At 47.5% G+C, this 144179-nt stretch overlaps 1 non-coding gene across 1 annotated transcript; it reads left to right on the top strand.

Moving 5' to 3' along the window:
• The first annotated feature begins 128865 nt into the window (after window positions 1-128865).
• TRNAH-GUG (transfer RNA histidin (anticodon GUG)) lies at window positions 128866-128937 on the top strand. Its single transcript has one exon. It is a non-coding gene; the product is annotated as a tRNA-His (tRNA).
• The last annotated feature ends 15242 nt before the right edge of the window (window positions 128938-144179 follow it).

Below are 144179 nucleotides of genomic sequence, written 5' to 3'. Positions count from 1 at the left end.
CCATCAGTCTGGTTTCAGAGCTGCCAGAAGCATGGATACTGCTCTCCTGAACATCCGTGAAGACCTCCTCTCCAACCTCGACTCTAACACCCCCTGCGTCCTCATCCTGCTTGATCTCTCTTCTGCCTTTGACACTGTCACCATACCATCCCGCTAAACAGTCTCCATGATAAGCTTGGTATCACTAGTCAGGCTCAGGCGTGGCTGACTTCATTCCTCTCTGACCGACCCTCCCAGGTCCAGCTTGGGTCCTTTCTCTCTGCTATCCTTTTCTCCACCTGTGGTGTCCCCCAGGGTTCTAACCTCTCTCCCTGGCTGTTCAACCAATACCTGGCCCTCCTTGCCCACTGCACCGCCACTCTCTGCCCCAACTTTCAGTGCTATGCGGATGACACCCAGCGCATTTTCATGCTACCCTCGGCCTCCTCCTCTCCTTCCCTCATCTCTGACTGTCTGTCTGCTATCCAGGAGTGGTGTGCCGCCAATGACCTCTGCCTTAATGCCAGTAAGACCGCGATTCTCCTCATCAGCACACCCGCTCCCTCCTTCCTTGTAGCTCTCTGGCCGGCCTCTCTTGGCCCTCTTCCAGCTCCCACCAGCAAGGCTAAAAACCTTGGGGTCATCTTCGACTCCACACTCTCCTTCTCTCCTCACATCTCTGACGTCTCTAAGAAGTCACACTACCAGCTGCACCTCCTCCAAGGGATTCTTCCTTTCCTCTCCTTCCCCCAGAAGCTCACTGTCTCCAAAGCTCTTGTTCTCTCTAGACGGGACTATTGCAACAGCCTCTTTCTAAATCAACCTGCTTCTACTCTCCGCCCTCTGCAACTTATCCAAAACAGGGCTGCGTGACTTGTCCTTGGCCTCATGCCTAGGGATTGTATCTCTCCAAGACTAAAATCTCTGCAATAGCTCCCAGTGGCTGCGGGGATTAAGTTCAAAACCGTCTGCATCGTCCACATGGCCTTCTGGGGCCTGGGTCCTCAATATCTTCAACTCTCCCTTCCTAAATACCTCCCTTATCGAGCTCTACACTCATCTGCTTCCAACTCCCTCAGGGTCAGTTGCTTATCCAAGCAACGAGTTGGTGGTGGATCTCTTTCTTCAGCTGGTGCCTCCCTCTGGAACAGCCTCCCTGCCTCCATTAAACTTGAGAAGAACCATCTCCAGTTCCGGAAGCACCTCAAAACCTTTCTCTTTGCTTCTGCTTTCTGTCCTCCTCACCTCTGCTGACCTCCTGGCTGAAACCGGAACCACAACGGCTACCTGGACACCCACTGAGCTCGGGCCCAGGTCCCTCCCCTGCCATTGCCTCACACCTGCACTGCCCACCTGGCAAACCCTGCAGTCAGGGCATGTTTCTGTATCCCTACAGACCCCCTACCAGCCCCTGACCCCTGTCGTCCGCACTTACCTATGCACTTGCCACGTGCTGGCCGCTACTCACTTTTTGCTATCATCTTGTACTGCACGTGCCACATGCTGGCTGTTACTTACTGTTATCATCTTGTACTGCACTGTCCCTGCCCCCTTCCCACGCACTTGCGTGATCTGAATGACACCTGGCCTAGTAACATCGTTGTCTGTTCTCCCTCTGTTCTCCTCCCTTGCCTCGTCACGCCATGAAGCACTTGTGCATAGGCGCATTACAAATGCCATATCATATCATAACTAAGCTTAAAGTATACCTGTAAAACTCTCTGTGCTAAAGGCGCCCAGAAACCCATGGGTTGGGTGCGCCATACAAATAAATAAACAAACAAACAAACAAACCAAGAGAATTGAACGGAGCAATATACCATAACAGGCTCTGCTCAGACTGTTACTTCAATGTGACGGAGCTGGTGTGGTGGCAAACTGGTTGAACCAAAGCACACCCCACTGATACAGCACCAAGTGGGAAAAACATGGACATAAGGCAGAAACTCACAACATACCGGTTTTCTCCACGCCGTACCGACACAGGCCCCTCTCTAGACCCCATAATGGCGACATCAGGGACGGAAGCGGGCGTAACTAAGGCCGATGTGGCGGCCTTACTGAACGAAATCAAAAGCATGAAAGCAGACATTGGCGGGAAAGTCAACAGAATAACACAGAGAATTGACAAAATGGAAGAAAGACTCAGAGGTGGAACATAATCAAACCTCACTAGGTACACTGGAGTCCCAAATGAATCAAAGGATTACAGAGATAGAAGCTAGGGAAGAGGAGTGCCGTCTGAAAATGGACGATTTGGAAAACCGGGAATGACTGAACAACCTATGTATCTTTGGTATTCCAGATAGAAAAGGGGTGACTGAACAAGACTTGAAAAGGACCCTCCACACGATCATGAAGCTCTTATTCAAAGACTATTCCGTCAATGAACCAAATATGTACTGCATACATAAAGCTGGAGTGGCCGCGGGGGGCCCAAAGACAGTCCTGACACGATTTCACAACTATGCTGACAAAGCCAGAATACTCGAGAAAGCCAAGCGCCCCCCAGAGATCCTCCTGGACACAACAAGAGTGTCAGTCTTCCAGGATTTATCATCATTGACTCTTGCCATGAGAAGGATGTGTATGCCACTTACCAAATGGCTCAAGCAAAAAGGTGTCTGGTACCGCTGGGGCTACCCATTCTCGCTCACATTTGAGTGGGAAGGGAGTAAAGTGAGACTAAGATCAGAGAAGGATATTCAGAACTGCACAACTGATCTACTGGGAAACCAGGAAAACGAGGCGAGTCAGGGAGGAAGAAGGGACGACGACAGGCAATGGCGCATTCAAGCCAGAGACGGAGGTGAATACCAGGGTCCAGGAAGTATAGCAGGATGAACGTCTCACCAGGTGCGGACCTCTGAGGAGCCTACTGATGCACATCATTCCTGTTGGGACCGGCCATGCGGCCAGCAAGACATACTGTCGCCAGCGACGACGATCTACTAAGAAGACTGGTAGTGGTCACATAAACGAGTGATGACCCTAAAAGCAGGCAATGGACTCTCCAGTTGTACCAGATTTGGACAACAGAACTTCAAGGGAGCCCCATTGAGCAAGCAGAACCTCCCTCAGAGATGCGTTGGCAGCGTGGCCGACGGAACTACTGATGCTCTGAACTCAGATGAGTGTCGTGAGGTATTCGTGAGTGAGGCACGTTCACTTTGAGTTAAAAGGGAGATGTATTGTTACGCTCACCTGGTCTCTGCGGAGGCGTTGAGGCACGGTTGCAGCCCTCCCGGGGGTGAGGTCGCTGGGTCTGACTTCGCCCTCTGCGCTTATCTGGTGACTGGTGGTAATAGGTGATGCTGCTCGGGACTGCTCCTGCGTGGAGAATAGGGGGTGTGAGTATGCCAGCTTGTGCGCCTTAAACCCTTCCAGACCCCTTCTCCCAAACCATGGTACCCATGGGATGCGCTGTCCCTGGAAAGCTCACCTGTTGATTCGTTTTGGTGAGCACTCCATCCTGCTGCTTCTTTCATGGGCGCTTGTATGATCTGGACCGAATTCCTTCACTGGTCCCTTGCACGTGGTAGTCCAGTCCTGCTGCGACTAAGCCACTATACTTCAGCTAAGTGTTCCTGTTTGGCTTTGTCTTTCCTCGTCTGTTTTTGTTGTATTGTAAAGTTCATTGTCTTGTATTGCTGTCCATTCCACTTTTGATGTTTGCTCTTTTGCTTTTTTCCCTTGCAGGTGATGTTGTCGGCCCGGCAGAAGCTGCGTAGCTTGAGGCGGCAGCCGGAGGGAATGAGAAACGAAGCTGCAGCAGTAAAGTAGCTGGTAAGTTGTTAACTAGGGGCGCACTGGGTTCAAATGCGGCACGGCCCTAGGACGGATGTTCTAACCTTGTCTTTCTTCTTCTTCACAGGGTCCGAGTTCGTGGATGCGGAGTGCAGTGCTGCAGCGTCAGGATCAAGATTACTGTATGTCAGGAGATGAGACTGTAGATGCAGCGATGAAGCACTGGTTTCCTGGAGGTGAGTATGCAGGAGAACGCCTGGTTTCAAAGGTAAGTAAACTGGTCCAAGCGGCGGTGAGCGTCACGTTGCACGCAAGTGCACAGTAACGTGAAGCACCAGCCTTAAGGATGGAGCAGCTTATATAGCTGAGCTTCTGAAGCCACGCCCTACCACACCCGATGAGTCAGCACATGAAGACCAGGCCTAGGGAGCCACACCTGATGAGTGAGCACATGAGGATGTTCTCTGGAATAAAGGTTTTCAGCTCCTGGAAAGTTCTTATAAAATAAAAGCACTCCTGCACTGAAATAAAGTAAAAGCACTCCTGCACTGAAATAAAGTGTTCCTGCTCACATCTAAATATGATCCTGGCGCCAACGGCACCAGGACTGAGTCCAGCCATGGCCCCTGTGTTTATGGGTCCCAAAGGGACATACGTGAGTCAAGTGACCCATTGCCCCCATCACTAGATGGTGTGGTGTTTGTGTTCTGGAGCCTGTGGCCATGACATGTACTGATTTGGGGGATCCGGGGGGAGGGAGGGTGGGGCAGCAGTGGTGGCTCAGTGGTTAGGTGAATGTTTTGTGAAGGGACCGTGATAGATCTGGTTCTCACTGGTGGTCCGAGCTGGATGTCAACCGAGCTGGATCAGACGCTGCTATGGGATCAGGGGGGGTTTGGGGGACAGGCAGGAACTGACCATTTTTTGAGTACGGACTACGTGGTCTAGGATGTTATAGATGGAGGTCATATTTGTTAGTGTCCACTATACGAGCACTATACGCAATAGGGAGGAAATATCGGTAAAATGTAATTCAATGAAAGGTAAGCTTTTCAGAGTCAGTACATTCAACGTCAAGGGGCTAAACTCCCCTACAAAATGGTCTCTTGTGTGCAGGGAATTTCAGAGGTCCGGGATAGATGTGCTCTTTCTTCAGGGGACGAAATACGCACATGGGGATGAACGTAGGATGAACGTAGGATCCTGCCACCTAGGGTGCACCAAGTACAGGACAAGTACTGTTTGCTGTTGCTGCCTCGTCTCTCTACTCGTGACTTTATTCATCTTGGACCTTTTTGGATTGTGCACGGAATTGCCCAACGCCTTTGTCACGGCCTGGAGGACGTCCTTTAAGGGTGCACCAGCGTGCCTGACCCAAAGGTGACTGTTTGCTTAAATTAGTGTTACACACAGAGGGCTCTCTGTGTTGCTCCACAACTCGAGCATTGCACAACTGTGCCTTTCACAACTGTGCCCCTTACAAATTGTGTGCTGTAAGCAGTGTTACTTTACGGCTTGTGCATGGCAGTTTTTTCTTTTGTGCTCCTTTACTAAAAATCGCCTTTTCTGCTTTCTTCTGCAAAGGTCTTTCCTGTTTTGTTTGTTTGTTTGTTTATTTTATTTATATAGAGCAAACCAGGCCCTGAGGCAACCGGGCGCATATCTTGGCAGAAGGTTACAGGTAAAACATATCATCACATTGGTATCAACAGATTGCGAACAATATATACAATATATACAATATATAAGATATACAGATTATACAATTGACGTTACCAAATACAGTTGACGTTACAAAACAGGGCAAAAGCGGCACAAAGGTGCCAGGGCAGAGCAAAGCTAAGACGCAGCTAGCCCGTCAGGGTCAGAGGGCAGTTGTTAATGAGAAGTAACTAGCCAGAGCTTGGCTTTGTGTTTGAATAGGTTAAATGATGGTAAGGATCTGATGGTGAGTGGTACCGTGTTCCAAAGCTTGGCTGCCAGGACAGGGAAGCTAACACCCCCAGCTGTATGAAGCTTGAATCTGGGGATTTCGAGACCGTGGGACTGTGCGGATCTGAGTACTCGCGTTGGAATATGTTGAGTGAATCGAGAGGCTAGATATGAGGGGGCCTGGTGGTTAACACATTTGTATGTAAGGGTGAGTGCTTTCAGTGAAATCCTTTGGGCGACTGAGAGCCAGTTGAGGTTCTTTCTGGTTTCTGAGATGTGGGCAGATCGGGGGATATTGAGAGCCGCTCTAATGGCGTTGTTCTGGGTAGTCTGTAATTTGTTAAGGTTACTCTGGTTAGTGCCTTGGTACAGTGCATTACAATAGTCCAGTTTGGACATGACCAAGGTCCTGGCCAAGGTGATGCAATTCTGGGCGGTAAGGAATGGGCGACAGGCTGAGATCAATTTGCAGGTGTAGGTAGATGCAGCAGCCACTGCATTGGTTTGTCGGGTGAGATTCAAGGAGGCATCCAGGTAAATACCCAAAGTTTTGGTGTCTTTAGATACTTTAATTAGATTGCCGTCAATGTTAAAGGAGCCGAAGAGGGGACTTAGTTTGTTAAGTCTCTGTTGCGTGCCTAGGATGAGAAGCTCAGTCTTGTCATCATTGAGGCACAACTCGTGCTGGGCCATCCAAGCTTGAATGACAAGGTAAATGTCATTGAGGGCTTTGGAGTCAACAATGTAGTCACCAGTAATAGGTATGAGTATCTGGGTGTCGTCGGCATAGTTCGTGTAGGTGACGCCCAGATAGTCAAGCACATCAAATAGTGGTTTGGTGAAGACATTATAGAGAGTAGGGGAGACACAGGACCCTTGCGGGACTCCACACGGGACTGGTGTAGGGTCGGCCGATGCGGTAGGTGAGAAAACTCTCATGTGCCTGTTGTCGAGGAATGACCTGATCCAGTTGGATGCATTGTCAGAGAAGTGAGCAGCGGACTTTAGGTGCCGACATAGTATTTGGTGGTTGACCAAGTCGAAAGCGGCGGATAAGTCCAGTAGTAGAAGAAGGGCCAGTTTACCGTTGTCTTTAAGGTCCTCAATTTGAGTTTTGAGGTCAAGAAGAGCTGTTTCAGTCCCATGTTTGGGTCTGAAGCCAGATTGTCTTGAGCCGAGGAGGTTATTAGTTTCTAGGTAGTTCTGAATCTGCAGGTATGCTGCTCTGTCAAGTATTTTAAGTAAGAAAGGTACAGTGGTAATAGGTCTATAGTTAGTTGGTATTTCAGGGTCCAGATTCGTTTTTTTTAGGAGAGGGATAACCCAAGCGTCTTTTAAATTGTTGGATACCGTTCCTGTTAGGAATGAAGAGTTGATGAAGGTGGTTATAAAAGGAGCAAGGTCCTGTGCCGCTTCCTTAATGATAGGTGCTGGGCAGAAGTCACCTTGACAGTTCAAGGGTTTTAGGTTGCGAATGATGTTTTCGACCTCGAGGATGGTGAGAGGGGTGAAGCTGAAAGGGGTATGAGTAAAGGAGGCCGTTGGCGTAGTGGGGAGTTTAATGGGGGGGTTGGTGAGTAGAGTAGCTTGTCTGGCGTTAATTTTTGATTGCAGGGTGGTGATTTTGTTGAGGAGAGCGTTTTGGATGTTATTGCACCATTGGCTGTCTTTAGTGCAGGTATCAGGGATGGGGGAGGGGTCTTCCAATTCTTTAAGGATTTTAAACAGCTCCTTAGTGTTGGATTCTGCTTGTGTGATACGTTGGTTGTAAGTCTCCTTTTTTGCCTGTAGGATTGCTTCCTTGTAGCTATGGGTGGAGATGATGAGGCGTTCTTTGTTAGGGTCGCAAGGGTGGCTCATCCAGAGTGATTCAGCCTTGCGTTTTTCTTTGCGTAAGGCTCGTAACTGCGGGGTGAACCAGGAATTCAAATGGGCTTGTTGTTTAGCTTTCCGTAATTTAAACGGAGCTATATTATCAATGGCTTTGAGAAGTGTTTGATTGAAGATGTCTACTAAGACTGTAGGGTCGTTGTGTTATGACACACATTTGTTCAGTAAAGGAAGGATGAGTGGGAGAAGTTTATCCCTGGTGATGTCTTTTTTGTTCCTTGTGGGAATGGCTGGAGATGTCGTGGGAGTGGTAAGAGGGTTGGTCGCTGGAAGGTGGAAAATGATGATGTGGTGGTCGGACCAGGCACAAGCGTGGTTGGAACTTATGGTAGTGTTGCAGTTGAGATCATAGATCCAATCAAGCGTTCTACCTTTGATATGGGTAGGTTTGTCAATGCGCTGTTGGAGTCCTAAGTTAGCTAATGTGATAGCGAATTCAGAGGCCAAGTGATCCTTAGAGTCATGTAAACCAAGGTTGAAGTCACCTAGAAGCAGTACCTGAGAGTTGGGTTTCGTATTGACAGTCAGAATGGCTGTGATCTCATCTATGAAGGAGCTGAGTGGTCCTGGGGGTCTATAGATGAGGTGGAGGGTAGCAGTGTTGGTTGGAGATAAGGTGAGTTTCACGGAGAGGGATTCTGCACAGCTGAGCTCTGTGTTGGGGATGATTCTAAGTGTGATGTTATTTCTATGTATGAATGCGACTCCACCTCCTTTGGATGTTGATTGTCGGTCAGCTCCCTTTATCGTGTCACGCCCTGCAACATGCGTCCTCAAGTACTGGTTGCCTTGTGCACCTGCGCCGCGCACCAAGTACAGGACAAGTACTGTTTGCTGTTGCTGCCTCGTCTCTCTACTCGTGACTTTATTCATCTTGGACCTTTTTGGATGGTGCACAGAATTGCCCAACGCCTTTGTCACGGCCTGGAGGACGTCCTTTAAGGGTGCACCAACGTGCCTGACCCAAAGGTGACTGTTTGCTTAAATTAGTGTTACACACAGAGGGCTCTCTGTGTTGCTCCACAACTCGAGCATTGCACAACTGTGCCTTTCACAACTGTGCCCCTTACAAATTGTGTGCTGTAAGCAGTGTTGCTTTACGGCTTGTGCATGGCAGTTTTTTCTTTTGTGCTCCTTTACTAAAAATCGCCTTTTCTGCTTTCTTCTGCAAAGGTCTTTCCTGTTGTGGAGGCCACGCCCCCTTTATCGTGTCACGCCCTGCAACCTGCGTCCTCAAGTACTGGTTGCCTCGCGCACCTGCGCCGCGCACCAAGTACAGGACAAGTACTGTTTGCTGTTCGCGGTGCGCGGCGCGGGTCGCGGGGCCTCCTGATATTGGTATCTTTGTTGTCAGAGGAGAATTAGCTACTGTGTGGTGTAGGCTTTATAATGGTGGTTAGTCTGCGAAGCAGTAAGAGTCTTGCTGAAGGCAATTCTCAATCAGGGATGAATGTCTCTAATCCAGTGCTACTACATGACTACGATATGGATCTAAATTCAATTGCAGCGGTTGGTGAAGATGGTTTAAACGATATAAAAAACATCCCGTATAGCCTGCAACCATTAGCAGTAGAACCAAACGATGATGATTGCAATCAATTACAATCTTGCATATCTAACGCTCCTCCTGCAGATGGTGAATCAATTAAAAAGCCTACCATTAGTAATACTGATGATATAGCAAATTCAGAGGAGCTAGCAGGGAATTTGGCAGCTACTAAGCAAGATGTCAAAACCTATGTGGCATCTAATATTATTTCTGATGTTTCTTTTCTGGGCCCCGCATTGATTGGCGAATGGGAGAAACGCTGCCGGATTTCAATGACTCCGAATTCACCTGTTGTATTTTTGCCTTCGGAGGTTGAACGCATCTGTTTGCATAATCTCCACGATGGGCCCTCTATCCATTCATCTGCATGTATTGATTCTTACCATCATGAACGTGCAAAGAGACCTTCCTGCAGCTCGCCTATATTCTGTAAAACCTCTACTGCTCCAGGCCCCATTTCAGCCCCTAAACAAATGGTGAATGAGACCTTTGATGAAGATTTGTGCTACGAGGTAGGGGCACGATCACTACCAGTCAAACTCCAACAATCTCATTCCAAGGATCTAAATAAAGATGATGATCTAAGTAATTTTCCGGTGATTTCATCCCCCTTAAATCTCTTGGATAAGGGTCATGAATTAACTCACATGCAAATCAACTCCCTAAAAGAAATAGTGTTAACTCTCACTAACAAGGTTTCCAAAATTGAGGGTATGCTGACTTCGCAATCTGCTGTTCAATCAGAGAAACAGGCACTTATAGATGCATGCTTACTGAAAGCTCTGTCAATTAACGACGAAACGCGCATGAATAAATATACACAAACGGATGATTCTTCTGTAATTGTGGCATTTGACTCACGCACGTTTGCAAGAGCTGTAGTGGAAGGACCAAAGGAAGTATGTTCCTCTGTGACTTATGCTGGTTCTACTGCTTTAGTGGATGAAGTGAAACAGAACTCTCGGATACTAGATGAGTTAGTTCGTTTATTAACAAGGCAACATTTAGACTTAAAATTTGGTGGGGGACGTCTTGAAGAGTACGCTGATGCTATTGGTTCTATGTTAATCCCAAAAGAGAACACACCTAATAGCCCCTCTCCCCTGGTAAACGTCATAATTGAAGCCGAAGAAGAACAACGGAGAAACAAATCTATTCTCGCTGAAAATCTGGTGAAATTTAGTGAGAAGGGAGTTATAGTGAGTACTGAGTGTGAGGACATTGATCCTGAAGGGTCACAGTTACCTTTTATGTCACGCAAAATGAAGCGAGCTCATATTAGGGCAATTAAAAGAGAAAACAAACTGAAAAAAAAGCTATCAACACCGGATGCAAAAAAAACGAGCCAGGTCGATAGCAACAAAAATAAAAAAAAATAAAAAGAGAGAGGCTATTGCCGTTGACTTGGATGAGTTGCAGTCTTCAAATTCAAACGTAGGCTCTGCAAACGTTTCAAAGATTGACTTGACTCAACTGAATGATGAATCAAAGTTAGTCCTAAATGTGGATCCTGCAACTGCTTCCCATTCTCAATAAAAAAAAACGGGAACTTTTGTGAAGTCATCTGTGGTTGAGTTGGGATTGGTTAATTCAGGACAGATGGCACAAGGCAGGCTTTCGACTTTTTATCCTATCATTGAAAAAAAAAACCACGGTTAAGGGACAAATGAAGGATTCTGCTCCAGATAAGCTTACCGGGGCAGTTACCAAACAAAAAAAGGCCTGCGCTATGTTGACGGAAAAAAGTTCTGCAAGGAACACAGATAATCCCCGATCTGACGAGGAATCTGAAAATAACGACAATTGTCCAGAAAGCCAAATCGATTCAAACGATTTTGAGGGGGCATTTATAAATGCAGCAATGGAAGCTATTGACACTAGAGAATCAGTTGAGAATAAGCCTCTGCCACCAGGCAGCAATGAAAAAGAAGAAATCAATTATGTTTTTGAAAGAAATGTAAGATATTTTCTAGGCTGGTCTAGTGATCAGGCAATTAATGGTAAGCAAAGGTTGAACAGATCGTTTTTGTTTAATATCTTTAGAGAGAGCCCTAATCTAAGAACCCTCCGCATGGATGATATTGAGTGGTTAAGGCTGGCAAACCATAACAATCTCAAAATGATTTGTGCCCCACATTCAGCGATGATACTCCGGTTATTGTGGGACCATAGAGAAGATTTCAATTCCAGCGGGCTAACCCTACATCTATTTAGAACGATTGAAGAAGCTGAGATATTTCTGAATGAAATGTTAGAACCTGAGGTTGTGAGTGGTTCCACTCGAGCAAACTCATCAGCTGGTTCCGAACATACTGTTGAATTAATTACAAAAATTTCTGAGCTGATGGCAGCCACTTCGAACATTTCTTGGCTAGCTCCCTTTATGTCTTCTATTCTTGATTTTTCTAACAAGCAAAACAAACAATAGATAAATAATGTCACAGCTCAGAAGGTTCAGAATCTAAAAATAATATCTTGGAATTGTTGTGGGAAAAGTAACCTAGAGAAATGGTCATCCCATTTTGTTTCAATGGGTCCTCACACTATTATATTCTTACAAGAAACTATGTGTGTCAACAAATTGAATTTTGATGGTTACTCCAACTTTTGTGTACCTGCTGTGAGAGGTGCAATTGGTCGACCGCTTGGAGGTATTGGTATACTCATCACCAACAACATAAATCACATTTCAAAGGTTATGTATGCAAAACACGGAGTGTTGGCAGTTGAGTGTATCCTTACAGGTGCAATGTCCAATATACTGTTATTGGTATGTGTGTACCACAACCCTGCCAACGTATCGATTGAGGCTGCATTGGATAACATGGATGAGCTACTCGAGGAAGCCATGGTTACAAACCCAAAATATACGATTGTTATTGGGGGCGACTTTAATGCTGTCTGCCTATCGACTTCATCTAAGTTACTTCACAAGTGCAAGTCTTCTTCGAGAGCCTCGGAATCTATGGGGAAGCGTTGGGTCTCATATTTTAAAGATTGGAATATCCAATTGCTGGAATTTCCTATTGGTGACCATAAAGGAACATGGAAGAGGGGGACTCACTCCACATATATAGACTACTGTTTTGTCTCATCCGTATGCATGCCTTTGGCAAATAATGTTTTAATTCACAATCAAACCATGAGTGACCATTTTCCAATAAGTACAAGTATTAGATGTGACCTGGCATCTTTAAATAAAGAAGCAGCGTTGGGATTGGTGACCCTCCATCGACCACAGAATTCTGTAGGCTGGTCTCCTAAAATGTGTAGAGAGCTTTCCTTTTTGGTTCATAGAGATGTGATTCGGGTTTATAACAGGGTTGAATTGTCCTTTGATGCACATAGAAGAGAGGATTGGAATTCCTTCATAATCAAAAAACACATTGACTATCTAGTCCAAAAAGATCAATCACTTAACCCAACAGGTGAGAGTGGGCACAATTTGGAAATAGCAGCAATTTTAATTGGGAAAAAAATCGATCTATACGTGCTTTAAAGAAAAAAAATCTACAGTTTTCTCAGTATCACTCCTCAAAAATGGGAATCCTAAAAGAATATAGGCATAAAATTGCATCTATAAAGTTTAACGCAAAACTATCGGCCAATCAGCAAATGATGAAGTATCTCATCACTCATGATACCAGGAACATTTGGCCAATACTCAACAACAAAAAGGGGGCGCTGTTGCATGACTTTGCCTCCCCAATTGCTTCAAGTACATGGATCGACTATTTTAAATGCAAATATAGTTTGCCTGTCCAATTTAAGATACACAACTCTGGTATACTTGAGCAACATTGTAAGGATCTTATATTCTTCTCTATGAATGAAATTGTTGAGGCCATTAATCTGCTCAATTATTCCAAAGGTGCTGGGCCTGATGGTCTGCCTGCCTGTATTCTAAAAGATGACCCATATTTTTGGGGTGCGATTCTCTATACCAAATTTGCATTTATTCTATCTACCAATCTCATCCCAAAATCTTGGCTTAACGCCATAATAATTCGTCTATATAAGAAAGGGAATTCTAATTTACCCTCGAATTTCAGACCAATTGCATTAATGGATGCCTCTGAAAAGGTTTTTTCTATAATTTTACTTCAACGACTCCAAAGTTTTATTAAGAATAAGAATATATTCTCAAAGTTTCAAACGGGGTTTCGTAAGTATATGGGGACTTCGTTAAACGCTCTCATTATCTCCCACATATTTGCTCAAACTAAAATATCAGATTCTGGCACAGTCTATATGGCTGCACTTGATATGAGCAGTGCTTTTGACTCAGTCATAAGAGAGGTTTTATGGTCAAAACTCTTAAAACTTGGTTTTCCAAAAAGAATGATTCAACTAGTTGCAATGCTACACAACCACACGACATATCAAATTAGGGTAACCAGAGATGGCGCCTTAACTGCTCCTATTATGACTATGACAGGTGTCAAACAAGGCTGTAATATGGCTGCCACTTTATTTAACCTATACCTTTGTGATATGGATATGTTGTGGAATGAATCTGGTATGTTTCCTGTGAAACTAGGGGAACTGAAAATTTCATGGTTATGTTTTGCAGATGATATCTTACTAATTGATCGCACTCCTAGTGGACTACAGTTAAAACTGAATCGATTTGCTAAATATGCAGCATCTCACAATCTATCACCCAATTCTTCAAAATCACAAATTGTGGTATTCCGAAATTTCAGAAAAATTAAATCGTACAAGTGGCAACTTAATGGCATTGATATCGAATGCGAAAACTCAATTCGTTATCTGGGGTATCCCCTAAATGTCCAGTACTCTCTCAAATTTTGGCAGAAATACCTAAAGATGAAGGTCCGTCCACTAGTATCGATGATGAAGATCATGCTGAGAACAATCTGTGAATTTTCGTTGCAACCATTGATTAATTTTTATTTATTGAAAGTGGAACCGATCCTCTTATATGGGTTAGATATATGTCTTCATGACGTAGGGGTCATATTGAATCAAATTCAGGGTAGTGTGTGGAAAAGCGTATTGGGGCTATCTATATCAGTTCCCAATTCTGTAATTAGGCACGAACCTGGTCTAGTATCTCTAGCAGCTAGATGGGTTTGGAGAAAACTATCACGCTATGCTGATATTATGGCACCTCACAAGTATTCTCTATATGAGGACGTATATGGGTTGGTTGTGCTGTCCGAATTAAAATCCATGTGTGCTTTTGTTAATCAAATGAATCTAATCCTCGTTGATTGTGACTGCACAATTTCTGACCTAGTAATGAAACTCCCAAAAGTCAAAAGAAATCTTTTTGATCGGGACTGGTCAACCACCTTAGATTGTAATAATTCATATCATCTGTATGCGGAATATGCCAAAAGGCCACGTAGTAGAGATATGAGATCGTCGTATTTGGTGTTATGTCCATCAAGTAAGATACGGAGAGCATATTTAAGGTTTAAATTAAATCAATATCATACACTTGAAAGAATCTACCTGTGGCGTATCTATAAAGGTGCCTTTTCAAATCAACACTGTCGCTTTTGCGACTATGACATTAATGAAACCATGAAACATCTTGTTATTGAATGCATTTTTTTTTAACAGGATAGAAAAAATTTATTGGGGAAATTTGCTCCGAAAGATACTGATATTTCCAAAACATCATTATGGGACAGTTGTATCTTTGGAGGGAGCATAGTACTTGTCATTTCGTTAACTCGCTTGCTGAGTAAAATTGAAAATGCGTTAGAAAGTGTAAATGTCTATTATAACCCTACAAGCTAAATCTGTGCATTTCAAGGTGTGGTCTATCGAAATTCTTGGTATGTTTAGGGCAGGCCACTCTTAATATGGGTATGAGAAGGTTGCGCAAAGTAACAAATCATAAAGATACAATGTAATTTTCTGAATTAACAATGCTAAATTTTAAGTTGCAAAAGAAATGGTTGATGATCTAACTGTCTGTCATTCGAAATTTTAATGAATAATATATGAAATTTTCAAAAGTTTTGTAAAAGTTTGCTTTTTGTAAAACTATAAGCAAAACGCTAATGTCTTTTAAAATAAAAAAAAAATTAAAAAAAATAAAAAAAAAGAATACAAAGATAATGTTAGAAGCCTCCGGGCACGTGATACTTGGGGGAGACTTCAACCTTTGGGCGAACATTAGAATGGACAGACAAGCAGCTAACCCGGATTAGAGCGAACCAAGTGATGCTGGCCGAACAGCGGTAGTGGAGATGATGGTGACATATAGGTTGCGAGATATATGGCGGAAATTTCATCTGGGTGAAACAGGCTACACCTTTTACTCAGCACCCCATGGCACTTACACTAGAATAGATTATGTATACATCTCAGAAGTGTTGGTGGAAGTAACGGCCCGTTCTGAGATTGTACCTATTTCCTGGTCAGATCATGATATGGTCACTGCTGACATAAACCTGGTTGCCCTTCCACGCAAAGGGTCGAAGTGGCAATGTAATGAGACTCAGTGGAAAGACCCTGTCTTCGAACGGAAATGGACACCAATATAAAGGAATACCTCAAGGTGAATAACATGGGGGAGATATCAAAGAGAACCGTATGGGACGCAGGGAAAGTGAAATGGTGGGGGGATATTGATCAGGGAGGGCGCCAGGAAGAAAAGAGAAAGGGCTCTCATAGAAAATAGACTAAGGGATGAGATAACACACCTGGACTGGGTCGCATGGACTTCTACCGAGGGCAGGGAAGAGAAGATTGCTGAAGCCAGACAGAAGAGGGAAGAACTTCGCCTCCTCGAGGAGGGGTGAGCCGTCCGCAAATTACAGCTCCTTAAACAAAAGCATTACGAGAAGGGGGATAAGGCAGAAGATCTCCTGGCAGCTAGTTTAAGAGGCTGGTGAGAAGACAGATGGGTGACCGCCATAGATAGTGGGGGAGGGGATACCCAGGGCACACAGGGAGGGGACATTCCAGAGGCGTCTGTGCGGTTCTATGAGCATTTATACAAATCCGAAACAGCCCAAGATAGAGTGGAAATAGAGGGGTACTTGGGAAGTGTGGAGATGCCGAAACACACCCATGTCGAGGCAGACGCGATGGATGCCCCGATTACAGCTAAAGAGGTGGAGCGGGCATTGTAGAGGTTACCGCTTGGGAAGCCCCTGGGAATGAAGGGTACACAGCAGGTTTTTATAAGACCTTCCTGTCGCCCCTCCTCCCATTTTTGGTAGAACTATTCAATGACATATTGGAGACGGGAATAGCTCCAGTCTCCTTCTCTGAGGCACGAATTACAGTTATCCCCAAAGAAGGGAGAGATCCGAAATATTGCAGATCGTATCAGCTGATATTGTTACTCAATATTGACGTGAAAATATACACAAGGATACTGGCAGCTAGGCTGGAGATATACATGCCTCGGCTGATCCACTCAGACCAAGTGGGATTTATTCTGGGGAGACAGGGGGCAGATACGATGTGCAAAACATTACACTTGATACACAAATCAAAGACAATGGCAGGGGAACCTGTTCTTATGTCCGTCGATGCTGAGAAAGCCTTCGACTGGGTTGAATGGGGATTCCTGGAGGCAATCCTGAGTAAGGTACGGCTGGGCGAGAGATTCAAAAAAGGGGTGAAGGCAGTCTAAATGTCTCACAAGGCCTCAGTGTCAGTTAACTCTGATTACTCGAGATGGTTCGCTCTGGGCAGGGGAACAAGGCAAGGCTTCCCTCTGTCCGCAATACTGTTCGCTCTATCCCGTGAGCCTCTTGCACAGATAATTAGAGATGACCACCTAGTGGAAGGAATGAAAGTGAACGGGAAGGAATATAAGATAGCCCTGTATGTTGATGATTTATTATTACATGCAACAAACCCATTAGCATCTATACCAAAAGCCATACATCTGATCGAACGCTATGGACTACTCTCTGGTTTTAAAATGAATAGTTCTAAGTCCATTCTGTTCCCTTTGAATGAAACTACCCAGCAAGACATTGATAGATATTCTGTGCTAGGCATAACCGTTGGGGAACCCACACTGCGATATTTGGGGATGAATCTTACACAAAATCTAGATGCCCTATATGAAGCCAACTTTCCCCCTCTGCTCTCCAAGTTTCATGCTGATCTAGCAAAGTGGCAGAAGCTCTCAATCTCGTGGATGGGGAGGCTTAATGCAGTCAAGATGGTGTGCCTTCCAAGGTTTCTATATCCATTTCAGATTCTCCCAAATAAGATACCAAGACCATTCTTTGGAGAGGTGAAGAGGGCTACCTTGAGATTTCTGTGGTAAGGGAAAAGGGAAAAAACCTAGAATAGCACATGAGGTCCTAACACTACCCAAGGAAAAAGGAGGGGTGGGTCTAACTTTACCTAGAAAAATATTATGTAGCAGTACAGTTAAGAATCCTAGTACCCCACATGTGAAACCAGACACACTTGCAGTGGATAAACCTTGATAATTATAGTTTTGCTCCGGCCACCTTACCAGAGTGGCTCTGGGTACCGAGAGACAAACTAACTCGTAGGATTCGACACCATCAGATACTAGGCACTATTTGGGAGGTCTGGAGGGAGGGCGTAGATATGTGGGGCATCACCACAAGGCCATCGCGTTTGAGCCATATTTGGGTGCCAGGGATTCAAGACGAGATCCCGGATCATGGTAGATTTCAATCCTGGTTTGAGGCTTGCCTCGAGAGGGTGGGACAACTTTGGAAGGAGGGTAGCTTCCTCACTATTATAGAACTTGAGAGTGCATTTGGAATATGACCCCTCCCTGTCTTCCCCTTTCTCCAACTTAAAGGAATACTAATGAGAGAGTCATGGAAGGAGAAAATACAGAGAGACCTTACTCCCGTTGAAACACTCCTCAGTACTTTCACAGAAACCAAAGGGCTCATCTCAATTATATGTACAAAACATTGATAAATGCCGGGAAAGGGTCCACTGTTAAATTGAAGAGCAGGTGGGAAAAAGATATGAATCTAGAAACAGATCCCGAGTTGTGGACAAGAATGTGTAAGGGGGCCTCACTGGTATCGATCGCCTGTCAGTACAAACTACATGCCACCAAGCTCCTCCACAGATGGCAATATGAGCCCCACAGGTTGTCAAAGATGTTCCAAGCAATGAGTCCCCTATGCTGTTGACAATGTGGCGAAAGGGCGGACTACTGGCATATGTGGTGGGGACGCCCCATATTAGAGTCTATTGGGATGAGGTCCTCGTATGGATTAGAGATCTGGATGGAAACCATCGCAAAGTTACACCCCTTCTTGTATTCTTTGGTTTGAAAAAAAGTGAAGATGAATTTATAAGGGTGACTGGAATAGTGGTGCCTCTCCTCCTGGAGGCCGAGCCTGTATAGTGTTTCACTGGAAGGCAGCCATGGTTCAGAGTAAGGAGGAATGGACGAATGTGGCCACCAACATTTGTGTAATGGAAATAATTACTGCGGCCCTACATGGCAAATCCATCCAATATGAGATACTATGGAGCGATTTTGTAAAGCAACAGGTAAAAAATATGTAAATAATTATTAAGCTTGAGGCCTTAAAATGTGAAACTCGTAGTACACACGGACACGTGAAGTAGAACAATGTACTCTGCTGAGAATTGCTCGCATATTGAGGTTGAGAATGTTCTCCTGAAAGCACCTTTGTTGAACAATCCACAATATTGTAAGAGACCCAAATCTGAATATGACCAGTGTGTCACAGGTCAGACCGCATTTTATGAGGAGGCATCATGGATAACGCAATGTTCCTGGGAGGGGAGGGCGATTAGGAGTTCTATTTTGAGATAAGGTTCTATGGTCTCGTGGAGGTTGGGTAGGAGGGGACAGACTCTTGTTGATAAGTTATGCACCTACCAATACCTGTATGTTGTTTAATCTGCTCTGTTAAAAACTCAATAAAATCTAATAACAAAAAAAGTGAAGATAAATCAACTCATACTCTATTTTGACAATGTTTAAGAAATATAAAGGGTCGCTGTTGCCACCTTGTGAGCCTCTATCTCTCACATCTGCAGACACCAAATATGGCATGACATTGACTACTCAAGGGTCGCTCAACAAGTAAACAGCAACCAGGGTGCCGTTAATGAAGGGGATACTACAAGATGTTGCCCGTGGGGGTAACTATACCTCCTCCAAAGTTCCAAATAATCAGCAGTAATGATACTCGTGAGCTGACAACGCAAAAACCCCAGATATTTGGCATGTTTAGGATACATATCACCAGAGAGCATGGCTATAAAGTTGCCAGTTCATAGAAGAAGGGAGACCTGGCTCCTGATTACAAGGGCATGCCTGATAGTAATGATGTGACAATCTAAACAAAAACATAATCTGACCCGGATGTGAAGAACCATTGCAGGCTTTGAAAAGGGCAGAGTCTTTTAATTTCCTGAGTGGTGTGCTGGCATCTCGGCGTCTGAATATCAAGGGGATGGAACCTATAGGTAGCTCCTAGAGCAGTGGTATTCCATTTTTTTCATACCGAGCCCATTGAGTACAAATATTGTTTCTGGGCCCCCACATAGGGGTTGCCCACCACTGAACGTCCCAAAGGATGACCAGGGGGGCCCCTGCTCTTTAAAAGAAGCAGATTGTCTACTGATTATATTTTCTATTAAAAGCAGTCACCTTAATTCTTTTTTAAATAATAAAAACAATCCTCTTAATCCCTTAAAAAAAAGTCTAGCCCGCCCACGACATCCATGGGGTCCCATCTAGGTGGTCCAGCCCCCAGTTGGAAGACCACTGTCCTAGAGCCTCCCTATATTATAACGTGCCTGAGCGTTATGCAGCACATACCGACCACTTCAGCATAGGTGAATAATGAATGAGGCAGCACATGTAGCCTCCCTACCATAATGAGAGTCCTGTTATAACGCATCCCATAGAAACCCCTGCAGTATGCAGGGCCCATACCTGATGTAGCACGCATGAACCCCTGCAGTATACACGGCCAATACATTACGCAGCACAAACTGCCTCCCGGCTATATCCATTGCCCATGCCTAAGAGCTCTGCAATATAACTCATTCATGCCTTATGCATAACATACACCTTCTGAGGAATATAATAAGCTAATGCCTTATGCAGCACATACAGATGCCACATTCACGCCCCACGAATGGCACAGCACATTACGCCTTTTCAGACCTCAGGGGCCAGCCAGACGCAGCACAAACAGATGTCTCCAGCATAATGTTTCCACAAAAAATGGCACACCTACAGCTTTGCGATCCATGCATAAAAGCATGAAGGCCCTCATTCAATACAGCCGTGCGCCTGAGTGTGATGCAGCACACATCGCTTCCATGCAGTATGCATGAATTGTACAGCCTCCTTGCAGCATGCTTCCTTTGAAGGATACAGCACATGAAGCACAGGAGAGCATGATTTAACATGCATCATCCATGCAGGTCAAAGGCTGTGTGTAATTCATCTGCTCCCCCGACAAGCCGAGACACCCTGAGACCATTAGGTTAAGATTAATTTTAAACCTTCCAGCCATCCCAACGGAGGCTGTTCATTCAGTACAGCCTACAGACGCAGGCATTGCTCAAACGTTATTTAGGCAACAAGCCCCGAACCTGTAGGCCATTACTACATAAGGTAAGACCCTCGGGGCCCATAGTTACAGGCTAGAGGGTAGTGAGGGCCTTAACAAAGGGCCCTGGGGCATTTCTGTTTCTGTTTTCAGAACAGAAAAATAAATGTAAAAAAAATGGCTGCCGTGGAGGGGAAAGCATCGTCCATTTTCCCTTTCCATGGGTCATTGAAAAACATAGGGAAAAAAGTGAACAAACAAAATGGCTGCCTGGGAAGGGAGAAGGGACTACATATAGCCCCTTCTACCTTTCCATGATGGCCTGTTGCAGATCGGGAGCAGACGTGCTGGGGTCAGAAGTGTTCCCAGCGCATCTGCTCTCAAAATGGACAGAAAAGAGGGTAAGTGAGGGTGGGAGGGCGTAGAGGGAATTCTGTGGGTGGGGGCAGGGAGTTGGGAGAAAGACTTACCTGATTCCCCGGTGAGGAGGCTCAGGACAGCGGGATTACTGTGTGGTAATGCCCGCATTCTGAGCCTCCCCATTGGTTGGATCGTCCTTTTTTGCTAATGCCACATCATGCTGATATTTTTTAACATATCTTTATTACTTAGAGCATTTATAATGTGTATTCCTTCAAAGGCTTATGACAGGGCAGGACAGTAAGGCCCTGGTGGAGCAGAGGGGCACAGCCAAGATCAAGAGTAGTGTTCAGGATCTGTGCCTCATCCAGGCCCACACTGAGGTACAGACCCTCAATGATCACACTACCAGTGGGTTGACTGTGTCGGCACTGCAGGGAAGGCGCCAGACCTTTCAACTTTTTCAGTTGATAGAAGCCCTGGGCGTTGGCAGCCAGACAAGAACTGGTGCACTGTTACAGCAGTCGGAAGGGAAGGCTAACCAGCAGAGTAACGATCATCTCCAGGAACAGTGCCATCGGTGCACAGGCCACCCTGCCTACTATGCTGGTGGCCATGACTGCCTGCCACTGAGGACACCCTGGCGGCCTGTCGCTAAAGACACCCTGCACGCTATGCCATCGAAGGACCAGGCGAAACAGGGCGTCGGGGAGATACCTGCCGGACCCCCTGAGTTCAGTCAGGCAGCCCTGGGCCCCAACACCAAGAATCAGTGCATCAGTCAAGGGATGGGTTGCAGCTCATCATGAGTGCTTGTGCGCCCTCCTGTGCTCCTGGAGGAAAGACATGTACCAGATCGGGAGAACATTGCTGACGAAGGGGGTGAGCGATGGCCTGTCAACCCGTACCCCATCAACAACACTGTGCCCTATCAACATCACATGGAGTAGCCTGGCTGCCCGTGACCGGCGTCTCGCTGCTCTGCTGTGAACATCAAGAGACCATGCCGAGGTGGCCCCTGGCACTTGCCAGGCGCGGCTTTGCCGGTCGTGAACTGTACCATCAATGGACCTGGACTTGGGATGTGACTCCTGAACGGACGCTGATGGAAGAGGAACTGGCCGTCTGCCGTTCGGCAGTTGCTTAAAGAGGACTCAGTAATACTGTGTGTGTTTGAGGCTGTGAGCCTGCATAATAACTACATGCTCTAAGTGGTCTCAGTAAATAACAATGAGGTGAGGCTGTGATCCCGTAATTGCGAGATGTGCATGTGGTGCCAGCCTTCGACCATGGCGGTGTTGGTGTAGTTGCCATTCCGAACCCCAGGTTAATAAAGGGTCTTGCAAACTGTGGTGGATCTGCCTGTGGTCCTCCAGCAGCTCATCGGCCACCATGATCACCTATTGGAGCATGTTTAGAAACGGATTAGTATACTTTATATTTGTAACTGTTGGCGTTAGCTAGGTATGTGTCAGTGACACATCATATTTTCGGTCTACCCTGCAAGTACTGATTGATACGTATTTTGTTGGTCTGTAACTGGTGGGAGGCATGTGTGTTTTAGCTACGTTTGTTTGTTCGTTATGAAAAAGGAGGAGTGTTAGGTGGGACCCTCCCATGTGTGTTGCCCCTTTAAGGGGATGTGTCCCTCCCCCGTGTATTGCCCCTTTAAGATGGGCCATGACGGTGTCATGGCCCAAGTTAATAAAGGGAGCCCCTGCAGGCACGTGAAACAGAACGGCTGCAGACTCCGTGGAAGGTTGGTCTGAGTCCGTGTCTCATTAATGCTGTAGGAGGTGCAGGCCTGCAGGCCCTGGTGCCATGGGACCCTCGTGCCAGGATGGCGGCCGGGGTCCGCATGGTCAGGACCCTGGCAGGCTGTGCCCCTACCCCGATGGCGCTGGTGTCCCATAGCGCCACGGGGCCTGCCGGATGGACATGGCAGGCCCCAAACTCCCACAGGCGCTGGGCCTGTTTGATGCTGTGTGGAAGCGGCACCCCGGGGGCGCCTGCCGGATGGACACGGCAGGCGACCCCCAACAGGCCCCAGCAATTGCCCCCATCTTGGCTACCAGTCTTATGGCACTGCAATATAGGCCTTTAATTTGGGACTTTCAATGTGCACTTTAGCAGCACGCACATTAAACAATGCATTTGTTGGAGCACGTCAGAGTATCACCTGTCTCAGGCCTCTTCAAACCTTTTTACTCTGGTTTCTCTACCATAGCCCCTTTCTGACAAAAGAAGAATTATAGCTTTGCAATCGACGCTTGGTGTTTTGGTTCCCTGCTGGATGTCTGTCTTGTGATAATCCGCGTCTCTTAACCCCCTGGCTGTATTTCTGTGGCTCAATTATAATATTTGCATCCCACCATCAAGTTAAAATGGGCCCCCACAAGCTGTGACAGATCTTCAGCCCATAGTGACCGTATCATGCATTGACTCTGTGTTACACAACAACATATATTGCCCATGTGTGGTGGATTCTAAATAAATAGAACACATATGGAACATAACTTATAAGAGGCATGGAAAGGGACATCAAAATTAAAAAAGCAACCTTTCTATTTTTTTTTTTTTTGCATTCGTGGATTGGTGGAGGAAGTGTGGCCGCGAACACCGAACAAAGAGGAAACAAGAAAAAGTCTGTTTCCTGTTTAAACAAAAATAAATTGAACAAGTGTGTCGACGCTACGTCGGGGGAGGTGCCGTCATTTTATGCCTCCGACTTTGATGTCCCTTTTCTATCTTTATAATTTTGACTACAAATCGTGCTATCACCAGTGCAGCCTGCAGCTCCCCAGATCTCTTAAACCAAGCAGTAGAAGCCCGTGAACTTGATTGCAGGGAGATCAAGGGTTACTTTAACCCAACAGTTTGACTTTCAACCATGTCTTCCATGTGATCGGCTTTCGGGACTTGCATGCCAGTATATGGTTTAATGACAATTTAGAAGAGGTACCCAGGAACATTTTTCCATTTAAGTATATTTAGTGGAATTCAGGATGATGTGGACTCCAGTTTTCAAGCTACCACTGTCTTCTGATGAGGGCATGAATTGCCATGTTTTTGCTTTTAATGTTTAGTTGGAGTGTGTTGTATTATTTCAGAAGTTTAGACTAACAGATTAAGAATCCATGTTTTCTTATTGTGTTATGGATCACAGCTCATGCAAAGTCCAAACTAAACCATTACATCACAATATATGTAACTGTTTTAAGAGTTGTAATCAACGTGATGCCACCAGCCCAAGTAGCTCGCTGTGATCGTATAGTGGTTAGTACTCTGCGTTGTGGCGCTTAGTACTCTGCGTTGTGGCCGCAGCAACCTTCACGGCATTGAAGTGAGGCAATGTCACGGCAATTGGGTGAAGCTTTTATTGCCTTTTGGAGTTTCCAAGGAAGAAATATGATGCATCATATTTCTCGTACTCATAAAAAAGTGGTATTTACACCGAAAACCTTATTTTTCTTAACAATCACTGCACATTAAAATTTTTAAACATATTTTTACGTGGGGTAGGGGGGGTCATAAATCGTATTTGAGCATCATCTAGTTACAGTGGGGCTTATTTTCCAGTTCCTAATTAATTAACAGCAGAGGCATGTTACATTTAGCATAGATAGGTCCCCCCAAATATTCATAATTTGCAAATGGTGAGGGCAAAAGGCTGCGTGCAAGCGTCCCCAAAAGGCAGTACTCTCCCCACAATGAGAGGCAATAAAGGACACACCCCAGGAGGGAATGAGACCAAGACCAAGTGCGGGTGATGTAAAGGGTTTTTATCTAATCAATATAGTGCATGCAAAGGACTCTGCAAGCTCCGAGAGCAATCTGTCTGACAATAGCAAAGACAGTCATATTTATTACAAAACCACATCACAAATCCTACACGCTATAGGGGGCACATAGGCTCAGGGATTGGGTGGCGTCGACTAAACTATAGGTGAGGCAGTGATGAGCCGCTCCAGGATTGGTGGACATCCGGGTGGTGCCAATGTGGGGTGGATGGGTCAGCTGGGCTCATCGGGGTGGAGCTGCCAGGCCAGGCGCGGTCAGTGTCGATGATTGATGGCTGTATTAACACTTCGCCCTTGTGGCCACACACACACAAACACTCATCCTTTAGACGATTCCGGTTGTCCTGTAAATCCTACAATGTGTTACTCTAAGAAATAATAGGAGACCGGAGAAACAACATGCACTGTGAAGCTTCACCAATACATCAGTGCACTATTACTTTTGACCTGTTGACCGGGTGTCATAAACCTGGGCATTTGGTCTGAGGGCACAAGATGAGCTGCCTTGCCATTCCGTTCTGTTAGATGTAGTGAAGAATGACTTGATGATATGTTAGTACAGGGTAGAATACCTATCTCCAAGGCCCATTAACTTGGGGTGAACTGGAGTACTACTGGATCAGCGAGGGTGCACCTCTGGCCCTTCGAGGCGGTGGGGTTTAGGACCAGGTTGTAAATAATTCATTTGGCCGGCCATGGCGGCCTCGGACATAGGGGAGGTGAATACTTGAAGCGGGTCCAGCAGAATGTGGGGAGGTGAGGCTGTGCTGCCCGCGTACCAGCGAGCCCTGGCGGGCCTTGGTGGGAGGAGGGGGGAGATGGCCTTGTGGCTCTGCACAATTCTCTGTGCCTGCGCTGCACAACATATCATGCAAGGGGATAAAGTTAGTAACGTTAGAATGAATACACAATTCTATTTATACATTCATGTACTTCTTCAACATAGCTATGAGAGTCTGGCAGTGTCACATACATTGCATAACATTAGTTGAACACATTGGTAATTCATAAAACGACAGATGAATAACACATAGATAACACGTGAGGTAGCATCAGGTTGGGTTGTGTACTCAGGAGCATAGAAGCTCCTGAGTACTACAATTGTACGACACACAAGTATTTTTAGTAATGCTTTTTCACCTTGTACATTAGCAGCAATCGTTAGTTAGCACTAGGTGGGCTCTATCAAGCCCTTTCATTGAGTCTTCAAGGCACATTGTGTTTTACAACGGGCTGGGGCCGTCCTTGCTTTACCAGCATTATGAGCTTCATCCCTTTTCCCCACCCCAGGTTATAATTTTACAAAGCAACTCTGTGAATCATTAGGCTTTGATATGCAGTTAATACTTCATGTGGGGACGTGGGCAGCAGTTCATACAGGAAGGTCATCGAGACCATATTTTAAATGTTAAGGGTTAGATGCCAGGTTGGGTTCCGTTCAATTGGGATGATTCCTGTTATTTTCCAGACTTGAACCATGAGTCGGGTCACTTCGGGGACAGTGATGTACTGCGGAAGGTAAATGATACAGTGTTTGTTCTGATACTCGTTCGCGTCTGGTTGCTCGTGAGAACGGGCCTTCAGCGAATCTGCCATGAGGTGGAGGCGCAGGGGGAGCGCATGGCTCCCTGTGCAAAGTGAGTGGGGGCCAAGCTGCAGCTTTCGCAAGCTGGCGGTTCCATTGGGGTTTTGGTTGCTTCCATCTAAAATGGAGTCTTGGAGCTTTCAAAATGGTGTCCATGGTATGTTACAGGTCAATCCGATTGGCCCTGTGTGTCGATCAGCAGCCACCTGGCCACCTGAGCACAGGTTCATGAGGGGCTTCTGACGAGCCACGAACCTCACGGGGGTGTGGTATGTCGGGGAGGGGGTCCAATAGACCTACCCTCCCACACACTTCCCCCCTTTCATTACTTAAGTAAGGAATACTGTAACTCACCCAACCTCTGGCGCTCTTTCTCATTCGCAACAGCCTCATCCAATGCTGGTGTGCCTTTTATTCTCATTCAGGCTCTACACACACTCCCGAAGGCTCTCCCCCCTCCTAGCGTATTCATCTAGTGTACAGGTCAAATATATACATCCCCATCTCCTTCCAAATCCACCCATACCTCTGTATACCATTCCCGTTCTTGGGGATCATAGTATAATGGCACCATTCTATACTTTGGCTCTGGATCCTCACCTGTTTGTACTTGGGCTTCTTGCATTATCTGTGCCACTCCTCTAGTGTTGCCCATTGTCACCATCATCATTGTGCCATTAGGCACTCCATTTGCACAGCATCGAAGACCCAGCTGGCACACGCAAAAAATCAGGAGTAAAGACACCACGATGGGCATCAGCATTTTGACCGTCAGCCCCAGCCAGGATGGTACCCAAGAAAAAAGGTTGTCGAACCACGAGCTGTAGGCCGCTCCGCCTTCGCTCTTCATTCGTTCCCCCAGACTGTGCACTGCTGTGATAACATGTGATAACGTTCCATTGTCTGCATCTTCAAAAGGCACAAATGCGCAACACGTGCTCCCGATTTTTCGGCAAACACCTCAATCCATCGCCGTTAACAGGTCCAGGGCATACGTGTTCTGCATGGTCATTAGCCTTAGGGCTCTTAGCTCCACCTTGATCACATTGAACCCTTCTTCAGTGTCGTTGGCCAGTTGGATCAACTCCCAATGTGTGATCTGGAGCCATTTTGCATTGGCTCGCGCCTGGATACTCGGGACGAGGGAAGCGAAGAACGTTTCTGCAGAACTGAACAGCCGGTACTTGTCTGGGATCTGTGCCAACAGCTCGGAGGAGGCTTTGGATATGTAGTTGGATGATCTTCGTCACCTTGATAACACATCTTGCACATTGTCTGGGAACAGGGCATATACTTGTGGTTCTTCTGTTGGCTGTGCGTTTTGATCACGACGGGCCACTGGCACTTCCTTTCTTCCCGTAATGTGGCTCTCCGGAATTACCGTCAATGCTGAGTGCAACGTTGCCAAAGAACATGTGCCCCTCCAGGATTGTGGGAGGTGCAAGTACGCCTGTTTACCGCAGACCCAGTAAGTGTCCATAAGTGCTGCTGTTCCTTTCTTCATGTCTGGGATAATGAGTGTTCGGTTGCAGTTCTTATTTACACCCATGTTGGTTTTTCCTTCGCCATGGAAGCATAGTTTGTATGAAATTTCTCTTTGCAGTTTGAATGGTTTTCTATGGCGGTCACCCAAGTTAGTTTTGTGATGTGCTCCTTCCAGACAGGCGTGCAGGTTTTCTCGATCCACTGTAGCTTTTCTGCCATCAACCCTCGCAGCGCTTCAGCCTTGCACGATATTACTTCATCTTTCCATTTATTGTCCAAAAATAATGTCCCTTTGATCACGAAAAAAGGTTCTTTCAAACATATTATTTCTTTTGCTCTTGAGCAGCAGGTTTTCTCGTTTTGCAACATTTCAAAAGATACTTCGGATGCCTGCAAGGTATTCTTAATTCTGCACAGGGTGAGATGAAGGAGACACTGGGCATCTGCAAGAGACAGTTCTTTAGGCAGCAGGACCTTAGGTGTACCTGAGGCGTGGGGAATAAGGGAACAGACATAACAACCCTCGTTGGATCTCTGCTTTGCAGTGGAGCTCATACTGCGTACCATTTATTTGACTGATGTGGGTGCCTAGGGTCCTCTATTGTGTCTAGGCCCAGGCCAGAATACTCATCATATTTTTTCCTTCCCACCTCCCTCCTTCTCCTGCTGCTTTTAAGGTAACCCCTTGCTTCTCTTGCTGCTTGTGACATTGTCCCCATTGTCCCTTCGCCCCCTTTTCCCATTCATCATATAGCGCGGAAAACCTCTCTGCCATATCTCATTCTCTTCCTTCCTACGCACAGGTGTTCTAGTTTCTGCGGTTGGGGTAACTTCTGGTGTGGGCATTGTGGCAGTAGTGTCATACAACCATGATATGACAGAAGGGATACGATCATTTAAACCATAAACATTATATTCTGAGGCATTCGAGTGTGCAGCTGGGCTTGTAGTCGGGCTGTTGGTAGTGTCATTTGGATGTTGTACGTGTGTAGGGTCAGTATCATAGCCCCATATGAGCTGAAATCCATCCCATATTAAATAGGCCCCCTCCTTAACCATTCTGGTACCATTTCCCCTGTTAGTTCCATTCCTTCCCCCCTCATTCATCTCAATAGAGATGAATGCTAGGAACCAGTAGGTGACGAGACCAAATATCATGGCAAAAAATAAAACAGTGCATACAAACAGGCCACATTCATACGAATATCTCCGTAAATCAAATACATTGTTTTCATGTCTAACTGCCGTAATATTATTTGTTGCGGGCTGCCCGTTCGTTGCCATGGTTATTCCTATATGTTAAAACATAAAAGTGCATTAAGCATACTCAAACAGTTAATATCATGATTTTACTATATAATGAAGGAGGGATAGACGGCGAGGAAGACAAGGAGGGAGAGAGAGAGAGGCACCGAGAAAGACATTCCATATTTACAGTTCAATCTTATTTACATTTTCTCTTTGGTACAGACATAATTGTGCATTAATTTACGTTCTCTTGTTGTCAATTGTTACCCTGTACCCATGTATAAAATAGCGGTTTAGTAGTTTTTTAAATTTATTTTTTATTGTGAGACGCCTGCTGTTGTTTGTACTTCTTCCTCTTGTTCTTCTCTTACACTGTCATAGGCTTTGCGTACGTCTGTCAAATGTGTCCAATATCTCAGGCCCTTCACTTTTACAGCTGTCGGTGTGCAGTATATCACCTCATATGGGCCATGAAATCTTGGGGCATTCCACCTACGTACAAAACTCCTAACATATATCATGTCGCCTGGCATTAATTGACCTTGTGGGCTTTCTTCTACAAATTGGACTGCTCATTTCCTACTTCTCGTGTGAATGGTGGTGCAAGTTGTCTTGATATCATGCGGGCTGCTCTGGTGAGTTTTGTCAAATAGTCATTAAAATCTTCACCTAGTATTGTGGCGCTTTTATGGGCATCTGAATATCTGCGGAGTGGAGAGTGTACTGTGTGCATGCGCCTTCCTTTCACAATCTCGTGCGGTACCAAATGGTGGTCCTTGCTGGGCTGATTTCTCAGCTCGAACAAAGCCAGAGGCAGACAATGCACCCAGTTCTTTTTAAGAGAGAAACATAGTTTTGACAATCTCCCTTTTAGGAGGCTGTTGATTTTCTCAACTATGCCATTGCTTTGCAGATGGTAAATCGAGCATAGTTTATGCTTAATACCTAATAGAGCTGTTACTTCTTTGAAAAGTTCATTGACAAAATGTGTGCCATTATCCGAGCGAATTGTATCGCAAATTCCACAGCGTGGGAATACTTCCCTCACTAAGAATTTTGCAGCACATTTGGCATCTGGACGTGAACATGGCCCTGTCTCAACCCATCTGGAAAGTGGACAAACTACCACTATCATGTACCGTGCCCCATTGCACCTCTCTCCCATATCTGCATAGTCTATATGCAGTTCTCTGAAGGGCCCTACAGGTTTGGGTATTGTTCCTCACAGTGTCCTTAAGGTCATTCCTGAGTTGTATATTTAACATGTTGTACATTCCATTGCCAACTTTGATATATGTTCCTGTAGGCCTGGCACAAGCTAGTCTTCCTGTATCTCTGCTGCAATATGCTGCTTTGCATTGTGCGCTGGGAAATGTAGTTGCTGGAATGCTATTTCTAAGTGTTTGAGTGGCATTACCACTTTCCCTGTGTTGTTCTGACGCCACAAGTGATCTGTTGCGTACTGGCTACATCCTCTCTTTTCCCACAGCCCTTTCTCTTCCTCACTTGCTCCTTCTTGCAACTCTAGTATTTGTGAAACAGGCATAGTGTTGTAGCCATCTAGGAGATCTTCCTCTACTCGCTGGTGCATTAGGTACTCACCTGCTCGTTCTTTCACTAAATAAGAGGCTTCCTTGGCTGCAGCGTCTGCTGCTGCGTTTCCCAAAGAGATAACATCTGTGTTTGACGTATGGGCCTGGCACTTCACTATAGCTACCATGGTGGGCTCTTTCAAAGCCTCAATGAATTATTTTAGGAGTTCTGCATGCTGTACTGGGGACCCATCTACTCTGTGAAACCCCCTCCGTCCCCACCTTGCCAATCCACCGTGCACTGTAGTGGTCATATAAGCTGAGTCTGTGTAGATGGTAACCGTGCACCCTTTCGCTGCATATAATGCTTCAATGAGTGCTATGAGTTCTGTTGCCTGGGCTGAGTAATGGGATGGCAGAAAAGCATCACAGTCCCCGCTCTTAATCTTGCTCACAGTTTTGATCTGTCAATGGTGTTGTTGGATACCGTTGCTGAGCCCAGGGACGTCATTTGGGGGTCGCCAGAGGTTGCGAGAGCGACCGCTGCTATCTCCCCAGCGTCCTCTGAAATATTTTTGCGAACTCTGTATTTCCAGTGGTCCTGGACTGGTGGTTGCGCTTTTAAAAATAGTTTGTTGTTTCAACAAACTATTTTAAAAAGCGTGCAAGCTCCAGATTGCCTGCTGCCATGCCTGGGCTGCAGCAGGAGCGGGAACGGCGACGGCGTCACAGTGTCTGTGATCGTAAATGTATCCTTCTTAATCTTGAACTGAGCTCATTCGGAGACCGGGCGGGTCTGAGGGGCAGAGCTCTGAGAGCAGACAGCGGCAGCAGCGCCTAAGGTGCGTGCAGGGGACGGAGACTGTTAAATCACAGCAAGGTAGTGTTTTCTTTTTTTGCAAAAAGATTCAGCAACCTATGACGCTTACGTTGTGTTGTTGATCCTCCTTGACCAATGAACCGTTTACCTAACAATCTCCTCTCCATTTGGGTGCTGCTTGACATTCTGCTCAACAGTCTGGGTCTGTGGAGAGCATCTTGCAGGAGAGAAGAACTAGTTGCTTGACAGCTATGTCCTTAGTGGTGTCCATCGATCCGCATGGCACAGAACCATTTCAGTTTGTGCTATGTGCTTGGTTGGTCTTTGCTTCAGAGTACGAGAATCTGAAATGGTGGTGTAGGCTAACGGGTAGAGTGGCATGCACCTAGGAGGGGCAGGTCCTTCTCAATGTTGATTTTGTGTTTATTTTTTGTGAAGGGCTCTGTTGTCGGTCTGTACTCTCGTATGCTTAAAGGATAGTTCCGGGACTTTTTTTTTATTGTTCCTATGGTTCGGCCATGTGTTTTTAAGCATAAATCGGTAGATCGTAGAAAACTTTCCTATGGACCTTGCCCGGCTTTTCGTCCATTAACGCACTCGAAATCAGCCGCCATTTTCTGATAATCCTATCACTTGCTGCATCGCCCTGGCTCACCTGCTTTTGCGGCACTAAATCAAATCCCCCGCCCCTGAAACAGACTTGATCAAAACATTCATATTCCCCGCCTCTATCCGTGACGTGACTGAGCTGCGTAGGCAAACGCGCCCAGGCGTCTTCTACGCGACTCCACACAGAACCAGGAAATCAACACAGATGAGCTCACACAACACAGCGCGCCACAATTGGGAACATGAAACTGTACTTTTAAATTAAACCGCAAGATTGTAAATTTGGTAAAGTACATTTATTTGACATCAAATGTTTTGAGAATATTCAGCGATTTGCATTTTTATTTGCTCACGTTCCAAAAAGTTCATTTTGAGGCACACGATGTTCCTTTGCTGTACACAGGGTCTTAGATCATCTCACAATACAGCACCACAATTCGGAATATGAAACTGTGGTTTAAAAGCAAACAGCAAGATTGTACATTTGGCAAAGTACATTTATTGGACATCAAATGTTTTGAGAATATTCAGCGATTTGCATTTTTATTTGCTCTCGATCCAAAATAGTTCATCTTGAGGCAAGCGATGTTCGTGTGCAGTACACAGGGTGTTGGTTTACGATAAAATAAGCTCTTCGGTCGCACTGATAATCGCATGGCTGTTCCAACAACGAGGCACTAGGCCACCACAACGGTCTGTATGTTGCATCTAGCCGTTAGTACCGCGTAAGGGCATACTTGTACTTGGCGATCGTCCCATAAAATGGTCAGGGTGGTAACGTTGTTCACGCGGAGAAGCAACTGGCGGTTGTAAAACCCATCCGCCGGTGTCTGGTACTCGTGACACAGACAATAATGGATGATGTACCTGTTTGAAAAACATAAAAAATGAAATTAGTCTCACCATCAGATCTTTATTAAAATTATTCATTTTATATATTAGGTCGGGAAATTATTTCATAGCTAGGATTATAAGTCAAGGGGGGGCTGTGGGATACTGAGACAGTCCCCCAGTGCAGGGGTTGACAGGGAGGCAGTGCAGGTGGAGAGTGGAAGGGCCCAGGACCGAGGTCGCAGACAGTGGACCAGTTGTAGCAGGGGAGAGGGAGAGAGAAAGCAGAAGCAAAGAGGAAGGTTTTGAGGTGCTTCCGTAAAAGGAGATGGTTCTCCTCAAGATAGTGCGCGGTACAAACCAATATGCCACATAGAACGAACAAGTACAACTTAACCCGTCTTTAAAGCTACTGTATAGTAATTAAATTGCGGTATAAACTCATCTAAAGAGTTACTTACATTATATTTGCATTTTCCATTGTGTCTGTGCGTAGGGCAGCCCCGAAATACCACTCCTTCTATGCCGACGTTATTTCTTCTAATGAACGAACATGAAATGGCTTTCGTTTCTGAAATTATATTCATTATCGTTTCTTACGTTATTGCCCACACCCCCAAAAAGAAGTCTTTCGGGATGGTCCCGGCCTGTCAAGGTCAAATAACAATAGAACCTTATACTGAGTCGTGGGCCATTCCGGCACCCGAGCAAAAAATCATAGCAGCTGACCTTCACTTTGAACGAGCACACATTCCTAGTTAGCTACATTCAGTGTAAGGCCATCTCACAGGACTTGAAATTTACACTCCATCTTTGCATTTTGTCTGCGTGCTTTGCAGCCCCAGAGAACCATAAATACAGAGACATTCTATATTTTTTGAAAAATGATTTATAATACTGTTTGGTTTAATTTAATGCGCAAATGAACAAGGTTGGATAGACACATTGCATGTACACTGAGCAATCACTTTTATTTACACATTACATAGATACACATATTCAATGGGCCTGCGACATGAGGAGACTCGAGAGAACAGACAATCAAATTACAATCATTTAAACCGTGATGTGTATTTCTCAATGAGCTCTTCTTTAGGTGGACATGGAACAGAGGCAATGTTGGGTGGCAATGCAGTTGTCCCCTGCACAGGTTCGTTCACAACTCCATTTATGTGCCTATCTAGGACGTCAACAATAAGTCTCTCAATAAACTCATACTGCATATCCTCAAACACTGGTTTGATCACCCATTGTTTACTTCTTTTAGTGAAGGCCTTATTGTAGCGAAGCGTCCCTAAAGTTCCGGTCGTCCTACTTTGTTGACGGCCAACATTATGGTTATGTGCCAAGACCGCTAGAAGAGTCCGATTTATCATGCCCTCCATGCCAAAATGCAATCGTTTTGGCCTGTACTTTAGGCACATATTGTGGAACACCTCCAAATCTCCTGTGTGGCAGAATTCCGTGAGTCCCCTCAAATCTCTTGTTATAGTTTTATCAAATACAATCTTTTCAATGGCTTTGTGAGTGGGTGATGAAGGAATCAACCACTTCTTCTTCCGTGCCTCCTCTGTGGACAAATGGCCATGTTCACAATGGTGGAAATGTTGGTTTGTGTTCCAACGGTGGACGTTGATACAGTGTAGCATTACTGACCGCCATTTTTCCAGTAGAATTTCCAACGACCCTCCACATGTTTTTGAGCTCCACCAAAGATGTTTGCTGATTGACTTGGACCACTGTGAAATACCTTGCATTTCTTTTTTTTTACCTGCATCCGACATTTTTTTATTGATTGTTTTTGCAAGATGCCAAACGTCAAATTGGTGATTTATATTTTTGTACTCTTCTCTCATTGTCTTGGCAATTGAAACGTGTCTGTCCGTGGCTATCAGGTCGATCACCATTCCCCGCGATTGTAGTTCCTGCAATGATGCTACAAAGCCAACTTTCTCCATGGCCACTGAGGATGTACTTTGTGACACCTGCACGACCACCGAACTCACAATTTTCTTACTTTCCATGTCCTGAAAGTGGTAGGTGCAGTACTTGGCTGAAAATCCTGGGCTGTCGCACTGTCCATCACCGGCTAGCCTGAACCGTTTGCCCGCGAATGTACTATCAATAGACATTTTTTCCATTCTCCAAGCTTCGCTAATGGCTGGAAATAGATAATCGGTTTGGTATTTGTAGAACTGAGTTTTCGCAATGAAATGGAGTCCCACAAACTGAAAGAAAGACTCTAACTTTTTAAAACTTGAACCACTAAAAAGTGCAGCCGCTGCACAAAGTAGATTGCCTGCTGGCAGTTGTCCCAGCATGGGTTGTGCAGACCATGAGAAAGGATGATATTTTGTACAGGTGGCATGTATTTTAAGGTTAGTGCCTCGAATTGCACGAGTCACATTAATCAATGGCTCCCCACATACTTCCCCACCTACCGAATGCCCACATTTCAACCGAATAATAATATCAATCAAACAACTATCGAATACAATGAATTTGGCCTCTTTCCTTATACTGTCACTCTGCATCCCAGCTGGTTCGGCCTGTAACGTTGAGGACATGTCACTCACATGAAAGGTAGAATCTCTGATATCGTCTTCCGCTATGTTCAGTGATATTGATGGTGTTTCATTGTAGTCCACTTCATTCTCTTCCATTGCAACATCTGTTCCTTCTCCGGCGATGGGTGAATAAGACAATTTCTTCAACTTTCTCGCGGTCTTAGTTTTTACGGGTGTGGATTCTGTGAACTGATCTCCGACTGCATCCGAACTACCAGGAGGACATTCACTATCAATGGCTGGATGTGGTATAGCTCCGTTGTCAATCACTTCATATTCTTCCCATTGGCACGATGCATCTCCAGTCTCAAGTCCCTGCCAAAAGGTTTGACAAGCAACATCTCTCGTTCACTTCACTGTCTGTGTAGATCTAGTTCGTACACCCACTCGCAACTAGAGGACAGATTGGAAAAGGGATGTTCAGTTTAAACACAACTTACAGTATTGAACTATTAACAGTGAAAAACAACATAATATAGTGACCAGGACACTAACCTTCTTTTGCTTTCTTTTCTTTGAAACTTTCTTGCCTCAAACTTCAACATCAGGATGCTGTTGCTCCGACTCGTGTGTGCATGTCTCCACTTCCTCTTGCGCTGCAACGACTATATTTTCATGATAAGCACATCCATCACGCACTGACGCTCCATCGACTCCCTGAAACATAGAACTTTCATTAGTATGTATAATAATATTGAAAACACAAAATGTACTTGGGGACCAATACCCACGTACATCTCAATAGCAAAACACGAATGAACGCTTTGTGTAGAACATTCAAACGACAATTATTCACGCATAGTTGATCTAGTTAGATGGAACTGTCTCGATCCATACCTCGGGCTCCTCATAGACTTCCATTGATGATATTATTGAAGATGATGCTTCAGTAACTCCCTGAAACACAGTAATTGCATTAGTATGGTTTTCTATTTTGTTAAAAAGAACATAAACTTTGTGCAGGCGTCAACGTCTCATCTAAATAGACCTGCACAAATGATCAGTTGTCTAAAATAAATAATGTATATGTAAATATGATTCGATTTGCTCGATCGTTGGAAGTGTCACCACCCAGAGATCTGCATCAACTACTAGGGGTGATGTTCTTGTAGAAGAAGGTCTGTCATCTCCCTGAAACATAGTACTTGCGTTAATAAAGAAGGAAGTATAGCGGATGTAATCACGTCATATGATTTCGCTTGATCGAACTGTCAGTATCCATACCTCGAAATGCATAAGAACATCAAGGGACGATGTAACTGCGGTGCACACTTCTGCAAGCTGTTGCGCCGACCCGTAACTGCATGTTCCCCCTTCTTCTTGGACTAATGCTCCATCGACTCCCTGAAACATAGGACTTTCATTAGTAATGAACACAATATTGAAAAAAGAAGACACATGGGAGGGCGATGACAGAAGGACATATCAATGGCTAAAAATGAAAGAAACATTGTGTGTAACAATCACGCTACAAGAATGCAAGATCTGATGATCTCCATCGATGGAACTGTCCGGAAACGTACCTCGAGCATCTGAGTGACATCAACGGTAGTCGTCAATACGTTGGACTCCTCAACATCTCCCTGAAAGACAGTACTTGCATTATTTTGGATAACAATAATTATAACTGAAAACAAAGACTAGAGGACGAGTACAAGGGTGTACCATTAGGTAAAATAATTACACGATAAATTAAAACTATTGATTTACATGCCTAAAACAAGTCAGTGGCAGAATAGCCAAGTAAGATTACCCGATAGGCGCTTGAAGTGGCTGATGACTGCAATAACGACACGGATGGAGAATCTTCCGCCTTCATATTGAGTGGATACATAAATGGGGAAATTGTTGTTAGCTAATGCTACACACTACCGCAAGGCCGAGAGACAAATACGTAAACTTGACTCACCAGTGGAGGGATGTGGACGAATAGAGTGGGAATAGCGGTTGAGAGCAATTTTCGCCTCGCTCGCGGTGTGTTCTTCTTTATTAGCAATGATGTGGAGTACATGTCAGAGGTAAAGTGCCTGCTGCAGATGCGGTATCGATCACCCCTCTTGTCCGCAAATACTTCTAGGACTCTACTTTCAAGCTCAGACGGTGGATATCCGCAATATCGGACCCATTCTCTTATCTGATCTATTGTCTTAGGGAAAACATGCATTATAGTACCTTCAGATTTATTATGGGTCTTCGAAGGGCAATCGCCAATGGAACAGGCAGGCATTGTGGAAAGTTCTGAAAAGTAAAGATCAACAATTCTCTATGAATACCAATGTAAACTCAGAACATGTGACTAGTTCCTTGCATGTACTGTCTTGAACGAAAAGAAATTGGACGCAAAATGATTATGGTACATGGCCTTACCTTGACGAACAAACAGTTAGATGCAGGGATCAGAGTAGTTTCTTGTCGTAGAACAGGGAGCAGTTCACAGGTTGCAAACTGAGGAGTTTCCTCGAAGTGGTCACGGAAGTTCACAGAGACGAAGAGCAGATAACCAGCACCTTCACGGGTTGACTAGCAAAGCGCAAAGAAGTGCTCATTAGAAATATGAAGTGGGTTATAAAGGATTCGAAACAGGGGTGTGTTTGTGAATGAATGACGTGTATATGTCGTGGCATTATGCGGTTTGCGGGGGGGCGTCCAGCGTGAGGGGAGATGCTTGGCAGGAGACACGGGGTCTGGAGGTAGACATGGGAACAACAACCCATGCTCTATAGACCACTTTGAAGTGTACATGGTCTTTGGCACCTCTTGGCCTTCATCGCTCCCTGACAGCTCCACTTGCCAGCGCAAGTACCCCGGTGCGAACTGCCTTTGATAGGGCGGGGGGGTGGATTGGGGCGGTGGTCGTGCAGACAAGACACAGGAAGACTCGTGAATGGAGACACACTTATGTGGATTGCAGGGGGGCGTCCAGCGTAAGGGGGGATGCTTGGCAGGAGACACGGGGTCTGGAGGTAGACATGGGAACAACAACCCATGCTCTATAGACCACTTTGAAGTGTACATGGTCTTTGGCACCTCTTGGCCTTTATCGCTCCCTGACAGCTCCACTTGCCAGCGCAAGTACCCCGGTGCGAACTGCCTTTGATAGGGCGGGGGGTGGATTGGGGCGGTGGTCGTGCAGACAAGACACAGGAAGACTCGTGAATGGAGACACACTTATGTGGATTGCAGGGGGGCGTCCAGCGTGAGGGTGGATGCTTGGCAGGAGACACGGGGTCTGGAGGTAGACATGGGAACAACAACCCATGCTCTATAGACCACTTTGAAGTGTACATGGTCTTTGGCACCTCTTGGCCTTTATCGCTCCCTGACAGCTCCACTTGCCAGCGCAAGTACCCCGGTGCGAACTGCCTTTGATAGGGTGGGGGGGGGTGTGGATTGGGGCGGTGGTCGTGCAGACAAGACTCTTTTGCTGCAGGGCCTCACCAAGGAGAGGCCATCTAACTGCATGTAAGAGGCAGGCTGCAGGATCTAGTACATGGAAGGCAGGGGGTGAGTTTATAAATACCTCACCCTCCCAGGGCCGGAGACATGTGGTGTGACAAGACAAGGCACAGGAAGACTATTCAATGGAGACACACTAGATTCATTTAAAAAATCAAAACAACCATTGTTAAAATATATGTTGGGTTTTATTTTAGATCTTAATTTCAATTGAACATAAATAATAAACATTACACATTGTAAAGTTCCGGTTGCAGCACATCCACGGAAAATCTGCGGTATTGTCCACTGTCGCTGGGGAAATGTTGTCTAATGGCAAGTACCGCACAGGCAGGTATTACTCTCCGAACGCGGTGTCCGAGCCTCCCGTGAAGCCACCAAGTGAAGCAACGATAGGCCACCAGCCTGTACCACCTGTGAAAATGAAAGATGCAAACTGTATTAAAATGACAAAACTTTCTTATCACTGTCGATTCAGGTAAAAAATGTCATTCTGCTTTGAAAAAAATTCTATCTAGAAAATGCACAATATGGAACCAATTTACATGCATTCGAATGATATGTAGATGTAATTTTATAAGTGGGAGACGACCATGACATAGTAGTGGCATCACTGACATCACAACCAGAGTATACTTACTCGGATTACGCGGACGAACAGCGCCGCGAAGTTCGTGCATAAGCACCATCAACATCCTCAACACGGTCCGTGAGAGGCAGGCTTCCCTGAACTCTGGCAGCTCGGTGATGCATTGCGGACTTGGCTCGCCTTCCGAAATGTAGGCCAAGCACCCGGAATTTTCACGGCAGCAGCAGTTCTCCTCCTCAATTGGCATTAGCTCGCACCGATTGCACGTGCACCAGGTGGAGACGCCGTCCATGCGACATGGTCCAGGCTCTTCATCCGTTGACTGGTCCTCCCAACTGCCGTCCGAATCCCCATCGTTTCCGCGTGCTTGCCTTTCCAGTAGTTCCTCCTCGGTGTACTCAGGCTCGTACATATACGGCATTATTGTAGCCATTGTGTGGTAAAGAAAGTAAAATAATTTACAGAGATGGTACAGGTGTTCACAAGGCCTAGAAGCGGCGAAGTTAGCTGACCAGAGCACAGAAACGAGTCACAGAATACTCAAAGTAACACAGAGAGAGGAATGGAATCGAAAATCTGCTGCTGTGTGTTGTGAAACGGTGTGTTTATACTTATTGAGGAAAGAGGCGTCCTGCCATTTCCATGGCGACACTTCATTAGCTGAGGCGCAGCGATTGTTGACACGAAACGTGCTTTGGCGTTGGGAAATGGGCGGTACGCGTCTGCTGATGTCAGGCTCAGGGGCGGGGGATTTGATTTAGTGCCGCAAAAGCAGGTGAGCCAGGGCGATGGGGGGAAATGATAGGATTATCAGAAAATGGCGGCTGATTTCGAGTGCGTTAATGGACGAAAAGTCGGGTAAGGTCCATAGGAAAGTTTTCTACGATCTACCGATTTATGCTTAAAAACACATGGCCGAACCATAGGAACAATAAAAAAAAAGTCCCGGAACTATCCTTTAAGAGCGGGCCCATGCACAGACCTGTTTGGCAAATAACTCGTTATTTCCTCTCTGAGAAAAACTGCCTGCCCCTAGCAAGCTCCTCTTGTAATGTACAAAGTGGTGCTATACCTGGAACCCAGATTACAGAAATTGTTGGTGCACTTTTTGCGCAAGTCTGTGGAATTACTGAAACCTGGGTGTGCCCTGTTTACCATTGCCCACAAGCACTGTTAATATAGCTGCATGCTCTCGTTTTCTGCCATTATATGGTGCTTTGGCTGATGTCTACTCCTGCTTAGCGAATTCTACTTTTTTCGCAATAGATTATGGGCACGTTTTAGAAACAGTTATCCTTGTTTTCAAATCCATACCTACTTGTCCCAGAGTTGGGCGAACGGTTTACAGGTTCCTGTGTGTAGTGTAATTCGCTTGTGCACTTATTATAAAAAGGCAACATGTTCACAGAAATGTTTGTGCACGTTTCGAAGCGTTCCATCCCCTTTTTATTTGCAGGACTTTGCACGCAGCTGTTATAGAATATTCATGCTGTTTATTACAGCAATGTCACCACATGTTCTTTTACAGAATTATGGGGGTACATTCCCGGAAATACCCAGACTTTGTATTATGTCTTATTGTGCTTACTCATGGTTTTAAACATTTCCATTTAACACTCTTTGCTAAAATCTCCAAGAGTACCAATGTGCATTTTTCATTGTAAATGCTGACCATTTGCGAGAATATCTTTAGGCAATGCACACGCGCTGCATAACCTGTGCATGGGTCTGTGCAGACCTGCCCAGGGATGGAATCGGCATCGCCCAGGAGTACAGATCTGAACATTGGTAAACAAAAGCCAATCGTGGTATCACCCAGGAATGCAGACCTCGGCATTGGATTGGTTTGCTGACAGGACAGGTCTGTGCCAGCTTGGCACAGGCCAATTGTGGATTCGCTCAGGAGCCTGTCCCGACTCTTTATTGACCTGGCATGCGGGGTGGCTCTGTGTGTGTGCAATGCAGACACAGGTCAACAGTGACATTCCTCAGGAGCCAAAATTCAGCATTGGCCTGGCATGATGGGCTGCTCTGTGTGTGTGCGCAAGGCGGGCACAGGGTGATGGTGGCAACACCCAGGGGAGCAGACAGAGCTGGCATGCTGTTCAGGATGTTTGTTTGCATGTAGGAGGTAATGGGTGCCCAGAGTACGGGATGCTGCATGGGTGCGCTGCTTTCCCCAGGCTACTCTAAATTCTTTAATAGACAGTTATGAACCCTCTCAATGGTATGTATTTTGCAACATCTGAAGCCTGAAAAATAGATCCACGAAAGCTAGAGCAAGCTTGACATGTGGCCAACTTTGATCCAGACTTGCAGATGAACCGGCCTGCTGTTAAATCTCAGTTATCAGTGTAATGGTGTCCACTACAGAGTGTAATTTGCTTCCTGACTTTGAGAACATTCAGACATGTAATTGCTCATGTTACTATAGCTCGTAAGATAGCTCAGTGGGTTGAACACTTGCTGCTGGAATGTGGGTGTGATATGCAGGTTACAGGTTGAAATCCCAGCAAGGCCAGCTCAGCCTTACATCCTTCTGCGGTTGATAAATGAGTACCAACACAGGTTTGATGATGTAGTATGTATATTTTCTCTATATAAAGCGCTTAAGCGTAAGTGCTATATAATAACACATCATTATCATTTGGTGTTGGACGTCTGCATGCATTCATAATTATTTGGTAATATGGGCCTATACACACTGATATTAATTCTACACATGGTAATCCATTCTTGTATGAAATGTGTATCACATTACACTGACATCATAACCATATATTTAGTAGTGTACTTAGGAACAATGCTATGTGATGCTCTTTCCTGTTTTTTCATGGGGTGAAAGGTCGTGTTCCATCACTTCCTGTGATGTCGCATCACTTCCTGTGATGTCACTTCATGGTGGGGTTAAATTACATCACTTCCTGTGATGTCACTCTTGTGGGCGTGGCACTGTGATGTCACTTCCGCTACCCCTGGCATTTTGGTGAAATGACGTCCCTGGCTGAGCCTCATTACCCCATACATGCCAACATTGTGACGTACCTGGGAGGGAGATATCCCCAAGGAAATTTGGAGACATGCATTTTCCCATAGGAATGCATTGGGGCTGCGGTTATTTTAGGCGGGAGAGCGTGAAAAATAGCAATATTTTTCACTGAAAAATCGGGACTCTCCCGCCTAAATCGGGAGGGTTGGCATGTATGTTACCCCAATTTGTCTGGTTTAAAGTGTAGTCACGGTTTGGGTTGCTTCTTGATCTGTGTTCACTTGCCACAATAGAGCTGGTTTCACGGGGTCAGCGCTGTGATAGGCCGCAGGTAGCGGTCAAAAGTATTTGCAGTAATTGTCACAGCTCGCCTGCCGTGGAGACTATACCTAAAATGGAGACTGAAAAGGAGGTAGAAGAAGGACTCCTTCTCCCGGGCTCGCTGTGCGCATACTAGTCTTTCGACCTTATATTCTCGGAAGCTGCTAACGCACTCGTGTTGCAACTTCCAGTACTTTGGAAAGTGTTTCCCAGCGCTCGCGTGTGTTTTTTTTCTTTTCTTTGCCGCTTTCGAACGGCTTTCCCTTTCCGTTTCTGCCGTTCTCGGACGGCTGTTCCTCTTTATGCTCTCTACTGGCTTACCCTCTTGGAAACTCCCTCTTTCCTTGCTCGCAGTACTTGCGAGGTACCTGCTACTCTTCTGCAGCCAAGCCCCTCCGGTCTCCCTGCATCCAGCTGCTGCCTTCTGGGGGCTCTGTCCATCTGGAGTATTCATTTGGAGCTATTGTGAACGTTGTCTACACCTTCAGTTTCTCAGTGCATTCTGGGATCAGTAGTACCATCAGGAAATCTCAACCTGCCAGGGTTTTTTCGGCAAGGCTTTTTCCCTAGTCTCGGGTGGGCTCCCTGGGGTCCCCACTGCCAGGCAAATTGCATCTCAGGCAAAGTGGCCTCTAGTGGAGCCCATAACCATCGCACCAAACAAGGGGTAAGGACGCACAAGAAGCCCAGTGACATTTGGAGACAGAGAAGAAAAGAGATACCAACGGATGAATCCTGGGACTCGGATTCAGACCGTACCTCAGCCTTAAAGACTTCAGGTGAGGAGGGGGTTGGTGGAGATAACAAAGATCAGACTGAATCTGAGAGATCGCAACGCCCAGAGATAATGGCCTCCCTAGAACAATACCAAGAAATGGTAAACGCCATCCAGGCCCTGACAGCTGAAGTACAGTCCCTAAGAGCTGACAATACGGCATCACGGCAACAGGTTCAACAGGTGGGACAACAGGTACCTCAACGGGATGATAACAGAGGGGAACTACCTCCTCTTCCCTTGTCGTGTGGGAAATATGATGGGACCCAAAGAAATTAAAAGAATTCTTGGATGCCTGCACAATCCAATTCACCTTTCGCCCCAGAACCTACGAGTTAGACAGAACCAAGGTTGGGTTCTTAATATCCAATCTGACAGGCAACGCTCTGGCATGGGCTACGCCTTTTGTTACTGCTTCAGATCCGGTTCTCATTGATTACGGCCTATTTATACAATGACTAAAAGAAAGGTTCGAGAGACCGGAGGTCTTGTATTCCGCCTTTGAAAATCTACTCGACATACGACAAGGGTCATCTGATGTCCAAACGTACCTTGTGAGATTTCAAAGGATAGCTGCAGAAGCAGGATGGCCCGAAACTGCCCAACAGACTATATTCCGAAGAAGACTCCACGAAGACATTAAAGACGAACTGGCGAGAGTTGCCAGACCTAATTCTTTCCAAGACCTGGTCTCCCTAGTCTTACAGGTAGAGTTCCGTATGGCAGAAAGGAAGGCAGAAAGAAGAAGACCACGCACTTTTGTATCAGGACCAAACCCCTCTTCAATACCTGAAAAGGGACCCACGGAAGAACCTATGCAAATTGGAACCACACGAGGACCTCTATCTACCGGCGAACGCAAGAGACGAAAGGACCTCGGCTTGTGTATGTATTGTGGGTCAAACAGCCATCTATTAAGAGATTGCCCTGAAGTACCCCCCAGAAGACAGGGAAACAAAGGACCCCAACCTTAAACAGGGAAAGGGAAGGGGTGAACACCATAAATCCCTGCCACTTAGCACAGCCTTCGGCTTTGGACTGTTGCAGTCTTATGGTGATCAAGGTACTAATAGAATGGGAACTGACAGGTTGTGTGGAGTGCATAGCCATGTTAGACTGCGGAGCAGCTGGCAACTTTGTGGATGACAAGTGGGCCAAGGAACACCTCCTACCCAGACGCCCGAAGATCAGATCTATACCGGTGGAAGGAGCCGATGGTACCCCACTAACATCAGGCCCCATTAGCCACGAAACACAGGAGTTGAAGATAAAGATGGCTAATCATCAGGAATACCTCTCATTCGATCTGATCAGGGCGGCACATTTTCCGGTAATACTGGGAATTCCCTGGTTGAGAAAGCACAATCCCCACATTGATTGGAGCTTGAACACAGTAGACTTCAAATTACAGTACTGCGATCAACATTGCTTAACAACAGAAATCTCCCCGGTCATTCAAGCAACACTGCATCCTTCCTTCAGTGTCAACATGATACCAGCCCCATATCAGGAATTCATAGATGTGTTCACAGACACACAGCCCCGTCTTCTGCCACCACATCGCAGAGAAGATTGCAAGATTGATCTGACACCGGAAGCAGTTGTGCCTTTCGGGAGAATGTTTCCGTTGTCACTACCTGAAAAGGAAGCTCTGAAAGAGTACCTTGCCACCAACCTAGAGAACGGTCTCATTAGAGAGTCATCTTCCTCAGCAGGGGCTTCTCTCTTTTTTATTCCCAAAAAAGGAACAACAGAACTATGTCCCTGTATAGATTACAGAGGTCTGAATAGTCTTACGGTGCGAGATAGATATCCTATGCCATTGATGAAGGACATCATTGAAGCCGTCCAGGGTGCCCGGGTCTTCACCAAGTTGGACTTGAGAGGAGCTTATCACCTTTTAAGACTCCGCGAAGGGGATGAGTGGAAGACGGCTTTCCGGACACCTCTAGGACATTACGAATATAGAGTAATGCCTTTTGGACTGGTCAATGCACCGGCACAATTCCAACGATTCATGGACAATGTATTTTCAGATATGCTCTACTCCTCAGTGGTCGTTTACCTGGACGACATTCTTGTCTTTTCTGCCACTCTGGCTGAACATTGTGTCTTGGTAACAGAAGTCTTACAACGCTTAAGGAGAAACAGTCTACTAGCTAAACCCGAAAAATGCATATTTGAGGCATCCACAGTACCATATTTGTGTTTTATATTATCTGCAGATAACATACAGATGGATCTAGCCAAGACGAATGCCATTACCAATTGGCCTGTACCCTCTAATGTCAAGGGAATCCAACGATTCTTAGGACTAGCGAACTTCTATAGAAAGTTTATCCCCAATTTCTCTGAGATTATTCTTCCTATCACCAATCTTCTGAAAAAGGGGGTGAAATTCCTCTGGGATTCCGACACTGAACAAGCCTTCCAACTTCTGAAAAGATCCTTTGTAACAGCTCCGATCCTCAGACAACCAGATCAAACACGCCCGTTCACTGGTGCTATCGGGGCAGCATTACTACAGAAGGAGGAAGACGGCTTGGAACATCCTGTCTCTTATTTTTCACTCATGTTGACGACTAGTGAACGCAACTATTCCGTGTTAAAAAAAGGAACTCCTGGCCATCCGACAAGCGTGCGAGGAATGGAGACATCTTCTACAAGGCTCTGTAGTCCCGTTTTTGGTCCGTACGGATCATAAAAACCTTAAAGTCCTTCAAAAGATGGAGTGCCGCAACTCAAGACACGCCAGGTGGGCGTATTTCTTCTCACAATTTGACTTTGTGATTACCTATCTCCCAGGAAAGGACAACACTCTGGCAGATGCCCTTTCTCGGAGTATGGGTGAAGAATCTGGGGATCTACCAGAATAGGAACTCATGTTAGCAGGAAAGACATTCATCGCCACCATAAACACATTTTTGCGACAGATAAAGGCGGAACAGCAGAACAATAGGAGCTCAGAAATGGATTTGAAGGGGAAGGGCAACTTTCTCTTTAGGAAGGAAGCTTTGTATGTACCAACCCGAGACCTCCAAGTACAAGCAATGTCCTGGTGTCATGATATTCCTTCTGCTGGACACAAGGGCCAAAGAGCCACATTAGAGTTAACATCCCGTCAATTTTGGTGGCCTTCCCTGGTTAAGGATGTGAAGGAGTATGTAAATGCCTGCCCAGTGTGTGCTCAAAACAAGTACGATTACCACAAACCCCTAGGACTCCTACAACAAGAAAAACAGCCCGAAGGACCTTGGCAGCATATATCCACGGATTTCATAGTGGAGCTGCCGGAATCCTGTGGACACACCGCCATAATGGTCACAATCGATTCCTTTAGTAAACTGGCTCACTTTTCTCCTCTTAAAGGACTCCCTACTGCCAGCACGACTGCAGAAGTCTTTCTGAAGGACATAGTCAGGCTACATGGGATTCCCACCAATATAGTCTCAGATAGAGGCGCTCAATTCACGTCCAAATTCTGGACTGTTCTCTGCAGAACATTAGGAATCAGGAGATCTCTTTCCTCAGGGTTCCACCCGGAGAGCAATGGGCAAACTGAACGTTTGAACGCCACTCTCGAACAGTACATACAGTGTTTTTGTAACCAAGAACAAGACGACTGGTTCCATCTTCTGCCCATGGCCAAGTTCTCTTATAACAACACAAAACATACCTCCCTAGGTATGAGTCATTTCAAGTGCACCTATGGTTATGATCCAAAGCATATACCTCTCTCTGGTATCCCTCCTACAAATACACCTTCAGTGGATCATCTACTGGATACCATACAGAGGATGCACCAAGTATCAGAATCCAATCTCGCAAAAGCTCGACAAGACTGTAAAAGATGGGCAGATCAAAAGAGAAGCCCAAACCCTCAGTGGGAAGTAGGAAGGCAGGTGTGGCTATCCACCAAGTATTTACCCAAATGGGTTCATCCAGGAAAGTTTGCACCCAGGTATCTTGGGCCCTTTCGTATCTCAGCCAAGATCAATCCCATGGCTTATAGACTGGACCTTCCCCCGATTCTCAAAAGAATTCATCCTGTCTTTCATACCTCACTCCTTAAACCATATATTGAGGACCCTCATTACCGGAAGATGAAAAGACCTCCTCAAAAGACCGCAAAGACCGCTGAGGAATATGAAGTTCCCGACATTATGGATTCCAGATACAAAAGAGGTGTACTGCAATACCTGGTCTTTTGGAAAGGATACCCAAGGTCAGAATGCACATGGGAACCTGTTAAGAACATTTCTGCTCCTCGTCTACTACGGAGATTCCATCGCCTTCATCCCGGAAAACCGGGGGGTGGAGGCCTGAGAAGGGGTCATACTGTCACAGCTCGCCTGCCGTGGAGACTATACCTAAGATGGAGACTGAAAAGGAGGTAGAAGAAGGACTCCTTCTCCCGGGCTCGCTGTGCGCATACTAGTCTTTCGACCTTATATTCCCGGAAGCTGCTAACGCACTCGCGTTGCAACTTCCAGTACTTTGGAAAGTGTTTCCCAGCGCTCGCGTGTGTTTTTTTTCTTTTCTTTGCCGCTTTCGAACGGCTTTCCCTTTCCGTTTCTGCCGTTCTCGGACGGCTGTTCCTCTTTATGCTCTCTACTGGCTTACCCTCTTGGAAGCTCCCTCTTTCCTTGCTCGCAGTACTTGCGAGGTACCTGCTACTCTTCTGCAGCCAAGCCCCTCCGGTCTCCCTGCATCCAGCTGCTGCCTTCTGGGGGCTCTGTCCATCTGGAGTATTCATTTGGAGCTATTGTGAACGTTGTCTACACCTTCAGTTTCTCAGTGCATTCTGGGATCAGTAGTACCATCAGGAAATCTCAACCTGCCAGGGTTTTTTCGGCAAGGCTTTTTCCCTGGTGTGGGGTGGGCTACCTGGGGTCCCCACTGCCAGGCAAATTGCATCTCACGCAAAGTGGCCTCTAGTGGAGCCCATACCCATCGCACCAAACAAGGGGTAAGGACGCACAAGAAGCCCAGTGACATTTGGAGACAGAGAAGAAAAGAGATACCAACGGATGAATCCTGGGACTCGGATTCAGACGGTACCTCAGCCTTAAAGACTTCAGGTGAGGAGGGGGTTGGTGGAGATAACAAAGATCAGACTGAATCTGAGAGTAATTGTAGCATGTTTTTTTTTTATCACTAGGTTTGCGTCCTGATCCAGCCCATGCCTGAAATTCCTGTTTAGCTTTGTTCATCCACCATCTTAATGACCAGCTCGCTGTCTGTCCTATCATTATTGGCAAGTAAATTAAGCTTTTAACAGCCTCTAGCCCCAACCCTTTAGTCGGGTGCCAACCAAGCCCAATGATAGAGTAAAGTGAAATTGGAGTGTGTTTGTGACTATGCCGAGAGAAGCCGCTAGCCACAGTGTGTGTCTGTATGTGTATGTATGTATGCGTCCGTGCATGTGGGTGCCTGCTTCCATGTCAAGTGCACTGCAATTAAAGCAAGCTGCCCAGGGGCTGATGTTGGGACAGGCCCTATCTTTGATGTGATTTGCAGGAGGGGGGGCTGTCTGTCTTAGTTAAATGCAAGTCATTCATCACACCCCGGTTTGGTAATGTACAACCAGAAACAATTGGTGACAACTAACGCATATGGTGTCCCTAAACACTTACAGTTCTGGCATGTAGCTATATGCATTACTCCACTACTGCAGCCTACGGAATATCTCATCAACAGCTCCTTCTGCATTGTCTTCATATACAGTGCCCACTGAGTAGAAGATGCTCGCCATCTTCAAATATAATGCTCACTGAATAGAAGGTGCCCTCTGCGTTTTTGTGTTGTGTAAAAATATAAAGCTCGCATAAGGAGCCATTTCAGATTTTCCAGACTAATGTACAGGAAAGTCATTGTTCTATTAAAGACATGGAGGCAAAGTATTATGATTGTTCTCTTATTTACCATTGGAGCAGCAAAAACCAACAAGCATAAACATTAACAATAGATCACTTCCTTATTGAAAGACTGTCTTTAAACAATAAACGCGAATGCCCCAACTCCTTCCACGTAATCTCACCCTCCAATCCAGGTATGCCTTTCAACGTAAATGCCAGCGACCTTCCATTTTGTTCCTCTTTCCACCGCCGCCTTGAGCGCCGTAACTGAAGCTTGAAATAGTCCAAACAAGATGGACCGATGCTGCCGAATATGGCACAGCTTCCTCAACTGGTCTACGCTCCGAACCGGATCCTGCCCGCTTCTTCTTCGTTCCTAGAAAAAATAAACATGTAATAGACACTGATATCTGCCATGGGTAAGTGCAATCGCATGCACTTGCACTGCTCCTCTTCCCCCCTCCTTGGCCTTGTTGCTTGCGCCTCTTTTGTGCATCGCTTGGCAAGAGTCTACTGCACTCTCCAGCCGCTCAGCGATTTCATGGGTGGGATAATACTTTCCCTCCATGTCTTTAATAGAATTATGACTTTCCTGTAGGTTAGTCTGGAAAATCTGAATTCTGTGTCAAGACACAGAGGCTCGGATTATGCTTGTTCAAAGCTTACTTACCACCAACGATGCCACCCGTTCCACGTGCTTACAATAAAAGGTCTTGAAGGTCGATTCATTCGACCAATCAGCGGCTTTCATTATGCCTTGAAGCTGTGCTTCACTGGCAAAAGCTTTCAAAGCCATGGCACCCTATGCCGAGTACGCTCCGAATCTCTTGATGTCGATCCCTGCCTGGAGCATGACCCACTTGGCCCAGCGAGCCAGGGTGGCTACTGACACTACTTTAAAAGGTTTATGCAGTGAGATGAACAAACTGATCTCTCAGGCAGACCTGACTGAGTTACTTCTCGCTTCATACTCCTTAAGGCTTTTGACCGAACACAACTTCGGGTGCACTGGGAAGCTCGGGAATGACACAGAGGTGATAGCATTCCTAGCCCTTTTTCTCACATGGAAAGTCACTCCGTCTGGGGAAAATTACTTTCTATCTACATCCAATGCTCCTATGTCTGGCACTCTCCTGCATGCTTCTAAACAAAGAAGCATGGGAAACTTAGCAGAGAGCTCCTTCTTGGCCAGTTCATAGTTATCTGGCCATCTCTGCAAAAACTGCAATAGTGTATACACATCCAACAAACGTGTATACTTCGAGTTGGGAGGTCGAATGGTATTTACTACTTTAAGTAGACCCGAGACCAGAGCATGCTCCGCTATATTTTATATATTGGGTATTCATAATGCACCTAATGAGCCTATACACAATGTGGAAACGTGCTTGTGTCCCGCTGAGATGGCAGACCTGGACATATTCACAGTCCTGAATCTTTTCCCTTGTGCGGCTAAGGCTGCTAAAAAATTGACTATGTAAATCACATCCGCTGAAGTGGGATGGACGTTCCTAGCCAGACACCAATTACGCCATTTTGCCCATGCTGTTCGGTAGCACTTAGTCGTCTTTGGTACCCAGGGTTCTCCAGTGAGCCAGTCGGCCTCTCCCGATAGGCCTGGCTTTTTCAAGGAACCCCTTAAATTACCAAGGCCACCAAGCGGATGGTTCCTGCGAGTACTAATCCTGGATCCCGAAGAATCTTCAGCCAACTGGGTAACAATACCGGATTGTCGCATGATAGGAGGTTGGGGAACCACACTTGACTCTTCCAAGCAGCCTCAGCCTCTGCCTATCATCGCGAAAGACGTACACTAGACGTGACCCCCATTCCTGAAGGAATGCATCCGTGGCAGCTGATTCTGGGTCAATCCTCCAGCTGAAAAAATGCATCAGCTGACAATTGAGCCTGCATGCGAACAAATCTGTCGCGCAGGGTCCTTTCAGACTAATCAGGTTGTGAAAAACCGTCCTATCCAGCTGCCAATCACTGGAATCCTTGAGGTACTGGGAGTTCTAGTCTGCTACTCCGTTTGCCAAACCGGGTAGGTATTTCCGCTGTCACACTGATTTGTCTGGCTAGGCAGGTGCCAGAACTCTTTGGCTATCTCTGCTGACATATTGGACTTCATTCCACCCAGCCGGTTGATATACCGCGTTACTGAGACATTGTCCATCTTCAAGAGAATACAGCAGTGCACCCAGTCCTGTGTCAGGCTCCTGAATGTGAGGGACCCCGCCAACAGCTCCAGACAAATGATATGCAGTCTGTTCTCCATGGTCGACCAGCGTCCCCTGGTCGAGATCACCTCACAGCAGGCTCCCCAGCCCTTGCGGCTGGTGTTCGGTTCTATAATCAAGTCTGGCAGGGAACAAAATATGGCCTTCCCGTTCCACGCCTCCATGTGTGGCATCCACCACTATTTGAGATTTCTCTCAATTCACTAAGAACCTCAACCGCTCCAGAAGTTGTGTTGTTTGTGCCACCTGTTCTCTCAGCAGTTTATTGTCTTGCGCCATAATGCAGATGTCTTAATAGAATATCACCCTCACTCCACTCTGACGCAACTCTGTCACCACAGGCTTTAATACCTTGGTGAAACACCAAGGCGCGAAAGACAGTCCAAATGGGAGACAGGTGAACTGCCATCTCTGCCTCTTCCAAAGAAACTGGAGGAAACCCTGGTGCGGCTCATGAACAGGGATCGATAGATATGTGCCTCAGAGGTCTATGCATGCTAGCCAGTCTCCTGGTTGCAGAATATCCTGCAACAGGTGGAGGCCCTCCATCTTTAAATGCCAGTAAAGAAGAAAACCATAGAGGGTTCTGAAATGTATGACCAGCCTTACTTTCTCTTTCCTCTTCACCAAGAAGAGGTTGCTCACAAAACCTTCTGCTTCATAGACGACCTGTCTGATGGCCTCTGATTTTAGAAACTTTGATATATTTCTAAGATCTTGTTCTTACCTGGAGAGTATCAATTGCCTGGGGAGCCCTGTCTGCTCAGGCTCTGTAAAAACCGAATTGGAAACCCTGAGCTATCGTCAATACCCAGGCATCCCTGGTGATCTCTTGCCATGCTTGCAAGCGTGTGGAAAAACGTTTGCTGCCGGGGCTTGCGCTCTCACCTGTGTCATTGCTCTGAACTCCATTGGCACCTCTCCAACCACGCCCTCTGCCTCTCCCCCTGGTGGGGAAGAAGGGGTTTGGTCTTCTGTTATAGTGTGTATGCCAGGATCCTCTGTACGAGGGTCTTCCTCCTGCACGGCTGGTGGAACGCCCTCCTCCTCTTCCAGCCAAGCGAAAAACTCTAGGGGCAAAGACTATTCGTAGGGATACCTGTGCTTTACCAAAAGTGGCGAAGGTTTGCATGAATTTTGTAACATCTTTGATAAAAGCATCTTTGAATAATAGGCATCCTTTCGCCAAGGTGACCACCTCTAAGGATGTTAATTACCCTAATTTTGGGTCGATCTTCGCCTGGATCGATCAGCGTCTCTCGCCCGCCAGAGCGTAGTTGGCATTCCCAATTAAGCAGGCTGCTCTCAGTGCCCAACCTGCTAAGGCCTGTGGGTCACTTCACTCTTCATTCACTTTGCCTCCTACGCCATCTCCATAATCTTAGCCAGCGGCCCTAAGGTGTCCAGTAATTTATCCTGACACGAGGACCACAACCTGTGTTTGCCTTTTGGGATGTATTTAGCATACTTTGGCATGAAAATCTGCATCTTCAGATCGATAATCAATGTTTCTGCCCCCTTGTCTGGAAGCAGGGGCCTGGACACTCAGCCCTGAGTTTACTACGAGTCTCCTTTGACAGCGGTGTCTTCAGTCACTTACTCAAGTAGGCTGCCACCTTCTTTGATGGCTCCCATTCCGCTGACCTGGGGTGTACTAGGAGATAAGGGTCAAACTCTCGTTTAGAATGCTCCAATGGACTTCTGTCCCTCTTACGTTTGCCTGCGGCTTTTCTCTGCCCTCTATCAGTATCTGAGGAGAAATACAAAACCTCAGACTCCTCATCTACGGTATAGCCGGGAGTGCCACTCTCCTCGGTACACTTTTGCTCTTCCTCCAGGTCAGAGGCTATGTCCCAGTGCGGAGCATGGTTTGCGGAACATGGCAGCTTTTTCTTTGATCGGCCGTGTTTGCTGTGTCGCTTGGCCAGGGAACCCAGGGACGGGGGTTGGTCAAGGCTTTGCTAGTAACACAGGTCTTGCACTTCTTGGCGCGGTTTTCCCCCTCATCAACGCTGTCCTTGATTCTCTTTTGCAAAGAAGGGAAAGCCCTGGGGCCCTGAGAGAAGGAGAGCCAGTCTTGCAGGAAGTCGGCTTTGCCTGAGATGGGCCCCAATCCTGCCCAAAGCCCTGTCTGTAGCATCTGTTCTTGGTCTGCAGACAATCAGTGAGAGCCCGATGGACCTGCTCGGGGAGATTATGCAACGTGTTATGGCTTGCTCACCACTTAGTATCTCTTCAGGGAAGCTTCCTAGGGCAGTGGCTTATTCAGGCAGCTGCTGCCAATATTTGTGCCATCTATGAATAGACTCGGGCTGCTTGGGCCGCCCCGTCTTCTGGCTCTATTTATATCTGTTTTAGAAGGTGCTGCAGTGCCTGTCTGTAAGGCTGTGTGTTCTTCTATTGCAGGCTGCTGCATAACGCAATATCTGCAAGCTATTTTAAGAGGTTTGATCTGCCGCTCGGGAAGGCTATGAGCTTTGATTTGCCGCTCGGGAACAGCGTCGAGGTTTGCAGCATATATAATGCAGCAATATATAGGCTGATTACTCTCTCACTCTGTGTCAGAGCACGGACTGCGGGGAACGAATATGCCAGCGACTGTTGTGTTGTTCCCTGCGCCTCGCGGGTGTCAGTGAGCCCCCACCCTGCCACTGAACGTACACAATTATTTATACTGCACGCGGCGGAGTGCAACGTCACTCCGCCTTGTGCGTGCATCCCTTAAAGGGGAAGTTTCACACTCCTCCTTTTTCATAACAAACAAACAACTGAACAACTGATAACTATCCACCACACAGAAACCCCGGAACCCCTTTAATAACAACCACCCTGGTTTACCGGGTATTACTTGGTCCCACTTATAATTATTGTTCAAGTACATAGTCGGTGAGATGGGCAGGTTTCCCTCACCCAGTCCTCTGGGGGTACCTCCTGCCAGCATCCCAGGTTGGAGTCCCTTCACTCACCAGCTCACGGGCTGCAGATCCTGGTAAACTCATTGAGCCACCACCCTCGTCCAGAACCTCTACCATTTGCCAGTGGGTGACACTTCAGTCCTTGACTCGCCCAGCCGTTTGAAGAAGCTAGCGTTCCTGGTCACGGACACGGTTCCATCGGAGGCGGTCACCATGGACCCCTTCACCGCCACCATGTCCAAGGGTGCCGGCTCATAGGTCAAAGACAGTTTCCCATGAGGGTGCTGGTTTCTCACCAGCACTTCATCCCCCGGAGCCAGCCTCCACTACCTTTTCAAAAGCCACGGATTCGATGAACTCCACTTCCGGATAGCGGGACCACTCGTCCACCACCACCAGGAAGTGCGTGCCCCTCGATTTTGAGCCAAAATCGACGTGGACCACTTCCCACGGCTTCGTTCCTCACGGCATGGTCTCTATTTCATACTCTTTCTGTGCAGGGGAGGCCGCCTGGCACCAGACGCACAAAGCCACGAACTCCTCCACTCTCCGCTTGATGTACGGGAACCAGACCTTCTGGCGTAGACGTGCTTTGGTTTTGGCCGCGCCTTGGTGTCCTTGATGGGCCAACACAATCATTTGCTGCGTCCTGCTCTGCGGGATCACAAAGCGGTCTCCTCTCAGCAGTAGGCCAGTCTCTGCGAAAGTCAACTCAGCCTGCACCATCCACAGCTGCTCCAGTCCCAACTTGGCCTCCTACGTGCGTGCTGCCAATGAGTCTATTACCATCTGCCACGAGTCCTGTTGGATGGCCGCCTTGAGGATTTGGAAACAGTCATCCGCCGCCAAGGCCTGTTCCAACTCTTTCACCGGTACTGAATTGGGCGTGGCTGCCTCCACCACAAGCTGGACGTGTTTGTCGGCCTCCTCCGCACGCCTGAAATGCGCCGCAGGTGCATCTTCCCGAGGGTGCCTTGAGAAATAGTCTGCAGCGTTGTTACTGTCTGTCCTGTACACCAGTGACACCCCATAATCCAGGAGGGGAATGTGGTACTTATGGACAAGCAAGATTACATTAGTATGGGCTTAGAACACCTGAATACCCCCGGTTGCTATCATCAACTTTCTGCCAACCCTCTACCTGAGCATCGCCAACTAGTCTACTCACTAATTAACAAGTGGCATTCTTCAGGATTATTAACTGATGTGGAAAAACAATTTCTAACTGTTAATGGTCCCATTAAGCCTACCACATATTTTCTGCCTAAAATACACAAGCAGTTCACTAAGATACCGGAGGGAAGACCTATCCTGAGTGGTGGTGGTGGCATCATGGAACCTATTTCCATTTATATCAATGAATGTCTTTCACCTTTGGTTGTCACAATCCCAACTTTTTTACGTGACACTATGCATATATTACAGATCCTTTCTGGATTACAAGTTCTGCCAGGGATGCTGTTGGTTACTCTTGATGTCAAAGCATTGTATACTTCAATCAATCATGATCAAGCTATTGCAAGTGTTGATTATGTGTATCGTCAACACTCTGCATCCTTCTTTGAACACATTGCAATGGTTAAAGATATGCTTACTTGTGCTTTAAGTAATAATGTCTTTCTCTTTAATAATTGCTACTTTAAACAGAAAATCAGGGTGGCTATGGTTGCTAGCTACGCCCCGGCACTTGCTAATATTTTCACGCACCACTTTGAAGACATATTTGCATTGTTTGACAACAGGTTTACTCAATTCATTTATATTTGGAAACGTTATATTGATGACGTGCTTCTGATCTGGCCAGGCACTGTGGATTGTTTGAATGAATTTGTGAATCACTTGAATAATAATGATTGGGGTATCCAATTTACTCATGAGTACAGCAGTTCAAGCATTAACTTTTTAGATCTGACCATCACTCTGCACGATAATGCAATTGTAACCAAAACATTTTGTAAGTCTACAGCGGTCAATGCAATTTTAAATGCGTCTAGCTGTCACAAAAAATCTGTTATTACCAATATACCGAAAGGTGAATTTATTAGAGCACGGAGAAATTGTTCTAGTGATAAAGATTTCGTTCATGAATGTGGTTTTTTGCGAGAAAATGTTCGAGTTAGAGGTTACAGCCCTGACATAATATCTAAAGCTGAACCTACTGCCCAAAGCATGAAGCGGGTTGACCTACTCACACCGAAAAAAGGTCTAATTCCAACCATAGTAATAAATTAAAATGTATTACACGTTACAATGCAGACAGCTCTAATATATTTAAAATTGTGCAGAGTCATTGGCATTTGCTCCAGCTTGACTAAGAGATAGCACCGTGGTTGGATACATCTCCGAATTTCATCTACTGTAAGGCAAGCAATCTAAAAAACCTGGTATCACCATCATTTATGCCCAGCAACCAAGTTGCTACTACTTGGCTTAGCCAGAATATTAATCATGGTTTTCATAAATGTGGAAAATGCTCCATGTGTTGTTTTGCACTAGAGGTCCCGCAAATTGATTTTGGTAAATTGTGAATGTTCAAAGTGAATGCATTTATCAATTGCAATTCTAAATTCTGCGTTTACTGTATACTGTGTGTCTGTGGAAAATATTACATTGGCAGTACCATTAGACCTCTCAAGACTAGGATATGTGAGCATTTATCCACCATTTCAAGTCCAGAATCTAAATATCCCTTGGCCACACATTGGCAAAGCAATCATCAGCTGGACAATAAGTCCGACATTAGGTTTGCCGGCATGGCAAAAGTAACCCTGCCACAACGTGGCGGCAACCTGACCTTGAAACTCAGGCAACTGGAAGCAAGGTTAATTTGCCAATATCGTACTGTATCAATTGGCCTTAACAGTGACCATGAATTTTCAGTGTTCCTCTGAAGTCACTTTGCTCAAGTGCCCATGACTAGCTGGTTGTAACATGCTACATGTGCTTCTATATAATGGTTGTAATAAAATCAGCCCTCTGTGTTCAATTTTGCTCACCCCATGTTCACTTTAACAGATTGTCAAATCGATTTCTTAATTTTTGTGGAAATTATATTCATGGAAGCTCCGTCTGTCCAGGGGAGGACAAACTATGAATGATTCTCGGTATAGGCTTAGTTATTGCCTCATCGTTTTACATTTTTGTCATTGTTGAAATCAGCAACAAGTAATATATCTCATGATTCCCAACCTTTTGCAGCCAATTGGCTAGATGTTAACTCCCCCGCCCCTCTTTTTTCTTAAATGAGTAATAACACGTAGGTTCCAAATAAATCATCCCTCTTAACATTAAGCTCGCTCTTTAACATTATATTATCTCGTTCTTTGTAAATTAGTACTTTCAACATAGCCGCCGATTTCTGCCTTGTTTCAGTTCGAGTGTGTTCCTTATGTTGCATTAATTTTTTACTTAAACAGGAGTGTCTGCGCGCACACGGGAGGTTCCTGTTTGTCTTACGACGTGCGGAAACGCTGGTGAGTTTAGTCTTTCGCACAGACCCCTGCAGATTAGCATCAAGCAGGGGTCATACGCATGTGACCACCTCGTTCTTTTGCGTGAATTATGTGGTTTGGCACACCATTGACGTGAGTGTCTGTTTCTGTCTCCCCCTGCATCTGTTGCCGCCTCCTTGCTGGGTTTTTCCGTTCTATACAATTGCTTTCGTTTTGGCAAAGTGCTCATTTGCAATTGCAACTCTATAGGTAAGTGCCTGCATGCCTTCAATTACTTTATTAGTTCTTTGCCGTGTATACTTCAAGGCAAGCATTGCAATTTATAAATTACTTTTTATATACAGTGGAGCCGGTGAAATCACCTTATATAATTACAGCTAGTAATTACAATTTTCAATCGGTAAGGATTCCAATTCAAAAACTGTTCTTTACCACAAGATAATAAACCAATATCTCTGGGATCACTTTTTAATATTCAGTTTTTTTATTATTTTTTCTCTTTAGTAAACAATTCTTACTCAAGCCTTCAACGTAAGGTAAAGGTAAAGGTTTGCTTTCATATGGCCTTCTTGCTCCTTAATCGCATAACATATGGGGTGAACAACATTTTTTGAACACACACGACCGATCTCAAAATAGTTCTGTATTGTCTAATCAATTGTATTTCTCTTCCCTTTTTGTTTTGTTATTTTCTTTAATGTGCGTCAATTGTTCTCAATATTCTTTGCTAACACTCCATATCCTTTTGATGCAAATTGGTTTACCTTACTATATGTGGCATTTTTTACTACTGTTTATGTGTGCGAATGCAATTTTGAAAAATTATGTTGGGCATTGATTATTATTTTTTTGGACTGAAATGCATTACCATATTGCCCTCTTTTTTGATGTGTAAGTCTGTCTATCTTTTATTTTTTGGTTCATTACATATGATTATGTTAAATGTGTACAAAAATGATGTGTTGCAATTGGCAGCCTTGGAAGAAGAGCGTTGTTGCCCGAAATACGTGTCGGCTGTGTTGTTTTTGATTAAACATTGCTCAATGAGCTCTATCAATTTCTGATGTGTGCGCAATTTATGGAAGCAAACTAGTTCTTAAAAATCTCATTAACGTAGCCACCTGGCAGGGTGCCTACAAACTTGCTCCCATTTGCAGCCCCTATCTTAGCCTATCCTTTCCTGTCAGGGTGCCTAACCTCAATCATCCAATTCTGCCAAAATTCTCTAAAAACCATAATCCAAGAGGGCCAACATCCAGCGTTCTATCCTTGCTGGCGGCTGGGAGGACGAGCCCGCCAATATCGGCAACAGTGGTTTATGATCAGTCACCTCCGTTACTGGGCGGCCCAGCACGTATAGTCTAAAATGGTGGCACCCCCACAGCACTGCCAGGGCCTCCCGTTTGATCTGGGAGTACCTCTGCCCTGTCTCTGACAGTGCCTTACTGACATACACGATGGGGCGGACCTGCTGATTGGCGTCCAAACGGACTGGCGTCAACCACTATCTCCGACTGGAGGGCCGGATCGAAAAATGCCATAATGTCCTCCGCCGTGAGTGCTCCTTTGATATCCTCAAACGCCGCCTGCTCCAGTGGTCCCCACTGCCAGGCCACGTCCTTCTTGATAAGTGCCTGGAGTGGCTCAGATTGTGCTGCCAAGTTCCATATGAAACGGCCGCAGTATGTGACCATCCCTAGGAAACTCCTCACCTCCAAGATATTCTCCGGGGGCGGGTCTCGACAATGTCTTTCACCTTACGCGGTCAGGGGACACCCCCCCTCCCTGAAGACAAACACAAATAACTCAATGGTCATCCTCAGGAACTCACACTTGTCACAGTGTAGAGTAAGACCCAGCGACTGGAGGAGTTCGAATGTCTTTGCCAGCTTGACCAGGTGTTCAGCTTCCGACTTGGCAAATACCAGAATGTCATCACTTATATTTAATCCGCCGTCCAGGTCCACCAGCGCCCCTCGGATGATGTTCTGAAACACCTCGGCAGCAGATGACACCCCAAAACTCAGTCTCTTGTATCTGTAGAGGCCACGATGAGTTGTGAACGTGGTGATATATCTGGATTCGGGATGCAGCACGACCTGTTGATAACCAGCACAAAGGTCAAGTTTCGAGAAGAAACGGGCACCCTGGAGCACTGCGATGATGTTGTCGATGGTGGGTGTTAGGTGCCTCTCCCTCTTTATGGCCTTGTTGGGTAGGTGCATATCAACACAGATGGGGACAGAGTGTGGTTGTTTCGGCTTTCAGGCAACGACAATTGGTGACACGCATGGTGTTGGGCCCTCCACCTTCTCGATTATGTCCAATTTCACCAGGTTGTCCAACTCCTTGTCCTCCAGGTCCCTGAGGTGAAATTGGACCCTTCTATGTTTGAGGACAATGGGCTGTACCGACACAATGTGTAACTTCACCGGCTCACCAGACATATGCCCAATCCCTTCAAAGAGAGCTGCATGTTTCTCCAGCAGCACCTGAATGTCATCAATGTATACTGAATAGGCAAATGTTACGATGCCCAGCACCTCTGCTGCTGCACAGCTCAGCAAGATGTTACTGCTGACCGGCATGACGTAGAACCGGACTCTGATCGCTGACCCACCATGTATCACATTAGCGACAAAGGCACCGTCCAGTAGGATTGGGTCTGCCCTCCCAAAGGTGAAAATGCGCGCCTTTGGTGTTGTCAAACTGGGCGGGCATACCATGGCGTTGTAGTGCTCTCGGGCCATTACATTCACCGACGCACCTGTGTCCACCAGGACCGGGACAGAGGATTCATTCACTTGGACCAGACATCAAGGTTGTCTCCCTGTCCTTGCTCTCAGCACACCCACACTTGAGACAAAGAAGACATTCTCTTCTTCGTCGTCTTCTTCGTCCTCCGGAGCTGGGTTATATTCGGCTTGGTCAATCTGGGCGACATTCGATGCCTGAAGAAGCCCACCCTCACTGGACCTCGTGGGACCACCACTGGGATGGCAGCCCGGCACATTCGTGCGTAATTATCCGCACCCCCATACCTGCCAAAGGTCTTTCCTGCCGTTGGGCACTCTGCAGGGTGGGGCAGGTCATAGCCACACTTCGAGCATGAGTTGACTGGGCCAGATCCCCTCTCCCGTGGATTCATCCCTGAGCGTCTGGCTCCTCTGCCACGGCCTACTGCACAAATGCCCTCTGTTTTGCTGGGACGTACTCCAGCTTCCATACGGGAAGCACGTAGTTCAGAGACTTCTTGGCATTGCCCTAGCTCTAGAATGCACGGGAGGGTTATTCCTGGCTCCCTCAGGACTTGCCTGTGCAGTTTACCAGAAGCGCAGCCCTGGATTAGTTGGTTTCTGATCATGGTCTCTGGATCGAGCCATGCGCAGAGCACCGCCAACCTCCGCAGTCTCCCATAGAAATTGTCTAAGGTTTCATCGTCTTTCTGGCAAGCTGCCCCCATGAGGAACCTCTCATAGTCTGCGTTAGCCAGTGGAAGAAAGTAGTCATGGAGGGCATCCTTTGCTGCATTGTAGGAGCCATTGCGAGGTTGAAAGGATTGGAATACCTCATGCACCGCAGGCCCCTCACAGTACAACAAGGTATCCAGCTTGCTGTCATAATTCGTCTCCATGGTGGCCCTGAAGTACATCTCAAGTCTGTCCATCCACATCCTCCAGCGCGGCCCCCAGCTGGATGGTGCACCTGAGATATCAAACTCAGGCATTGGTGGGAGGGCACCTGGGGTTCTCAACCCCTGTGTTTGTTGCGCAGCCATGGCCGGGGGTGCTTGAACTTGACCCACTGCGGGAGGTTGTTGCTGGTCCGCTTGTTGCTGGGGCGCCGCTTGTCCGTCACCATCCATGGCACTGAGCGCACGAGCACCCTTGGTGACACACACAAAGGCCACAACTCATACCACTTCCTTGCAGGGTAGATGTTCCACTCCTCCCCAAGATGCAGCAGGATCAGTAGAAATGGAAAAGTCCAGGAAAAACACCCACCCGGAGGTGCCACCCACTATGCACAGTTTTTACCCCCACTTGGGTGAAGGTTCCAAAAATTGAGCCAGGTGAGTCCAGGCCTTCCCAGTATAACAACAGGTATCCCCTGGATCCTCACCTTCCACTCGATGAAATGACGAAGATTTGTGAAATTCTCATCAAACCACTTCATGTGGTGGTAGCAGCCCTCTGCTGCTGGATTTTCCAAAATGTTGCCTTGGATGGCCTAATGACACTCCAAAACGAAGCCGCAACCTTCCTAGTCCCGGATCACAGAATGGCCGCTGACCGCATGGTTTGCATCCACCCCTTTGGCATTATCAGACGTTGAAACTATATTCAAAAGAAAAACAAATCACATCTGAGTTCACCGCCCGGCACGGGATGCAAATCGTGCCGCATCGCCACTGTTGTGTTGTTCCCCGTGCCCTCGCGGGTGTCCGTGAGCCCCCTCCCTGCCACAGAACATACACAAACACGTCTGCCTAGTTTGTGCTCCCCGGTCACTCTGCGCGGCCAAGAACGCCCCCTTTATTTATACTGCACGCGGCGGAGTGCAACGTCACTCTGCTGTGTGTGTGTGCATCCCTTAAAGGGGAAGCATCACATCGACTGGAACTTCGTAATCGGGTTCCGACGCTGGCCTCGTCAGTTCTATGCACTGTCAAATACCAAAAGTGCACTCCCAAGAGGTGAGTCTGTGCGTTGCGCTCAGTCACACCACTGCAATGATCGTGTGTCTGTTAATTAAATTCTCATTGCCCTCACTAAAGCGCGTCTGATATATATCCTTTGAATAAAGTAAGAAAACACTTATCTTGCTTACTGCTAGAGCAGGAAAGAAAGAGGAACGAAATCGACATTTTCAGGCATTTACGTGCGAAGGACTTGGTGCATTTGAGTTTGTTGTTTAAAGACTGTCCTTCCATAAGGAAGTGCTTTATTGTTAATGTTTAAACTGATGGTTTTTGCTGCTGGAGTGGTAAATAAGGAGAGCAAGCATAATACAAGTCTCCGAGTCTTGACGTAGAACTGAAGTTGTCTTAGAGTGGGTGCCAAGATGGAGCTCATTCTTGAATCTTCAGTCTGCCTTTTTAACATCCTGTGGTACCTAATCCTAGGGTAGGTAGTGATGTATCTTGGGCGAAAAAGCCAAGTTTTAATGTTTTTGCGGACCTTCCAGAACGGCACTTTTTGGCTGCTATTACTGGTAAACTACAGCCTCCAGCTTTTTGCAACTGGAATTTTGGGATGGTAAGGAGGTGTGAATAGGCAGAACAGATAGGTCTGATAGATTGGGCGACTTGGTTGGAAAGATAGGCTGGGGCCTTATTGGACAGGCATTTAGGAGGTAGCGATAAGACTTTGATCTTGATGCGATCATGTACTGGTAACCAATGAAGGTTTCGCCTTGTTGTGGATATGTGATCTTTTTTGAGGATATTGAGGGCAGCTCTGATTGTATTGTTTTTGGTTATTTATAGGTTATTGATGTTTTGTGAGTTGGAACCAGCAAAGAGGGAGTTGCAGTAGTCAATTCTCATTAAGATGAGCACTCTAGCTAAGGTGATTGAATTGTCAGTAGTTAAGAACGGTCTGCTAGCTGTTATCAGTTTGACCATTTAGGCTGCTGATAAGGCAATGGCATTGGCTTGTCCTGTGAGTGATAGGGAAGAGTCCAGGTATACTCCAAGTGTTTTTACTTCCTTAGCTACCGTGATGATGTTGCTGTCAATGTTGAATGATTTGTAGTCTTCCTGTAGTGAATTTAGTCTAGAGGGGTGCTGATGATGAGTAGCTCAGTTTTCTCATCATTTAAACAAAGCTCATGTTGTGCCATCCATGCTTGAATAGTAAGGTAAATGTCATTTAGTAGTTTAGTGTTGGTGTCAAAATTGCCTGTGAGGGGAATGAGGATCTGTGTATCGTCAGCATAATTGGTGTATGTGACGCCTAGTTTATCGAGGAGGTCAACGAGTGGCTTCATAAATACATTATAGAGGGTCAAGAAGATGCAAGATCCTTGTGGTATGCCACATGTTACTGGTACCGGTTGGCTGCTGCCATTGTGAGAAGACTCTTGTAGTGAGGTCTGTCGGGAAGGATTTGATCCATTTTATGGCGTTGGTTGAATAGTGGGCTGCGTGTTCCAAGTGTTGACAAAGGATATTGTGGTTAACCAAGTCGAATGCAGCGAACAGGTCTAAGAGGAGAAGAATTGCCAGGTTTCCTTTGTCCTTGATCTTATCCATTTGAATTTTAAAGGCTAAGAGGGCAGTTTCGGTCCTGTGGCCAATGCGGAAGCCTGATTGACGGAGGCCTAGAAGATTGTGATTTTCCAGGAATTTTTTAATTTGAAGGTACGCAACTCTGTCCAGAATCTTTAATAGAAATGGCACTGTTGTGATTGGTCGATAATTAGTTGGGATGTTAGGATCTAGACTGGGTTTTTTCAGCAATGGGAGCACCCATGCTTCGCTCAAGTTTCCTAGAACTTTGCAATCCTTGAAGGAATTGTTGATTAGCATTGTGATGAATGGAGCTTATTTCTCGGTGCAATCTCTAATGAGGGATGCAGGGCAGATGTCGCCTCGGTATCTAGATGGCTTTAGCCCACTGATCATTTTTAATGTTTCAGTGGAGGAGATGGGGGTGAATTCAAATCTGGGGATGGGATTGTTATGTGGAGGGGGGTGTCAAGCTGCAAGTTGACTGGGGTGAGTTTAGAGGATTTATCTTTGATAAGTCGTAGAAAGGCGACTTTGTCAGATAGGGCATTTTGGATGCTAGTGCACCAGGTTAGGTCTTTGATACAGTAGTCTGGTGCAGCGGCAGATAATTCGAGTTCCCGGAGGATAGTGAATAGCTCTTTGGAGTCAGAATTGGCATGCTTAATTCTTGTATTAAGCGTGTTGCTTTTGGCAGTGATAGTAGCTGTCTTGTATTCAGACGCTAGTGAATTAAAGAGATTTTTGTTATCGGTGGTTGTTTTTTTATTCCATTTGCTCTGTGCTGTTCTTTTGTCTGTGCAAAGGTTCTCTAGGTTGTCTGTGAATTAAGGGTTGGAGTGGGCAGGAGGTTTGAATTTGCGCGGGCCTAGGTGGGCCTCTTTGTTGATAGCGTTTTGTAAGGTTAGGTTACAGAGCGTTACTAATGTGGTGGGGTTAGAGTTAGAATGTATTAGCGAGGTGATTGGGCGTAGGAGCGGCAGCCTATTGTCAGGTGTGATGTTCTTCTGGTTTCTTGCTTGGGCTGCAAGGGTGGATTGCGGTGGAGTATTGTTAACATTAGATATGGCGCTGATGTTGACTTGGATGATGTTGTAATCTGACCATGGGCATGGGGTGTTGGTACGGATGTCGGTGAGGCAGTTCAAGTCGGCAAGCCAGTCCAGTGTACGTCCTTTGTCATGTGTGGGGCTCATGATTCTGAGGGTAAAGCCTTGTGCTTCTATGGTGCTGGCAATATTAGTAGTTTGGCAATCGGATGGGTTGTTTAGGCCTATATTAAAGTCCCCATAATGACGATTTTTGATGATGGTTCGTGAGGAGTGTCGATATATCTTCTTCGAAGAATGAGAGTGTGCCAGGCGGTCTATAGGTAGAAATATCCCCACCTCCGCTCTGAATATAAGCAAGCAAGCAGCCCAACCCATGCTCTGGCCAAACACATTGTTCCTCATTATAAGTCTCGGTGGTGCGGGAAGTCAGGCACTGGATTTTGTACCTCACCATTCCCATTGAGTCCAATAGGACTCCATGGGAGTGGGGAGACGGAAGCACTGGCACAGTTGCTAACGGTTCCGGTGCTTCCGTGACAAGTCTGCTACCGGGGCTGCTGCGCCCGGCAGGTCAGGCCTGCGGCGCGCCGGACCGGGTAGACAAACTTGTAATGTGGTGGTCTGGAAACAAGGGTGCCGGTAACCGGCACCCTTCTTTCTGGACCACCACACTTGTAATGAGGCCCATTTTATAGCACACGATTTTTTTAAGGGAATTGCAGAAAGTGATATGATTAGCAACCAATTTTTAATATATAACATCCCAGCAAAGGTCTCTCAACCTGCTGAGCTACCCTGGTAATGTTCTACTGTAGAGCGTGTCTCTGGATGCCTTAATGTACTAAAAATCACTGCATTACCAACAGTATTTTAGGTGCACCACTGACATGGAAGTAATTTCAAGTAGAATTGATGTACAGTGTGGAGTTTGGAAACAAGCAGCCTGAAAGAAATTGCCCCATTTTTAAACTATTATTTTGAACATTTCCATTGAGCAGAGTTCAATCGCCAACTCTGCGTTGAAAAAGTGCAGTGATATAACAGTAATATAATGGTGGCACACAACTGAAGGAGTTAAACGTTTAAAGTATAGTTATAAAAAAAGATAAATGTTAAAATTCTCAAACATAGTACGAACGTATGCCTCTGTGAGGCTCGAACTAACAATCTTCAGAGTAGCAGAGTGACACGCTGCCTACTGTGCTAAGAAGGCTTGATGTGGCGTGAGTCACTTGCTGTTTATAGTCTAAGCAGAAGGTCACTGTTTTGTGTGTTTATTATTGTTGTAGCTATATTTGCTTATGTTTTATTGATTTCAATTCCGTTATTATAGTCAAACTCAGCTGGGGGGAAATAACAAGTTTTACGTTTGTATGTTGTTCTGCATTTGCTTCATGATATGGAAGCTAGGCTTGTCATAGCAATATGGAACAAGAATTAAAACACAATCAAAAAGCAGAAAAGTCGCTGTACTTAAATAACCAATACACATTTCTATTGAGAGTTGAATTCCGCTTAACAAAAAGTCGATCACAGCAAGATGTGCAAGACGTAGTTATGCTAATGCCCCTTCCCGTATCACTGCTAGAGGGCGCTAAGATCAGTTGTCAGCCATTCATAAAATGTGAATTTGTTCATGTGGCCTGGATCTCCTAAAATCAGTGGAACAAAGACCATTGGACAGATTGGGCTTCAGCCCCCCTGCAAAGCCCCCAAATGCCCCTCCCACGCCAAAATGTTTGGTTATTTTGACTTGACCTGGCTGACCTACAGGGCAGTGGCAGCACAGGACAGGGCTACACAGTTAACAAAAGCCCTGCAAAAGCTAAAAATACTGTGTGTCATTGTTAACCCCTGTATTTGTATGCATACATTTGTTGGCAATTGAAACCATGATGGGCTGTTAGTACTTGTATGTCAGGGGAGTGATTGAAAGGGTTGTTGCAAGACGGGAGAGCATTTCATACCATAGGGGTGTACAGATCTGCGATTTCTTCAGGGCAGCTGCCGATTGAGGGGGTTCTAGCAGGAGAACATCCAGCGGTAGTGAGACTCATCAGAGGAGCAAGGTATAAGGTGCCCCCAGAGCCTAGTTATAATACAGTATGGGATGTGACGGTAGTGCTGCGTTTATTGGAAAGCTGGCCAACAGATAGATCTGTCCCTGAAGCAGTTTTTGGTCAAGCTGGCGATGCTGTTATGCCTAATATCATGCAAGCGCGTGTCAGATGTCAAGGCGCTAGAGATTAACAGGATATCTTTTGGCCCGGAAGGGGTGACCTTTTCGATAGTCAAGAGGACTAAGACAGGGAAGACTACTTCCCATTATCCTTATTTCCCTAGTAATGCTAAATGGTGTGTAGCGAGATGCATTAAAGAATATGAAAGTAGGACAGTGGGGTGCAAGGCAGCTGGTACTACCCAATTGTTAATAGCGCGTAGGAAACCATTTCACGCGGTTACAACAGCCACCATTGCGAGGTGGGTCAAAAAGGTAATGCAAGCAGCAGGTATGGATTTGGGGATGTATGGAGCGCATTCTGTAAGAGGTGCTATGGCTTCCAGAGCCTTTACAACAGGGTTATCATTGCGAGAAATTATGTTAGCAGCTGATTGGGCTAGTGATCATACATTTAAGGAGTTTTACTTCAAACCAACTGAGAGTTTAGCGAGTCCAGTGTTGGGGAAGCTTTGAACAAGCATAATGTTCGCCTCCAGTCTTCTCATGGAATGAAGATTACCCCTGCTAGCTGCGCAGGGAGTATTAATTCTATTAACGACTCGGAGGCGAGCATTAAATTCCCACCCGATCAGGTATTGTGTAATAATGTGATGTGTATGAATTATAACAGTACATGGACACCACCCTGAATTTCTTCATTGTATGCTCCCTACGGGAAGAGCAAAAGAGTAACTGAGAGCGGAGGCGATGGTCACCGAGGCTCGAGTGGAAGAACAGGAAACCAAGGGAACAGCAGCGATTAGGAGGGAGTTTGAGAGTCTTTGCACTGTTGGCGGGACATGGTTATAAAGTTCAAGAGACGGTTCAGAGCATGTAACAGAGAGGAGAAGCCCAGAGACAGGATGTGTGTCATGGCTGGTCTGTGTTGGAATGGACTACAGAGACTATTGGATTTGCTGTTTTCAGGAAAGAAAAGTTATTGTTTGACACTTTTCAGAGTTTTTCTAATGTTTTGTTGAAACTGCTGAGGAGTAATAATAAAAGAAGTTGAAGCATAATGCTTGCCTCCTAGTCTTTAATAGAATGAATACTCCCTGCGCAGCTAGCAGGGGTAATCTTCATTGGGCCTCATTACGAGGTTGGTGGTAAACTGCCAATGTGACCGGCAGGTTGCTGCCAACCCCGTAACACCGAATCCAGCGCCTGCCTTCCCGGGGGCCACCAGGACATAACTAGTCCCGGCGGCGCGGGATGTCAGGCGCTGGATTTTGTATCTCCCCATTCCCATATAGTCCCATAGGACTCTATGGGAGTGGGGAGACGGAAGTACCGGCACCGTTGCTAACGGTGCCATTGCTTCAGTGACAAGTCTGCCTAGTGGGGCCGCTGCGCCCAGCTGGTCAGACCTACTGGATGCGACGGCCCCGGCAGGCAGACTCATAGTGTGGCGGTCTGGAAACAAGGGTGCCGGTAAGTTTACCAACACTTTTGTTTCAGGATCCCCACACTTGTAATGGCGCCCATTTTATAGCACTTTGATTTTTTTAAAGGAATTGCAAAAGGTCTTTCGCTTAACAACCAGTTTTTAATATATGACCTCTCAGTAACGGTCTCTCAACCTGCTGAGCTACCCTGGTAACCTTCTACTGTAGAGCGTGTCTATGGATGCCTTAATGTACTAAAAATCACTGCATTACGAACAGTATTTTAGGTGCACCACTGCTATGGAAGTATTTTCAAATGGAATTGGTTTACAGTGTGGAGTTTGGAAAGAAGCAGCCTGAAAAAAATTGCCCCAATTTTAAACTATTATTTTGAACATTTCCATTGAGCAGAGATCAAACGCCAATTTGAATGGGGCCTGGTTCCTAAATACCTTCAACTATCCCTACGTAAATACCTCCCCTCTCGAGCCTGTCGCTCCTCTACTTCTTACTCCCTCAGGGTAGGTCGTTTTTCAAAGAAACTAGCTGGAGGTAGATCTCTGTCTTCAGCTGGGGCCTCCCTTTAGAACTGCCTCCCTGCCACCTTGAAACTTGAGGAGAACCATCTACAGTTCCGGAAGCTCCTCAAGACCTTCGTCTTCGCTTCTGCCTTTGCCCCGCTTCTCCCCTGCTGATCTGCCTTCTCCCTTGGGACTGTGCACCTGGCCACCCTCTGTCCTTCGGGCCCAGGTATCTGCTCACCCTGCCACCCTCCTGCACTGCCTCCAGGCCACCCCTTGCACTGGGTCCTGTATCTGTACCCATACAGTTCCCCACCCACTTTTCTTCTGCACTTATCAGATACACCCTATCTGGCTAACCTAGCACTTTTGCCATTTACAGGCTGCACTACCACCTCTATCACCTTTCTTAACTATGTATGTACTTACTATTTATTTTATTCTCTCCTATGCTCTGCACTTTCAACCCTTTTTTCCCTGCCCCATGCACTTCCCCCTTTTCCCTTCCCCATGCACCTGTGCGTTCTCAATGTCACTGGGCCAAGTAAGATCGTTGTTTTTACTTCTCCCCTGTTCCCCTCCCTTTGCTTGGTCTCGCTCTGAAACACCTGTGTACGAGCCCGATATAAATAAAATATATCATATCATAATTCTGCCCCCTCCTACAAACGAAGCCGCCACTTTGGCCCTTGTGCGATCCACCTTTACATTTTTGTTTCCATTTCCACCACTGCTGAAACACATCCTTTCTTTATGGACAGGTACAAGCAACCACCACCCCACCCATTCCCCCTCCCCATCCCACCCAGGGACGTCATTTGGGGGTCGCCAGAGGTCGCAACTGCGACCTCTGAGGTCTCCCTTGCGACCTCTGTGGTCTCCCTTGCGACCTCTGTTAAAAAAAAAGAAATAAAAAAAACATTTCGTTTTTTTTTTTTTTTTTTTTTCGTTTTTTGTAATGCAAGGTCCTGGAGTGGCTGGCTCTCATGTTCAGGCCCTTTAAAACAATAATAATAAGACAAATAAGAACAGGAGTGCCACAAGTCTAACACTTTCAGCACTGACCCTAAATAAGAAAGAATAGGAAACCAAATAATGTGTCTTTCTGGAATTCTGTACAATAATTGCTAAACCAATTAAAGGTTTATTTCAGGCACACTTCAGGGGGTGAGTCACTGATTTAATCTGTTCTTAAACGCCTCAACTCAGCCTTTAATCCTTCTGAGGTCGATAAATGAGTACCAAGACAGGTTGGGTGATATTGGGTGTATATTTTTTCTATATAAAGCGCTCAAGTGTAAGTGCTATATAGTAACACATCATTATCATTTGTTCATGGACGTCTGCTTGCATTCACAGTAATTTGGTAATATGGGCCTATACACACTGACCTTAACGCTACATATGGCAATCCATTCTTGCATGAAATGTACATCACATTATAGTGATATCGTAACCATATTTTTCGTACTGTACAATGCTGTGATGTCACTTCATGTTTTGGCAACGGGTGAAAGGTTCGTGTTCCATCGCTTCCCGCGATATCACTTCGGGGTGGGGTCAAATGATATCAGTTCCTGTGATGTCATCAGGGGTCAAGGGTCGTGTGATGTCACTTCCGCTACCCCTGGCATTTTGGTGAAATGACGTCCCTGATCCCACCCTCTGCGCTCCCTTCCCATTTGAATCAGAATGTCTGGTAATCAGTCCCCTGTATCAAAAGCTAGGGCTTGTTACAGCAATGAATGTGACATAGCAAAGGGAGAATAGAAGTGAAAAAGTGCAGTGATATAACTGATATGATGGTGACAGCAACCGAAAGAGTTCAATTTTGAAACGTATAGTTGGGCAAAAATAAAATGTAAATGTCAAACATAGTAAAAAAGTTTGCCCTCTGTGAGGCTCGAACTCACAGACCTTCAGGTGTTGAGACTGACGCGCTGCCTACTGCGCTAAGAAGACTCCAATCTGTAGTGGTTACAGCACTGTATATGTTCTCATTTATTGTGCAAACTGAATTTGCTTACGTTTTATTTTTTCAATACCATTATTATAAATAGTCAATCTCAGCTCGGGGGTAATAACAAGTTTTACGTTTTTATGTTGTTCTGCATTTGCTTCATGATATGGAAGCTAGGCTTGTCATAGCAATATGGAACACGATTTAAAACACAATGTCAAAATGCAGAAAAGTCGCTGTACTTAAATAACCAATAAATGTATTGAGAGTTGAATTCCGCTCAAGAAAATGTCGATCACAGCAAGATGTGCAAGACGGAGTTAGTTATGCTAATACACCTTCCCGTATCACCGCTAGAGGGCGCAAAGAGCTTCGAATTATTTTCACGTGCCCTGGATATCCTAAAAGTTGTGGCTTAAACTGACCAGTGGACAGATTGGGCTTTAGTCCCCCTGCAAAGCCCCCAAATGCCCCTCCCACGCCGAAATGTTTGGTTATGTTGTCTTGACCTGGCTGACCTACGGAGCACTGGCAGGGCAGGACAGGGCTACACAGTTAACAAAGTCCCTGCAAAAGCTAATAATACAGTGTGTCATTGTTATCCCCTGTATTCGTATGCATACATTTGTTGGCAATTGAAACCATGATGGGGTGTTAGTACTTGTATGTCGGGGGAGTGATTGGAAGGGTTGGTGGGCAGGGGACAGGCATAGGAGGGAGATTATGCCACAGAAAGCAGTTGAAAGTAATTTTGCCATAGACTTGCACTGCGGATTTTATCATTTTAGGCGGGAGAAAGTAAAAAATTACAATACTTTTAACAAAAAAATCGTGTGTCTCCCGCCTAAATTGGGAGGGTTGGGAAGTATGGGGACAGGAGACAGCTCAGTGTTATAGCAGTTCTTAAGTGTGTGATTTCATACTTGAAGAAGCTAGTTAACAGTTTGTAAAACTGAAGCTGCACCAGAAGAGCCTCATTAGAATGTTTAAAGAAGTTGGATGCCCCCACACAAGTGTTTGCCCTTCCCCCAGTCTACCACTGGACTAGTGGGCAGCTACACAGGAAGGTGGTTCTGCTCTCTGCTGGACTGTAACAAGCGGTGGGTCTCAGGGAAGCTGGCGTTTAGTGGAACAAGAAATGGGTGCCAGAAATGAAGACGATGTGGGACAAGGATTGCTGGATCTCTACTGGACCAAAAGGTGAGTTCCAGAGCAGCCGTGTCTGTACTGGAACAATGGGGTGGGTCCTGTTGTGTGGGGTTTCGTGTAGGCCCTGAACAGGGTGGGTGAAAGAAACAACACAGTGCTGGAGTGCAGAGGACCTTCTTTATTCTACGCTGCTCGCGAACTGGAGCCGCACGTTCCTTCTCTCCCTAATGGACATCAAGCACCTCTTGACCTATTGTTTGGCTCGCCGTGAAGCTTGCGCTGTAGGCAGTTCCTACTCGTCACGTTAACTCTAACAGTGCCAGGACACAACACCTTCTCCGGGTGAAATAAAGGGTCTTCTGACTGCATCACTCCTTCCCAATCAAATCTCAGTTAGGTCTTTTGCTGGACCAGACAGGTCGAGAATGTATGTTCAGCCCTACACTCTTCTCTTCTCCTGTGCCAAAAGTTACGACTTCACCAGGCGATTCATGCACTTGTTCTCCTCCATCGAGATATTTCTTGAAGTGGGACACATTTTGTGTGATTCCGCTGTCAGGGGTTCTCGCTGTCACTATGGATCCTGTGACGGGTGTCACTGCCAGAGGCACAGGTGCAACAACACATCTAACTTTCATTCTTGTCTCCGACAAACTAGCAGTAGATCACTGGCATGTATCACCGACCACGTGGCATGTCTTTTCTGATCAGCATATGCTTTCATGCCTTCTTTCCGAATGTGACCATTTGCCACCACTTCTCGATGCAGCTGCTCCTGTTTCGTCGGTAGATGAGGTAAGCTCATCCTCAATTCCCTTCCCAGCATCAGCTCTGCTGGGAATTTTCCAGAAGTAGTGTGCAGTGAGATTCTATAGCCTCTCAGCATGTTGTACAGACCATGATTTAGGGACATGAACCTCTGCTCATTTTGCTGAATTACTTTCTTGAGACTGCCCATGAACCTCTTGACCATGCCATTGGCCTGAGACCACAGAGGTGTTATTTTACTGTGGTGAACGCCCATGTAGCGCATGAATCGGGCACATTCTAGCCACTGAGTGTAGGCCCATTGTCCGACTTGAGGACTTTCAGAATCCTGGAAGCAGAAAAGATATTTTCCAGTTTAGGGATTACTGCAGCCGCTGATGTAGACAAAGTCACCTGTATGATGGGGAATCGTGACTATTCATCCATCTGCAAAAGAAGGTACTTCCCGTCCTTGAGAGGCCCAAAGAACTCAATAGCCACTTCACTCCACATATGATCAGGAAGGTCAGACATTTGCAATGACTCAGGTTTCTCCAGCTTCATGGTGCTTTCACCACGCTAACTGGACGCACAGTGCGCACAACAAGGGGATCAAACCCAGGAAAACAACTGGTATCTTTAAGTTGATGCTTCGTTGAAACTACCCCCCCCATGACCTTCGTGGGCTAGGTCAACAATTTGCTGTCAAAGTTCAAAGCATATTACAACAGGTGAGTCTATCATGACAAGTCCCTCAGCAGAGACGGATAGTTCATCTTTTACTTGCTTGAAGGCACATAGGCTGGGCCCTGATACTTTGCTGCCTTGATGATCCTCCAGAGGCATAGGGCTCCATCACTGTGAGTTATTTCACATTGCACAGCATGCCATCCTGTCGAGTATGTTCAATGATGACACAATTGGATACATGACCTGATGTTAGCATCTAAGTGAGAAAGTTGACATATTCCTCAGCCATGGAAGAACTTGTGCCTGGTCTGGCCGTGGGTTGCTTGGGCATGAAGTCAGCAGGATTATATTATTTTTCTGGTTGAGATCGATACTAAAGTCATAATCCTGCAAGCAAAGACTCCACTGCTCTTTTCGAGGCAGCATGTTGCACCATGAATTCCCATATGCTGCATCAACGCCTGATGATCCGTAACAATTATTTTTGGTTTGCCAAATCCAAACATGTGAAAGTGCTCACAGGCCCATACCATAGCTATACCTTCCTTTTCTGGTTGAGAGTAGCTTCTTTCTATGTTAGAGAGACTTTTACTTGCGTAGCGACAACCGATCACAGCGACTCCCACACAAGTTTAGTTTGCGCAAGTATGTCCCCAAGCCCGTCAGGACTGGCATCAACAGTTACTTCAGTACATATGGACGGATCAAAGTATGCCACCTGTTCAGCAGAGGCAAAATCCAGTTTCATTTGTTGGAACACATCTTCACATTGAGACGACCATCAAAGCAACACTCCTGCTTAGTGAGTTCTCTTAGTGTCGTACTCATAGTTGCAAAACCCTGGATGTATCTGCTGCAGTAGCTGACAATGCCCAGAGGAGAACAGACATCATTGATCTCCCTGGGGACCGAAATGTTTGAGATGGCTGTCACCTTTTACAGATCAGTCCTCATGCCTTATTGAGTTAATATATGCCCAAAGAACTTCAAGTGAGTCTTGTGCAATGCACAGTTTTCAGCAAAGGGTGTCAAGCCGACTGCCACTGGGTCAGTACACACTTGTGACAGAGCTCGATCATGTTGTTCTAGTGTGTACCCAAAGATCAAGATGTTGTCACTGTAATTGAAACAGATCGCAATGTGTCTGCAAACCTTGCAAATGCTTTCCTGAAAAATCTCAGAAGCTGGTGAGCTGCCTAAGATTAGTCATTTTTATAGAAACAAACCGAAGTGTGTGGAGAAGGTTATGTATCTTGACAGCAAATTCAGTTTGATCTGATAATACCCCTTGTTGAGGTCGAGCTTTGAGGAGAATTGCACACCATTGAGTAGACTTATTATGTCATCAGGTACATCCCTGGATGCCTTTGTCTTCCAATAACCTTATCCGCTCGCCTCATGTCCACACACACACCCGTATGTGACTAGTCACACTCTTTGTTAGAACAGCCATGATAGGCGAAACCCACAGAGTGGGACCTGATACAGGTTTGCTAGTAAATAGTTAATTTCCTTCTCAACTTGAGACGAAAGATGAATGGGCATGCGTCAAGGATGTTGTGCTACTGGTAGTATGTATTCATCCATGTGCAAATCACATAATGTGCAAATCATGTTACTGTTTTTTCACTTTTTTACTCTGAAACCCCGGCCCTACTGGTGTTACTGGGGGGCGCCCGTGGGAAGAGACATGGACAGAACAGGCTTGAATGAGATTTATTAGCTTGTAATCCAATCAGCAGCCTATCCTGCTAAACAAAGCTCTGCAGAGAACATAAGAGGCAAAACGAAGACATTTATCGAAGTGGGGATCCTCCAAAATGGTAATCCTTTTAGGGCTCTAGCTGTATAGTTTAATCTAAAGGTCCAGGTTCCAAGTCCCTGTTCCTGAGGCGGTTTTATTAATGGGAAGATATTATATTTTCCCTTTTAAATACAGAGAAACAGAATTATTGCTTCACCTCTCATAAGCAATAACTATGATGTGCTTCCCTGGTTTTCTCTCTTAATTTCCTTGTGATGTTTTAAATATTATTGTCAGAAATTCATTTGCAACACCTGCAGTTGTGTACACCATGCCATCAGCTACTATAATGGTCCTCTATACATTGCAAACATGATCTCTGTGATGCTGTTAAGAAGACATTGCCAATGATGTAGATCATTTTAAGGAATGTAAGCAAAAGTTACTGAAAAGATTAAAACACAATTAATGCTGGGATTATTTAGTAGTACTTTTCATTACTCCTAATCTTTCTCTTCCTCATCACAGTATTTACACCTGAGGCCACACCTCTGTTACAGGAACCATTGTTTCCAATTCGTATTACACAGTCCCTACTTTCCTGGATGTATCTATAATACCTCCTCTTACTCACAATTACACTTATGTTTGCAAGCCGGATCTTGTGTGCTTCCACTCCCAGGGTTGATTCTTCAGGACTTTGAGGGTGACCCAGTGGGTCATCAAGGAGGACACTGCTAACCACCTCTGGAGCCCATCCTGCAGAACGATAATATAGCTGATATTCCACACTGAATAGGGGCGATTATTACAATCATACAATCCTCACCTGGGAAGTTGTGTTGGCGTACAGATTTCTAATGATTTTCAGCAAATCAGGGCCGAAGATCCAAGAAAGATTATGTCAAGCAAAGGAAGTGCTGCTAATAGCACAAAGGATGGAAATGGCTTCCAAATGTTTGAATCAAGTAAACCAATGAGGATACAGTACACTAAGTGCAGGATATTGGGTATGAGAAAGAGAAGGGGAAGGCATCTGTGCTGTGAAGAAACAAGAGATTGTTCGCAAGGATTAAGGAGGCGGGCAGTTATCTGTGCAGTAGCACCTGGAACATATCAAGTGCTCGATGGGAGGACCACAACATCTGATTTCAGGCCCAAATAACCACACAGACTCAAAGAATATGGCAAAGTACTACTTTATTATCAGTTCAATAAAGTAGGGACATCTGGAAAGCATAACAAATCGAAGCTCATACACGCTCGAATACAATTACACAAAGGCTTTATACCTCAATAAATGTCAGCTGTGATGTCATCCTATGTGTCAAATAGTAAAAAAAACGAGTGGGCGGAGGGATAGGTTAAGGAAACCTATATAACTATAGCTTATTTAGGTGTTAGTAACATCATTGGCTGGCCTTTATCAAGTAGGCACGCCTCGAGCTACCCCTAACTACATATAATACAGATGATAGTAGAATAATAGCAGCTGATTGGCTTCTGTATGGTTCATCATCACATAGGCCATCCTGATTGATTGGCACTCTCTTCCAACCTTGGACATTCGGCTCATTAGCAGCAAGTAAGCAAAACAAAACCCAGGTGCAGGGAACAACGTCAGACAACTGCCCATTTGGCCATTAGTCTAACATCTCTCATCAGTTAGGTCCTAAGCCAAGGCCTCTTCATTGTAGTCGACCTTGCTGACAGTTATCTTCTTCACAACCTTAAAGGGAGTGAAGGTACATTGCTACCTTTGTTTGGAGTGCTATGACTAGGCCTTGTTTTCTGGTCTTGTACCATTTGTGGGGAGACCATGATTTTGCCCATCTTATCCTTCTATTTAGTGCTATTTAATTCAATTATACTGGGTGCTATTACTCTCCTTGGCCTCTGGAGATTTGGTTGCTCCGTATTGCATATGCTTTCTGCCTCTTTGACTGTCCAATATTTGGCACTCGCAAATGTTTACTCCTATGCTTAATCTAAGAGAAATATGTCCTGCTTACATGGCTTATCCTCTTCGACTCTTTTTGTACCTGCAGTTGCTTCTTGCTGTGGCATCTTTGATCCTAAGCCAAACAATTTTTTCTTTCACAAATTTGGATTTCAGTGCCTGACAGCTCTGCAGCCTTGGTCTCTCTCCTTGGGGCTTTTGGCATACTATTATACGAAACCAATGTCCATCTTTTCATCATGGCTGCTTTACCCGCGTTATATTTCCTACATTTAGCAAGCGTCTATATGTCTCATCTACCTTGCATTTCTGCATATATACAATTCCCACCTGGTGATTTGTAACCATTTGGCATTCACTGCAGTTTGACTTCCTGGCATGAATATAGCTGTAAATATCACTGCCATTCTACGGAACAATATGTGCTCATCTGGAATGTCGTGGAATGCTTCTACTGATTTTGGTGAAACGTAGTTCTCTCTCTTCTGTCTGGTGATGTTGAGAGACCTCTTCTTCCTTTGGTGTGTATCCATTTTCGGAAAGCTGTCTATGTTGAGATCATTTTGGGGGATCACCAACACAGGGAAATGTATTATCACAATAGAACATATTCCTTCCCAACATTTAGGTAGCTTCTTATAAGCTTTAGATATACAAGCCCTATAGTGGTCCATTATTGCGGTAGTTCCTCCTGTCATTGCTGGTATATCAATTAGTTGCTGGCATCCTTTATTTTCTCCAACTTTGATCAGACCCCTGTTTCTAAAACAGAGTGTCGCGTTCTTCATGGGTAGTATGGATACAGGTCCTGTTTCATCTTCAATCCATGTTACTCATTTTGCATACTTGGCACTGTCTTTAAGACAGTCATCATTCACTATTTCCACTACCTAAACTGGTGCTCTCATCAGTAAGTGTGCACTGCATGCCAACATTCCTGCTTCCCATCCTGTACTGGTGGATACTTGTCCATATACCAATAGACAAGGTCTCTCCCAGCATCCTGGCAATCGTGGTGTTTACCAACCGTCTGCACAATTGAATCTCTTTTGTATTTGTATTTGTATTTATTTTATTTGTATAGCACAGACCAGGCCCGGAGGCTACCGGGCGCATTCCTTAAGGCAATGGTTACATAAATTGCATACAGTGATAATATATCAAACAATAAATATGGCATAGAAATAGACATAGGTAGGTAGTACAACGATACATGGATTGTCAAGTAGTACTTCCTTACATAGGTTATTGCAACACGTTTTCAGAATGAAGCTTAGGCATTGGAGGAGGCGAGCCAACATTTGGCTCTATGTTTGAAAAGGTTGAGGGTGGGGAGGTTTCTGATAGTCAAGGGGACAGTATTCCACAGTTTGGCTGCCAGGACTGGGAAGCTAGAACCACCAGCTGTTTGGAGCTTGTATCTAGGTATCAGTAGGCTCTGGTTCAGGGTAGATCTAAGTGAGCGAACTGGAGTGTACAGCGTGAATCGTGAGGAGAGATAAGTGGGGGCCAGATTGTTCATGCATTTGTAGGTAAGGGCAAGCGATTTTAGTGAGATCCTTTGGGTGACTGACAACCAATGAAGGTTCTTCCTGGTATCCGAAATGTGTGCAGATCTGGGGATATTGAGGGCTGCCCTGATGGCGTTATTTTGTATGATTTGGAGCTTGTCTAGGTTACCCTGATTAGTGCTCTGGTACAATGCATTGCAATAGTCAAGTTTAGACATGACCAGGGTCCTAGCAAGGGTAGTGCAGTTGTGCGAGGAGAGGAAAGGGCGACATGCTGTGATCTGCTTGCAGGTATAGGCGGCGGCGGCCGCAACTGCATTAGTTTGTCTGTGAAGGGAGAGGGTGGAGTCGAGGTAGATTCCAAGCGTTTTTGTGTCTTTGGAGACTTTTATTGTATTTCCATCGATGTTAAAGGAACTGAACATAGGGTTCAGCTTGTTTAGTCTTTGCTGAGTACCTAGGATGAGGAGCTCTGTCTTGTCGTCATTGAGACAGAGCTCATGTTGGGCCATCCATGTTTGAATGACATGGTAAACATCATTCAAGGCTTTTGAGTCTAATGTGTAATCACCCGTGATGGGGATGAGTATCTGGGTGTCATCAGCATAATTTGTGTAGGTGACACCCAGATAGTCAAGCACATCAAATAAGGGTTTAGTAAATACATTGTAAAGGGTAGGGGATACACACGATCCTTGGGGGACTCCGCACGGGACTGGTGCAGGGTCAGCCGCGGAGGTGGGCGAGAATACCCTCATCTGTCTGTTATCCAGGAAGGATTGAATCCAGTTTGTGGCCATGTCGGAGAAGTGAGCTGCAGTTTTCAGGTGGTGACAGAGGATTTGGTGATTAACCAGATCAAAGGCAGCAGATACGTCTAATAGTAGTAACAGGGCTAGTTTACCTTTGTCTTTGAGATCCTCAATTTGGGTCTTGAGATCGAGGAGGGCTTTCTCCGTACCGTGCTTCGGTCTGAAGCCGGATTGTCTCGTGCCTAGTAGGTTTTTTGATTCCAGATAGTCTGTATCTGAAGATGGGCTGCTCTATCTAAGATCTTTAGCAGAAATGGGACCGTTGTGATGGGTCTATAATTGGTTGGAACCTCCGGGTCTAAGGTGGGTTTTTTTAGGAGAGGGATAACCCAAGCATCCTTTATGTTATTGGGGACCACTCCCGATTGAAAGGAGGCGTTGATGAAAGAGGTGCTAAAAGGAACAAGGTCATGAGCCGACTCCTTAATGATCGGTGCTGGACAGGTGTCCCCTTGGCAGTTTGAGTGTTTTAAATTGCAGATGATTTTTTCAACCTCCAGAATGGTGAGTGGTGTGAAGCTGAACGGCACCGGGGAGTCAAGGGTTGTTATTTTAGGTAGCCTGGTATTGCTAAATGTAGGGGTGTGGAGGGTATTTTGTTTGGCGTTGATTTTGGATTGCAAGGTGGATATTTTGTTGAGAAGGGCAATTTGTATATTGTTGCACCAGGTGCTGTCCTTGGTGCACGTGTCCGGGGCAAGTGAGGGAGATTCTAGATCTTTAAGGATTTTGAATAATTCTCTAGTGTTCGATTCTGCCTGGGATATTCGTGTGTTGTATGTCTCCTTTTTGGCTTGTAATATGGCCTCCTTGTAATTAAGAGAGGTGATTAGAAGGGAGGCTTTATTGGCAGCACTGGGGTGGCTTTTCCAAAGGGCTTCAGCCTTGCACTTTTCTTTGCGCAGCGCGTTGAGCTGCGGGGTGAACCAGGTGTTCAGGTGGGACTGTTGTTTGGCTTTACGGATTTTTAGTGGAGCTAGGCTCTCAATGGCATTGGTCATTAGGCTGTTATAAGTGTCTACTAGGACAGTGGGGTCCTTATCCTTCTGCTGTGCAGCAAGAGTGTTCAAGCAAGGGAGGATAAGAGGAAGCAGTTTCTCCCTGGTGATATCTTTTTTATTTCTGGTAGGTATAGCGGGGGCTATGGTAGGTATGGGCTGGGGGTTGGTGGCTGGCAGGAGGAAGGTAATAACATGATGGTCCGACCAGGCGCAAGCATCATTAGAGGTGACATTGTGTTACAGTTAAGGTCGGCTAGCCAGTCGAGCTTCTTCCTTTGATGTGTGTAGGATCACGAATACGCTGCTGGAAACCTAGGTTGGAGAGGGTGGTGTCTACTTCAGTGGCCATGTGGTCCTTGGGATCTGAGAGACCTAGGTTAAGGTCTCCTAGTAGCAGTATCTGACAGTTGGGCTTGGTGTTAGTCGACAAGGTGGATGCAACCTCATCTGTGAATGAACCCAATGGGCCTGGAGGTCTGTATATAAGGTGGAGTGTTGCTGTATTGGTAGGAGAGAGCGATAGTTTCACTGAGAGAGATTCTGCAGAACTAAGTTGTATGAGGGGAGCAGCTTTCATAACGATTTTGTTGCTGTGAATAAAAGCGACTCCACCTCATTTCGACAAGTTGGAATGGCGGTCGTTTCTGATAATGGTATAACCCTTGGGTAGGGATAGAGCGAAGAGCGGGCCAGAGGCGTCATGTAACCAGGTTTCGGTAATAGCTAGGAAGTTCTGCACCGTGATGAGGTCAGCGATGTCAAGGGCGTGTGCCGTGAGGGATCTAGCATTGATAAGGGCTCCCTTGAGTGCTGCGATGGGTAAGGTGGATGGTGGAGGACTAGGCGTTGCGGTAGGGTTGGGCAGTGGAAGGGCAGAGCGATTGTGCAAAATACAAGGTGGTCTAGGCAGTCTAGTTCAAAGTCTGCTATTCCTTTGTTATAGAGTACATGGGATGTTTGGAGTGGGTTTGGTAGCAAAGTGCTTGAGCCAGAGGGCTGGGTCATTGAGTTAAGGGTTTGATAGAGGCTCGGGATGGTAGAGCATGGTTGTTGGGCGAATAAGTAAGGTCTTAGTTTTACTTGCGCGGTGGCTGGCAGCAGTGCAGGCTGACAGTCCTAGGAAGACTATGAATACAAGGTCAATGCTGGCACTGAACCGGATCCTGCCCGCTTCTTCTTCGTTCCTAGAAATAATAAACATGTAATAGACTGTGATGGCTGCCATGGGGAGGGGCAATTGCATGCACTTGCACTGTTCCTCTTGCCCCCTTCTCGGTCTCGTTGCTTGCGCCTCTTTTGTGTATCGCTTGGCAAGAGTCTACTGCCCTCTCCAGCTGCTCAGCGATTTCATGGGTGGGATAATACCTTTCCTCCATGTCTTTCATAGAATGATAACTTTCATGTACGTTAGTCTGGAAATTCTACGTCAAGACACAGAGGCTCGGATTATGCTTGTTCAAAGCTTACTTACCACCAACGTGGCCACCCATTCCACGTGCTTAAAATAAAAGGTCTTGAAGGTTGATTAATTCGACCAATCAGCGGCTTTCATTGTGTCTTGAAGCTGCGCTTCACTGGCAAAAGCTTTCGAAGCCATGGCGCCGAGTGCGCTCCAAATCTCTTGATGTCGATCCCTGCCTGGAGCATGATCCACTTGACTCAGCGAGCCAGGGTGGCTACTGACTCTGCTTCAAAAGGTTTACGCAGTGTGAAGAACAAACGGCCCACTCCGGCAGACCTGAGTGGGTTACTTCTCGCTTCATACTGCTTAAGGTTTTTGACCGGACACAACTTAGGCTGCACAGGGAAGCTTGGGAATGACAGAGGTGATAGCATTCCTAGTCCTTTTTCTCACATGGAAAGTCACTCCTTCTGAGGCAAATGACTTTCTATCTACATCCAATGCTCCTATGTCTGGCACCCTCCTGCATGCTACTTAACAAAGAAGCATGGGCAACTTAGCAGAGAGCTCCTTCCTGGTCAGTTCATGGTTATCTGGCCATCTCTGCAAAGAACTGCAATTCTATATACACGTCCCACAAACGTGTATACTTCGGTTTGAGAGGTTGAATGGCCTTTACTACTTTGAGTAGCCTCGAGACCAGAGCATGCTCCGCAAAATTTTATTCATTGGGTATTCATAATGTGCCTAATGCGCCTATACACAATGTGGAGGCGTGCTTGTGTCCCGCTGAGATGGCTGACCTGGAAGTATTCACAGCCCTGAATCTTTTCCCTTGTGCGGCTAGGGCTGCCAAAAAATTGACTATGTGAATCACATCCGCTGAAGTGGGATGGACGGTCCTAGCCAGTCACCAACTATGCCATTTTGCCCATGCTGTTCGGTAGCACTTAGTCGTCTTTGGTGCCCAGGATTCTCCATTGAGCCAGTCGTTCTATACCGATAGGCCTGGCTTTTTCAAGGATCCCTTTAAATCACGCAGGCCACCAAGCAGAGAGTTCCTGCGAGTACTAATCCCGGATCCCGAAGAATCTCCGGCCAAATGGGTAACAATGCCAGATTGCCACATGACAGAAGGTCGGGGAACCACGCTTGACTCTTCCAAGAGGCCTCGGCCTCTGCCTCCTCATATGCGCCAGAGTCCTCGCTATCATCGCGAAAGGCTACACTAGACTTGACCCCCATTCATGTAGGAATGTATCCGTGTCAGCCAATTCTGGGTCAGACCTCCAGCTGAAAAAATGCATCAGCTGCCAATTGAGCCTGCATGTGAACAAATCTGTCGTGCAGGGTCCTTTCCAACTAGTCAGGTTGGGAAAACACGTCCTATCCAGCTGCCAATCACTGGAATCCTTGAGGTACTGGGAGTTCTAGTCTGCTACCTGATTTTCCAAACCGGGTAAGTATTCCGCTGTCACACTGATTTGTCTGGTTAGGCAGAGGTGCCAAAACACTTTGGCTATCTCTGCTGACATCTTGTATTTCATTCCGCCCAGCCGGTTGATATAGTGCATGGCTGAAACATTGTCCATCTTCAAGAGAATACAGCAGTGCACCCAGTTGTTTGTCAGGCTCCTGATTGTGAGGGTCCCCGCCAACAGCTCCAGACAATTGATATGCAGTCTGTTCTGCGTGGGACCCAGTAGAAGTTGGAACCTCTGGTAAGATGTGCGAGGGGGGGTTGGTTAAAGACCTAGAGATAAGTAAGTGCAGATCTTCAGTATGTGTCCCCCAGTTTTCCCCCCACCTTGCCCTTGTGTTCCCCTTAGATAGTCTGGCTGGCGCGCAGGCAGTTGTGTTCACCGTATTTGGATGAAGAGGACAGGCTGGAGATATCAGGCAAGCATACGACTCCTATTGCTTCACTGTGAGTAGTGGTCCAGGCCAGCATTGACGGACTGGATGCTGAAGGTATGGAGTCTTCGTACAGCGCAGCGCCATCCCTGTAGAGGCTTACAGCTTGCCGGGTGGCACGGTGCGCTCTAGCATGTCTCTTTATATTCCTTTCCACAGATGCGGTTCTCGTAGGATACCTTTGGTTAGGTCGACCGCTGCACAAGAAGTGAGTGGAGCGGCTGATCGTCTGTTCAGGTAAGGTTGTGCTGAATGGGGAACTCGGGTGGGTTTTGACCGTTAAATTCAGTCTCTTACTGTTTCTTTTCTCATTTCAGAAGCTGCGGTTGCTGCGGGCCTCGCTCGGCAATGGTTCCAAATGCGTATCAGGACAGAAGCTGGAAGCATAACTCTTACGGCGAAGTCTTTGAGAATATACGGCTGCAGGTGAGTCCGAGCTGTGGTTCCAAGTGAAATTCAAGACGGAGACGTAAAGCAGAACTCTTATGCTGACGTCGCTGGTAAGTATGGCTGAGGATGAGTCTCGGTGTGCACCGGTAGGCTTAAGTGTCTGTTCACGTGGAATACAGGAGCGGTAAGCATTACACTGCTCTAGTAGGTAGCAGGAGAAATGCTAAACGCAGGGTTTGGCCCGGGATTGTGGTTTTATAGCCTTGGGCCACACCCAGTTAACACTAGACCACCAGGGATGTCAGATCTTCGGACCTGCCGGGGGCCACCTTAAGTTCCATAGTAGGTTCTGTCTTGGCAGCCATGTTTGTGTGGGTCAAGACAGCTCCCACCAAATCCTCCGCCAGCCAGCCACCTGCATGTCCAGCTTCTCCCTACACTGTCATGGAGGGATATGACTTGTGTTCTGGTGTGTCTGCTTTGTGACCTTGATGGGGTTGTGACACCCGCAGCAGGCTCACCATCCCTTGCGGCTTGTGTCCAAATCTATAATCAGTTCTAGCAGGGAACCAAATATGGCCTTCCTGTTCCAGGCCTCCATGTGTTGCATCCACCACTGCAATTCTGTCCTCGCCTCCTTCCACACCTGGACTTTGTGTTCGTACGAGAAACCTTGCTGCAGGCTTTGTGTTTTTAGCCATTGCAGTGCTCTGTAGTGAAGAGAAACACGGAAAATTGCTTGGATGGAGGACGAAAGCCTTCCTTCTATCCCTTAGAGACACTGGACCTTTGCTAAGAATCACCTCGATCTCCTTTCTGATATCATTGATCTTTGATAACAGGAAGCGCAGTGTCCCGTGCACTGAATCAATGATACACCCCAGAAATTCCATCTTTTGGGTGGAAATTATTTAAGATTTCTCCCAATTCACTAAGAACCCCAACCGCTCCAGTAGTTGTGTTGTCTCTGCCACCTGTTCTCACAGCAGTTGATTGTCTTGCGCCATAATGTAGATGTCGGCTTAATAGACTATCAGCCTCAATCCACGCTGAAGCAACTCTGTCACCACAGGCTTTAATACCTTGGTGAAACACCAAGGCGTAAGGACAGTCCAAATGGGAGACACTTGAATTGCCATCTCTGCCTGTTCCAAAGAAACTGGAGGAAATGCTGGTGCGAATCATGAACAGGGATCGCTAGATATGTGTCTCAGAGGTCTATGCATGTTAGCCAGTCTCCTGCTTGCAGAATAGTCTGCAACAGGTGGATGCCCTCCATCTTTAAATGCCAGTAAACAAGAAAACCATTGAGTGTTCTGAGATTCATGACCGGCCTTACTTTCTCTTTCCTCTTCACCAAGAAGAGGTTGCTCACAAAACCTTCTGCTTCATAGACGACCTGTCTGATGGCTTCTCATTTTAGAAGTTTTGATATATTTCTAAGATATTGTTCTTGCCTGGAGAGTATCAATGGCCTGGGGAGCTCTGTCTGTTCGGGCTCTGCGTACAAATCGAATTGGAAACCCTGAGCTGTCGTCAATACCCAGGCATCCCTGGTGATCTCTTGCCATGCTTTCAAGCGTGTGGAAAACCTGACGCTTATCGCTGGTAGCGCGCCCCCTGTGTTTGCTGGCGGGGCTTGCGCTCTCACCTGTGTCATTGCTCTGAGCTCCATTGGCACCTCTCCAACCACGGCCTCTGCCTCTCCCCCTGGTGGGGAAGAAGGGATTCAGTCTTCTGTTATACTGTGTACACCAGGATCCTGTGTACGAGGTTCTTCCTCCTGCACGGCTGGTGGAACACCCTCCTCCTCTGCCGGCCAAGCAAAAAAACTCTAGGGGCAAAGACTATTCATAGGGATACCTGTGCTTTAACCAAAGCGGCGAAGGTTTGCATGAATTTTGTAACATCTTTGATAAAAGCATCTCTGAATAAATGCATCCTTTCGCCGAGGTGACCACCTCTGAGGATGTTAATTACCTTAATTTTGGGTCGATCTTCACCAGGATCGATCAGCGTCTCTCGCCTGGCAGAGCGTATTTGGCATTCACAATTAAGCATGCTGCTCTCAGTGCCGAACCTGCTAAGGCCTGTGGGTCCACTTCACTCTTCATTCACTTGGCCTCCTGCGCCATCTCCATAATCTTAGCCAGTGGTCCTAAGGCTAGGGCGACCAGATTTCTTTTTTTTTAAACCGGACGGGCTATCGAAATAGAAGTAGGACTAAAGTAAATACACAACCTAATTCTATGTCGCTGGTTTGTTGCAGGGGCCGCTAGGGAGGGGGTGTGCTAACATGCACACTCCTCTCATTGGAGGAGAGCACCGGGGAGGGGCAGGGGGAGGAAATGGGAGCATGAAAAGCATTTCACGCCCCATTCGCGCTAAATGAGTTGCACCGGGACCCGATTTCGGGATTTCAAAATCGGGTCCCGGCAAAAAAAGGGACCGTAGCCGAAACTCCGGACGGAGTTTATAAAATAAAAAAACTCCCAGGACCCCGGGACGTCGGGTGATATCCCCACACTGTCCCGGGAAAACCAGGACATCTGCTTACCCTACCTAAGGCATCAAGTAATTTATCCTGACACGAGGACCATGACCTGTGTTTGCCTTTTGGGATGTCTTTAGTGTACTTTGACATGATAATCTGCATCTTCAAATCGATAATCAATGTTTGTGCCCCCTTGTCCGGAATCAAGGGCCTAGGACACTCAGCCCTGACTTTACTACGAGTCTCCTCTGACAGTGGTGTCTTCAGTCACTTACTCAAGTAGGCGGCCACCTTCTTTGGTGGCTCCCATTCTGCTGACCTTGGGTGTACTAGCAGATCAGGGTCAAACTCTCCTTTAGAATGCTCCAATGGACTTCTGTCCCTCTTACATTTGCCTGTGGCTTTTCTCTGCACTCTATCCGTATCTAAGGAGAAATACGAAACCTCAGACTCCTAATCTCCGGTATAGCCGGAAGTGCCACTCTCCTTGGTACACTTTTGCTCTTCCTCCAGGTCAGAGGCTATGCCGCCGTGCGGAGCACGGTTTGCGGAAGTACATGGCAGCTTTTTTCTTTGATCTACTGTGTTTGCTGTGTCGCTTGGGCAGGGAAACAAGGGGCGGGGGTTGGTCAAGACTTTGTTAGTAACACAGGTCTTGCACTTCTTGGCACGGTTTTCCCCCTGATCAACACTGTCCTTGATTCTCTTCCGCGAAGGCGGGAAAGCCCTGGGGCCCTGAGAGAAGGAGAGCCAGTCTGGCAGGAAGTCGGATTTGCCTGAGATGGGCCCCAATCCTGCCCAAAGAACTTATGACAGAAAAAAGGAGGTCCATCCTGGTGAAGATCGACCCTAAGGTGGGAGAGTTGGCCATGGCAGAGTCTACCGCCAACAGTAAAGGGAAGCTGTTTGGGGACACCTTTATCAAGGAGATGGCGAAATTCGCCAGCACCTATGCAGCGATAGACAAGGCATAGGCCTCGCTCAAGAGGGTGTTCGGTAGTAAGGTTTTCGGCAGGGCTGGCAGAGGTACGGGCCACTCAGCCAGCCGTTCCTCGTCCTTCAGGCCCTACGCCGGAAATACAGGAGAGTGGAAGAACCAGCAGGCACGCCGATCCAACCCCTTATATCAATCGAGAGGAAGGGTCAGGGGTAGAGGCTGGAGAGAAAACAACAGAGGCCAACAGGTCGACACAGGTGAGCAACAATACAAAAACTCTCACACACAAGAGAACAAGGGGGACCCCTCTGGTAGTGGGGAGAACAGCTCAGTATTCAGTGAAATGGTCGGAGTTGTCAGGAGATGCATGGTTCGGAGACATGGCCTGAGGGTTCAAGCTAGAGTTTTGGCTGGATCCATTGCAGAGCATAGAACCAAGGCCCATAAGATTATCAGGAGAGGAGGAAGATCTGTTAACAGAGAGATCGCAGAGTTAGAGAATAAAGGAGCAATCGAAAAGATGCTGGATCCCGGGCAAGGTTTTGTGAGCAACATGTTCCTGGTAAACGGCAAGAAGAAACACGGGCCCGTGATCAATCTGAGGAACCTGAACAAATTTCTGGTATACAGGCATTTCAAGATGGAGGGCATCCATCAGCTCAGGGTTGTTTTGCAGACAGAGGACTGGTTGGTCAGGATAGACCTCAAGGACACGTATTTGACGATTCCAGTGGCACGAGAGGACCAGAGAGTCTTGCAGTTCTGGTGGAGAGAGCACAAGTGGCAGTTCAGTTGCCTACCATTCAGCCTGGCATCGGCCCCTTGGGCATTCACGAAGTTGATGAGAGTAGTAGTAGCTCATCTCAGAGCGCAAGGTATCAGGTTAATAATTTACCTAGATGATTTTTGCCTGATGTGACAGGACAAACAGAGGTTGATAGAACAAGCAATACAGACAACACGTTTGTTAGAGGTGCTAGGTTTTTTTTTTAAAACAATTGTATTCAATAAAACAAAACAAATATCAACAAACACGCAGTGCAAATAGCAATACAATTTCACATTGTTCATTACAAAATATTGGTCACTGCTCCCCTTATCCCACCCACCACTACGAGCCTATTGTTCCACTCAGTCTGTATCCGCACCGTGTGGTGGAGTCTCGTTTCCAGTGGATTCCGTCAGATTTTGTATTGTTCCAAACAGTTCCGCTACCAGCGATTTCCATGCCGTCAGGGTTCCCACCTCTTCTTCTCCCCCTATATTACTTGCTTCCTGCCATACCATGGTTTCCGCCTCCACCCACTTCTGCAACTCTTTCCACCACATCTCCACCCGTGGCCTATGACAAGCCTTCTATCCCATGGCAATATTCTTTTTTGCAAGCACATATGCTAAATCCTTCAATTTATTAACATGCTTAAGTTTTTGCGATCTGGGGTAGCCCCCCAGTAAGCAAGCCCAGGCTGAGTCTACGACAATAGTGACACCCTTTGCTGCTAGTTTCCCTGCTACTACACTCACAAGCGCTCAATCACTGGGCAGGACCAGAACGTATGTACCATATCAGCCTGTTCCTCGTCGCATTTGGGGCATGCCTGTCTACCGGCATTTTGAAACCTCGATATCCTCACGGGTGTCATGTATGCCCTGTGCGTAATATATAGCTGTATCTGTTTTAATGTGGCGTTCCTTGGCACCCTCTAGTGGTACCCCTGGGCAAGTTCCCACATCCCATCCTCCATCGGGGCTCCCACCACCGCCTCCCAGTCCGATCTCAGTTGCGTTAGTTCTTTCCCAACCCTGGACATCAACATTTCGTACAATCTAGAAACCTCATGCCCTCCTTCCGTTATATCATATATTATGTCTATGGTACCATCAGGCTCTTCTTCCAATATTGTTTCTGGCCAAGTTTTTTTAATTTCCTGCACCATTTTATAATATGCAATATATTGGCCCACATGTAACCCCACTTCCTCCCTTAACTCTTCAAAGTTTATAATAGTCCCCTCCCGCCACACATCACCCATAGTTGCGAATCCCACCGATTCGCAGTGGTTCCTAATTGTCCTACGTAGCTGTTCATCTCCCTTAGCCAACACAACCAACGGTATCTGTGGGGAGCATGGGACTGGGTTTCCCATCATCCGGCATGCACGGCGCCAGATTCTCCACCCAAACATCATCATTTTAGGACGCACTTTCATTTCCGTCTCAGGTAACCAAATTATTTCTTTTAAATAAAATGGGGCACTATCTGTTCTAAACAACCTAGATTCAGGGGTCGCTTCATCTGAGAGCCATTTGGGGACATATTGCAGTAGTCTCGCTACATAATAGGCCTCATAGTTAGGCCCTCCTTCCGTTATATCATATATCATGTCTATGGTACCATCAGGCTCTTCTTCCAATATTGTTTCTGGCCAAGTTTTTTTAATTTCCTGCACCATTTTATAATATGCAATATATTGGCCCCCATGTAACCCCACTTCCTCCCTTAACTCTTCAAAGTTTATAATAGTCCCCTCCCGCCACACATCACCCATAGTTGCCAATCCCACCGATTCGCAGTGGTTCCTAATTGTCCTACGTAGCTGTTCATCTCCCTTAGCCAACACAACCAACGGTATCTGTGGGGAGCATGGGACTGGGTTTCCCATCATCCGGCATGCACGGCGCCAGATCCTCCACCCAAACATCATCATTTTAGGACGCACTTTCATTTCCGTCTCAGGTAACCAAATTATTTATTTTAAATAAAATGGGGCACTATCTGTTCTAAACAACCTAGATTCAGGGGTCGCTTCATCTGAGAGCCATTTGGCGACATATTGCAGTTGGCTCGCTACATAATAGGCCTCATAGTTAGGCAGTTTTATTCCCCCTTTCTCATAAAAGTTCTGCAACTTCCATAGTGCCACCCTATTCCTGGTACCCTGCCACAGAAAATCCCTGCACATGCCTTGTAGTCTGGTGAAGAACTTCTTAGGTATAAAATACGGAATGTTTCCAAAATAATGCAGGAGCCTGGGCAAGACGACCATTTTAAGCATTGCACTCCTCCCCATCATTGCTAGAGGTAACTTTGCCCAAAACTTCATATTCTTTTCGATTTTCTTCATGGCTGCCTCGGTATTGTGCATATGTTCCTCCTCCACTGTATGATACACATCTATCCCAAGGTACCGAAAACTACCAACAGCCCAAGCAGCTTGAAGCACCGGCAACCGCCCAGCGAGGGTCTCCTTATAACTTCCTAACGGGAAGATAATAGATTTCTGAGGGTTTACCACTATGCCAGACAGCCCCGCATACCTGTCCATAACTTCTAAAATGTACTGGAGATTCCCCTCGGGGTATTTCAGGTACAACAGCAAATCATCCACATACAAGGAGATCAAATGTCGCCCCCCCCCCACTTCGATGCCTATGGTATGATATTGTTGTCTGAGATATATCGCCAAAGGCTCTAAAGCTAATATGTACAGCATGGGGGACCATAGGCACCCTTGTCTGGTGCCTCTGCCCAGTTGCCATCTCTCGGAAATCACTGCTCCTGTTTTGACTCTGGCCATCGGTTCACTATATAGCATCCTTGCCCATTTTATGTATCCAGGCCCCATACCATAGCCCACCAATGCTGCCAGTAGCCATGGCCAATTGACTGAGTCAAAGGCCTTCACAGCGTCTAAAGACACTATTGCCATTTCGCCATCATTTCTGCTCCCTCATTCAACAACTCGATGAAGTCGTTTGTGATGATGAGCTATGTTCCTATTTGGGACATAGCCTGTCTGATCCGGGTGTATTAGTTTGCCAATGACTCTGCGCAGTCTGCTTGCTAGGACGGCTGTCAGTATCTTGCTGTCCTGGTTCAGCATTGAGAGCGGTCTGTAGGAGCCACAGCTATCTCCAGGCTTATTTGGTTTGGGAAGCAGTATTATAATCGCCGCCCTAAATGATTCTGGCAGCCGTCCTATCTCAAACGCTTCATTTAGCATATCCAACATCGGGGGAAGCACTTCTGCCTTATACACCTTATAAAACTCACTCGGAAACCCATCCGCACCTGGGGTCTTACTAGTAGGTAGCTGTCTCACCACTTCATCTAACTCCTCTATGGTAATGGGTGCATCCAACTCCTCTCTCTCTTCGGAACTTATTGTGGGCAGACCTATGTCGTCTAGTGTCTCTCTTATTTCGTCACAACTACTTCTACCCGTATCCCCATATAGATCCCTGTAGTAACTTGCAAATTCCTGATTAACTTCCTCTTGGGTGTCAGCTACACTGCCATCTTCTCTTGTTATTGTTCTGATGGTGGGTCTGGGGATCTCGCTCTTGTACAACCATGCCAGAAGCCTTCCTGTTTTATCTCCACCCGCATGCTGTCTTTCTATATATTTCCTATAGTTAAGGTTAGACAATCTATCCCATAGCTCCGCACATGTCTGTTGCCATTTAAGTATCAGCTCCATGTCTATTCCAGTGTCATCTCCTCCTTTCAGTGCCTTTTCCAGTTCCTTTTCTGCCTCATGTAGATCAGCTAGGATTCCTCCTTGTAGGCCTTTAGATTTCTCTATGGATATGCCCCGCAACACTACCTTAAAGGCTTCACATAGCGTGCCTGCTGAGTCCACGCTCCCCGTATTTACCTCAAAGTACTTTATGATCTCCTCCCTTATGTCTTCCCTGAAAAGGGGGTCTTTAAGTGCCTCTGCCCGGAGACGCCACGTCGGAATCCTCGCTCTTGCGGGGCAGTATTGCCAGCCTATTACCAGCGGCGAATGGTCCGACAGGACCCGCGCCTTATATTCTGCCTGCACCATCTCCGTCATTATCTCTGATGTGACGAAGACATAGTCTAGCCCCGTATGCAACTGCTGTGGAGCAGAATAATGCGAGAACTGCCTTTCATAGGGGTGTTTTATTCTCCACACATCCACCAGACCAAAGTCATTTAGCAGCGCCTGTAGCGCTTTTGCCGCTGGAGCAGGTCTATCAAACTTCTGATCTGATCTGTCCGTTTTAGGGTTTAGTACACAGTTAAAATCACCTCCCCAGATCACTGTGCTTCCCATACACATGCTTAGAGTGGTACTCAGGGTTCTGAAATAAGTAGCAGTATTTTAGTTGGGGGCATAGGTGTTCACAATGCATACCTCCTTGTTCTCCACTAGTCCCCTTAGTATAACCATTCTCCTGTCCGCTTCCGCAGATTCCTGCAACTTGTGAAATGGGACATGTGGCGCCACCCAAATAAGCACCCCTCTAGCATAAGCAGAGTATGTCGAACCCGCCACTACCCCTTTCCATTTTTTCACCACTTTTCCCAATTTATCCCGGGTCAGATGAGTCTCCTGTAATAGTGCGATATCTATTTTTTGTCTGCACAGGTATAACATCACCTTGTACCTTTTCAAATAACTATTAAGGCCCCTGACATTCCATGTAATAATTTTAAGGTCCCCCATGGCATATTAGAATTCCCGTTCCCCTCCCACAAGTGCAGATCAGTTCCTCCTTCCGTTTTTGTCTATGTAGGCTCATACCCCATTTCAAACTTTCCCCAACTAAAAACACCCCACACAATCCTCCCTTTCTCCCTCCCGCCATCCCTCCCTTCCCCAACTCCCCAAACTCCTCATTCTCCCCCCCCATCCTCCTCCCCTCCCATCCTCAACATCACCCGCCCCAACTGTTGCCCAGCTCCATCTCTGGATCTCAGGCCCCCCCGCATCTAGCTCTTTCTGGCTCGCGCCTGTACTCGAAGCTCCGCAGGGTGAGGTCGCCCTAGTGACTGACCTGCTACAACAACTATTATTACTCGGGGGTGAGTAGGGTGCTAGCACCCAGCCGCTCCTATTTGCAACAGTCCAACTACGCCTAGCTATTCAATCTGTGCATGCATGTGCACTACTATATTCCAGTCTCTTAAATTCGACGCAGTCTGAGGTATCCCAGCAGAATGTAACCTTTACTCAATCGCATCCCTTAATCTTAAGCACTATCATTATCTCTGCTGGGACACTCGCCCTTCATCCCCTCAATATGCGTGCATGGTCCCCTTCACTTATCGTGTTCCTCTCGAGCCTGCTCCATGTCTCGTTCCGGACAGCCCTGAAGGTCCAGCCATTTGATTTGATTTGATTTGATTTGATTTGATTTGATTTATAAAGCGCAAAAAACCAGGCCCAGGGGCAACCGGGAACATACTCTTAAACATGTTACAAAAAGCAGTAGTTACAGAGGTTACAAAAATATACAGCATATATACATGTACATACTCTTAAACATGTTGCAAAAAGCAGTAGTTACAATGAGTTACAAAAATATACAGCATATATACATGTACCGAAGGGTACCATTAACAGCGTATAATACAGGGACTGAGCAGAGAGAAAATGTATATTCAGTTCTGTACCCCACATGGAGTCTGGACTGTGTACTGTGTCAAGGTCTCATGAGTCATGGGAGAGCAGCCATGTTTTAGCATTGTTCTTGAAGGAGTGGAATGATGGTTCAATTCTGATAGGTGTGGGCAAGGTGTTCCAGAGTTTGGAGGCCAGGACGGGGAAGCTCACCCCACCAGCTTTTTGGAGTTTGCATCTAGGCACGATGAGGCTGTGAGTTTGGGCTGCTCTGGTAGGTTGAGTGGAGGTGTGGCGTGAGAAGCGAGTGGACAGGTAAGGTGGGGCGTTGTTGTTCAGACATTTGTGAGTCAAAGCTAGGGTTTTCAGGGCAATTCTCTGTTTTACCGGGAGCCAGCGTAAGTCCAATCTGACGGAGGAGATATGAGAGCGTCTCGGGATGTTTAAGGCTGCCCTTAAGGCATTATTTTGTACAGTTTGAAATGTATTAAGGTTAGACTGACTGGTCCCTAGGTAGAGAGCACTACAGTAGTCGATTTTGGCCATAACAAGAGTTCTGGCGAGTGTGATACAGTTGGTGGAGTTTAGGAAGGGTCTACAGGCAGTGATAAGTTTGCAGGTATAGGCCGAAGCTGACCTAACTGCATTTATTTGTCTGTTCAGAGAAAGCGAGGAGTCAAGATAGACCCCTAGCGTCTTATAGGGTAATTCATAGAAATTCGCACAAAAGTGGCGCACGCGGCTGGCGCACAGCGTGCCCGTGCGAATGTCTGCGCCAGCCGCGTGCGCTAAAATCGATTTCCGTGCACAGTGTATTCATGGATTTTCGCATCCAAAACCAGCCGTTGCGCAGCATGGCGCAGCAAACCTGCAGCAGCGCCAGTTACGCCCCCAAGAACGCCCTCGCGCAAGGAAAAGCCTCCAAAATCCCCAAATAATCGCAAAGGGTTGCGCTAACCCTGGACCAGTTCACAGGGCTGGCAAACAGCAAACGCCAAGCGGGGAATGTGTATTTCAGTGGTTCGCGGGAAGTTCCACACGCGATTGTCGTGTGTACGTGTGCATCAGGGGTGTGTGGGAAGTAACACACGCAAAAGCAGCAGGTTACGTGTATTTCAGGGGTGCGCGGGAAGTATCACGCAAAAGCAGCAGGGTACGTGTATTTCAGGGGTGCGCAGGAAGTATCACACGCAAAAGCAGCAGGGTACGTGTATCTCAGGGGTGCGCAGGAAGTATCACACGCAATTCCATCAGGGTACGTGTATTCCAGGGGTGCGCGGGAAGTATCACACAGAAAAACAGCAGGGTACGTGTATCTCAGGGGTGCGTGGGAAGTATCACACGCAATTCCATCAGAGTACGTGTATTCCAGGGGTGCACGGGAAGTATCACACGCAAAATCAGCAGGGTACGTGTATTTCAGGGGTGCGCGCGAAGTATCACACGCGATTCCATCAGGGTACGTGTATTACAGGGGTGTGCGGGGAGCACCACACGTGAATTGCACGTGTGGGTCCTCCCAGGTGTTCCCTCTACACCCTCCATGGCCCCTGCAGGTGGCCCACACCACAGGGGCCTACCCTGCACATGTCCTGCAGGCACCCCATCCACCATGGCCATGCCCCCCAGCCAACCCACATGTCACCTTGCACTACTGCCCACCAACGCATGTCCCCCTGCCCCCCCAGCCACCAGAGGCAGCCTCCACCGGGCCCCCACTCATGTCTCCCATCACCCCCACCCCCCAGCCACCAGGGGCAGCCTCCACCAGGCCCCCACTCATGTCTCCCATCACCCCCACCCCACAGCAGTGCAGGGGCAGCCTCCACCGGGCCCCCACTCATGTCTCCCATCACCCCCACCCCCCAGCAGTGCAGGGGCAGCCTCCACCAGGCCCCCACCCATGTCTACCACCACCCCCACCCCCCAGCAGTGCAGGGGCAGCCTCCACCAGGCCCCCACTCATGTCTCCCATCACCCCCACCCCCCAGCAGTGCAGGGGCAGCCTCCACCAGGCCCCTACTCATGTCCAACTCATGTCTCCCTGCACCCCCACCCCCCAGCCACCAGGGGCAGCCTCCATCAGGCCCCCACTCATGTCTACCACCCCCCCACCCCCCAGCAGTGCAGGGGCAGCCTCCGCCAGGCCCCCACCGATGTCTACCCCCACCCCCAACTCCAGCAGTGCAGGGGCAGCCTCCACCAGGCCCCCACTCATGTCTCCCATCACCCCCACCCCCCAGCAGTGCAGGGGCAGCCTCCACCAGGCCCCCACTCATGTCCAACTCATGTCTCCCTGCACCCCCACCCCCCAGCCACCAGGGACAGCCTCCACCAGGCCCCCACTCATGTCTACCACCACCCCCACCCCCCAGCAGTGCAGGGGCAGCCTCCACCAGGCCCCCACCCATGTCTTCCATCACCCCCACCCCCCAGCAGTGCAGGGGCAGCCTCCACCAGGCCCCCACTCATGTCTACCACCACCCCCACCCCCCAGCAGTGCAGGGGCAGCCTCCACCAGGCCCCCACCCATGTCTACCACCACCCCCACCCCCAGCAGTGCAGAGGCAGCCTCCACCAGGCCCCCACTCATGTCCAACTCATGTCTCCCTGCACCCCCATCCCCCAGCCACCAGGGGCAGCCTCCACCAGGCCCCCACTCATGTCCAACTCATGTCTCCCTGCACCCCCACCCCCCAGCCACCAGGGGCAGCCTCCACCAGGCCCGCACTCATGTCTACCACCACCCCCACCCCCCAGCAGTGCAGGGGCAGCCTCCACCAGGCCCCCACCCATGTCTACCACCACCCCACCCCTAGCAGTGCAGGGGCAGCCTCCACCAGGCCCCCACTCATGTCTCCCACCACCCACACCCCCCAGCAGTGCAGGGGCAGCCTCCACCAGGCTCCCACTCATGTCCCCTATCACCTCCACCCCCAGCCACCACGGGCAGCCTCCACCAGGCCCCCACTCATGACTCCCACCACCCACACCCCCAGCAGTGCAGGGGCAGCCTCCACCAGGCTCCCACTCATGTCCCCTATCACCCACACCCCCCAGCCACCAGGGGCAGCCTCCACCAGGCCCCCACTCATGTCTCCCTGCACCCCCACCCCCCAGCAGTGCAGGGGCAGCCTCCACCAGGCTCCCACACATGTCCCCCTGCACCTCCACCCCCCAGCAGTGCAGGGGCAGCCTCCACCAGGCCCCCACTCATGTCTACCCCCACCCTGCAGCAGTGCAGGGGCAGCCTCCACCAGGCCCCCACTCATGTCTCCCTGCACCCCCACCCCCCAGCAGTGCAGGGACAGCCTCCACCAGGCCCCCACTCATGTCCAACTCATGTCTCCCTGCACCCCCACCCCCCAGCCACCAGGGGCAGCCTCCACCAGGCCCCCACTCACGTCTATCACCACCCCCACCCCCCAGCCACCAGGGGCAGCCTCCACCAGGCCCCCACTCATGTCTACCACCACCCCCATCCCCCAGCCACCAGGGGCAGCCTCCACCAGGCCCCCACCCATGTCTACCACCACCCCACCCCCCAGCAGTGCAGGGGCAGCCTCCACCAGGTCCCCACTCATGTCTACCACCACCCCCACCACCCAGCAGTGCAGGGGCAGCCTCCACCAGGCCCCCACCCATGTCTACCACCACCCCCACTCCCCAGCAGTGCAGGGGCAGCCTCCACCAGGCCCCCAACCATGTCTCCCCGCACCCCCGCCCCCGGCAGTGCAGGGGCAGCCTCCACCAGGCCCCCACTCATGTCCAACTCATGTCTCCCTGCACCCCCACCCCCCAGCCACCAGGGGGAGCCTCCACCAGGCCCCCACTCACGTCTACCACCACCCCCACCCTACAGCCACCAGGGGAAGCCTCCACCAGGCCTCCACCCATGTTTACCACCACCCCCACACCCCAGCCACCAGGGGCAGCCTCCACCAGGCCCCCACCCATGTCTACCACCACCCCCACCCCCCAGCAGTGCATGGGCAGCCTCCACCAGGCCCCACTCATGTCTCCCATCACCCCCACCCCCCAGCCACCAGGGGCAGCCTCCACCAGGCCCCCACTCAAGTCTACCACCACCCCCACCCCCCAGCCTCCAGGGACAACCTCCACCAGGCCCCACCCATGTCTCCCACCACCCCAACCCCCCAGCAGTGCAGGGGCAGCCTCCACCAGGCTCCCACACATGTCCCCCTGCACCCCCACCCCCCAGCCACCAGGGGCAGCCTCCACCAGGCCCCCACTCATGTCTACCACCACCCCCACCCCCCAGCAGTGCAGGGGCAGCCTCCACCAGGCTCCCACACATGTCCCCCTGCACCCCCACCCACCAGCCACCAGGGGCAGCCTCCACCAGGCCCCCACTCATGTCTCCCATCACCCCACCCCCCAGCAGTGCAGGGGCAGCCTCCACCAGGCCCCCAACCATGTCTACCACCACCCCCACCCCCCAGCAGTGCAGGGGCAGCCTCCACCAGGCCCCCACTCATGTCTCCCTTCACCCCCACCCCCAGCAGTGCAGGGGCAGCCTCCACCAGGCCCCCACTCATGTCCAACTCATGTCACCCTGCACCCCCAGCCACCAGGGGCAGTCTCCACCAGGCCCCCACTCATGTCTCCCATCACCCCCACCCCCAGCAGTGCAGGGGCAGCCTCCACCAGGCTCCCACACATGTCCCCCTGCACTCCCCACCCCCAGCAGTGCAGGGGCAGCCTCCACCAGGCCCCCACTCATGTCTACCACCACCCCCACCCCCCACCAGTGCAGGGGCAGCCTCCACCAGGCCCCCACCCATGTCTCCCATCACCCCCACCCCCCAGCAGTGCAGGGGCAGCCTCCACCAGGCCCCCACCCATGTCTACCACCACCCCCACGCCCCAGCAGTGCAGGGGCAGCCTCCACCAGGCCCCCACTCATGTCGCCCTGCACCCCCACCCCCCAGCAGTGCAGGGGCAGCCTCCACCAGGCCCCCACTCATGTCCAACTCATGTCTCCCTGCACCCCCACCCCCCAGCCACCAGGGGCAGCCTCCACCAGGCCCCCACTCACATCTACCACCACCCCCAGCCACCAGGGGCAGCCTCCACCAGGCACCCACCCATGTCTACCAAAACCCCCACCCCCCAGCCACCAGGGGCAGCCTCCACCAGGCCCCCACCCATGTCTACCATCACCCCCACCCCCCAGCCACCAGGGGCAGCCTCCACCAGGCCCCCACACATGTCTCCCATCACCCCCACTCCCCAGCCACCAGGGGCAGCCTCCACCAGGCCCCCACTCACGTCTATCACCACCCCTACCCCCCAGCCACCAGGGGCAGCCTCCACCAGGCCCCCACCCATGTCTCCCACCACCCCCACCCCCCAGCAGTGCAGGGGCAGCCTCCACCAGGCTCCCACACATGTCCCCCTGCACCTGCACCACCAGCCACCAGGGGCAGCCTCCACCAGGCCCCCACTCATGTCTACCACCACCCCCATCCCCAACAGTGCAGGGGCAGCCTCCACCAGGCTCCCACACATGGCCCCCTGCACCCCCAGCCACCAGGGCACCCTCCACCAGGCCCCCACTCATGTCTCCCATCACCCCCACCCCCCAGCAGTGCAGGGGCAGCCTCCACCAGGCCCCCACCCATGTCTACCACCACCCCCGCCCCCCAGCAATGCAGGGGCAGCCTCCACCAGGCCCCCACTCATGTCTCCCTGCACCCCCACCCCCCAGCAGTGCAGGGGCAGCCTCCACCAGGCCCCCACTCATGTCCAACTCATGTCTCCCTGCACCCCCACCCCCCAGCCACCAGGGGCAGCCTCCACCAGGCCCCCACTCACGTCTACCACCACCCCCACCCCCCAGCCACCAGGGGCAGCCTCCACCAGGCCCCCACCCATGTTTACCACCACCCCCACACCCATCCACCAGAGGCAGCCTCCACCAGGCCCCCACCCATGTCTACCACCACCCCCACCCCCTAGCAGTGCATGGGCAGCCTCCACCAGGCCCCCACTCATGTCTACCACCACCCCCACCCCCCAGCAGTGCAGGGGCAGCCTCCACCAGGCCCCACTCATGTCTCCCATCACCCCCACCCCCCAGCCACCCGGGGCAGCCTCCACCAGGCCCCCACTCATGTCTCCCATCACCCCCACCCCCTAGCCACCAGGGGCAGCCTCCACCAGGCCCCCACTCACGTCTACCACCACCCCCACCCCCCAGCCACCAGGGTCAGCCTCCACCAGGCCCCCACCCATGTCTCCCACCACCCCCAACCCCCCAGCAGTGCAGGGGCAGCCTCCACCAGGCTCCCACACATGTCCCCCTGCACCCCCACCCCCCAGCCACCAGGGGCAGCCTCCACCAGGCCCCCACTCATGTCTACCACCACCCCCACCCTCCAGCAGTGCAGGGGCAGCCTCCACCAGGCTCCCACACATGTCCCCCTGCACCCCCACCCACCAGCCACCAGGGGCAGCCTCCACCAGGCCCCCACTTATGTCTCCCATCACCCCACCCCCCAGCAGTGCAGGGGCAGCCTCCACCAGGCCCCCACCCATGTCTACCACCACCCCCACCCCCCCAGCAGTGCAGGGGCAGCCTCCACCAGGCCCCCACTCATGTCTCCCATCACCCCCACCCCCAGCAGTGCAGGGGCAGCCTCCACCAGGTCCCCACTCATGTCCAACTCATGTCTCCCTGCACCCCCAGCCACCAGGGGCAGTCTCCACCAGGCCCCCACCCATGTCTACCACCACCCTCACCCCACCGGCCACCAGGGGCAGCCTCCACCAGGCCCCCACTCATGTCTCCCATCACCCCCACCCCCAGCAGTGCAGGGGCAGCCTCCACCAGGCTCCCACACATGTCCCCCTGCACCCCCACCCCCAGCAGTGCAGGGGCAGCCTCCACCAGGCCCCCACTCATGTCTACCACCACCCCACCCCCCAGCAGTGCAGGAGCAGCCTCCACCAGGCCCCCACTCATGTCTCCCATCACCCCCACCCCCCAGCAGTGCAGGGGCAGCCTCCACCAGGCCCCCACCCATGTCTACCACCACCCCCACCCCCCAGCAGTGCAGGGTCAGCCTCCACCAGGCCCCCACTCATGTCGCCCTGCACCCCCACCCCCCAGCAGTGCAGGGGCAGCCTCCACCAGGCCCCCACTCATGTCCAACTCATGTCTTCCTGCACCCCCACCCCCCAGCCACCAGGGGCAGCTTCCACCAGGCACCCACCCATGTCTACCAAAACCCCCACCCCCCAGCCACCAGGGGCAGCCTCCACCAGGCCCCCACCCATGTCTACCACCACCCCCACCCCCCAGCAGTGCAGGGGCAGCCTCCACCAGGCCCCCACTCATTTCTACCACCACCCCCATCCCCCAGCAGTGCAGGGGTAGCCTCCACCAGGCCCACACTCATGTCTCCCATCCCCCCCACCCCCCAGCCACCAGGGGCAGCCTCCACCAGGCCCCCACACATGTCTCCCATCACCCCCACTCCCCAGCCACCAGGGGCAGCCTCCACCAGGCCCCCACTCACGTCTACCACCACCCCCACCCCCCAGCCACCAGGGGCAGCCTCCACCAGGCCCCCACCCATGTCTCCCACCACCCCCACCCCCAGCAGTGCAGGGGCAGCCTCCACCAGGCTCCCACACATGTCCCCCTGCACCTGCACCCCCCAGCCACCAGGGGCAGCCTCCACCAGGCCCCCACTCATGTCTACCACCACCCCCCACCCCCCAGCAGTGCAGGGGCAGCCTCCACCAGGCTCCCACACATGGCCCCCTGCACCCCCAGCCACCAGGGCACCCTCCACCAGGCCCCCACTCATGTCTCCCATCACCCCCACCCCCCAGCAGTGCAGGGGCAGCCTCCACCAGGCCCCCACCCATGTCTACCACCACCCCGCCCCCCAGCAGTGCAGGGGCAGCCTCCACCAGGCCCCCACTCATGTCTCCTTGCACCCCCACCCCCCAGCAGTGCAGGGGCAGCCTCCACCAGGCCCCCACTCATGTCCAACTCATGTCTCCCTGCACCCCCACCCTCCAGCCACCAGGGGCAGCCTCCACCGGGCCCCCACCCATGTCTACCACCACCCCACCCCCCAGCAGTGCAGGGGCAGCCTCCACCAGGCCCCCACTCATGTCTCCCACACCCCCCAGCAGTGCAGGGGCAGCCTCCACCAGGCTCGCACTCATGTCCCCCATCACCCCGACCCTCCAGCCACCAGGGGCAGCCTCCACCAGGCCCCCACTCATGTCTCCCACCACCCACACCCCCCAGCAGTGCAGGGGCAGCCTCCACCAGGCTCCCACTCATGTCCCCTATCATCCCCACCCCCCAGCCACCAGGGGCAGCCTCCACCAGGCCCCCACTCATGTCTCCCTGCACCCCCACCCCCCAGCAGTGCAGGGGCAGCCTCCACCAGGCTCCCACACATGCCCCCCTGCACCCCCACCCCCAGCAGTGCAGGGGCAGCCTCCACCAGGCCCCCACTCATGTCTCCCATCACCCCCACCCCCCAGCAGTGCACGGGCAGCCTCCACCAGGCCCCCACCCATGTCTACCACCACCCCCACCCCCCAGCAGTGCAGGGGCAGCCTCCACCAGGCCCCCACTCATATCTCCCTGCACCCCCACCCCCCAGCAGTGCAGGGGCAGCCTGCACCAGGCCCCCACTCATGTCCAACTCATGTCTCCCTGCACCCCCAGCCACCAGGGGCAGCCTCCACCAGGCCCCCACTCACGTCTACCACCAGCCCCACCCCCCAGCCACCAGGGGAAGCCTCCACCAGGCCCCCACCCATGTCTACCACCACCCCCAGCCACCAGGGACAGCCTCCACCAGGCCCCCACCCATGTCTACCACCACCCCCACCGCCCAGCAGTGCAGGGGCAGCCTCCACCAGGCCCCCACTCATGTCTACCACCACCCCCACCCCCCAGCAGTGCAGGGGCAGCCTCCACCAGGCCCCCACTCATGTCTCCCATCACCCCCACCCCCAGCCACCAGGGGCAGCCTCCACCAGGCCCCCACTCATGTCTCCCATCACCCCCACCCCCCAGCAGTGCAGGGGCAGCCTCCACCAGGCCACCACCCATGTCTACCACCACCCCCACCCCCCAGCAGTGCAGGGGCAGCCTCCACCAGGCTCCCACCCATGTCCCCCTGCACCCTCACCCCCCAGCCACCAGGGGCAGCCTCCACCAGGCCCCCACTCATGTCTACCACCGCCCCCAGCCCCCAGCAGTGCAGGGGCAGCCTCCACCAGGCTCCCACACATGTCCCCCTGCACCCCCACCCCCCAGCCATCAGGCGCAGCCTCCACCAGGCCCCCACTCATTTCTCCCACCCCCCCCCCACCCCCCAGCAGTGCAGGGGCAGCCTCCACCAGGCCCCCACCCATGTCTACCACCACCCCCACCCCCCAGCAGTGCAGGGGCAGCCTCCAGCAGGCCCCCACTCATGTCTCCCTGCATGCCCACCCCCCAGCAGTGCAGGGGCAGCCTCCACCAGGCCCCCACTCATGTCCAACTCATGTCTCCCTGCACCCCCACCCCCCAGCCACCAGGGGCAGCCTCCACCAGGCCCCCACCCATGTCTACCACCACCCCCACCCCCCAGCAGTGCAGGGGCAGCCTCCACCAGGCTCCCACTCATGTCTCCCAGCCAACATTTCACCACAATGTAGATCCCTGGCCCTTATGGTCAGCCTCCAAATGGCAAACACCCACCCGAGTATTGCATCCACCCACTTAGAAATGGCAAAAACATGACAGAAGCCCAATTGCAAGTTTGGAAATGAACACATGTCCCTCACATACACCCAATGGGTGTCAGTGAATGTCAAAACCCATATCATGATATGCATGAAACCAATGAGATGATACAACACATTGAACTTTGACGAAAAAATATGTATTAAAAGCAACATAAATTGAATCTAAAATAAACAAACAATAATAGAATTTTTTTAAAAAAACAACAGCAGGTCCGTGAAATAATGCTAAACCACAAATCATAATGCAAAGGAAAGGTGTCCAAAGTCACAGTCCACAAAAGTAAATCCAATGGAAAATTAAAATCGCAAACCATTGCTCCATGGCGAAATCATAATAAAAATTGAAAATCCAAAAGTCAACTATGTACAGATGAACTATCCAGGGTCCATGATCCCAACCGAAGAAATGAAACCTATCTAATAACACTACCTAAAAAAAATAACTATATACAAAAATGTGGCCCATTGTCCAAAAGGTCCAAAGGAAACCTAACACTAACTATATAACTATTTACAAGGGCAGCGGGCTAGTCCGACGGCTCACTTCGGGATGTTCCGGGCCATGGCATCATCGAACTCCTGCTCAATGTCCCGGAGGTGCTCCTCCTGCATGGCCCCGAGGGTCCGCTGGGCCGTCCACATGTTCCCCCCAAACTCCCTGCGGATTGCCTCGAGGCACTCGGCACGCCTCAGGGCCCTCTGCATGGAGTTCTCCGCCCTGACCATCGTGAGCCGTGCCTCTTCCGCCCGCTGCCACTCCGCATCTATGGCGTGGCCCAACCGCTGCCACACGGAAGACACTTCCCATCCTGGGTCCTCCTGCCCTCCGGCCGATGCCTGCCCCTCCGATGTGGAAAGCCCCGAGCCATCACGGCTCCCACCACGTTGCTGCTGCTGCGCCTCTGCCCGTGGGTACTATTACTCCCCTTGGCCTCTGGAGATTTGGTTGCTCCGTATTGCATATGGTTTCTGCCTCTTTGACTGTCCACTGGCACTCACAAATGTTTACTCCTTTGCTTAATCTAAGAGAAATATGTCCTGCTTACATGGCTTATCCTCTTCGACTCTTTTTGTACCTTGTAGTTGCTTCTTGCTATGGCATCTTTGATCCTAAGCCAAACAAATAGTCTTTGTTCTTTCACAAATTTGTATTTCAGTGCCTGACAGCTCTGCAGCCTTGGTCTCTCTCCTTGGGGCTTTTGGCATACTATTACACGAAACCAATGTCCATCTTTTCATCATGGCTACTTTACCCGCGTTATATTTCCTAATACTAGCAAGCGTCTATATGTCTCATCTACTTTGCATTTCTGCATATATACATCCACTGCATATCTTCCTACTTGTCTTCTCAGTATATATTATTTCTTTGTATTTGCATGTATGTTCAATTTGTTACTTTAGTCACATCTTTCTTTGAGTTTTCATATATTATTTCAGTGCGCTCTCATCTCTTCTCTTCTTGATGTCACTTTACACCTGTCAGATTTTAATCATAGTTCTTCTTTGTCCAGTGGTGTCTGCAGACTTCCTTCTACCACATCAGTTCGAGGGTACATTTGGTATGGTTGTCTGAGCGCATAACGTCTTTCATATCTGTGGTCTGGTATTGGAACGATACCAGGTGTCATGCACAGTGCTTTCTTACTGTTCTTCCAATATGACGGAGGTGAGGGGATGGGGTCCATGAGTGACGTGTACATCTGCTTCTCTACATCCCACCCTCTGATCGAGTCCGCGACCACCTCCACAATCTTGTCCACTTTCTCTTCACACTGGTTTCTTCAGAATCCATATCTTTGTCACCCCCCTCAGGCCACCTGCATTCTTTATGTATTCATCCATATTCAAAGTCATATGGCAACCCTTTTAAGTACTTTGAAACACATTGTGTATAGGCGCTACGTAAATAAAATATCATTACATATCATATCACTCCCCATACGGTTGATAGAATACCCAATGTCCCACATAGGTCTGATAATCCTTGGGGAAATAAAACATTGTTCATGAGGGTGCCAGAGGACTTCCTTTCATGTACTCACAGACGGTGCCTTCAGTCAGTGTGTGCTCATTAGTCACAGCATTCATGTCGATCATTATGTTAATCCCAATAGCTTTCTTTGCTGTCTTCCTGCACTGTCCTATGATTATTCGTACAAGACAGAATGCTAGCAATACCAACACTAGTACTGCTCCCAGTAGTTTGAAGGCATTTTCTAGCCAGGTTGGAACCCATGAAAACAGAGACGAAAACTTCATCTTCAGTTTCATCTACTTCTTCGTCCATATTCATATGTAGTTGAGTTGACAGCATAGTTATTGCTTCTGTCAGGGTTCCATTTTCTCCAACATGGGCAGGTTTGTAAGTACAGCAAGAAGGCCCGATCTTGGCACACACGCCTCCTTCCATTGCTGTAATTAAGTCCAGGACATACCCATTCTGGAGGGTCATGAGTCTGATGGCCCACAAAATCCTTTTCTAATCGCATTAAATCATTTTATTTTTGGGTTGATTGTCTGTAGCAATTCCCACCTGGTGATTTGTAACCATTTGGCATTCACTGCAGTTTGACTTATTGGCATGAATATAGCTGTAAATATCACTGCCATTCTACTGAACAATATGTGCTCATCTGGAATGTCGTGGAATGCTTCTACTGATTTTGCCGAAAAGTAGTTCTCTCTCTTCTGTCTGGTGATGTTGAGCGACCTCTTCTTCCTTTGGTGTGTATCCATTTTCGGAAAGCTGTCTATGTTGAGATCATTATGGGGGATCACCAACGCAGGGAAATGTATTATCACAATAGGACATATTCCTTCCCAACATTTAGGTAGCTTCTTATAAGCTTTATATACAGAAGCCCTATAGTGGTCCATTATTGCAGTAGTTCCTCCTGTCATTGCTGGTATGTCAATTAGTTGCTGGCATCCTTTATTTTCTCCAACTTTGATCAAACCCCTGTTTCTAAAACAGAGTGTCGTGTACTGCGTGTGTAGTATGGATACAGGTCCTGTTTCATCTTCAATCCATGTTATTCATTTTGCATACTTGGCACTGTCTTTAAGACAGTCATCATTCACTATTTCCACTACCTAAACGGGTGCTCTCATCAGTAAGTGTGCACTACATGCCAACATTCCTGCTTCGCATCCTGTACTGGTGGATACTTGTCCATATACCAATAGACAAGGTGTCTCCCAACATTCTGGCAATCCAACCGGCTGCACAATTCAGTCTCTTTTGTTCAACAATCCTTATCTCTCCTCCAGACAAAGCACTAAGTGAGTATTTATTTATTTGTATGGCTCATTGTACACAGGTATTTCCAAGCGCCACAAGGCAAGATGGAGGAGGGGCGGCATTGGAAAACAAAAAGAACACACAAAACGATTTTATTGGCCCTGAAACAATTCTACTGTGCAAGTACATGACAAGGTGGTAAGTGCAAGGGGGAGTGGGTGGAGGTAGAAGTGCAGGAGTGGGGTACACATAAGGTGGGGGTGGGCAAGTGCTGTGCAAGCCAAGGTGGCAAGAGCCAGCGGAGGAGGGGGGAGGATCAGTGCAGTGGACAGGGAGGACCAAGTTGGGCTAGACCGGGAAAGGCAGCCCAAGGGCAAATGCTGGGAAAGGATGTTGGGCGGACTGGTAGTTGGTAGTCTTGCCCCTGTATGACTCAGAAAGGACCAAGCTCCAGTCACAAAAGCATGGAGAGTTGGCATGGGAGGGGGTGAGGAAGGAAGAGGAGAAAAGGAAAGTCTTGAGAAGTTTCCGTAATTTAAGAAGATCCAGCTCGAGTCTAAGGGGGGGCTTCCAGAGGGAGGAGTCAGTCGCGGAAAGGGACATACCTCTCACTATCTGCTTGGAGAAATGTGTGATCTGCAGAGAGATGGAGCCAGTGTTCTGAAGTACTCTGGCTGGTAGGTATTTAGGGAGGGAAAGCTGGATTTAATGAGGTCCCAGGCCCCAGACAGCCATGTGGATGATGCAAAGGGTCTTGAATTTGATCCTTGTGGTCACCGGGAGCCAGTAGAGAGATTTAAGGGCTAGAGAGATGCAGTCCCTTGGCTTTAGGCCAAGGGTAAATCTTGCAGTCCTAATTAGGATTAATTGAAAGGGGAGAAGGGAGGAAAGAGGCAGGTTGAGGAAGAGGCTGTTGCAGTAGTATAGCCTAGAGAGAACCAGGGCTTTGGAGTCGTTGAGCTTCTGGGCGAAGGTGAGGAGCATTCTGCTCTTCCAACCTGGGTCTTTTCCCATCTTCTGTGTCTTTATGTAAGCGTCTTTGCATGGGAACGTTCTCTTTGACATCCATCGTAGAGTTGCCCATTTCCCTTCAAATTGTCCTCTTGTCATGCATGCTGCTAGATGGTTGAGGCACTTCGCTTCATGTACAGGAAATTTCTCTTGCAATGAATATTCTGGCTCTGCTCATGACATAAGGGATGAGAGAACATACATAGAAGCTCTCATCTGACATTCTCCTCCCCACCTCATTCATGTGTCTATACCACATGTTATTCTTTAAATGGGCCAAATTATAAAGATATGTATTTATATCCTGACAATCTTCTTCAACATCCCTATTTACTTGGTTAATTTGTTTGGAAATCTCAGGGAAAATGTCACTCGTTCTTTTGTAAGGGATAGAAAAAAAGTCTAATTGTTAAACACTCCATTTGTATTATAGAATATCATTTGTCGAAATGCTATAATAATAGGGGGAAAAAACTACACATTGTACAAAACATTGCCACATAAAAGAATGCAAACAAGTTAATTCATCTTACTGCATTATGTGTATCAACTGGTTTACTTACTAACAATGGGCCTCATTACGACCCAGGCAGTAAGTTCCCGCCTGGGTCGTACCCTTACCACCATGGTGTAAACTATGTTTACACCATGGTGGATGGCGGATTTACCGCCCCATTCCAAGGTGAGTGGGGCGGTAAATCCCCATTTCCCATTTTACCCTTCCCCATTCCCATTTTTGCCCCATAGGGCATAATGGGAGTGGGGAAGGCACTAATTACGCCACCATAAATTACGGTGGCCTAATTAGCACCATGGTCCCTTAGCGCCATGGATTTTAACGCCTGCAAAAAGCAGGCGTTAATATCACCATGGCGCTAAAGGACCTTGTAATCAGGCGTTAAGGGTCGGCGCCGTTTACAGCGCCGTTAACCCCTTAACGCCTGATTCGTAATGAGGCCCAATGTGTCTTTTATGAACTTGAAAATTCCCATTTTCTTTAATTCATTTGTATAGTTTCTGTCACCTGTCTAAACCACAATTTAATTTAAAATAAATTGTAATATGCTTGCAATAATGATTCTGAAAATAATAGGGCTGTTTTTAGGATTTCCGAAAAAAGTTACATCAATGTGCTGTCTCACAAAACCTAGATAAGGTTGGAGTATGTATATGAAAACATAATACAGAAATAAGTTTAACGGTACAGGCAGCATAAAGTGTCATGTGCAGTCTTTGTGTTCTTTGTTTTTTTAACGCATTGTCTCTTTTAACCTTACTGGAACAGTTTTGTTGAACACTAAAGTGGTGTTTGCTTCCCTTCAAATTTGGGAATAACTGAAAGTTCAAGTTGTTTTTCCTTCATCCGTTCTAGGTTGGCTCTTGGTAGCCGATCTCGTGTCGTCTGCATTCGCAGAACTTCTTCTCTTGCTTCACTGTCAGTGGGTGCAGGAGCGGTGAGGGTCTATCCTTTGTAATGCTTTACATCATTCAATTGCAGTCAAGCTCTTCTTCCTTCGAGTTTCACAGCAGTGGGAGCAACCCTCTACTAGGTAAGGTCCCTGAAAGTGGGGTTTATTCCAAGTGCGGACAAATCTCCTTATACGCACTTGGTCCCTGTATACAAACAAGGTTGGTTTAGCAAGTCTATAGGATCAACTGTTTGGCTGTCTTCATCAATCTTCTTCGATCCTTCCCTCCGGTGTCTGACCTCTTGGGAAATTAGAAACACTAGCGGTCATATTTGTCAAATAATCATGCATCTCATCCCCTAATGATTTTGCTGCACTATGGACATCAGTTTTTATTCGAGTGGGAGGAGCACGGGGCACTCTCATGTGGCATCCAGTCACCAACTCATAAGGAGTCAGGTGGTGATCTGAGCCATGCTGGTTCCTCAGTGCAAACAATGCAAGGGGTAGGCATTGTAACCATCCCTTCTTCAAAGTTATTTTAATCTTGGCTATCCTTTCTTTAAGGAGTCAGTTTAATTTCTCACAAACACCATTCGCCTGTGGGTGATAGACAGATGAAAACCTGTGCTTTATGCCTAATATCTGTATGAACATCTCATTTACAAAATGCAGGCCATTATCTGAACGAAGGACTTCGCACATACCCCATCTAGGAAACACCTTACGTACAAGTAATTTGGCAGCACATTTGGCATCAGGGTGCATACATGGGCATGCCTCAATCCATCTGGAAAAGGGACATACTACCGCTAAAATGTATGTGTAGCCATTGCATGTCTGCAGCATATCCACATAATCTATATGTAGATGTTGAAAAGGACCATTGGGTCTGGGTATTGCTACTCTCACTGTTCGCAAGGTATGCCCTGCTGTGAACCTCTGGAAAACAGTGCAGTTCACAATAAACTGTGTAATGTGTTCTAACAGATTTGGTGAAAACCAGTCTTCTGCAATCATGGCAGCAGGACTCTCTTGAGTTGTGTGCACGGGATAGTGCAGCTGATCCAGCGCAACTTACGATAATGCAAGAGGCATAACTGGCTTTCCTGTACTATCCTGTCTCCATATAGCCTCTGTGGGGGATAATGAACACCCCTGTCTCTTCCATAAATCCTGCTCTTCCTGAGGAGCTCGTCCTTGCAGCTCAATTAACAGTACAATGGATAACATATTAAACCCTCTTTTATCAACATGCAGTGTTCTGAAATTTGCTTATCATCTTCTACTTCAAAATTAGAAATATTTGGAAAATGTGCTGCTCTTTTGGCCTCAACATCTGCAGCTTTATTACCGCAGTAAATCATGTATGCCCTTTAGTATGGGCTGCACCTTTCACCACTGCGATAGCCAATGGGTGTGTTAATACCTTAATGGGTTTGTCCAATAGCAGCGCTTGTGGCAATGGTGTGCCATCTGCACAAAGGAAACCCCACCTTTTCCAATGTGACAACCCTGTGTGAACGGTTGACATCACATATGCGGAGTCAGAGTACACTTAAACTTTGTCAAATTTCTGGAGTGCGGCGATTTGCGCCACTAATTCTGCAGCCTGTGCTGAGCAATGTGAAGGCAATCTTGCATTGGCCACTACTTCAAATTCACCATTCTTTTTTAACTTCACTATTGCTGATCCAGTATGTCGCTCTCATGTCATTTGGTATATTTTTGAAGCCACATCAATGAACAGAATTTCCCGCCCTCCGAGAGCATTTTGTCTAACATGATGAATATCATCATAGAACTCAGAATAAGTTGTGCAGTCATGTACATAGTCTTCCTTCCCTACTGGTTCTTCTATGAATGTCGCAGGATTCACTACTCTACATCTAACAACTTTGATTGCTGGATACAAGATAATCACTTTGTACCCTGGCGCTCTTTGTGTAGTCAATGTACTTTTAGGTTTCTCCAAAATGGAGACTAAGAAATGCTCGACAAATAGCGCCATTGAACACATCATTGTAATACTTGCACCTTTGTCAATCGCGAAAGCAGCAGCAGCTAATGCTTGTTCGCAAGGGTAATGCCCTTTGACTACTGGGTCTAAAATCCCACTACAATAGGCTAATAGTTTATGTCCATGTCCTAATGTTGTTTTCTGTGTGATTACTGCTGTCATCACTTCTCCATTTGAATGTGAGAATAAATAAAACTCCTCGTTGTAGTCTGGAATCCCTAACACAGGGGTTGTACAAATCAGCCTTTTTAATTCTTCAAATCCTTCAGTCATCTCATCTGACCATGTTATTTTACTTTTACATATCTGTGCTTCCTTGAGTCCTTTTAAAAGTGTTTGCATACATGTACTGTAATCCAAAACCCCGGCCCTGCAATAATTACATAGGCCTAAACATGGTTGCATTTCACTCACTGTCTCGGGTGTTGGAGTTTTCATGATCGCATCTGCTCTGTCAGGTGTCACTTTTCTCCCCTCTTGATAGATCAGTTGTCCTATGTACAGGACCTCTTCCTGGCAATATCGTAGTTTCTCTTTGTCCACTTTGCATCCTTTCTCTTCTAGTATTGTCATTAGTCGAATTGAATCTTCTCTAAATCGTTCTTCTGTCTCACTGCACAATTATTTTGCTCTCGAGTTGCACGTTACCTAGGTCCATCTGAAGAACCCTATTAAAGATCGATGGGGGCTCACAGTACCCGTAAGGCAATATTGTATGTTTCCAGCGCTGGTTTCTTTACAAATACTAAGTCAAATCTTGTGAGTCTTCATGAAGGGGAATTGAAAAGAAAGTGTTTTTAAAATCTCTGTAAAATATTTGGCTTTAGATGGGATGTTACACAATATTGTAGATGGATTCGAAACCGGTCAGAAAACTCTGCTTCAACAATATTGTTTAGAGGGCATAGATCCTGAATACATGTCCACAACCCTCCTGTCGATTTCTTCACCGGGTACATACCTGTGTTACCTGGGGATTCTGATGTCACCAATATTCCCTGCTGTATTAAAGTGGAAATTGTTTCAAATATACCTTCATCTGTTTCTCTGGACATGGGGTACTGATTCACTCATGGCAAAATTGCTCCTGGTTTGAGTTTTATTTTAACTGCTCCTCCTCCAATCAATAGACCCAGGTCATATGGACTGCTGGTCCATATGATGCTTGGAACCTTTTCTAAATCTTCCTGGAAAAATGATCGTTTCTTTTTCACTGATGCCATTCTCTGTGGTATCTCCCTATTCTCAACTTGAATCCAATAAGTAAGACTTATGAAAGATACTAATTCCTCATCTGAATGATGATCTTTGAACAGTTCTTCATCTGTCAAGTCTGATAGTCTGTATCCTTCCCCAAGAGCTATTACTGCTGTCCACCCTCTTCCCTCATCTTCTGTCCCATGAACAACCACCCTTTCCTCTCTTACCATGGCTGCTTCTAGTTCTAAGGGGATAACCTGTCCTTCCTCACCATCCATAGGTATTTCTGGCCTAAACAAAAATATGTCAGGTATTCTCAACAACATTACCTACCAGTCTAGGAAGCCATGTCAACAAAATATTTACTCTGTACAGAAATACTTCTGGTTCTAGAGGAACCTTTTGTAATGCCTTTTGGCCTGTAAATGCTAATATAAACTCTCTTACATTTATGTAGTGTATCCCTGGAGTGGAACACATTATCCCTCTAGTGGCATAGATATGTCATGTTCTCCTACAGTAAGTGGTAATTCATCAGTAAGAGCAACTAAACTCATAGACCCAGAGAATTCCTGTGCATTCATGGAAATACCAGCCATTGCATACTTTCTCTCTCAAACACAGGAGCGGGTTGCTCCTGGGTCTGCAATGAACAAAAATGTCTTGCCTCCTATTGTTACCCTGGCCCTAGGTTCCTCTTGTGGGTCTGATGTCACAGTTAGTACTGAACACATGAGGTTGCTTTGTGGGCTTTCCTATTGTGGGTATGAATTCATCCCTGTACCCGTAAAAGGATCCCCTCCTACTACTTTCACACTCCCTAACGTGGGTATGTGTACTTGTTGGACTCCTGTATTCATATTAATTGTGGTACTGTCTGAGTCTACTGCTGTTGTGTCTGTACTTGGTGTGTTTACATAAGTTGCTTGCTGTGGTTGCCCCTGTGGCATCTGTGGCTACAACAGGATCACCTGTGTTTGCTGTATTTGCGGCACACACGTGTCTGATACTGTGCGCGATCTTGCGCATAATACTCCCGCGGTTCTCTATTATACTGTGGAAAATAGCCCACCCCCCCCTCTTGGAGTTTGCCAGTTCTGTGTCATGCCTCCTCTACTTCTACACGTGTGGGCCATATGACCCACAATTCCAGCACTGCTGTGGCTGTACTCCATTAAATCCTTCTCCCACTTCAGGGCTTTGAAATCCACCTCGTCCTATAGGTCCATTCCCTCTACCTCGTGGGCAAAACTTGAACCCACATTTATCTATGGGGTACTCTGCATTTATTGGCTATGTTGGCTGTAACTCTTGTGTGGCCACGCCTTCTCCACTTGTCAATACTGCTCCTTCTATAGCAAGCTTTGACAATTATTTCTGAACCAACTTTGCTTTCTCCTGCTTTCTATTCTCTGTTTTTATCTTATCCTTCTCATGTAATAATCAACAATGATGTATGATAGTCAACTGTATTTCTACCCATAGCTTTGCTTCCCTCCCTATCTGTTTTTTCATCTGCAGTTGCAATGGCTCGGGCAGTCCCTGACATAAAATATGATAAAATAATGCTTTGGTTTTATCCCATGGTTCACTCGTCTCAAGACGCCAATGTTCTTGATTCTTCTGAATATAAGCAACAGGATTGTCTTCCTCTCCCATTTTCCTTGTCATAATGGCACCCATGTCTGATGTGTCAGGATATTGTACTCTAAGCGCTCTCCATGTATCTGCTCTACAATTATTAAATGGCGCTCTGTCATGTGTCATGTTTTGTGCTGTCACACTCGCATATCCTGCTCGTCTCCAAATGTCGTCATGTCTCTCCCCTAGAATAGCTGCTAGTTGGCCTTTTACGTCACCCACTGCTAACGTTATTCCCGCTGTCACTCTTTCTAACTCATACGTCCATTGGCCCACACCTACAGTCAAACCAAGTAATTTACATTTCAAATGTTCTTATACATTTGTGGCCACTAAATATATTGTGGTCGTTTTTCCCCTTTTTCTAATAACGGGAATTGTATAAATCCTGGTCTGCAATCGGAACCACGTACACTTCTTGTCTTTCAGGTGGAGCTAGTTTCAGCCGTTAGCCTTCGCCCTGGTAATGATCCTAATCTACTTACATAAAGTGGGGATATAGCCCTTGCACTACGCGGCCATGCTGGTGGTCGTTCAGAATATGTCGTAGGTTCTGTACGTTTTTTCTTTTCGGTCCTCTAAATCTGACCACTTTAACCCTCTTTCTATGCTTGGAACTAGTGAAAAGCCACATGTGCCCTCTCTTGGCACTCTGTAATTTTCTTCCCTTTTTTCACCTGACATCATTATACCCCAACTGCAATGACTATTGTTCCTTTCCTCATCATCAGGATCTAGTCTACTTAACAGCAGCATTCTATGCTTGTCCATCAATATGTTGTCTGATCTACCTCTTGTTTCGCTTGGTGGAGATGCTTTGATACTCCATCTGGTCTCGTCACCATCTTGCTCCCTCTTTTGCCTATATAGATCCCCAATGCTTTTCCCTATGCCTTCTGCCTCATGTCTATCAGACCATACCTGTATACGTGGTATTGAGCTCCCTGCGGAGCTATTGTGACCCTCTCTCTTCTTCCCATCGTTCTCGGGCTACGATTGGTATTATAAAACATTAACAATGTGATCTACTTCATCATCCCTTTGTCCTCTACTCCTTCTCATTTCTTCTTCCCGTCCTCTCATTTCCCTTTTCTCTCCTTCCTCTCGCCTTCTTTGCAACCTACATTCTTTCAATCTTTGTGCTTCTATTTCTTCACATGTTTTCTACTCCTTTCTCTCTTTCTCTTTTTTCTGTTCCTCATACTTTCTTTGTTCTTCCTTTTGCTTACTCTCTTTTTCCTTCTCCTCTTTGTATGCCCTTTCTAGTTCCTTTTCCTTCTTTTCCCGTTCCTCTCTTTCTTCTCTTACTTTGACATTGTCAATGCCCTTTCTATCTAATTTGAGTAGTATATGTCCTCCCATCCACTCATTCTGTACTATTGTCACTCTGCTTGCTCTATCAGTCTCTCCTTTTTGTCTCGTGGCTTCCTCTTCCATCTCTATCTGCCTGTCCCTTCTTTCATCAAGCTCCTTATGTTCATCACATGTAGACATATATTTGTGTTCTTCACTCTTGCTTTCTTCTATATTGTCTTCACTACTATATGCGGGGGCGCATGTGTTGGATTAATATACCCTGCTTCCGCTTTTAAATCCTTTAGAGGATTCAATCCTTGTTTGTCCCCGGTTATACTATTATTTTCAGGAGGAGAAGGAGCTGTGGGTGCTACGCCCTCCCCTTTATGTTGATTAAGCATCCACTCCTTCTCAGGCGGGTCTTCTCTCTTGCTCCGAGACATTTTCCACAACTCCTAAACAGATAACCTTTTCTGTAACTTCTTCCCTGAGTATGCAGCATGTAAATATGTTGTCATGTGTTGCAGTACTGTTCTCGATAGTGAACCTTCTTGAGGCCAAGTCATGAGCATTTTGTCGGCCATGCCTTTCACCCACTCAGCATATTTCCTTATCTTAGGTGTGTATCTCAGTAATGTTTTGCATAGGCATAAAAGGGGAGTGTCCACCATAACACGCATTTTTAACTGTCAGTATTACCGGTTCTTTGATATTCTGTTATTACTGTAATTAATTACAACACAACAATCAATTTGGGCAAGCATCATCAATCGCTGCCCATTTCCAAACAATTTTCCAAACAATTTCCAAGCTTACACAATAATATTCATTTACTTCTTTGTTTATGGTTCTGTCAATTCTTACTATCCTGTTTTTATTCTTGATAATCCAAGAATCATATTTTACTCTCCCTCCTATGATTGATTGGTGCCAATTACTTGTTTTTAAGGTCTGTTAATCAATCAAATGTATTACTATTGTTCTATAGTTTCAGGCTACAACTTATATTATCACAACTAATACAAAACACGTCAACTTTTTACACAAATATTTTCACAACCCCAACAAAATGTGCACCATAATTTTTACAATAGTTTTCTCCACCTATCCAGTAAAAGTATCTCATCTCAATTTTACTCAATTTTGGAGTGTGTTGTGCATCCTGTAAAGACTGGAAGGGGGTATATGTACTAACCTCTATATGGCAGAGTAGAACCATAGAGCACCCCAGCCAAGGTTCTCCATTTGGTAGCTTGGACGAACAACAAAGCTTAAGCTCTTAGGAGGTGATGCAGGCTGGTTCTTAAGTGCACTGTAGTCCCCAGGCATCCACAAATAAAGGTCCACACACTATGTCATGTGCTAACACAGTTCTTTATATAAAAATAAGGTTCAATATATATACACAATTAATAACAGACTTTGTACTTTGGCAAATCTAATATGGCAAATATTTACAATCTCTATGTGGTACCACACTTAAATATTGACTCCTTTAAAATGCACCAACTGCTGACAGTTTCTAATGGCATACAAATCAAACAGTAATGTGCATCAGCATAGGACATAGGAAGGAAGTTAGGTTAAACAATGGCAGAATGGTTCTCTTGCTACTAAGACACAGTTCTGTGTGAGGATCCCCCAACCTGAGCAACCTGTAATAAAGTGCATTAACAAGTCCTGTCCATTAATGTTTAAATAGTCTTGTTTCCTGGTCAAAATGTTCCTCTACCCCAACATACCTGAGCTAGCACAGTTTCTTTGATGGTTCATCGACGGATCCCTTGAGGGTGGACTCCCTTTAAAGCCGGAGCCACAGGACGTCGAGATTCCTCGAAGAAATGTGAACACTAGCGTCTAGACTGAAGCGTTGATCTTCGCGTTGCTCGTCGATGATCGTTCGAGGACGTCCTGGGAAGATGAGTCATGCAGTGCACCTCAATGCAAAGAGTTTGGTACCGTAAAGAAGACTTGATGAAGAACGTAGGCCTGGCAGTGGGTGTCGAGGGTCGGCGTCAGATGTTGGCGTCAGCGATTGGGACTCGACCACGGCTGGACTTTGGATCTTCACTTGTCAGCGTCTTTGTGGAATTCGGGTGGCAGGAAACCCACCGACGGATTCTCTTTGATTCGTCAATGACCTCGACTTTCTCTGGCGGGACAAAGCGGTTAACAATGATGGCAAGGGAGTCCTTCGTTTCAATGTTCTTAGGCAAAAGGTGGAGTGGCGCGTCTCCAGTCGTCGAGCATCACAGCATCAAACTGTCCCTGTTTCAGGACAACACGACTCGACTGGCTTCCAGCGGTTATGGCGATCCTCTGAACCCCGGTCGACGTCAATGCACTTTGACGGCCTTGATGTCCGGGTGCTTCACTTCTCCGGTCAACAGCCTTTCTGGACTGGCTTCCTGGGTGCCTCGGTGAAGGTCAGCTTTTGCACGTTGTTCGCTCATAGCTCGGGGAGAGGTCTCCTAGCCAGGTCGTCCCTCGGATCAGTGCTCGACAGACTCAACAGCTTTTGGATCGGGTTGAAGTAAGCAGCAGAAATTCTTCTTCTTCCAGATGGGCTTCAAGGATAGGCAGCTACAAGTTTCAACTTCAACTTCTGAACAATTTTGTAAGTGAGAGGTCCCCATATATACAGATCCGTCCCTTAGTCACACTGCTGAGTCAAGTTCGGTCAGCCTATCAGTCAGAAGGGCAATCATGCAGACAGGCAGCCAATCAGGCTCACAGTACATTCAGGCCAATCACTTCCACCCAGACACCCATAACAAGGAATGTGGATTGGGGCAAGCACCCAGCCTTTCAGCACACCACTGCATTCATGTCAGTTTTCAGCATGGCTGTCTCATTCTTTGTGTCACGCACACAGATACCAGACACCCATAACATGAAATGCATATTGGTCACACACACCATTCACCCAAGTCCCACCCGAAGGGTGTACCCACAGCATACAGTCACTGGGAAGGATCCAGCCAGTCTGGCCAGGACTTCCCTACAATACCATATATGGTTCTTCCACCCAACAGCCAGTCAGGGGAAGGGACAAAGTCAGGGCATCCCAGGACCTTGGGAAAACAAGGTAATAGGTAATTGAAACCAAGAGGACACAGGGGCCATCTTATCTCCTATCAGGAATCCACTGATTCCTATTGCCGGGTATGGATATCCCATAATGGAGGATACACAGAGAACCTGTCAAATTCAGCATGGAGCTTCCGCCAGCGCATACCCTGCTCTGTGGGCCATACACAGATGCCCAAAAACATACACTAGTGGTACAGGGTTGTACCCCCACCCATGGGTGGCATAAGGGTATCCGAAGGGTCTCTGTTCACCACAACCAAAAAGAGGAAGAGCTGCACTTCCAGGAGTCCCACATGGACTCCTGTGCAGAAAACCACACAGAACACACATGTTAAGGGAGTACAGGACAAAGACATGGAGGTCCTGTCCCTCCAATGCATTTCCAGCATCACACATCCTTCTTTGGCTTAGCTGCAGGAATCGTTTAAAATATACTCTGTTATGGAGTTTGATGCAATCCCTTCTATTCTCCTTGAGATTAGGAAACAAGGTATCTCTCCTTAATTAAATTTCGTTCCCCCACTATATGTACATACAATGACAATGCGATCCCTCCCCTTTTATTTGCCACTTTCGATGCTTCTACTTACGTCCGTTCTTCATTTCTAGACTTTGAGTATTGACTCTTCCTCAACCGACCACTTCGCCTTCTGTCAGCTGGGGTACCTGCGGGGAACATACAGGAAATTCTTTAAAAGGGCACCTTGTCTCTGGTTACACGTGTTATTTTCTCCCACTCCACAGCAAACTCTGCTGTCTTCGGGCTGATGGTGGAAGTCATCAAGTATCTGAGGGTCTCGGTCTGGATCTGGATCTAGAACCATCCGCACTGCTACCAAAATGTGCAGTAGCACCTGGAGCGTATCAAATGCTAGATGGGATTACAGCAATAACTGATTTCAGGCCCAAATGACCAGACAGACTCAAAGAATATCGCAAAGTACTTCTTTATTATCAGTTCAATAAAGTAGGGAAATCTGACAAACATAACAAATCGAAGCTCACACACTCTTGAATACATTTCAGTTACACAAGGGCTTAATACCATAATATACGCCGGCTATGGCGTCATCCTACATGGCAAATAGTAAAAACCTATCAGGCGGAGGGATAGGTTAAGGGAACATATATACCCATAGCTTATTTAAGAGTTAGTAATATCATTGGCTGCCCTTTATCAAGTAGGCACACCTCGAGCTACCTCTAACTACGTGTAATAGTAGATAATAGAAGAATAGCAGCAGAGGAATATGCCTTTCTGGACTTGCACCAGCTATGAGTAGACCATGATTTTGTCCATCTTATCCTTTTATTTAGTGCTATTGGATTCAATTATGCTGGGTGCTATTACTCTCCTTGGCCTCCGGAGACTTGGTTGCTCCATCTTGCATATTCTTTCTATCTTTAATTGTCCAATATTTGGCACTCGCAAATGTTTACTCATTTGCTTAATCTAAGAGAAATATGTCCTACATACATGGCTTATCCTCTTCGACTCCTTTTGTACCTTGCAGTTGCCTCTTGCTTCGGCATCCTTGATCTTAAGCCAAACAAATATTCTTTGTTCTTGCACGAATTTGTATTTCAATGCCTGTCAGCTCTGCAGCCTTGGTCTCTCTCCTTGGGGCTTTTAGCTTACTGTTATACAAAAGCAACATCCATCTTTTCATCATGGCTGTTTTACTTGCTTTATATTTCCTAAGTTTAGCAAGCTTCTACATGTCTCATCTACCTTGCTTTTCTGCGTACATACATCTACTGCATCTCTTCTTACTTATCTTCCCAGGATATATGATTTCTTCGTATTCGCATGGATGTTCACTTTGTGACTTCAGTCACATCTTCTTTCATTGACGTTTCATATATCGTTTCAGTGTGCCCTCGTCTCTTCTCTTCATGATGCCATTTTACATCTGTCAGACCTTTCTTATAGTTCTTCTATTTCCATTGGTGTCTGCAGACTTCCTTCTACCACTTCAGTTCGAAGGTATATTCAGTATGGTTGTCAGAGCGCATAACATCTTTTATTTCTTCTGTGCGATATTGGGGTGAAACTAGATGTCATGCACAGTGCTTTCTTAATGTTTTCTCCTCCAATATGACAGATGTGACGGGGTGGGCTCCATGAGTATGGTGAACACCTGCTTCTCTACATATCAAAAACAGAAGTGGTGTGTGCTTCCGGTCTAGGTTTGATGGTCATTTAGCAAATAGCAAAGCGTGTTCTGCTATCACGAAAGGATTTCTGTTCTGCAGGAGTATAAGAATGGGTAGTGGCTAAAACGCCTACTCCGCCCCCACACTTCTACAAATCAGTAGTGATCACAACCATAAAGGTAAAGCAGGAACATCTAAGAAATATACCTCCACCTTTTGTGGTAACGTGGGCCGAGGGAGTGCTACACTCTCAAAAGGGGTGTGCATGTGATTCAGCAGCAACCAAAACAGCAATGTAGCACAGTTCATAAATAAAAGAATGTGCAAAGTTGTATAAAAATATAAATAATTTACCAAACAAATCAATTGTACAAATAATTATTAAAAACACTGTCCTCGCACATCTATGTGGACGATTGCCAACTTTATATTTCTTTTTCTGCTTTCTCAGACATTATATACTCTATTTCTAACTATCTTCTGTCTATTCAAACTTGGAGGATGCACTCTCACTTTCTTCACTTAAATGCCTCCAAGACTGAAATTCTCTTCTTTCTTTCTCTTCTATTGCCTCTCATATTTCCCCCCTCCACTAACTTTCCTCCAGCCTCTCTTACTTTTACTCTGACAGCCCGTAACCTAGGTGTCATCGTTGATTCTTCACTTTCCTTTTCCTCAAACATTTCTAATATTGCACGCGCTTGTCATTTTCAACTCTTTAATATGCGTAAAGCTCGTCCTTTTCTTAGTTTTCATGCCTGTAAACTTCTTATTACTTCTCTAATCTTTCCTCGTCCTGACTATTGTTTGTGTCTTCTCGTTGGCCTTCATGCTTCTCGTCTTGCTCCTTTGATTCTTGTTTAATTCCTCCATTCAGACTCTTTGCTCTATTCCTCATCCGTCTCCTATCTCTCCTCTTCACTCTCTACACTGGCTATCCTTTGAACTCTGTCTAGAGTTTTGTTTCCTCTGCATCACTTTTAAATGTCTCCACGGTCTGGCCCAGCCTTATCTTTGCTCTTTGGTCTCTTTATTTGTTCCTTCTCTGTCTCTTCACTCTGAGTCAGAATATCTGTTGACTGTTCCTAAGCCCCCATGTGGCCAATCTCGCGTTGGTGCATTCTGTTTACTCGCCCCAAACGCTAGAATGCTCTGGCCCTACATATCAGATCTATTCCCTGTTATGCTATTTCCCGCTCGCACCTTCAAAACGACCTACCTTCTACTATGACCTAATTGTTCTTGTTTTGGCTTGTTATTTTTTAAACATATTTTTGTACTGTTTTTTTGTGTACAGCACTTTGGCGAAAGTGCCCTATAAATAAAATACAAATATTATAAAAACCCACCTCTGCAAAAGAAATGCAGGACAAGACTGCAGTCTAGATATTTTGTTTAGGGGAGAGAAGGCAAACATATTTTGAAAAGGATATGTTAGGAAAGAGAAATGTGCATCAAGGGTGGCTTACTACCCTCTAAAAAAGTGGACCATGGGGACAAGACCTCTCAAAGTATCTTATTCCAAAGTGTGGCAGCTCGTCAAAGTCAAACCAGGCTTCAAGTTAAACTGCGTTGCAAGTCAAACCATGTTTAGGTGTGGCGTGTCGAGCTAGTTCAAGTCAATTGTGGACCTGAATTATCACCGAATGGGCCTTAAATCCCATGAGAATGATCTTGAAAACACGGTATGTGAGCAAACTCACGACCACACGGAATTAGTGAAGCGAGTTGGAGGCATGGAAGAGCACCTCAAGCATATCTGGACGAAACAAGCTGGCCTAGAAAACATGTCGGGAAGAACCAATGTGCGCCTTCGGGGGGTCCCACGCCACGTCCAAGGCCACACACTGGCTGAATACATGAGAGACATCTTTAAGTCTCTGCTAGAGCTCCTAGATTCTAAAGAGCTAGTCCTGGACAGGACCCACAAGGTCTTTTCCGCTGCACAACAGAGACGCAATCTTCTGCCAGACGTCTTCTGTCGTGTCCACTTCTTTCACCACAAAGGCCGATTATGGTCACGGCTCGAAGGCCGGAGCCGGTAGTCCTTCGAGGGCTTCCCTCGCTCGGTTCCTGGACCTTTCACTGTATACTTTGTCTAACCGCCGACACTTGCAGAAGGTCACCTACTGGTTACAGTCACAAAAGGTTTGCTATCGCTGGGGGTTCTTTTGTAAATTTATCTTTAACATTCACAATCACCATTACATCATTGGCTCAGAAGACGAGGCAAAGGAGCTGATTGAAGAGGTGGATGTGGCCCGCTTCTCAGAGGTTCGGGAGCCAGATAATGCCTATTTTTGGCCCCACTCCTAGAGACAAGAGGAGGAAACACAAAGTGCGGCATGTACCGATGGATCGAACACCTCCATCTGGAGCCACACTGGACTCGAGGCCACCGGACTGATCTTGAGGCGTCGAGAGACTTTCGCTGGCAGAGAGGGGTCCAGACGCAAAATATGAGGGCTTCTGAGATGTGTTCACTGAAGAATTGCCCACTGGAAGGACATCAACCTAGTACGCTTCTTTATTGCTATAAGTCGATGAGGAGGGGCTTGGCGCACTTTCGGGAGCCCTGAGCAGATAACACCCGTTACTGTCGACTTTATGTCATGATTGAAACTTTTTAGACAACTTTTTCAATGCTTATTTTTGTTTTATTTGGGTTTTAATCTTGAGAATTTGTATTTGTCTTGTAACACACAACTTGACCAGATGCCTTTGTTGAGGGATTGGATCCTGGCCTATGGCGAAGATCGGCTAGTAAGCGCCTTGTAGTCTTACCTGAGCGGGTTCATGATGGGGACCTCTGACATAGTCTGTATTACCCTGGACTAGTTGTGAAATACATTTTGTGACTTTCTAGATATTTTGTGTCATTCCTTGTTGTTGTTTTATTTTTTGAAATAATGTATATACTATATTACTCGCACTACCCTTTTGCCCTAGCACGTTTGTAATACTGTTGTTAGCCACTATTGAATCACGTTACAATAGTGTGTAGAAATGATGCACGATCATTGAGACTTATGCTCAAATTAATTATAATGCTTGATTGAATCAAGACAAATAACGTGTCACCTAACAATCTCAAATTCCTTGAATACGATGCTAACATGTAACGAATTGAATACTCATAAAGAAATTAAAAAATAGATTTTAAATTAACCACTGGTAGGAACATCTCCTCTTGTGTGTGGATTAGTTATGATCAGACAGGCTTCATACAAAAAAAGAACAATATTCGCAGAGTAGTGGACCTCATAGCGCTGGCCCCTCAAAGCCCGGGGAAAGTTTCATTGTTGTCCCTTGACGCTCACTGAGTGTTTGATAGTATGTCTTGGGACTATTTGAAATTGTTACTCCCAGCCTTCGGCTTCAGCCTGCGCCTCACCAAACTGGTGCTTCCAAATTTCCAGCCCCTCGCATTAGAGTCAACTCTCGCTGTCCTCCCTGGTATCCCAAGGTAAAGTGACTAGACAACAATGTACCCTATAACCCCTGGTGTTTGCCCTAGCTATAGAGCTGCTACCCAAAGCATTCGCCTCCATCCTGACACTCATAGCTTTGTGTATGGGGGGAAAATGTCACAAGTTAGCATTATGCGCAGATGATGTGTTGTGCTGTTTGAATGACTCGCTCACTTCTCTGCCAGTTCTCATGGGCTTCTTACCCCAATTTACTAAAGTCCCAGGGTTTGAGATAAGCTATGAGAAATCAGTTGGTATGGGCTTGACCAGAAATGCCAGTGGCATTGGCAACCCTAAGGTAAGCATTTCCTTTTTGATGGACGGACAGAAACTTCTCCTATCTGGGAGTGCATCTAACCCCCACCCACTCAGGTCTACTGAAGGCTAATGTCCTGGGGTTGTGGAGAGAAGCCAAGGAGCTTCCTCAAAGGTGGGACTCACAGGTGATATGATATGATATGATATGATATGATATGATATGATTGGTTATCGCGGACCCAAGGATCGAACCTGTGTGGCTCCATGTCCAAGGCGAGCACGTTGCCGCTGAGCTATCACAGGTGATCTCGTGGTTAGGCCGCATTTCTGCTGTCAACATGACTCTCCTTCCAAAGCTGCTGTATATGTTTCAAGCACTGCTTGCGCTTATCCCAGAACGCTAATTACTTGACCTGCAAAAAGCAGTTGGGCAGGTCAACTGGCAGTGCAAAAGACCACGTATTTCTTGCAAGCGCCTTACAAGAAGGAAAATGCTGGGTGGGCTGGGTGTTCCATCAATTCCAAGGTATTTTGGGGCCTCTCAGGTCGCCTCTAAGTCGGGTTGGGCAGGGGCTGGGAAGACTCCTAAATGGAAAGATATAGAATAAGCTGCTTCTCTCTTCCCGTTGAACCATCTTCCATTCCTCCCTAAAGAAACGCGGCGTCGCATGGTACAATGCTGATTACCACATTAGTGACTCTTCAGAATTTTGATAAAGCATGGGTGCAGAGAGAGTTTAAATCGGGGCTGGGCTCGCTTTCCCCAATCACCCAAAACCCAGGATTCACACCAGGAATGCAGGCCCAAAACTTTCAGCGCTGGAAGTCCGGTGAACTCTTGAGACTACAGGCTCTCCATAATGAGACATAGCCCCTGACCTTTGTCAAGCTTAAGGAGAAGTTCAACCTTCTTGAATCGGAGTGCTTTCGGCAGGCTGGGTCCTGTGCCCCAACAGACATCAAACTCAAAGTGTTGGAAGGGCAAAGCTCACATAAAGTAGCTAGATGTCATAGGCTTTTGGAAAACGCTGACCCTGAGGAAAAGTTCCCCTATATGTGGAAATGGGAAAATAAATGAGGCCTGGAATTTTCCGGAGAATCCTGGTTAAAGATCTGGGCGAGAGCACATAAAAGTTCACGTTGTATGCTTGTTAAAGAGTGGGTGCTCAAATTGTGCTTTCGTTGGTACCTGTCCCTGCAGCACCTGCAGGCCATCCATTCTACGTATTCCGACAGAGCCTGGCATGGATGTGGGCAATTGGGAGACCTAGTCCACATGTGGTGGCATTGCCCCGTTATACAGTCATGTTGGTTGGAGATCCGGTTTGAAATTAAAGAGATCACAGGTACCCAACTCCCGATGGATCCGCTGACCCTAATGCTGGGGGACCTCCCTGCAGATGGCTCGTTTCCTATGACAGGTCCCAAGGCAGAGCTGATCTCTCAGCTGTTAAAGGCAGCCGAATCACCCGTGCACACTTTTGGAAGGTGGCAAGGAGCCCATAAATCTCTTACTGGTGCGTAAAAGTGTGGGACCTGATGGGAATGGAGAACATGTCTGCACTGACGGCAGGTCGGATGTCGAAATGTTCATGAATATAGGGACCCTTCTTGGAACATTTTGCTGAGAAAAAGCAGATGTTTTTCCAGCCTATTGTTGTGAGGCACCTTACATGGTCATGAAATAGTGACTGCTTTGATCGCCTGTAGAACCCTTCATTGTAATTATGCCAATATATTGTGTTGTATGCCCTTTTTTTCTTACACTCTTCCCCTTCTTTCTCTCTCTCTTTTCTTCTTCTCCCTTCTATATAACGTGGCGGTATTAAGCCTAACAGTTGAATTACTATGTAAAACGGAAACTTGGATGTTACCTTGCTTCTAATTTTCATAATATGTTATACCTGCACTGTGTCCATAGAGGTTTCGATAAGAATTATATGTTAAAAAAATATATATATATTGAATGGTCCAGCCCAACAAATAATGGTTATGCATTGTTCATTTTAGGACATCCTCATTACTCTTACTCACTACTAATTGATCCTCAACTGCCCTCACTTGTCAGTCATCTGCTTTAGTCTGTCCTTACTCCTCTCTCCTTCTCCTCACACCCTTCTCCTCCCTTGTGACACATTTTATATTTTAGGATATAATCATTCGCCCTCCGCGCTCCCCACACATCATGCATATTCCTCGTGCCTTGTTCTTCCCCCTTAGTCATCGTCCTTTTGGCTTATGTCACATCATGTTGATATTTTTTCACATATCCTTATTACTTCAAAGACATATGACAGGGCAGGACAGTGAGGCCCTGGTGGAGCAGAGGGGCACAGCCAAGATCAACAGTAGTGTTCAGGATCTGTGCCTCATCCAGGCCCACACTGAGGTACAGACCCTCAAAGATCACACTACCAGTGGGTTGACTGTGTGGGCACTGCAGGGGAGGCGCCAGACCTTTCAACTTTTTCGGTTGATAGAAGCCCTAGGCATCAGCCGAGGCCCCAGCAATTGCCCCCATCTTGGCTACCAGCAGTCTTAAGGCACTGCAATATAGGCCTTTAATTTGGGACTTTCAATGTGCACTTTAGCAGCACGCACATTAAACAATCCATTTGTTGGAGCTCTTCAGAGTATCTGTCACCTGTCTCTGGCCTCTTCCGAGCCTTTTTACTCTGGTTTCTCTACCATAGCCCGGGGCCCTTGCTGACAAAGAAGAATTAATCGCTTTGCAATGGACGTTTGGTGTTTCAGCTCCCTGCTGGATGGCTGTCTTCTGAGAATCCGCGGCTATTAGCCCCTGGCTGTATTTATGTGCATTCATTATAATGTTTGCACCCCACCATCAAGTTGAAATGGGGCCCCCACACGCTGTGACAGATCTTCAGCCCATAGTGACCGTATCATGCATTGACTCTGTGTTACACAACAACACATATTGCCCATGTGTAGTGGATTCTAAATAAATAGAACACATATGGAACATAACTTCCAAGACACATGGAAAGGGACAGGTTTTTTTTTTTTTTTGCATGCGTGGAATGGTGGAGCAAGGGTGGCCGCGAACGCCGAAGAAAGAGGAAACAAGCTCGTTTTCCGTTTAAACAAAAATAAGTAGTGCAAGTGTGTCGAAGCTTCGTCGGGGAGGTGCCGTCATTTTACGCCTCCCACTTTGATGTCTCTTTTCTATCTTTATAATTTTGACTACAAATCGTGCTATCACCAGCGCAGTCAGCATCTCCCCAGTTCTCTTTCGCACTGCAACTGGGAAAACATTTTATAACAAGTTCAGTCTAAACTAAACCAAGCCGTAGAAGCCTGTGAAAATGATTACAGTGAGATCAGGGGTACAGCCACATTAATAACAGTAACCCCACAGTTTAACTTTCAACCATGTCTTCCATGTGATCGGCTTTCGGGCCTTGCAGCAGCCAGGAGAATGTTTTCCATTTAGGTATATTTAGTAGAATTCACGATGATGACCTGGACTCCAGTTTTCACCCACCACTGTCTTCTGATGAGGGTATGAATTTGCAAGTTGTTGCTGTTAATGTTTCGTTGGAGTGTGTTGTATTATAATAGATGAAGAGATTAGGAATCAATTGGCTTATTGTGCTAAGTATTACAACTCATGGAACGTCATACATCACAATGTATGCGATGGTTTTCAAAGCTGCAAACAACGAAACGCTCACAGCCCAAGTAGCTCGCCGTGATCGTATAGTGGTTAGTACTCTGCGTTGTGGCCGCAGCAACCTCGGTTCGAATCCGAGTCACGGCATTGCGGTGAAGAGCAATGTCACGGCAATTGGGTGAAGCTTTTATTGCGTTTTGGAGTTTCACATTGAAAACATTGTAAGTAATTATGAAAAAATATAATGCATCGTATTACTCGTATTCATCTTAAAAAACGTGGTATTTACACCGAAAACCTTATTTTTCTTAACAATCACTGCACATTAAAATGTTTTAACATATTTTTACGTGTGGTGGGGAGAGTCATAAAACGTATTTGAGCATCATCTAGTTACAGTGGGGCTTATTTTCGAGTTCCCAATTAATTAACAGCAGAGACATGTTACATTTAGCGTAGATAGTGTGACGTCCCGAGTGTGCACTAGGCATGCGCGAGCCTCGCTTGGGCCCGCGCATGCGCAAGGTAATAAAGGAAGTCTGTGCGGCAGTTGCCGCCGGGTGATGCAACCGGCAACATCGCGTCTGGCTCCTCTGTGCATGCCTGTGTGTGTGTGTGCATGTGTGAGTGGCTGCCCATACCACACTGGGCCACACAACAACTGGCGACGAGGCGGGATGCTGCACGAGCGCTTGTGAAACACACATGGCACGTTGTAGCAGCAACGTCAAGGCAGATGAGTCACGGACCCGGCGGGTGCATTCCGGCGACGTTCTAGAAGCAGGAGCACAGTGGTAGCGGCCTGAGAAGGTGCTTGTGCGCCACTGGCTCCATTTCTACCAATTTTTGGAACTTCTGGCTATCCTCCACACACAGAGGATGGCCCATTGAAGACAGGCACCACATGAAGGGGACCTGAAAGCGGCAAAATGAAACAAGGGGGCCACCCCACGCAGTAAGAGAAGTGAAGGTACGTGCAATACCCTCCAGAGTCAGGTTTGCGGCCTCCAGCCCAGCAGGAGGTGCCTGTGCGACCTGTGAACATGGCAGACAGTGATGGAGAGGCAGAAACTGCAGCGGTGGCGGCGAGAGCACAACAGGGAGCCTTGTTGCCCATGCAAGAATTTGATGTGTCAGGCCCCCCTTCGAAATTGGGCCCAAGATGGCGGCTATGGATCAAAAAACTGGATATGTACTTTACAGCAAAGGGGATTAATGATGACAATGCAAAGAGGGCCACCTTGTTATACTCGGCACGCCTAGAGGTTTTACGCATTTACGAGTCCCTCAACTTGCAGGTAGGCACGTACGCCGAGGTGAAGAAGGCGCTGGAGAACTATTTCATACCGCTCTCGAATGTCGACTACGAGAGGTTCCTCTTCTGCGGGGAAAAGCAGAGAGAGGAGGAGTCGTTCGACCAGTTTTGTGCCCGGCTTCGAATGATGGCCACCTCTTGTCGATGGGACAACGATGAGTGCATGATACGTAATTAGGTTCTACAGGGTTGCAGCTCCAGCAAACTGAGGAGACAAGTGTTAAGAGAACCAGGCTGGTCCCTGCAGCAGATATTGGACAGTGGCAGAACATTTGAGCTGGCCGAGTCCAGAGGTGCGAAAATGGATGCGGCGGTGCGTCCAGGAGCATTGGAGGAAGCATTCGCCATGGGGAAACGGTCGATGTCAAGAGACAAGTGGGGGCAGAGAAAGCAGGAAAGTCGCTCGACTGCGGGGTCTGATGGCATTTGCCAGCAGTGCGGCTATGATCTGCCCCACTCAGAGGAATGTCCTGCCAAGGATAGGTCATGTGGCAGATGCAATGGACCTGGCCATTATGCCCGAATGTGTCGCGCCCCCGCCCCGGTGTCAGTGCAGAGAGGCCCAGCCAGAGCACGTGGCGGTGGCTCAAGGAAAATGCGAAGCATCGCGGCGTTGGAGCAGGAGATACAGAGGCTTCAAATGGCAGAAGAGGAGGAGGAGGAAGAAGAAGAAGTATTCTTCATCTCGAACATTGCTTCAGGTGCCAAGAACAAGAGACAGCCTAAATACGTAGTGGACATCCAGGGGGTGCCGACGCAAGTGCTCATCGACACAGGTGCATTGGTCTGTGTGCTGGCCGCAGACCACTATCGGCGGATTCCGGGACCTCTGGCGCTAAGCACATCAACTGCCAAGATCTTTACGTTTGGAGGGGATACCCCCCTTCCAACTGATGGTGTGTTTATAGCGCCCGTGTCCAAGGAAGGTAAGACCATAAAGGCACGTTTCTTCGTCACGGACGTGAGCCGCCACTCGTTACTCAGCTGCGGAGCGTCCGAGGCCCTGAATTTGGTCCATTTCACGATGGCAGTGTATCAAATGGACATCGAGGTGCTGTTGAACAAATTTACAGGCATTTTTGAGGGGGTCGGAAAGTTAAAAGCACCACCGGTGCGGCTGCACATTGATAATACGATCAGGCCAACTGCCCTGAAGCACAGGCGGATTCCGTTCCACCTGAGAGAAAAGGTGGAAGAGGAGCTTCGCTCGCTGGTCAACAATGACATAATTGAAAGGGTGAAAGGGCCGACACCCTGGGTATCCCCCATAGTAGTGGCGCCAAAGCCGAAGCAGCCAGGGGCTGTGAGAATTTGTGTGGACATGCGTCTCCCCAATGCCGCAATAAAGAGGGAGCGGCACCTCACGCCAACGCTGGACGATATTATAGGCGAACTACAGGGAGCGAAAGTATTTTCGAAATTAGACCTACGAGCGGGCTATCACCAGCTTGAGCTCCACCAAGACTCTAGGTTCATCACCGTCTTCACGACGCACGAGGGGCTTTACCAATTTAAACGTCTGAGTTTTGGCATCTCCTCAGCGGCAGAGGTTTTTCAGAACACTATAAGAGGGGCACTCGCAGGCCTAAAAGGGGTGTTGAACATAAGTGACGACATCTTGGTGTTTGCGGACACAGAAGCCGAGCACATGAGAAGGCTCGAGAGCACACTCAAGAGTTTGCACAACCTAGGCCTCACCTTGCACCGCCAGAAATGTGAGTTCCCCAAAGATCGGATTGGGTTTTTTGGGTTCATATTTCACGCAGCGGGAGTGTCACCGGACCCGGAGAAGATCAGGGACATTCGAGAGGCAGCGGTGCCAACTTCCCCCACGGAGGTAAGAAGCTTCCTGGGGATGGTGAACTATTGCAGACGTTTTATCAAGGGCCTCGCCTCCTTATCATAACCCCTCAGAGCATTGACCAGAAGCGATCCAGTGTGGAAGTGGGAAGGCAAGGAGCAGGAGGCGTTTCAGGCCCTCAAAAATGCCCTGTCGGATGGGGACACTATGGCCTACTTTAACCCCGCCGTAGAGTCAGAGATTGTCGTTGATGCCAGTCCGGTGGGAGTGGGGGCAGTGCTTTTGCAGCCGAATGGAAGAGGAGACATGAGACCAGTTGCGTACGCCAGCAAGGCCCTCTCTGACACTGAAATGCGATACTCGCAAATTGAGAGGGAGGCGCTCGCCATTTTGTGGGGCTGCCACCATTTCCGCCTATATATTTTGGGAAAGCCTGTGATAGTGGTAACAGACCACAAGCCCCTTCTACCAATACTGGCGGGTCTATCTTCGAAGCCGCCACCAAGAATAGAGAGGTGGATGCTGGCCCTGATGGAGTATGGGGTGCGACTAATATATAGGCCAGGCACCAACAATCCGGCGGACTACCTATCACGTCACCCCAATGCTGGAGGTACCAACAGAGGCGGAGAGGTGTCAGACTGCCAGGGACTACTCTGTCATGTGGGGGATGGGGCGCTCCCTGTAGCGTTGTCGAGATCAACCATTGCCTCAGAGTCATCCAAGGATGAAGTTTTTGACATCACTAAGGAGGACATTAGAAGTGGAGAATGGAGGGAGATGCTGCGCAACAACTCCCGGCGCCAGCAGGAGGCCCAAAGAGATCTTCAGGCACTCTGGCGGGTAAAGGAGGAGCTCTCAATCTCAGATGATGGTCTGCTACTGAGAGGGAGGCAAATTGTAATCCCGCAGACACTAAGGAGGCGGGTGCTTGAACTGGCCCACATCGGACATCAAGGGGTGGTCAAAGCGAAAGCGAGGCTACGACCAAAGGTGTGGTTTCCGGATCTAGAAGAAAAGTTCGAGGGCTTCGTGAAGAGGTGTTTGGCTTGCCAGGCGGCGACCACAGGAGAAAGGGCTCCCCCTATAAGCTCGATGGAGCGGAGTGAGAAGCCGTGGGGGACAATCCATGAAGACTTTGGTTCGACGGGTCGGGGCATGTATTTCCTGCTAGCCATTGACCAATGGTCGAGATACCCGGAGGTGGAGGTGGTAGAATCGACGGCAACAGAGTTCACCACAAGGGCATTCGACAGAATGTTTGCAGCACACGGCTTTCCAGAGATGCTCTGCTCCGACAACGGGCCCCCGTTTACCAGAAACCAATTTGCGCAATACCTCCCTGATAGGGGAATACAGCACCGCAGAGTGTCGCCCCTGTGGCCTCGCGCTAACGGAGAAGCAGAAAGAATGATGCGCACGCTGAATAAAGTGCTGAGGATCTCGGCCAACGGAGGTGACGACCTGCAGAAGAAGCTAGTGGAGTTCTTGCGGGAATATCGGACCACACCTCATCAGTCCACAGGTGTCGCCCTGGCGGAGGCACTGTTTGGGCGCTGCCCCTGAGGAATGATACTTGAAATGGAGGGAAGGAGTCCGGGCATCATAGACAATGAAAAAGTATGACAAGAGCGGGCCATACACAACCGGAAGGAAAGTGACAGACGAGGCCTGCAGGGCAAGGAGATCCGTGTCGGAGATTCAGTGCTAGTCAAGAACCGTCACCCCGAAGGAAAGCTAGCTCTACCGTTTGAACCACACCCTTGGAAGGTCACCCATGTAAAGGGGACCATGGTGACGGCCGCCTGTGAGCGTGGTACGGTCACACGTAACGTGTCTTTCTTCAAGAAGGTGGACACATCAACCGGAATGTCCAGTGCACAAGCCGTGCCCGCCCAGGAAGAGGGCCCTGAAGAGCTGGGTGAGGAACCCATGAACATCGGAGCCCCAGCGACGGAAGCGAGCACGGAGGCCCCACCAGTCACGTCGAGGTATCCCTCAAGAGTGTCCAAGAGACCGCCTGTCCGTCTCAAGGACTATGTTTTGGACTCAGGGGACTGAGCTCAGGATACCGGTGGCTGTCAGTAAGTGATGGGAAGAGACCTGCTGTCAGGTCGCTCCAGTTAATGTTTTACTAAGTTAACTTCATGTTGTTGTTTGTTGTTAAAGATAAAAAGGGATGTGACGTCCCAAGTGTGCACTGGGCATGCGCGAGCCTCGCTTGGGCCCGCGCATGCGCAAGGTAATAAAGGAAGTCCGTGCGGCAGTTGCGCCGGGTGATGCAACCGGCAACATCGCGTCTGGCTCCTCTGTGCATGCCTGTGTGTGTGTGCATGTGTGAGTGGCTGCCCATACCACTCTGGGCCACACAACAGATAGGTCCCCCCAAATATTTGTCATTTGCAAATGGTGAGGGCAGAAGGCGGCGTGCATGCTAGTACCTTTCTCCTCTGCTTTTGCATTCTTCCGTAAACGCACAAAAGAGATCAGTGTCTTTGGAAACAAGATGGTAAGTAGTTTCCTTTCAATTTTATTTCTTGCAGGGAGACAGTTACATATTGGCTTCATGCCAGAGCATGTGAAACACAGGTGACACACAAGGAGATTAGTTGCGAATTTATAGGTGATTTTCATGTGGATAACCTTGAGTTTTCCTTATTTTTTCTCCAAAGTTGATTCTTGGGATGAGTTACACAAAGGTATCAGAGCATCATTATGTTCAGTTGTTTTTTGGATCATGAGGTGTTTTATAATGAACTAACAATCATATTTTGTGTTTTTCCCTTTTTATATTTAATTTTGGTTTACTGAACGAAGGGTCTAGCCTTGAAGACAGACTAATTCGCAAATGCATTGGCCAAAATAGACTTGCTCATACAATAAAACTGTTTACATTGTTAAAGTATATAATTTTGACACTAAGGATTGGATATTGAGTTATCATAATGCACGCTGCCTCCAACAATGCAGCTGGGGTGGGTGAAAGCAGGGGCCGCCTGGTCCTGTGCCAGGAGGGACAAGGAATGCCAGAGCTCCCGCTCAGGACGGCACGCTGGGTCCCCGCCCTCGTCCCCAGTTGTTATAGGCCTGGGGTGGGTCACTCCGGCCTCCCAAGAAATGACTCTAGATATCTTTGGTATTGACTTGTCATAATATGTGGTAACATATGCAGCTCTAATTGAGAAGAGCACGAGCACATGGTTTTCCAAGGTTTGCATCCTGATCTAGCCCATGCCTGAAATTCCTGTTTAGCTTTGGTAGATGTTCATCCATCATCTCGATGCCCAGCTCCTGTGTGTCCTAGCATTATTGGCAAGTAAATTAATCTTTTAACAGCCTCTAGACCCACCCCTTTAGTCGGGTGCCAACCAAGCCCAATGATACAGTAAAGTGAAATTGGAGTGTGTTTGTGACTATGCCGAGAGAAGACACTAGCCACAGTGTGTGTCTGTTTGTGTATGTATGTATGCGTCCGTGCATGTGGGTGCCTGCTTCCATAACCTGGTCATTTGTCCATTACTATGCCAACATACATCACCCTTGCTCATTCCTCTTGGCCCCTTTCTTTTCCCACAAGTAAGGTGCAGAATGAGACATGTCTTCTTTTGGCATAAAAAGGCAGCAGATTTATTTTCACACGTAATAAAAAAACCAGTAAACAATTGTGAAAATAGTTCCGAAGGTACGGCGACTGCTCCGTGTCCAACACCAGCTTCCTCCTTTTCCCAACAAAGTCCACAGTTGGCACAACTCCCCCAACCCTTTGTGTCTGAGCCCCCCTTGCCCCTACAGGAGTTCCTGGGCTGAGAGAGCAAAGTTTCGTCAGGGGAAGCTGAGCCCTCATTGCTACCACCAGAAGCCCCTGCCGCTTAGGCTCCCAAGAGGCGCTGGTCCGAGAAGAGCGAAGACCCTTCCGGCTTTGCAATGGCTCATTCAGAGTCTGTCTCTTGTCACTGGTCATCAAAACACCAGCTCGCCGTCCTGCGACGCCAATGGCCAGGCCTCGCCGTAGCTGTCCCTTATGCAGGATGGGTGGGTGGAAAACGAAAATCCTTCTCTGCAGTGGCGGGCATCCTTCTGCTGCGGAGTGTACGTTCCTTGCAGCAGGAGCCCACATCTTATATGGGGCTTGGCCCGCCCCTTTCTTTTGTTGCCCTTCCAAACACTTTGGCACACTTGGACTTATCCCTCCCCCTTACACAGGGAGGAGGGAGGAGGAGGACCCTGCCCTGGTTATCAGGGTGCCTCCTCCAACTTTTTTGTTCTTTCTGTCGTCACCTTCATAACCTGGGCATTTGTCCATTACTATGCCAACATACATCACTCTTGCTCATTCCTCTTGGCCCCTTTCTTTTCCCACAAGTAAGGTGCAGAATGTGACATGTCTTCTTTTGGCATAAAAAGGCAGCAGATTAATTTTCACACATAATAAAAAACACAGCAAACAAATGTGAAAATAGTTCCGAAGGTGCAGTGACTGCTCCGTGTCTTAACCTGCTCCCCCTTTACCCAGCAAAGTCCACAGTAGGCACAACTCCTCCAACCCTTCGTGTCTGAGCTCAGCCGGCCCCTGCAGGTGTTCCTGGGCTGAGAGAGTGCCGTTTCTTTGGGGGAAGCTGAGCCCTCATTGCTACAATCAGACGCTCCTGTCGCTTAGGCTCCCAAGAGGCGCTGGTCCGAGAAGAGCGAAGACCCTTCCGGCTTTGCAATGGCTCATTCGGAGACTGTCTCATGTCACTGGTTGCCAAAACACTGCCACGCCGAAGGTGGGTTACCGCCCACCGCTGCTCCCCCGTTTCCTTTCTCATAGTTCAAGGAGCTTTGTGCACACATTCCAATAAAACAGATCCATCCCAGCTGTCGACAAGTGCACTCCATCCTTCAAGTAATACTCGGGAGATTTCAGATTGATCAGGCTGTGCCTGACCTGGGGAAAACCTCTGCCCCTGCAGAATTTTGCCATTGCGCAATTCAATTTCCTTCTCGATTTATCCACAGCTGAGTGACTCTCAGCGCCCCTCCAATCCTGCCTTGGAATGATTTCTGACCACACAATCTCGGTCTCCCCCAGCTGTGCTGACAACTCCTGTAAGGAAAACATCACCTCCCTCATGAGGCTCCCCCTCCCCAAGCTTGTCAAATCGTTGCCCCCAGGTGAATGATCAAGACATCCGGCTTCTGCTGCTTACCCAGCAATTCGCGAATGTGCCGCTGCAGCTGGGCCCATCTCATCCCGGGCACCCCGTGCCACCATATCCGATACTCGTCAGCTGTCAGCTCCTCCTGCTCGGCCGTCCAGCTCGCCCTGGCCCTTAACATAAAGGAATGCCCTACAACCCAGACGGACTGCCTCCTCCTCTCTGCTGCCGCTACTAGGACGGAGATGAGAATGAAGTGGTTAATGTTAAATTTTTTCAGGCCTGATGTATCTCTTGAAACACTCCGATTTCCATCCCCCTATTTGCTTGATCGCTTCTGACCCCAGGCCCATCTCCGCAGCTGATGTCGCTGCCCCTATCTTAAAGGAATGTGTCCCGAACACCCCTTCCGTCACCCCAATCTTCTCTAATGCCATATCCATGACCCTCCTGAACTGAAAACGGCTCAAGGCTGACCCATCACTGTGCAAGAGAAGGGGGGATCCCTCACCCATAGGCAGCTTCTGCTGGACATACGCAGCAACGCATCCCGTTCCCTTGCATGCCGAGGAGTGTAACTGTCCTCCCCCTCCCCTTCTGATCAGTCTTGGATTTTCTCAGAAATATGCTTAACCAAACTTCTGTTAAGTGAAAGTCTACCCTCCTCAAAAACCCAGAGCCCCTGCCATCCCTATTCTCCGGTACCAGTTCAATCATTCTGAGTGCCCCAAAGTAAGCTAACGTGAAGGCCGCCGTGAACAACACCCTCTCCGACTCATTGTGACAAACGTCCCCCAGGCATCCAACCAGACTGCAATTTTTCCACATCAATAAGCCGCCTTGCATCTGGCTTCCTCTCAGCCTGTTTGGCCCAACCTCTCATTGCCATCACAATGTAATGCTCCTTCGTGGGATCTGTTTTGCCCCCCAATTTGTAATAGTGTGCTATTGCCACCAGGTGATAGGCCATCCAAGATCTAGTTCTCCCAGACTGCCAACACCATCCCACGAAGTCCCGTACTGGCAAATCTCCCTGCCTTTCTGTCAACACCTCGTTCTGGAAGGCCAAGAACCGCTCCCAGCACACTTTGTATCTTCTTGCTGTGCCAGGTGCTAGAGCTGCATGGATTACGGAACTCAGATCCCCCCAATCATGCCCCACCACTGTGCCTTAAAGGGGGTCATCGTCCGGGAATCCCCTGGAATTTCTCCCACTGTAAACGAGAGAGAGAGTCAGCTGCCACGGTTTTCACCCCTGGAATATGTCACGCTTTCACCTCGGTGTTCAATGTCAGCAGGCTTTTTGTGAGTTCTCTAATCTGTTTCAGAACCCTGGAGTTGCTGGACATCCCCTGATTGATGATCTGAACCACTGCCAAGTTGTCTGACCAGAGCAACACCTTTTTGTTCCTTAACTGCCCGCCCGACATCTTAAATGCAACCACAATGGGGAGCACCTCTAGCATAGTGATGTCCCTAGTAATCCCCTCACAATGCCATGCTGCAGGGCAAGCCTGGCCACACCACACACCCCCAAAATGGCCCTGAATCTATGTGAGCATGAGGAATCAGTGAACAGTTTGAGCCCTTTGCCACTGGCCAACTCCTCTCTCCATAGCAACACCCCATTAAAGTCATCCAAGAAACCATCCACATTCTGAGATCCTCTTTAACCTCCGACCCTAGTCAGACATGCTGTGATGCATGCTGTAAACCCACCGTTTTAAGCTCAATGCTCCTAGCGAACACCTTACCAGCTGGGTTGATCTTACCCGCAAAATTGAGATTACCCGCCAATGATTGAAGCTCCCTCAGGGTGGCCTTGTCCCTACCCCTCAAAATCTCGATTGTTTCCTTTAATTTCAGCACTTTCTCACTATGCAGCCTGCACTCCCCTGAGACAGAATCAATCTCGATCCCCAGAAATGTCAGTATCGTGACCGGGCCCACTGTCTTCCGCCTGGCTAGCAGGACCCCCATTTCTCCATCAATCCCTGAAATGAGCTCATGAGCGAACGGCTGTTCCCTCTTTCCCATTAAACAAGAAATCATCAAGGTAATGGAGGACCCCCTCCCCCCGGATCCCTCTTGGGATTGGCAAACATTTGTTGAAGAAGTAATCATCTTGTACCTTGAAGCCCAGCAAATGTTAACTCTCCTCGTGGATTGGCAATAACCTGAAGGCGAACTCTATGTCTCTATGTCAGCCTTCCCCATAAGAGCGCCTCTCTCTGTGGACTTCACCATCTCTACTGCATCCTCAAATGAAGCATAGTGAACACTGCACAGCTCTTCAGATATGCCATCGTTCACAGATTCCCCCTCAGGGAAGGAAAGGTGCTGGATTACCCGATACTGCCTCACCTCCTTCTTTGGAACCAGCCCCAAGGGTGGTACCACAGAATTCTCCAGGGGAGGAGAGGTGAAAGGACCCGCAACCCTCCCTAGTTTAATTTCCTTTCCCACTTTTTGTGCCAACACCTCCGGCATCCCCAATGCCGACTTCAAATTTTTAGCCTCCCTGCCAACCTTAGCCCCAGTGAAAGGGATCCTGAACCCCCACCTAAAACCTTCCCAGAGAATTTTTGCATCAGACTGTTGTGGTACACATTTAGAAAAGGAATCAGTGCCTGCAATTGAACTGGTGTGGGTAAATGTCTTTTAATCACGCTTTGCTTTATCCTTAGGCTTGGCACTGCTTCGCTGTTTCCCTTCACCTGACGAGGAGCTGCGTTCCCCTGCGCTTTTGCCCTTTGAGTGCTTGAATCTACAAGCTTTGCCGAAGGGACAGTTCCCTTCTGCAAATTTCCAGCAGTCTGCCTGCTCCCCATGCTAGCTGGAACAGCAGTTCCAGGAGGAGTGCCCTCGAAAGGACCGCCTACCCAGCTGTGAGTAAGACCATGTGCCCTTCCAGTACTGGTGCTTTTCCCCTTGAACCAGATGAACCCTTATTTACAATACATCAAACTATGAAAGAGGTATATCGATGATATCCTCATGGTGTGGTCCGGAGATGATGTTACCTATGACTTGGTTATTGCATGGCTGAATGTACAAAATCCATTCCTTAAATTTACTAATACTAGAAGCTACGATAAAATCAACTTTCTAGATTTGACCATCTATATAAACAAAACTGAAGCAATATTGGAAGTTAAACCTTACCATAAGGAAACTGACAAAAACTCCTTACTGTTATTTTCTAGCTTCCACCCCAAACATACCAGACATAATCTACCGTTTGGACAATTCCTGAGATTGAAGAGGAATTGCAGTAATAAGGAATATTTTGTACATGAAGCTCACCAACTGCAAGACAATCTAATTAAAATAGGCTATCCTAAGAAAGTTTTGAAGTCCTCCAGAGAAAGGGCTACCAATAACAACAGAGAGTCGCTGTTGGAGTACAGACAAAAAAATGTCTTAGACGACAGCCTTGTCTTTGTGAGTACATTTAACCCATTGACTAATGAAATCTCCAAAATAATCAAAAATAACTGGCACATCCTAGAAGAAGGTGATTATCCACTTCCGCAACCCAAGTGTGCCCTGAAGAGGAGTAAGTAGATTTAGGCTTACCGAAATTGTGGGAAGAGAGATCCTTTAGCAACTGTAATACCAGTATGGTTGTATAGGCAATTTGGTGCCCCTGCGACAGATTGTAGTTCGGCAAAATGGAAAGAAAAATAAAGGTTAGAATCGGCGAACATAAAAGCTGTATTAGAACCAACACACTAAATGCATCCCTAGTAGGCCACTTTAATAGTGTTGGCCACAAACCAGAAGATTTGAGATGGACTGTCATAATGAGAATTGGAGACTCAGACAATGTAAACAACTGTTAGCATAAACTCAGTGTACAAGAACAAAAAATGATTTTCCTCACGAAAAGTCATGTGTCGGGTCTAAATGTAAATATTGATTGGAGTGTGTTCTTGACTCATTCATGAGTAGTATTACTCTACTCTAGTCCTCAGGCCACTCATGTATTATATAGAACACGATGTGTTGTACTCTGGCATTTGGTTGTTTTCTATTTACCTGGCCGACCCATTGTAAGCACTATAGTCATCCGTTACATCTATATCCAATATTATTTTTAAGATTGGAACTAGTATATTTGTGATCTTTTACCTAGATACGAACTTACTCATAGGGTCCCTATTTGTAATATATATATGATTATGTACTTCATGTTGATTCGACTGATCGTCACATTCCCGCTGCAACTCAGGTTTCATTCCTTCTCACCTCTACCGCCAGTTCCCACACCGCTCCATCATGGTAGACGCACATCCACTGAGGACGCGTTACTCCTTTAGTCTATATTTACATACATGACATCTGACACGTGACCGCTGACGGTGCGTTCACACAATCGTACCGTGACCCTCTCGTTCCATTTATGGTGCTCCTCCCTCAAGCGCCGAACAGGTCATTCCGAGCGGTCCTGCATGATTCTCCAGTACTCGGCGCGTCTTTCCAGAGCTTGTAGATTCAGTATTTATTTTTATACCTTACTTCCATTACCCTAGTGATTCTGCAATCCCATCTGCGGTGATGTTCTTACCAAAGCCTACTGAGTATGCAATCCGATATGACGCCTCTGTGTTGCTGTGTCAGTGATTATTTATAGACACACATATTTCCTTGTCATGTCACTTGCCTCCGCACCACCTTAACCAAACACAGTGCTTTCTGGTCACTGCCAGCTCCATTTTACCTTGTCTTCACTTACGTCCTGCAAACTTCGACCAAGAGCTAGCTCTACTGCACTTACGTATGTTAGACTGCGACATTAGTCACTGATACTGTATCTACCCTCTATCTTTTATTGCATGATACAGTCACTCGTGGCGCTTTTACCACTCGCGCTAGCTATTTTACATCACCAAGACGCTCCTAAAATTGATCAAGCAGCGCTTTGGGACACAGTGAGGTGTTCTCTCATCTTTACTCACCCACGTGTTCTGCTCCTTGTTCTATTTGTTTATATTTATACTTATACATATATATATATATATATATATATACCTCTACCTCCTACAGGTGTCTCCAACATCAACACTCTGCATTAAGGTGCATGTACAGACAACGTTGTACAGCTACACAGTGAGTTACATTGATTTATCTACATTGAGTGGTTGTGTCATACCATCTGTTTGATAGGCACGCTTACCGCCTGCCAACTTTCCGCATCTATAGATGACAGACTATCAATATGCCCCCGTCTTTATATCCACAGGGTTTATGGTGACTGCCTTGTAGCATTTCCGCCCAGCCACCTCCGGACGCTGTTACTATTCAGTAATACGGTAAGCGCCCACACTATACCAAAACGTATTTTTACTGTGGTAAACTAGATAGGTGACGCTCATTAATTAGGTGCCTTTCTTGTGTTTTTTCGTACAGGTCTGGTCTAGACGTCCTTACTCTACTAAACAGAGAAGTGAATTGTGAACAAAATTATTCTACAATTGTTTTACTGGGGAAATATACCTTCCTTGTCTACCCGCCCTTTAAACATCTGACATTCAGCTATTGACTACTGAACTACCTTGGAACCACATACTAAGTAACAACCCCTTTTGGGTTTAGACATTTTGGAAACACTTTACCCCTGAAGAAGTTCCCATAACATAATTATCTTTCAGAGGAACGAAACATGTAGGGTTTTTGTCAACATTAATACCAAATGTTGTGAACGAGATAAATACTCTCATAGGTTGCTTATTAGATCAGTACAAGACATAAGTACCAACCATAGAGTAACCAGAATTGTTTAGTACTCTACATTTTTGGTTTTCCGCTTGTTTTCTTGAATTGTGGTTTTCAATTATGGTTATTAGACCATAGTTTTAAATTGACAACATTGCTGTATCCAAGTATTTTGCACCTTGAGTGTGTTGTTAAATAGGTACGGTCCTGTGTATCTTTGCACTGTAAATTACATGCACCTTACATCTCATACAGGTAGACCCTTTGGAGGCTTTCTACCAGTATAAGGTTGCACTTGCACATTGTCACTTTATGAGATTTCTAATGTTTCTTATGATGTTTTATTATAACTGTTTTTTATGAATGTGTATTAAATTTGCTATAGTTTTTGATTAATGATAGTGTGACTTGGTTGAATTCTCCATACACACAAATACCTGATGTTAAGAGTGTAGACACGTGACCCATCCCCTAGAAGTCTAGTGATCTGCTCTACTATACTCTACCTGACTGCAAGAGGCAGGGAGTTTGTTTTTCTTGTGATAGATATTCCAATATCTGGTTTACTCCCCCCCCCTTGAGACTTATTGTCCCTCCAGTGTTGTATAAGCTTTTCCCCTTGAACCTTTTCCCCCAACCCTCTGGGGGGTACCATCTTGTCTATGTAACCGTCAATATCAACCTCATCCCAAGACATTGCGGGCCAGACCTGCATCTTAAGCCTGAAGCCCCTGTCATAATTTAGCCAGGCGTCGCTGCCATATTTCAAATTCAGGTTCTGAATGTACTGCTCATATGAAATCATTGGCGCTGCATCCTGCGGGAATCGCTCAATCATGATGGATGTATACATCATAAAGGCTCTCAGCCAATTGTGCATAGTGCCCCCAACCTTTGGTCTCTCCCTATCCTTCTTATCACTCTCTATTTCAGTTAACTCACTTAACCCTTCACCCTCAGGTTCCATTCCAACCAAATCCAGGATTTCCAGAAATTCTTTTTGCCACACCCTCTCCTTTAGGGCCTTGGTATGTGCCATACTAAGGAGTTCCCTGCAACCCTTGCAGGGGCAAAGCCCGGCATCGGCCTTCCGTACTGTGTGACATTACCTAATACTCCACACTGCACTTGGTTAACTGCTGGCCGCCCTTCATACCTCGACGAGGCCCAGTGCCTAACTGGGCATAGCTGACTGTTCTCAGCTCTGATTGGCCATTGAGCCCTCTTCTATAGTATATCGCCAGCCGGTAGGCGAAGCTGGCCCACTCCCATCAAAGCCCAGGACAATAAGGCCAATTCCTGTCTTCGCCTGTCCTGAGCCTTCCTCACCGTTTGCACAGACCCCCTGCCGGATTCCTGGCCCATTACAACAGTGAACTCAGCCTCCCTCAGGGGGCCCGTGAGTAAACGAACTACA

Source organism: Ambystoma mexicanum (assembly GCF_040938575.1).
Source record: "Ambystoma mexicanum isolate Mex_15411 chromosome 12 unlocalized genomic scaffold, UKY_AmexF1_1 Mex_chr12_unloc.2, whole genome shotgun sequence".
Lineage (NCBI taxonomy): Eukaryota > Metazoa > Chordata > Amphibia > Caudata > Ambystomatidae > Ambystoma > Ambystoma mexicanum.
This window is presented reverse-complemented; position numbering and strand designations above follow the sequence as displayed.